Raw genomic sequence first — 144179 nt, 5'->3', positions numbered from 1 at the left:
GCTTTCTTTTCCCCGGCTGGTAAACTTTGTAATTGACCTGTCCCACTCTTTCTAAGATTTCAAAGGGCCCTTGCCATTTAGCCAAAAGTTTATTTTCCACAGTGAGAACCAACACTAACACTCTGTCCCCAGGAGCAAAGCTGCGTAACCGAGCATTGCGGTTGTATACCCTCTGCTGTTGAGCCTGTTTCAGGTGCTCTCTCACTATCGGCACCTCTATAATAGGCAATGGAACTAGTGGACCCTTAAAATGTGGTCTGGGAGCATGATACTGACACTCAGGGCAGGATGCACAAAAGTCAGATACCTCTTTATGAAGCCTGGGCCAGAAAAACCTCTGCATTATTCGCTCAGTGGTTTTCTCTACCCCTTGATGGCCTGCCATTATATGACCATGGGCCAGATCCAACACTGTTCTTCTGTAGGCTTTGGGAACTATTAGTTGTTCCACAACATCTTCCCCCTTCTTAGTCACCTGATATAACAAATCCTGACACATTACCATGTGGGGATAGGACAAAGGACTATCAGGGTCTATGGGTTTACCATCAACTACTTTTACATTCTCCCTGGCTTTTACCAAAGTAGGGTCATTCAACTGCTCCACGGCAAAGACCTCTCTTCTGACCTCTAAATCAGGCAGATGATCAACTGGCCCAACAACACTTCCCACCTCAATGGGAGGCACATCAGTTGGCGGGCCACCGTCACACTCCGCATTCTCTAGTTTGTCAATCATAGTAGAAATGGGGAGTACCTCTCACTCAGAAGAAACTCCCTCCTCCACTACACCAACAACCTTCTCAAATGGATCGGGGTTGTTCACTTCTGGAACAAAATGGCTTTCCCACAACTTCCAGAAGTGAGCAAAGTCTCTCCCCAATATTGCATCGTACATCAGACCATGCACCAAACCCACAGAAACTATAACAGAACCACATGGTATCTCGATGTTCACCTCGGCAGTAACATAATATCGAGTATCCCCATGTATGCAGGTCACACCAACAGTTTTCCCTGTACATCTCAAGGGGTTCACCAGCTCAGCTTTCATAAGTGTCACCAAGCTACCAGAGTCTAACAGTGCCTCTACTCGGTTGCCATCTACAGTGAGTACACACATGTGCTTATCAGCCTCAGCCTGCCGGTCAGCCGTACAGGCTGTCTGTGCAAAGAAAGACCCCCTGCGGTAGACATGAGCAGTATCACATTGCATAGGTTCAGTTGTAAGTGAACAATTAGCGGAAATATGGCCGAAGTCACCACACCAGAAACACTGAATCATATTAATGTCTAGTCGTTTACGGGGCAAGAACCTTCCTGGCCTGGCAGGCCTGTCTTCAGGTTCTACACCCTCAGTCTTAGGTACATCCCACCGCCCAGCACCCTTCTCCCCTGGAACAGTCTTACCAGTGTCTGTGGTAGTTCGCCGGTGTGCCATCGGGGCTCGGTGATGCATACTCATCAGCTCCTCAGCCACCACGTATCTCTCCACCAGCTCGACCAACTGGTCCGCAGACTTAGGGTCTGCATGGCTCACCCACTTGCGCAGAGTCACAGGTAACGATCGCAGGTACCGGTCCATCACGACCCTTTCCACGATCTGTGGTCCCATCAGCGTCTCGGGCTGTAGCCATTTTGAGGACAGATGGATGAGGTCATGCATCTGTGAACGTGGAGGCTTGTCCATATGGAACTCCCAGCGGTGGACCCGTTGGGCACGAACAAAGGAGGTGACTCCCAAGCGAGTTAAGATCTCCTGTTTTAGTTTTTTATAGTCCTTTGCATCAGCCAGGCATAAGTCGAAATAGGCCTTTTGTGGCTCCCCAGACAAAAAAGGTGCCACCAGACTTGCCCACTGCTCCTTGGGCCAACTCTCCCTTTCGGCCGTTCTTTCAAATGCGGTGAGATAGGCCTCCACATCATCGCCCAAAGTCATCTTTTGGAGGAAGTGACTGGCTCGTATGGAGTGAGTGGTGGTGGGAGGACCAGTGGTAACATCTCTGGGCTGGGCAACCAGGTGCTGTACCACCTCTTTTATGGCCTGGCTGTTTTCCGCTAAGGCCCAGCTGTTTTCCACTAAGGTCTGGCGGGTTTCCTCAACGGCGACCTGTTGTTGCCTCTGGGCTGTCTCCAAGGCCAACAGTAGCACCCTGATGGATTCCTGCTGAGCCCAGGTAGATTCCTGCTGAGCCCTGGTAGATTCCTGCTGAAGTTTGTTCGTCTCCTGCTGAGCTCTGGTAGATTCCTGCTGAGCTGTTGTAGCTTGGAGCAAGGCCTTAATAATGTCCTCCATTTTGTCCTGTGGTGTAGGTTGGAAGCTGAACCTTACCTCTCTGAGCATTGGCTGACGCCTCCTCTATGGAACTCCAAGGACACAGTGTTATTTCCACACTCACAAATTTGGTGTCTGTCCCTTTAATTTTTAAACGGAAAGTTTTCCTCTTGCTGCAACTTCAGTGTGTGTGGGTGCCCGCATTCTCCACCATATTGTGACACAGTCCGATTAGGAGGTCCCTCTCCTGGGTAGGGGACTCCTTCCTTACACACACACAGAGCAGCAGGGAAGCAGCACACCAGTCTGGATGCAAGTACAAGCTGGTCAGCGCCAGTCTTTATTGTACAATGTCAGAAACAACATAAAGAAAACATAAACATAAATCCCAGCCCTGTCGGGGCACTAACTTCACAGGTAGTTCCCTCACTACCAGAACCTGGCAGGGCCTAATGCCCTCACCAGCAACCAAGGCACAGCACAACACTTACAGATAGGTTTTCAGTGTCTCTGAGCAAACTCCCTGTCTGCTCTCCCAGGTGAGACACTCAGCCCTAAACATACTAGGCTTATATTGGCCACTCTCAGGTGGAAACCCTAACAAGCCTGTTACCAGGCTGCGAGAACCAAAACCTGGAGTGGCCGTGTGTGAAGCCCTCCCTCTCCTCTCACCCACAACCCCCAGGTCCCAAACCAGCTTTTCAAAAAGCCGAGACTCAAGCCTGCTACACTGCAGACTTTCTCCTGGAGGTTTAAAACACATAAGACAGGAATCTGGGATAAATGTCCCTGTCACAGACCACTTTACCAGTGATCCTATCACACAGGTTACTGTGATAATTGGCCCTGTATATATCTGATGTATTACATACACTGCACTATGTATGGCTGATCCTACTGCCCCATATAACAGGTTACTGTGATCACTGACCCTGTATATGTCTGATGTATAACATACACTGCACTATGTATGGCTGGTCCTACTGCCACATATAACAGGTTACTGTGATCAGGGCCGCCATCAAGGGGGGGACTGCCGAGACTAGAGTCCCGGGCCTGGACTAGAGGGGGGCCACACCTTGCTGCCGGGATGCCAGATCTGAAGGAGACAACTCTCTTCCATTGTTTCTGCTATGATCTCCCCCCGGCCCGCCTACAAGGCTGCAGTATGGACACTCATGAAGAAGGATAGCTGGGGGCTGGCTTCAGGTGTAGAGGAGCCCTATGCACCTGAAGCTGGCCCCTAGCTATCCTTCTTCATGAGTGTCCATACGGCAGCCTGGTGGGCGGTCCATATGCAGTGGGCAGAGATATGCTGCAGTACCTGCATTTGGGGATGTGCTATGGGCGGAGCAGGAGCCGCAAGCGAGTGCACTACTGTAGACTGGGAGTGGAGACAGGAGCGGTAGTGATGGATTGCTTAGCCCACCCCTCCTTCTCCCCAACCCAACAATGCTGGCTATCAGGGTGGCGGGTCGCGGGACAGCTCAGAATTGACGGGGAGCACCAATGGAGGTGTCCCCATTCAGCACTCACAAACAGCAGCATTTTGCAGGCAGAGGACCCTGGTCTCTGCTTTCATACACATGCTGCACCCCCAGTGCTGATATCCTCTGTCATCTGCTCTACCCTGCTTCCTCCAATGTGTTTGTCTAAATGTCACCCCCTCAAACTGTAGTGTGAATATCTCTGTGCCCCCTTCCAGGTCCCAGTCTCTGTTTCACTATGTCCCCCACCCTAGGTCCCAGTATATGCGTCATCAAGTCCCCCCCGCCCCCCCCCCGAAACTCCAATGTGTATCACCATGTCATACCCCCAGGCTACAGTGAATATCTCCATGTCCCCCCAGGTGTGCGTCACCATGTCCCCCCAGGCCACAGTCTTTCTCCCTGACCCCCTAGGCTTCAGTGTATATCTCCATGTCCCACCAGTCCCTAGTGTGTGCATCACCATGTCGTCCCCACAGGCCCCAGTGTGTCTCACTGACCCCCCACAGTGTATATCTCCATGTCCTCCCAGGCTCTAGTGTGTCTCTCTGACCCCCCAGGCTTCAATGTGTGTCTCTATGTCTCCCCAGGCCCAGTGTGTTTGTCACCATGTCCCCCCAGCCCCAGTATGAATGTCAGCCCGCTGGCCCCAATGTATGTAACCATGTCATCGTCCCAGGCCTCAGTGTGTATGTCTCATCCAGTCACCAATATAATATATATATCCCCCCAGGCCCCAGTGTGTGAGTCACCATGCCCCCCCCAGGCCCCAGTATGAATGTCACCCCCCAGGCCCCAATGTATGTCACCATGTCGTCCCTCCAGTCCCCAGTGTGTATGTCTCCATGTCCAGGCCCCAATGTGTCTCTTATCATCCTTATGTGTGTCTGCCCTTTCCTTTTCCTCTTTTGCCTGTGTCATCCATTACTACTCCTAATATATCTCCCCCCCACACACACATACACACACTTCTACCATTTACCCACAACCACCCACCCTGTGTTTTCACAAACTGCTGTTCCTCTTGTCCTGCACCTTATCTCACCTCCCTCTTTCTTCATCCACTTCTGCCCACTTTATCCCTTACCTTCCTCCTCCACCTCTTCTGCTGCTGAAGGTGATGGTGATGGCGTTCTGCTGGCATGCGGTAAGAAGCGATGTGGAGACACCTGAGGATGGAAGGTGCCACAATTTCTTGCAGTGATTCTTACCTAGTGTTAAAAACTGGGCACAGTTAAAATTCAATCCTGTCGTGATGGAGGGGGGGCACCAATATCTTTCTTGTCTCCAGTTGATTGGGACGAAGTTACGTCACTGGCGAGGGCACTGGTCACTGGGAGAAAATAAGCCTTCCCTGTGCATGGGCCCCCTGGGAATCGTTACTGCAGGTCCGCTGCGTTTCACCCATATGTGACGTCACTTGTGACATCATATAGGGGTGGAGTGGCACAGCGCAATACCACGCCCTAGAACTCCAAGTGAGCAAAGATTACATTGCAGAAAAGAGAACAGAAAGACCAGCCATACAAGGTAAGTAATAAAAAATCACAATCATATAGAGAAATAGGAGCTTGGTTGTTGTAGGGATAAGGTAGCGGCATGGGAGGGATGGGCCCTACCTATTTTGTCAGTCCCGGGTCCCACAATTTCTGATGGCAGCCCTGACAGTGATCACTGGTCCTGTATATGTCTGATGCATTACATACACTGCACTATGTATGGCTGGTCCTACTGCTGCATATAACAGGTTACTGTGATCACTGGCCCTGTATATGTCTGATGTATTACATACACTGCACTATGTATGGCTGGTCCTACTGCCACATATAACAGGTTACTGTGATCACTGGTCCTGTATATATCTGATGTATTACATACACTGCACTATGTATGGCTGGTCCTACTGCCGTATATATAACGGGTTACTGTGATCACTGGTCCTGTATATGTCTGATGTATTACACACACTGCACTATGTATGGCTGGTCCTACTGCCGTATATAACGGGTTACTGTGATCACTGGTCCTGTATATGTCTGATGTATTACATACACTGCACTATGTATGGCTGGTCCTACTGCTACATATAACATGTTACTGTGATCACTGGCCCTGTATATGTCTGATGTATTACATACACTGCACTATGTATGGCTGGTACTACTGCCGCATATAACATGTTACTGTGATCACTGGCCCTGTATATGTCTGATGTATTACATACACTGCACTATGTATGGCTGGTCCTACTCATACGTGCCTACCCCCCCCCCCCCCCCGATTTTAGCGGGAGGCTCACGATTTTTAATGAAGCCTCCCGCTCCCCCGCAAAGTATACATGAACTCACGGATTTTTTTATCATTGTTTTAACTTTGGATCGCTCATGCGCGAGTCCTGGAATGCCGGGGGCAGGGCCTGCACAGGATAGGCAACAGTGAGATCGTCGGGCAGTGATCCTGCATCGGTAAACAGCGGGCCTGCGGCTGCGTTTCTCTGATCAATGGTGCAGGTGTCCAGCAGAAGCTGTGTCCTCTTCTCTTCCCACGGTGGCCTGGCTCAATGTAAGGAGAAGATTTTTAAAGGGAAGTGAATAGTGGCTAGTGATGCTGAGTGTCACAGACATTAAAGGGCACTCACTGACAGCCATCCATTTAATTAAATGGATGGCTGTCAGGGAGTGCCCGTTTATTTTTTTTTTACATGTAACAGCAGTGCCAGACATTCAGGGTGATATAGTCTATTGACACCTATAGTCCCTACTTGTAGGTTAGATGTGTTACATTACTGTAGTTTATAAGGACATAAATGATTATATGCTGCTACACTACAACTCCCAGCTGGTGGCTGGGCATGCTGAGAGCAGTCGTCCACCAGCAGCTGATGAAGGAAAGTTCGGTTCCCCAGATGTCTCTGTGTTTTAAGTCGGATCTCTCTGGCTGTTTCCTAATTAGTTTATTTCTACCAGAGATGTGTTCTGTGGCTTAGGAATGTGTGACAGCAGACATCTAGTAATCTGATTTTTTTTGGTGTAGAGAATCTAGTAATGTGAATGTGTGTGTGTGTGTGTGTGTGTAGGGCATCTAGTAATGTGAATGTGTGTATTAGGGGTGTGCACCGGCCACTTTTCGTGTTTTGTGTTTTGGTTTTGGATCTGGATCTTTCTTCGTGTTTTGGATCTGGATTGGTTTTGCCAAAACCACCCTTCCGTGTTTTGGGTTCTGGGTTTTGTGTTTTGGATCTGTATTTTTTTTTAAAAAAAGCATAAACACAGCTAAAATCACAGAATTTGTGGGTTTTTCTGCTTCTATGCTGTTATTAACCTCAATAACCTTAATTTCCACTCATTTCCAGTCTATTCTGAACACCTCACACCTCACAATAGTGTTTTTATGTCCAAAAGGTTGCACCAAGGTAGATGGATGACTATGCTAAGCGACACAAGTGGGCGGCACAAACACGTGACCCATCTAGGAGTGATACTGCAGTGGCAGACAGGATGGCAGTTTGAAAAACTAGGCCCCAAACAGTACATAATGCAAAGAAAAAAAAGAGGTGCAAGATGGAATTGTCCTTGGGCCCTCCCATCCACCCTTATGTTGTATAAACAGGACATGCACACTTTAACAAACCAATCATTTCAGCGCCAGGGTCTGCCACACGACTGTGCCTGAAATGATTGGTTCGTTTGGGCCCCCACAAAACAAGCTGGCAATTTATCTGGCCCTGCACAAACTGGCTCTACAGAGGCAAGATGTCGTCCTCATCCTCCTCATTCACCGATTCCTCACCCTCTTCAGTGTTGTGTACATCCTCATCCTCACAGAGTATTAATTCGTCCCCGCTGGAATCCACCACCACAGGTCCCTCTGTACGGTCTGGAGGCTGGTCTCCCTGGAAAAGTTGATAATTCATTTTTATGAACATCATCTTCTCCACATTTTGTGGAAGCAACCTCCTACGCCTTTCGCTGACAAGGTTCCCGGCTGCACTAAACACTCTTTCAGAGTGCACACTGGAGGGGGGGCAACTCAGGTAAAATAGAGTCAGTTTGTACAGGGGCCTCCAAATTGCCTCTTTTTCCTGCCAGTACATGTACGGACTGTCTGACATGCCTACTTGGATGCTGTCACCGATGTAATCCTTTAACAGACAGACGCACGCTTGTCGCTGCTGCTTTGAGGATGCAGGTGCGGCTACAGCCCACACAATTCACAAAGACAGGAAAAAAAAGAAGAATTTTTTTTATTGTTTGTGGAGCACACTTTGAGGGTTACACCACCCTTTAACAGACAGATGCACGCTTGTCGCTGCTGCTTTAAGGATGCAGGTGCGGCTACAGCCCACACATTTCACAAAGACAGAAAAAAAAAGAATTTTTTTATTGTTTGTGGAGCGCACTTTGAGGGTTACACCACCCTTTAACAGACAGACGCATGCTTTTCGCTGCTGCTTTGAGGATGCAAGTGCGGCTACAGCCCACACAATTCACAAAGACAGAAAAAAAAAGAAGAATTTTTTTATTGTTTGTGGAGCGCACTTTGAGTTTTACACCACCCTTTAACAGACAGAGGCACGCTTGTCGCTGCTGCTTTGAGGACAGTATCATATGCAGTGACAGAAGACTTGTCAGAAATTGTTGGCACGTCCTTCAGTCCGGACCAGATGTCCAAACCGGCCCTTGACTTATGACACAGGCGCACGCTTGGCACTGCTACTGTGTTGATGCACGTGCGGCTACATCGCACACAAGTCACAAACACATAAAAAAAATAGTTTTTTATTTTTTGGAGCACTTTGAGGGTTACACCACCCTTTAACAGACAGACGCACGCTTGTCGCTGCTGCTTTGAGGATGCAAGTGCGGCTACAGCCCACACAATTCACAAGGACAGAAAAAAAGAAGAATTTTTATTGTTTGTGGAGCACACTTTGAGGGTTACACCACCCTTTAACAGATAGACGCACGCTTGTCGCTGCTGCTTTAAGGATGCAGGTGCGGCTACAGCCCACACATTTCACAAAGACAGAAAAAAAAGAAGAATTTTTTTATTGTTTGTGGAGCGCACTTTGAGGGTTACACCACCCTTTTACAGACAGAAGCACACTTGTCGCTGTTGCTTTAAGGACAGTATCATATGCAGTGACAGTAGACTTGTCAGAAATTGTTGGCATGTCCTTCAGTCCAGACCAGATGTCCAAACCGGCCCTTGCCTTATGACACAGGCGCACGCTTGGCGCTGCTACTGTGTTGATGCACATGCGGCCACATCGCACACAAGTCACAAACACATTAAAAAAAGTTTTTAATCTTTTGGAGCACTTTGAGGGTTACACCACCCTTTAACAGACAGATGCACGCTTGTCGCTGCTGCTTTGAGGATGCAAGTGCGGCTACAGCCCACACAATTCACAAAGACAGAAAAAAAGTAGAATTTTTTTATTGTTTGTGGAGCGCACTTTGAGGGTTACACACCACCCTTTAACAGACAGATGCTCGCTTGTCGCTGCTGCTTTATGGATGAAGGTGCGGCTACAGCCCACACATTTCACAAAGACAGAAAAAAAAAGAAGAATTTATTTATTGTTTGTGGAGCGCACTTTGAGGGTTACACCACCCTTTAACAGACAGACGCACGCTTGTCGCTGCTGCTTTGAGGACAGTATCATATGCAGTGACAGTAGACTTGTCAGAAATTGTTGGCACGTCCTTCAGTCCGGACCAGATGTCCAAACCGGCCCTTGACTTATGACACAGGCGCAAGCTTGGTGCTGCTACTGTGTTGATGCACGTGCGGCTACATCGCACACAAGTCACAAACACATAAAAAAATAGTTTTTTATTTTTTGGAGCACTTTGAGGGTTACACCACCCTTTAACAGACAGACGCACGCTTGTCGCTGCTGCTTTGAGGATGCAAGTGCGGCTACAGCCCACACAATTCACAAGGACAGAAAAAAAGAAGAATTTTTTTATTGTTTGTGGAGCACACTTTGAGGGTTACACCACCCTTTAACAGATAGACGCACGCTTGTCGCTGCTGCTTTAAGGATGCAGGTGCGGCTACAGCCCACACATTTCACAAAGACAGAAAAAAAAGAAGAATTTTTTTATTGTTTGTGGAGCGCACTTTGAGGGTTACACCACCCTTTTACAGACAGACGCACGCTTGTCGCTGTTGCTTTGAGGACAGTATCATATGCAGTGATAGTAGACTTGTCAGAAATTGTTGGCATGTCCTTCAGTCCAGACCAGATGTCCAAACCGGCCCTTGCCTTATGACACAGGTGCACGCTTGGCGCTGCTACTGTGTTGATGCACATGCGGCCACATCGCACACAAGTCACAAACACATAAAAAAAAAGTTTTTAATCTTTTGGAGCACTTAAAGGGTTAAACCACCCTTTAACAGACAGACGCACGCTTGTCGCTGCTGCTTTGAGGATGCAAGTGCGGCTACAGCCCACACAATTCACAAAGACAGAAAAAATGTAGAATTATTTATTGTTTGTGGAGCGCACTTTGAGGGTTACACACCACCCTTTAACAGACAGATGCTCGCTTGTCGCTGCTGCTTTATGGATGAAGGTGCGGCTACAGCCCACACATTTCACAAAGACAGAAAAAAAAAGAAGAATTTATTTATTGTTTGTGGAGCGCACTTTGAGGGTTACACCACCCTTTAACAGACAGACGCACGCTTGTCGCTGCTGCTTTGAGGACAGTATCATATGCAGTGACAGTAGACTTGTCAGAAATTGTTGGCACGTCCTTCAGTCCGGACCAGATGTCCAAACCGGCCCTTGACTTATGACACAGGTGCAAGCTTGGTGCTGCTACTGTGTTGATGCACGTGCGGCTACATTGCACACAAGTCACAAACACATAAAAAAATAGTTTTTTATTTTTTGGAGCACTTTGAGGGTTACACCACCCTTTAACAGACAGATGCACGCTTGTCGCTGCTGCTTTGAGGATGCAAGTGCGGCTACAGCCCACACAATTCACAAAGACAGAAAAAATGTGGAATTTTTTTATTGTTTGTGGAGCGCACTTTGAGGGTTACACACCACCCTTTAACAGACAGACGCTCGCTTGTCGCTGCTGCTTTATGGATGAAGGTGCGGCTACAGCCCACACATTTCACAAAGACAGAAAAAAAAAGAAGAATTTATTTATTGTTTGTGGAGCGCACTTTGAGGGTTACACCACCCTTTAACAGACAGACGCACGCTTGTCGCTGCTGCTTTGAGGACAGTATCATATGCAGTGACAGTAGACTTGTCAGAAATTGTTGGCACGTCCTTCTGTCCGGACCAGATGTCCAAACCGGCACTTGACTTATGACACAGGTGCAAGCTTGGTGCTGCTACTGTGTTGATGCACGTGCGGCTACATTGCACACAAGTCACAAACACATAAAAAAATAGTTTTTTATTTTTTGGAGCACTTTGAGGGTTACACCACCCTTTAACAGACAGATGCACGCTTGTCGCTGCTGCTTTGAGGATGCAAGTGCGGCTACAGCCCACACAATTCACAAAGACAGAAAAAAAGAAGAATTTTTTCATTGTTTGTGGAGCGCACTTTGAGGGTTACACCACCCTTTAACAGACAGACACATGCTTGTTGCTGCTGCTTTAAGGATGCAGGTGCGGCTACAGCCCACACATTTCACAAAGAGAAAAAAAAGAATAATTTTTTTATTGTTTGTGGAGCGCACTTTGAGGGTGTCACCACCCTTTAACAGACAGACGCACGCTTGTCGCTGCTGCTTTGAGGATGCAGGTGGAATCTAGATGGGATTTGGAACCGGGGACACACTACCTCCTTCAATTGTCTAAATCCCACTGCACTAATGGCGGATACCGGACGCACGTCTAACACCAACATAGAAGTCAAGGCCTCAGTTATATGTTTTGCTTCAGGATGACGGCTGTCGTACTTCATCCTCCTCGCTAAGGACTGTTGGAGGGTCAATTGTTTAGTAAAAGTAGTGGTGTTCCTACTTCCTCTCTGGGATGATGAACAACTCCCAGCAGCAGCAACAGCAGCACTAGGAGGAAGTGGTTCTTGATCTTTCCCTATTTTATTTTTATCGGAGAAAGTTTGGTCCTCCATTTATGTTATATTGATATATACGTGCGGCTAAGGCGCACACAAACACAGAAAATATTTTTTTATTTTTGCTGGAGAGTAGTGCACTTTGTGGGTTACACCCCCCTTTCAGAAATGAGCCAGCCGGCCCTTTACTTATGACACAGGCGCACGCTTGGCACTACTTTGTTGATGCACGTGCGGCTACTGCGCACACAATTCACAAACACAGAAAATATTTTTTTATTTTGTTTGGAGTGTACTTTGGGGGTTACAGCACCCTTTAACGGTCAAGCCAGCCAGCCCTTTACTTATGACACAGGCGCACGCTTGGCACTACTTTGTTGATGCACGTGCGGCTACTGCGCACACAATTCACAAACACAAAAAAAATATATATTTTTATATTTTGTTTGGAGTGCCCTTTGGGGGTTACAGCAACCTTTAACCGACAAGCCAGCCGGCCTTTTACTTATGGGACACAGGCGCACACGCTTGGTGCTGCTCCTTTGTTGATGCACGTGCAGCCACAGTGCACACAATTCACAAACACAGAAAAAATATAATTTTTTTTAGCACTTGGGGGGAGCACCCCTGACGGACAGAGCACCCCCTGGACAACACTACAGCACCCCTTTAGGACTGGGACACTGCACAGGACTTTGGAGTGGACAACAGCAGCACACGCAGCACAACACAACACTACACTGCACTACACTACACTACAACACTACACAGCCGAGTCAGAAAATGGCGCAGACGCGGGTACCTTATATAGGATCCAAAACCCGCGAGACCCGGAAGGCGGGATGATGACGTTTTGCCTCGATTTCAGATCTGAGTCAGGTGGGAAAAGTCGAGCCTGACTCGGATCGGCCTCGGATCGGGGGGGCTCGGGGGGTTCGGATTTCAGAAATCCGAACCCGCTCACCCCTAGTGTGTATGTGTGTGTGTGTAGGGCATCTAGTAATGTGAATGTGTTTGTGTGTAGGGCATCTAGTAATGTGAATGTACGTGTAGGGCATCTAGGTGGAGCTAGACACGCCCCTTGGGCGGAGTGGACCACGCCCCCTCAACGCCGCACTGCTCGCTGCGCATTCTTCTCCCATCTGCAATCTCCCTGAAAGTGGTTTTCAAAAGTAGGCAACTATGGTCCTACTGCCACATATAGGGCTCTATTTACTACAATCCGCATATTGAATGAGGATTGCAGTGTGATATTACTGAGTGAATTCGCATTGCAAATTTAGGCAATATCACAGGGATTTACTATAAATCCCTTGCAGGGACAGAGCTTGCGATAAAGCTCTGTCCCTGCTGATCCCATCCGCACTCTAGTCGCTGTATTTTCGGAAAAAATACCACGACTAAGAGCCCGCACAAGCGCCGACCCACCGTCGCTGCTGCCGCCCCACCGGCGCTAAGCCCCGCCCCACGGTGCTAAGCCCCGTTCCACGCGATCGCGGACCCCCGCGACCCCCCCTCCCTTCATTACACTTACCTGCATCCTCCTGGCCTTCGGTGATCTTCTCCGGGCTTCCCGATCAGGTTATCTCCCATACTGCACTGGGGCCCGATCACCTGATGACCGGGCCGCAGTGCACTGTGGGAGACCAGCTGACCGGAGAGGAGCCATCACCGGTCACTGGATTCAGGTAAGTAAAAAAAAAAATTTTCTTTTTTTTTTTTTCTTTTTTTAACAGCAATCAGCTTGCGGTCTATATAGACCACATAGCTGATTACTGGTACCGGCTCCCGGCTCTGCTCTCCCCGTTAGAGCAGAGTGGGAGCCCGGTAACCGGGGGAGACCCTGGATAACGCCACCTCCAGGTGGCGTTATTATCACAGGGTTTCCCCCGGTATTTTTTTACAATTTATTTTTTGTAACTACGGTCGGATCACATTTCCCATTACAATTATAGGAAATGCGATCTGCATTACTAAAAATAAGATATACTAGGGGTTGGAGTAGAATTTTACTAATTCTATTCCAATTGCCCTATAGTAACTACAGGTGAAACTAAAATAATGTGAAAAGGGTGTGAAAACACCCTTTTTCACTTTATTTTAGTAAAAATAATGTTAATAAATAGAGCCCATAACGTGTTACTGTGATCACTGGTCCTGTATATGTCTGATGTATTATATACACTCCACTATGTAAGGCTGGTCCTACTGCTGCATATAACGGGTTACTGTGATCACTGGTCCTGTATATGTCTGATGTATTACATACACTGCACTATGTATGGCTGGTCCTACTGCCGAATATAACAGGTTACTGTGATCACTGGTCCTGTATATGTCTGATGTATTACATACACTGCACTATGTATGGCTGGTCCTACTGCTACATATAACATGTTACTGTGATTAGTGGTCCTGTATATGTCTGATGTATTACATACACTGCACTATATATGGCTGGTCCTACTGCCACATATAACAGGTTACTGTGATCACTGGCCCTGTATATATGTCTGATGTATTACATACACTATGTATGGCTGGTCCTACTGCTACATATAACAGGTTACTGTGATCACTGGCCCTGTATATATGTCTGATGTATTACATACACTATGTATGGCTGGTCCTACTGCCGTATATATAACGGGTTACTGTGATCACTGGTCCTGTATATGTCTGATGTATTACACACACTGCACTATGTATGGCTGGTCCTACTGCCGTAAATAACGGGTTACTGTGATCACTGGTCCTGTATATGTCTGATGTATTACATACACTGCACTATGTATGGCTGGTCCTACTGCTACATATAACATGTTACTGTGATCACTGGTCCTGTATATGTCTGATGTATTACATACACTGCACTATGTATGGCTGGTCCTACTGCCACATATAACAGGTTACTGTGATCACTGGTCCTGTATATGTCTGATGTATTACATACACTGCACTATGTATGGCTGGTCCTACTGCCGCATATAACGGGTTACTGTGATCACTGGCCCTGTATCAGGGTTGCCTACCTTTAACATTCTCTTCCCGGGAGAAGCCAGGGTAAGAGATGCAGCAGGGGGCCGACGGGGGCGGGGCTTGATGATTCACGTCATTAAGCCCCGTCCCCTCGCAGTAAAATTGCTGCGATTGGGCACAATTTTCATAGGGGGCGGGGCCAAATGCTGTGATTCATGCAGAATCACAGCTTAAGCCCCGCCCCCTTCACGGAGGCCCGCGATTGCTGCGGGTATTCTCATAATTCTGCCCACTTCTCTAAGAAGTGGGCAGAATGCGGGAGAAATGCCTACCCTTCCGGGGGTGCGGGGGGTTACCCAAAAAATCGTGAGCCTCCCGCGAAAACCGGGAGGGTAGGCATGTATGCCCTGTATATGTCTGATGTATTACATACACTGTACTATGTATGGCTGGTCCTACTGCCTCATATAACAGGTTACTGTGATCACTGGCCCTGTATATGTCTGATGTATTACATACACTGCACTATGTATGGCTGGTCCTACTGCCGTATATAACGGGTTACTGTGATCACTGGCCCTGTATATATCTGATGTATTACATACACTGCACTATGTATGGCTGGTCCTACTGCTACATATAACATGTTACTGTGATTAGTGGTCCTGTATATGTCTGATGTATTACATACACTGCACTATGTATGGCTGGTCCTACTGCCGCATATAACGGGTTACTGTGATCACTGACCCTGTATATGTCTGATGTATTACATACACTGCACTATGTATGGCTGGTCCTATTGCCGTATATAACAGGTTACTGTGATCGCTGGCCCTGTATATGTCTGATGTATTACATACACTGCACTATGTATATACACATACACTGCACATACACTGCACAATCTCCTGCAGCCAGGCCCCCATTAAAGGTAGGGTGTTGGTAAGTCACTTAGCTCCTGCAGCTAGGCCCTCATTAAAGGTACAGTAGGCTGTTGGTAAGTCACTAATCTCCTGCAGCCAGGTCCCCATTAAAGGTAGGCTTTTGGTAAGTCACTAATCTCCTGCATCTAGGCCCCCATTAAAGGTAGGGTGTTGGTAAGTCACTAATCTCTTGCATCTAGGCCCCCATTAAAGGTAGGCTGTTGGTAAGTCACTAATCTCCTGCAGCCAGGTCCCCATTAAAGGTAGGGTGTTGGTAAGTCACTAATCTCCTGCAGCCAGGCCCCCATTAAAGGTACAGTAGGCTGTTGGTAAGTCACTAATCTCCTGGATCTAGGCCCCCATTAAAGGTAGGATGTTGGTAAATCACTAATCTCCTGCAGCCAAACCCCATTAAATGTACAGTAGGCTGTTGGTAAGGTACCTGCTTGCATATTTGGATGTTGTAACTGTCTGCTTGCATTGCGCCATCTCTGTTACTGCATTATTGGGTAATTGCATTGTTTCTGTATGTTGTTGTTGTCCAATGAAAATGAAAACATCACGTCCAAACAGGCAAATGTGGTGAAAGCATCGCACTTTTTGCCGACCGCGGCTTTTCGTGGCTAATTGTATTTGCCTCTCAGTATATCACCAGGCTGTATTCATTATTGCAACTAGTATGAACTACACAATTACTCATAGCTCATACACTTTCTTAGTAATTTGCACATCTGCATATTTGCACAATCTCTGATTATTTTGTATATCATTGCACCTTATGAATGATCTTACATGCGCATTAAGCACTTTATTTCACTAAGGTTGCAATATATCAACAGGAGTTATGTATGATTACATAGAGGACTCACAATAGAACAGCATCTTTCTCTATCTTGTTTTTATACAATCACGTGTTGCTTTGCCTTCATTTGTGCCATGAAATTGAGGTGCTCACTAATCACTAACGATCAACAAAACTTTGAGAGAGACTTACTGATCTCAATGTTATAGAGTATTGATTGGGAATAAAAAGACTGCTGGTTTACGGATTTACCCTGTTCTACACATTATCTATACCTCTCATACTTACCGACTTCGTATTTCTCCTCCCTGGGAGACACCTGGGGAGGAGAAGCAGGTGGGTGGAGTTGGGGGGCGGGCTGACCAAAATTGTGTCATTAAGCCCTGCCCCCTCATGGGAATTCTCCACGATGCTGCATACTTTAATTAGGGGCAGGGCTAAATAATGTAATTCTAATAGAATCACGTTATTAGGCTCCGCCCCAATGCCCGGACCCGCCGATTGCCGCTAATAGTCTCCCCATTCTGCCTACTTCACTAGGAAGTGGGCAGGATGCAGTAGACGTGCCTACCCTTCCGGGGGTGTGGGGGTTACCTGAAAAATTGTGAGCCTCCCGCGAATTCCAGGAGGGTAGGCATGTATACCTCTATTAATTGGTTACTACTGTATATCAGTGGAATAACTCTCTCATTGTTTGTCCGATGCTTATAGTATGACACTCAAAAGCAGAAGTGAAAAACTGACTAATGTACCAGTTGTTCCCAGGGATAACCTGCTTTTCATGAATCTCTCACTCCTCATTGAATACAGGGCCTGATTCACTACCGTGCGCAACTGCGATTATGCACGCAATCGGGTGATTGTTCCGCTCTGTGCATGCATCGCAGTGCGCGTACACAAACCAGCCGCTGTGATCTCCAGTGACTACGCAGACCCATTGCAGAGTGATTGACAGGAAGTGCCATTTGTGGGAGGTGACAGGGGGGGTGGTCAGCAAAACTCTGTTGCGTGGGCGTGCATAAATTATCCACTGCGTTGCCCTATGCAGCCTGATGACTCATAGCATGCGCTGAAGTTAGCATTTACTGAGCTTATGCAAGTGTGCGTGAGGCTGCGACGTTACTCACACACACTTGCACAAGGTCAGACCTTTATACAATCAAGTGTTGCTATGCCTTCATTTGTACCGATGTTTTTGCAGTCTTGCTAAACACTACGGATGTGTGTAAGGTAAAGTGGGCGTCCTTATGTAGTGCTGCGGCTGCATTGTGATCACAATGAATTAGCATACTAATCGCTGTGTATGCTAATCGCTGTGTGTGTAATCGCAATCGCGATCACGATCCTTACTGAGTCAGGCACTTAACTAGTTAATATTTTTTTTAAAAATCGACCCCAAAATTGTAAAAAGAAAATTTTGTTAGCAAATTATGTATATTAGAGTTATTTAAACCTAATTCAATATAATTTTTTTTTTTTTTAATTTTAGATCATATAAACCACGCACATGGCGGCACTCACGGAGATAATAATTCAGGGTCACGCGGACCTCTCAGTCGTTCAACAGTTTCGGTTTATTCAAAAACCTTCGTCAGGAACATAAAGAGTAAAAGAAACATCTTACCTTAAATAAGAACACCCGTGCATGTGACATTCTTGGAGGATTCCTTCCCTTCCGGTGCACACTGCAGCACACCTGTGCAGAAGTGACGTCCGTACTGAGAAGCCCATTTATAATAATAATATTCATTTTCAGTATAATCCTATTTGGTTATAACCATTTAATAATACTGCATAAAGGCAACTAATTGTGCTCAAGACTCTCAATTAGGGGTGTGCACCGGCCACTTTTCGTGTTTTGGTTTTGGATCTGTATCTTTCTTCGTGTTTTGGATCTGGATTGGTTTTGCTAAAACCACCCTTCCGTGTTTTGGGTTCTGGGTTTTGTGTTTTGGATCTGTATTTTTTTTTTAAAAAGCATAAAAACAGCTAAAATCCCAGAATTTGTGGGTTTTTCTGCTCCTATGCTATTATTAACCTCAATAACCTTAATTTCCACTCATTTCCAGTCTATTCTGAACACCTCACACCTCACAATAGTGTTTCTATGTCCAAAAGGTTGCACAGAGGTAGCTGGATGACTATGCTAAGAGATACGAGTGGGCGGCAAAAACACGTGGCCCATCTAGGAGTGATACTGCAGTGGCAGATAGGATGGCAGTTTGAAAAACTAGGCCCCAAACAGAACATAATGCAAAGAAAAAAAAGAGGTGCAAGATGGAATAGTCCTTGGGCCCTCCCACCCACCCTTATGTTGTATAAACAGGACATGCATACTTTAACAAACCAATCATTTCAGCACCAGGGTCTGCCACACGACTGTGGCTGAAATGATTGGTTTGTTTGGGCCCCCACAAAACAAGCTGGCAATTAATCTGTCCCTGCACAAACTGGCTCTACGGAGGCAAGATGTCGTCCTCATCCTCCTCATCCACCAATTCCTCACCATCTTCAGTGTTGTGTACATCCTCATCCTCACAGAATATTAACTCGTCCCCACTGGAATCCACCACCACAGGTCCCTCTGTACGTTCTGGAGGCTGGTCTCCCTGGAAGAGTTGATAATTCATTTTTATGAACATCATCTTCTCCACATTTTGTGGAGGCAACCTCCTACGCCTTTCGCTGACAAGGTTCCCGGCTGCACTAAACACTCTTTCGGAGTACACACTGGAGGGGGGGCAACTCAGATAAAATAAAGCCAGTTTGTACAGGGGCCTCCAAATTGCCTCTTTTTCCTGCCAGTACAGGTATGGACTGTCTGACATGCCTACTTGGATGCTGTCACCGATGTAATCCTCCACCATTCTGTCAATGGTGACAGTATCATATGTAGTGACAGTAGACATGTCAGAAATTGTTGCCAGGTCCTTCAGTCTGGACCAGATGTCCAAACTTGGTCCTGCCTGCCCTGCATCACCGCCAGCGGGTTGCTTAGGATACCTAAGTTTTTTCCTGGCAGTACCAGTTGCGGGAGAAAATGAAGAAGGAGCTGTTGACGTGTCATGTTCCGCTTCAGCTGACAGTGTTTTCACCAGCAGGTCTTTGCACCTCTGCAGGCTTGTGTCGGCCGGAAAGAGAGACACCACATAGGCTTTAAACCTAGGATCGAGCACGGTGGCCAAAATGTACTGGTCTGATTTCAACAGATTGACCACCCTGGAATCCTGGCAAAGTGAATGAAGGGCTTCATCCACAAGTTCCACATGCCGAGCGGAATCGCTCCGTCTTAGCTCCTCCTTCACTTTCTCCAGCTGCTTCTGCAAAAGCCTGATGAGGGGAATGACCTGACTCAAGCTGGCAGTGTCTGAACTGACTTTACGTTTGGCAAGTTCGAAGGGCTGGAGAACCTTGCACAACATGGAAATCATTCTCCACTGCGCTTGAGTCAGGTGCATACCCCCTCCTTTGCCTATGTCATAGGTGGATGTATAGGCTTGAATGGCCTTTTGCTGCTCCTCCATCCTCCGAAGCATATAGAGGGTTGAGTTCCACCGCGTCACAACCTCTTGCTTCAGGTGATGGCGTGGCAGGTTCAAGAGTGTTTGCTGGCGCTCCAGTCTTCGGCATGCAGTAGCTGAATGGCAAAAGTGGCCAGAAATTTTTCGGGCCACCCAAAGCGTCTCCTGCACGCCCCTGTCGCTTTTCAGAAAATTCTGTGAGCAAAACATGGGACGTGCTGGAATTTGCCCAGATGTAATGCCCACACAATATTGGTGGCATTGTCTGATATCACAAATCCCCAGGAGAGTCTAAGTGGGGTAAGCCACTGGGCGATGATTTCCCTCAGTTTCTCTAAGAGGTTGTCGGCGGTGTGCCTCTTACTGAAACCGGTGATACACAGCGTAGCCTGCCTTGGAACGAGCTGGCATTTCTGAGATGCTGCTACTGGTGACGCTGCTGTTGTTGCTGCGTAAGGTGATACATCTACCCAGTGGGCTGTCACGGTCATATAGTCCTTAGTCTGCCCTGTTCCACTTGTCCACATGTCCGTGGTTAAGTGGACATTGGGTACAATGGCATTTTTCAGGACACTGAGGACACTTTTTCTGATGTTTCTGTACAGTCTCGGTATCGCCTGCCTAGTGAAGTGGAATCTAGACTGGATTTGGAACCGGGGACACACTACCTCCATCAATTGTCTAAATCCCACTGCACTAATGGCGGATACCGGATGCACATCTAACACCAACATAGCAGTCAAGGCCTCAGTTATACGTTTTGCTTCAGGATGACTGCTGTCGTACTTCATCCTCCTCGCTAAGGACTGTTGGAGGGTCAATTGTTTTGTAAAAGTAGTGGTGTTCCTACTTCCTCTCTGGGATGATGAACGACTCCCAGCAGCAACAACAGCAGCAGCGGCAGCAGGAGGCGTAGCAATGCAGGATCCCCCGGAGGAATCCCAGATAGGAGAGTCAGTCATGCCAGTGACATGGCCAGCAGGACTACTTCTGATCCTGACTAAGGAGGAAATTGATGAGGAGGGAGTTGACAGTGTGGTTTGCAGGCGCTTGGATACAACAGGACAACGGGATTTAGGTGTCCCTGGACTGCTTACGGTCTTAGCCAAAGTTTCTGAACTTGACAGTAACTTTTTATGAACGCGCTGCAGGTGCCGTATAAGGGAGGATGTTCCTAGGTGGTTAATGTCCTTACCCCTACTTATTTCACCTTTACATATGGTACATATGGCAAGACAGTTGTCCGGATTTGGATAGAAATATTGCCAGACCAAAGAGGTGTAATGTTTGGTCTTCTGCCCAGGCATGACCGTGATGGGCTTTTTCATCCCACGGACAACAACTGTCTCCCCCGGAGCCTGATTTAAACAAACCACATCACCATCAGAATCCTCCTCGCCAACTTCCTCCTCAGCGCCAGCTACACCAGTATCCTCATCCTGTTGTACTTCAACAGTGACATCTTCAATTTGCATATCAGCAAGTGAACTGTGGGTGCTCCTTTCAGCACTTGCAGGGGGCGTGCAAATGGTGGAAAGAGCCACCTCTTCCCGTCCAGTGCTGGGAAGGTCAGGCATCGCAACCACCACCGCACTTGAACTTTCCTTGGGGATTTGTGATATCTTCTTAGAAAGCACAGTACTTCTCTGTGCTTTTGCCAGCTTAACTCTTTTGATTTTTTTAGTGGGAGGAGGGCTTCCATCGTGATGTGAAGCTGAACCACTAGTCATGAACCATAGGGAAAGACCTTAGCCATTCCTTGCCACTCCGTGTCATAAATTGCATATTGGCAAGTTTATGTTTCTCTTCAGATGATTTAAATGTTTTTTTCAAGGTCATTTTCCTGAACTTTGCCATTTGGGATGGTATGTGCCCTCTACTATGACATTGGGCATCGGATTGGCAGACGACGTTGATGGCATGTTATAGTCTATGTCATGACTAGTGGCAGCAGCTTCAGCACTAGGAGGAAGTGGTTCTTGATCTTTCCCTATTTTATTTTTATCGGAGAAAGTTTGGTCCTCTATTTATGTTATATTGATATATACGTGCGGCTCAGGCGCACACAAACACAGAAAATATTTTTTTATTTTTGTTGAAGACTAGTGCACTTTGTGGGTTACACCACCCTTTAAGAAATGAGCCAGCCGGCCCTTTACTTATGGGACACAGGCGCACGCTTGGCACTACTTTCTTGATGCACGTGCGGCTACTGCGCACACAAGTCACAAACACAGAAAATATTTTTTTAATTTGTTTGGAGTGTACTTTGGGGGTTACAGCACCCTTTAACGGTCAAGCCAGCCGGCCCTTTACTTATGACACAGGCGCACGCTTGGCACTACTTTGTTGATGCACGTGCGGCTACTGCGCACACAATTCACAAACACAAAAAAATATATTTTTTTATTTTGTTTGGAGTGCCCTTTGGGGGTTACAGCACCCTTTAACGGACAAGCCAGCTGGTCTTTTACTTATGGGACACAGGCGCACGCTTGGCACTACTTTGTTGATGCATGTGCTGCTACTGCGCACACAATTAACAAATACAAAAAAAAATATTTTTTTATTTGGTTTGGAGTGCCCTTTGGGGGTTACAGCACCCTTTAACGGACAAGCCAGCCGGCCTTTTACTTATGGGACACAGGCGCACGCTTTGCGCTGCTCCTTCGTTGATGCACGTGCAGCCACAGTGCACACAATTCACAAACACAGAAAAAAAAAATTATTTTGTTTGGAGTGCCCTTTGGGGGTTACAGCACCCTTTAGCAGTCAATCCAGCCGGCCCTTTATTTATGGGACACAGGCGCACGCTTGGCACTACTTTGTTGATGCACGTGCGGCTACTGCGCACACAAATCACAAACACAGAAAATATTTTTTTATTTTGTTTGGAGTGTACTTTGGGGGTTACAGCACCCTTTAATGGTCAAGCCAGCCGGCCCTTTACTTATGACACAGGCGCACGCTTGGCACTACTTTGTTGATGCACGTGCGGCTACTGCGCACACAATTCACAAACACAGAAAATATATATTTTTTTTGTTTGGAGTGTACTTTGGGGGTTACAGCACCCTTTAACGGGCAAGACAGCCGGCCCTTTACTAATGGGACACAGGCGCACGCTTGGCGCTGCTCCTTTGTTGATGCACGTGCAGCCACAGTGCACACAATTCACAAACACAGAAAAAATATATATTTTTTTAGCACTTGGGGGGAGCACCCCTGATGGACAGAGCACCCCCTGGACAACACTACAGCACCCCTTTAGGACACTGCACAGGAGTTTGCAGTGGACACAGCCCCTATGGACAACTGACTGCACAACACAGTCCAGCCAGCCCCTATGGACTTTGAAGTAGTGGACACAGCCCCTATGGACAACAGCAGCACAGCACAACACAGCCAGCCCCTATGGACTTTGAAGTAGTGGACACAGCCCCTATGGACAACAGCAGCACAGCGCAGCACAGCACAGCACAACACTACTCTGCACTACACTACACTACACTACACTACACTACAACACTACACTACACTACACAGCCCAGCCAGCCCTAACTCCCACCCTCCCTCTTCACTGTCCACAGCCGAGTGAGAAAATGGAGCCGACGCGGGTACCTTATATAGGATAAAAATCCCGCGAGACCCGGAAGGCGGGATGATGATGTTTTGCCTCGATTTCAGATCCGAGTCAGGCGGGAAAAGTCGAGCCTGACTCGGATCGGCCTCGGATCGGGGGGGCTCGGGGGGGTTCGGATTTCAGAAATCCGAACCCGCTCACCCCTATTCTCAATATGTTTAAAATAGAAAAACATCTATTTGTTTATTTATGTTCATAAAATGTGTGTTGATTCTTGTTATTAAGCAACAGATCAGAGCAATGTTGTCAATCCAAAATCGATTTTGTTTGGGCCAGTGTTATGCATAATGATGCTGAAATGTGTGATCCTGGTTACTAAGCAACGGACCAGAGTAGCGCTGAGAAATAAGACCAGACTATTCTAATTGAGCTGACCATGATTGGTCCGGCATCCTATGTGATGACGCTGAGCTGTCCCGACTGGATGGGATGGAGCTGTTTGCTGATTGGCCCGGCGGCCCACATGTAGGGGAGGTGATGATCTGCTCCAGAATGGGTAAGCCATTACTGGCCTGAGTGCCGGGATGATGGCGCTGATGGTATCTGCTTGGAGGGAACCAAGCCAACTGTCGATTGGCTTGGTATTCCATGTTATCAGTAAATAGAAAGCAGCTCGTGGATTGGTCCGGCGGCTCACATGGTGATACAAACATGATCTAATTGGCCCTGATTTCTCAATAATGTCATACTGACAGGTACAATCGGGCTGCCTTGAAAAAACCTTTGAGTTGTGAAACGTACGTCGGCGTGAGCGACCTGACCACTCTCTCATGTCCTATGTTGTGGCCTAATTATATAATATCGTTGTACCACATGTGTATTGCACTGAATAACTGATTGAAATGGCCATTAATAGCCTGAATATAACTATTATAAATCAGTAGAGTGTGAGTGGGATATGTTAGTGCAAGAACTTTATTTCACATGTGCAGCAGATATACCCAATAGGGGGCTCTGCAATAAGAATTATTGTCTACACAAAGTTTACACACCAGTACACAAGTACCCAATAGGTGGTGCTATAACTGAAATACATCTGTGTATAAATTACTATATAGTGCTGCATTAATATAAATGTGAATCATCCAACAGGGGGTGCTATAACAACAATATATGTTAGCACAGAGCATTCTATAGTGCTGCATTAATATAATGCAAAACAACCAATAGGGGGTGCTATAATATACACTATTACTAAATTCCCAATAAAGTGTTGTTATAATGCAGCATGAATAACTGAACAGAGGATGCTGGAATAAAGATGCTTGATTGCACAAGAACATCATGCAATACTTTATAAATACAATGTGTAATTTTTAATAGATGGTGCTACTCATCCCTCGGTTAATTAGCATCTTAAAATAGGATCTGTATATCCAACAAGGAGTGATACAATAGGAATATCTATCTGCACAAAATGATATGCAATTTGTAAATTAAACTTTTTCACATTCATGTTTGTGAATAAACTTCTCACACTCCCTGTGGACGGTGAATCCATTAATAAGAATACCACGTTTAAAGATTCATTATATCTCATCCCAATGGGAAAATAACTTCTCTGTATTGGATACTGGATACATGATCCCATGTAACAATAATTCAGGATAGAGAGTAATCTCCCTATAAAGGGCGCTGTGTTATTGATATTAAATCATCAAATAAATGTTTCTTTCTGATACAAAGCCTATGAGATAATTATCAATTATATCCAATAGATGGCAGTATACTATTGAAGATTGAATATACATTATTACACATGGAGGTACTCAATTTGAACTTAATAATTACATCAGATTGATGCACTAAAGAGATAATAAATAAATAATCCTACTTGGTTATTGATTAATGACTAGTGCTCCAATAATGTAAATCTAATAACAAGGTCAACGGAATATATAACAGGACATAGAGATAAATGTATTGTTAATAGCTCAATACAATGAACGATATCTAAGACACATTTTTGTTTCTACAATATATTTTTATTCATAGAATTCATTTTATATTTCACAAATAAGGTACAGTGAATTTTAAGCATTAATGCAATAAAAGTTGAATTTTATATTTTTTTCTTCTCCTTATGTGCACCAACAAAGAGACAATACTTTTCTCTTTTCTCTTACATGATCACTTTAACTTAGGTAAGAGAAGGGGAAGATCTGGAGATCCAATGTGTTAATATAATTTTTTTTTTATATCGTAACTATCATGGTAACAACTGGGATTGCAGGGGTATGAGAGGAATTTAAGGGCCTGATTCAGACCCGCTCACTAGGCTGCGTTCGCACGCAGCCAGCCAATGTTTGCAAAAGCTATTAAAAACAGAGCGCTATCGATACAGTCCAGATCAGTGGATATACATGCACAATAACACGTATTTCTAGCGCTGCAAGGCCAAAGAGAACCTACTGTGAGGGTTCCGTATCAAACAACCAAAAAAAACAAACAATAGTCTTGCGCAGCTAGAAATAGTATTCAAAAATGTATTACTTATAATAATAATAAATATTAAAAAAACACAAATAGGCTTACATAAATAAATGAAGCTATGATATCGATATCATCAATCTAAAAAACATATAAAAAAGCAATAACATAAGAGATGGATAACTATTCCAAATATAGGCCCTCAATCAGAGCTGTACGCTCTGAGCAGAGCCCACGCTCTGAATGAGGGCCGCCCTCCATAATTATGGAGCATCCTCCTGGACGCTCGTATAGCTGTGGGTCACCACCCACAGCCTATACGAGCGTGCAGTTTGATGGCCGCGATGGTCTTGACCATCGCGACCATCGCCACTGCGAGCCAGAGCCTGCGGTTGAGTTTTTCAACCGCAAGGCCCGGAGTGATTTTGGCTCTATCAGAGCCAAAATCACTCCCACTGACATCAGTGGGGCCGGCTTCTGACGGTAGGCGTTCCCTTGGGAACGCCTCCGTCAGGGAGGCACGCCCCCGGCACGCCCACCAAAGGGGGCGTGCTGTCAATCAACATCGACAGCACGCCCCCTTTGATCAGACACAACGAGCGAAGGAAAGTCCTTTGCTCGTCGCGACTGGCGCATGCGCACGACGGAGCTCCCGCCGTCGTGCGCATGCACAGTGCACAACATCGACCCACTTGCAAGCGGACAGCCGCTTGCGAGTGGGTCTGAATCAGGCCCATAGTGTGATGAGTAAAACTTAGACAGTATAGCTCCTCATATGACAATCAGTAACTTTGTATCAAGTCAGTCATAAGTCTCCTATGAGAGGAAACAAAAGTGTCTATTTGAGGTATAAATGAATTCCTTGTATAGAATAAAAAGCTCAGTTAACGTACGGAGTGATCCTGCTTTTGGATAATACCAGCTGGTATAATGCACTCACGGTTCGGTGGACAGGTCCGGTATTCTGGAATATGCCGTAAAGACCCAGGCAGGCTGCGGCCAGAAGTAATCCTTGTCAATTAGATAGCGTGTGCACACAAATACTATCCAAATGACTATGTCCAAGTGGATGTCTATTCCATCCGAGCATCCTCGGACTACTACAGGGGCTGGAGGTCCACTTGCAGCTGTGTCTGGGTGGATGGTGGCTATCCAGAACTGTAGGGCACTGACCCGGAATGGAACAGCCGGTGATTAAATGTCCTCTCGGCAGGACAATATGCTCCGCTGTGTCTGTATGCAGCACAGACCTCCAGCAACAGCAGTAACTGTGGGCAGGGATAGCGACTGCTGTCAGCAGGAGCAGCACGAGTAGCCGTGTTATTCCAGCACAGATGGATGTCAATTGATGGTTAGCCCATACAGACCGCCGGTAAACAGTGGTGAATGTAAGCGGGAGCAGCGGCGGCTGTAAGTGGGAGCAGTAAGGTAGCCGTGTTCTTCCAGTACGAATAGAGGTCGAGTGGTGATTAACCCTTAACGCGTTTCGTCACTCACACGTGACTTTATCAAAAGGTGCGTTTCCAGACCTCAGATGTACCTTATATACGGCCTCTATTAAGTGCTAACAGGTGCAAACTTAGCAAAACAAAAGATGTTGAATACTAGCAGGTGCAAAATTGGCTTGATAAAATCTCCCTGCTATTTTAAGGAGATATGGAGTACCATAAATAGTATTCATTCACGGTTATAATTACTATTCACATAGTTATAATGAATATCAATAAATACAATACCGACAAGAAAAAAAGGGGGAAAAAGAAAAGGAAGAAAAGAGAGAAACAAAAACAATTGATAAAAAATAAATAATAACATATTGACAAATAGATATAACAAAAAATAAGATATAAATTATCTATTTTAGCCAGATACCGCAAAAAGACATCTTGACTATATGAATTCTATTTCGATCACAAAAAAGATTCTGATAATAAAAAAGTGAACACATAGGAATAGGTGAGAATAGGTCTCTTGTGGAGATATACATTTTATTGTGTTCACTTTTTTATTATTTATTAAAGATTTGCATAATTGATTCTCCATCAGAACCTTTTTTGTGATCGAAATAGAATTCATATAGTCAAGATGTCTTTTTGCGGTATCTGGCTAAAATAGATCATTTATATCTTATTTTTTGTTATATCTATTTGTCAATATGTTATTATTTATTTTTTATCAATTGTTTTTGTTTCTCTCTTTTCTTCCTTTTCTTTTTCCCCCTTTTTTTCTTGTCGGTATTGTATTTATTGATATTCATTATAACTATGTGAATAGTAATTATAACCGTGAATGAATACTATTTATGGTACTCCATATCTCCTTAAAATAGCAGGGAGATTTTATCAAGCCAATTTTGCAGCTGCTAGTATTCAACATCTTTTGTTTTGCTAAGTTTGCACCTGTTAGCACTTAATAGAGGCCGTATATAAGGTACATCTGAGGTCTGGAAATGCACCATTTGAGAAAGTCACGTGTGAGTGACGAAACGCGTTAAGGGTTCATCGCCACTCGACCTCTATTCATACTGGAAGAACACGGCTACCTTACTGCTCCCGCTTACAGCCGCCGCTGCTCCCGCTTACATTCACCACTGTTTACCGGCGGTCTGTATGGGCTAACCATCAATTGACATCCATCTGTGCTGGAATAACACGGCTACTCGTGCTGCTCCTGCTGACAGCAGTCGCTGTCCCTGCCCACAGTTACTGCTGTTGCTGGCGGTCTGTGCTGCATACAGACAGAGCGGAGCATATCGTCCTGCCAAGAGGACATTTAATCACCGGCTGTTCCATTCCGGGTTAGTGCCCTACAGTTCCGGATAGCCACCATCCACCCAGACACAGCTGCAAGTGGACCTCCAGCCCCTGCAGTAGTCCGAGGACGCTCGGACGGAATAGACATCCATTTGGACATAGTCATTTGGATAATATTTGTGTGCACACGCTATCTAATTGACAAGGATTGCCTCTGGCCGCAGCCTGCCTGGGTCCTTACGGCATATACCAGAATACCGGACTTGTCCACCGAACCGTGAATGCATTATACCAGCTGGTATTATCCAATAGCAGGATCACTCCGTACGTTAACTGAGCTTTTTATTCTATACCAGGAATTAATTTATACCTCAAATAGACACTTTTGTTTCCTCTCATAGGAGACTTATGACTGACTTGATACAAAGTTACTGATTGTCATATGAGGAGCTATACTGTCTTAAGGGGGGTATCCACTAGATGATAAAGTTGAACGATTGAACGATAATGATAAAATTGTTCGATAATCGTTTGATAATCGTTCAAACATCGTTTGAACATCGTTTGCAAATCGTGCAGTAATTGTTTCTAACGATGTACGATGCGCGCTCCCGCTGGTTGTTTGATCGTCTCCTCCATCGACTGAACATGCAGGTCAATTTCACTTGATTGCTTACAAATCGTTTACACATCGTTTAAACATCGTTTACACATCGTTCACGCTGAACGATCAAACGATGAACCACTGTCTGCCCACTATAGCTGAAAGCTCTCAATCACAGATTAAAACAACATAGTTTATTGTTAGATCTTTTGCAAATCGTTTGCAAATCTTTTGCAAATTGTTCAGAGTGGAAGATCATATTTCAAGGGAAACTTCAAGGGAAAATCGTTAAGAGGTTGGACAGGGATAAAATCATCTAGTGGATGCCCCCCATAAGTTTTACTCATCACACTATATTTGGATTAGATATCCATCTCTTATGTTATTGCTTTTTTATGTTTTTTAGATTGATGATATCGATATCATAGCTTCATTTATTTATGTAAGCCTATTTGTGTTTTTTTTATATTTATTATTATTATAAGTAATACATTTTTGAATACTATTTCTAGCTGCGCAAGACTATTGTTTGTTTTTTCTAGCCAATGTTTGCAATTCGCGCATGCGTATGAACGAACTAGTCCATGCGATCGGGAAGCGTTCGCTCACTGCGCATAGACAGCTCGCTAGAATGAGTGACCGGACAAGCCGTTTGTGGGTGGTGACAGGGGTTGGTCGATGGAAATGGGGGAGTGGTGGAGCGAATGTAGACAAGCCTGAGCGTCTTAATGCCATTTAAGAGACATGCATAATTAAGACACAGCATCATAGTACACATCACAGAGTTGAAAATCACACTGAAGCACTCGCAGTGCTTGCGTTAGGGTATGGTCAGCCACAAATGCTGCTATCACTTCTGATGGTACTCGATGTTATCGATGGTTGCATAAACATCCTGGAGACGATGTGCATAAGTGGGCGTCTTAAGACAGGCTGCTGGGCATCTGTATACATACTGCGGTCGCACGCTAAGACATGGTGGGCGTGCTAATGCCTTGCAATTGCGGATTTGCATACTTTCGTTGCGTGCGAATGCATCTAGCGAGCGGGTCTGAATCGAGCCCTGAGGGCCTGATTCAGAGCCGCTCGTAAACAGCTGCTCGTTCGTTCCGAGTGATGTTCGCACAACTGCGTATGCGTATGGGTCATAATGCGCATGCGCCAACCAGTCATTGCGGTCGGAAATCGTGCACTCGTAAAACAGCGAGGGCCTGCTAATTTGAGTGACAGAATGAGGCGTTTGTGGGTGGTAACAGGAGAAGGTGCTTGAAAACAGGGGAGTGGAGATCCGAACGCAGGCGTGTCAAACGGTCAAAACGGCGTTTTATGGGTGTGCATAATTAACAAAGCAGCGTCATCAACCACGTCACTTGGTTGTCTTTTAGCCTGAACTGCTCGCAGTGATAGCGGCGAGTAAATCCTGCCACAGGCACTGCGAGCAGTTCAGATGCCTTTAGATGTTCCCGATTAATCTAATAAATAGCGGAGTTGATGTATGATGTGAATGGAAAAGGGGCGTCTTTAGAAAATAGCGAGCGCGTTTTTCGGACGCTCGCTCAGACATAGAGGCATCCGGCTCTGAATCAGGCCGTAAGTTCCAAGTGGAAAAATTTGCACACAAACATGCTAGAGGATCTGGTGATGCTTTGGATGATAATAAATCATTGCTAAAGACCACAGCTTTGTTCCAAAAACGTTTGATCTCCCGGCACTCCCAAAAGCGATGGAAAAAGGATGCAGACACACAGCTGCATTTGGGGCACTCTGCCGGATTGCCCCAGAGAGGAATATGAGAAGAAAATAATGGATTTCTCTTAAACTTTTTATTCAGGAAAAGCCAAGAACAATAGATGTCATGAAATAAAGGGTTTTGGAGAATATCTGAGGAAATATCAGAGGCCTTACAATGTAGTAGGTCACCTGGGGAGAATGGGGAAAAAAAGGCCTCATCCAATCTAGTGTCTATGAATACGTTTCTATCTACTATCCAATCTATAGCATATCTGAACAATATAGACAGTGAATAGGAAGCGAGATCTGTACTCCCGCACCGCCCGCCTTTCTTGGTATTATAAGTTTATTCATGGCAATTTTAGGTTTTTTGGAAGGCCAAATAAAACTAGTCATTGCCTTATGTAATCGAACGGTATCTTTTTTTGGTCAGAGATATTGGGAGCATTTGCATTAGATAGAATATTTTTGGGAATATTATGCTTTTGAGTACTGCTACTCTACCTAAAATGGAAAGTGGGAGTAGTTTCCAATTATCTAATAACGTCATAATTTTGGATATCATGGAAGAAAAAGTTTCCTCGTAAAGCTTAGAGAGATCTGCTGTAACTTGTACTCATAGATAAGTAATTTTAGTGGGGGCAAGTTTGAATGGAGATGGCGAACTGAGGGGTCGATTCAGACCCGGACGCTAAGCTGCGCTCTCTCGCAGCCAAAAGGGGTCGTGTATGCAAATTCCGCGATCGCACTGTCTGGTGTAAGGACGCCCTAAATGTCTTAGAGAGCTACAGCAGAGCTAACGCACGCCGGTATAAAGACGTCCACCTTTCTTTCTTAACACACGTCATCTCCAGGAAGTGTATGATTAATCAGTAACATCGAGAACCATCGGAGCTGCACGCAGCGCTTGAGGTAGACCCTACTCCACCGCAAGCACTGCGATCACTGCAGGCTGAAATACAACCAAGTGACGTGTACAATGACCTTCCATGCTAATTATGCACGCCCATAAAACTCCGTTCTGACGCCCAGATACGCCTGCGTTCTCAGCACCACTCAAAGTAGCATCCAGTCTGTGTACTATGAGTGCACAATTCCCACACGCAGTGACTGGTTCGCGCATGCGTACTTTGACGCATACGCATGTGCAAACGTGTGATAATCACCCATAGCGTGCGTCCGTGGCTTAGTGTCCGGTTTTGAATCAGACCCTGAGTGTTACAGGAGTAGAGTTATTTTTGCTGAGATGTAGTAATTCAGACTTGGTGATGTTGATGCGATATCCAGCTACCTGACCAAAGGTCTGTATTTTGTTTATTAAGATAAGATATTGAAACCACCCACATTTTTAGATTATTCATAGCATATTAGAAAGTATATACATATCACAGACATGTCTAAGCATAAAGTAAAAATAGTGAACATGTAGGGGGGGGTTGAGGAAAGAAAGGGTAGGAGAGTTGTCAGAGAGGGTAATTGATGAGACAGATAGAGCAAAACATAAATAAAACCATATAGAGTTATAGAAACATGTTTCCTATAGAGACACGGTAACAGTTCAGAACTTCCCGGTGGCTAATCTATAAATGTGTGATTAATATGCTACGAACTTGTTGAGACAACCAGTAGACATGAGGTTGAGCTCCAACAAAATCACCAGGACTTCAAAAGAAATATTAAACATACTGTACATCAACAAATAGTACTTATTTATAAAATAACAACTTAGAAATGAGATGGTGAGAACCGTCATATCAGTGGTTGAGATAAGGAAGTATAAACTATTAGTAGTAGAGAACAAACAACTTGGAATAATAAATTGTTAGATAAGTGACATATCAGAGACCATAAAAGAGAGTGGAACTAAAGTTGGGTATTCATACGTGAACTATAGCAAAAGAATAGACAGGAAACAAAGGATTCCTGTTTTCGCATGTGGGTAGCCTGTGAGGTAATATTTCCACTTGACTTAGCCAGAGGGGAGGGGTCACGAATATCAGCATTTGCAGCATGGATTCATTCTTATACATACACTGTTGCATCAGCAGAAGAATTGAAATCTGTGTGAGAAGATCCATCATAAATACGAAGGCAAGCCGGATACAATAGGCTGAATTTGCGTCCCTCTGAGATTAACTTCGAAAAAAGCTATTCTGGTCTTAGTTCAACTGAGTAATCTTGGAAAACAAAAATTTTGGACTTTTCCAAATCAGATCTTTAATGCAACATGATGCTGACCAAAATGCTACTTTGTGAAGATAGTTCAGGCATTTGGAGAGGGTGACCCTAGGACGTGGTTTATTCGGAGAAGGAGGAGGTCCAAACCTATGTACTCTTTCGATGACCAAGTCACGGCATTCTTGTTCCAGCCCCAACAAAGACGGTAAAGTATTACATATGAAATGTGCTTAGGAGGCTCCCTTTCCTGATTCAGGGAGACCTACCAGCCTTATATTGTACCTACGGGAAAGGTTTTCTGTCATTTAATTTATTGTGTATCTGATCATTTTCAGAAGTAAGCTTCTTAACAGCTCGTTTGAGATTGGCCACATCATGCACGGCAGCTCCTAATTGTTTTTATGTGTGTGAGACCCTCTGTGAGAGTTGTTGTAATTGCTGTGGTATATCATTCACAGCCGGAGATAGGAACGGGGCCATAGCAGACATTATTAGCTCCAATGCATTCCCATATGTGACAGGAGAGTCTGGCGATCGGCATACCTGGGTCACAGTTGTAATATCAGCCTCTGCAGCAGGCTACTTAGAGCTGGAAGAGGCAGGATCGGGACCCACGGCTGGCGCCATGATGCCTGTTGCATGGTGTTTCTCCTGACGGGTTTGCTGCTGTCTGAGCTGCAGGGATAAGGTGACAAAGTGATCCATGCTATGATGGTATAGTTGGGGAGTGGAGCGGGAGGTGTTTGGAGGCAAAAAAATGCCTAGAGAAGGTTTGTCCCAGTGATCGTAATCAGACCTCAAGCCAAACTTGATGTTATCCTAATTCAGTATGTGAAATATCCACTCTAAAGTGGTCTTATGCTGTCCCAAGAGTATGTTTCTTCCATGGCTTATCTGGTACTCTCACTCTAGCCCTTGTTAGCGTATTATTTTGTTTCTCTACTAGAAATTGACGTGCTTGTAAGAGTTCCAGGTATGTCAGCTCTGGGGTCACCATTTTAACACAAAGTACATGGTCTTGGTGGGGAATATTTGTCCTAAGATTCCACCCTAGGATCTTATGCTGTCCAGCTTGATAGGGCAAAAAAGCTTTTTCTTTAATGTCTCGTGGTTTAACAGGCTTCAAGTCCTCAAGACAAAGTTCTGCCAACTGCTGTCTCCTTTCTCTCAATTTTCTAACCTCATTGTCCATCTTTGCCCTGCCAAAACGTTCCACCTTCTCCCAGAATGTACGGTAAAAGTGGGAATAAAGGTACCAGTCCAGAGCATTCCAAGCCCTTGATTTCTCTACTTCTTTTTGCTCCAGTGGAATTGAGGGCTCACGCATGTTAAGTTTAAAGGTCACCACATCATCAAGCTCCCAACACAGCTCCTCTTTCAATAGGATCATGGATTCATCAAAGTGCTCAGCTAGAAGGACCAAGTCAAAAGTCCTCTCCACTGCTTGGACACCTATTTTTGCCAGATCTTCCGTAAATGGGGCATTTGGATTAAGTCCTAGATCAAACCACAATAAGTTGAATGTAAGATGATTGTTCAATTCTCCCCGTTTATAGTAGCGCAATGGATTAGAAATAAATGCACTAAAATTAGATGCCTTCTTGAAAGCAGATGATTGAAAACGATAGTAGGAGAAGGCGGACTCGGCCAATGTTGCTGGATCCCGAAGAATTGTGAAGTAGAAGGAGTCTGACGGCATGACCTTCCGTACCTGAAACATATAGAAACTTTGTTTTATTTACATTTTTGTGTAATTATCCCATGGCTTATGTGCACAGTGACTAGCAGCATCCATGGCGCCTGTCTTTGCCAGCCAGGAGGTCTGTAAATGTGTGCACGCACAGAATCGCATTCTCATGCAGTGCACAAATTAACAAGCCAGTGTTAAGATGCGGTGGGAGTCCCCAGCCTCCCGATTTGACCACCCGCAGGCCACTTCAGCCTGTGGGTGGAACAGCAGGACAGTACTCTACTGCTCAAATCGGGATGCTGGGGAGTGGTGTGCCCTCTACTGGTGGCGCCCCTGTGTGACCGCACTGGTCGAACACCCCTAGAGCCGGCCCTGAGAGTAAGATAGAGCCAGTAACTGTGCACCTGGACAAACCATTTTGCAATACAAGGGGCTGCAAATACATTTTTTTTTTTTTGCATGCAGGGAAAATACTGGCTGTTGTTGCATGTAGCCCACAAATGCTGGACAGCTTTATTGTTACACTGCAAGTTAGATGTCAGTTTGTACACACCCTTCCCAAATCTGTGTCTCTCAGCACATTTTACATCTCCCCCACCTGCTGTGCAGCATGGTGTTACCAAGATGCACAGTTACTTGCTCTCTCTTAATCTATTCCCAACTCTCAATCAGGCCCTGTGTTTTATTATATTAAAGCCCACAGTTGGCAAGAGGAGGAGACATGATCACATACTTTGATTGGCAGGAGGGTGAATCTTGGAGAAGGTTCAATAGAAGTGAACCAAGCACCCATGTTCATCCACGGTCCCGCTCCACCAGATAATGGACCTTCTACTGGAGTTACAATGTTCAGGAAAATTTCAGTGCACAGTCTAGAACTTGATCCTTAGAAGATGGAGTGGGGCCCTCAGACAGTGGGGCCCACCAGCAATTTCCCCTGTACCCCTGTGAGCCAGTCCAACCCCGTGCATCTACCTCACACTGTGTCAAGGCACATTACCTTAGTTGCTTGCAGCGATTATTTATTCACAGTCAGGGAGCATTTGGGGAAAGTAAAGGGGAGTGGTGGTAAAAGCTGCAGGCTTTTCAGGGGTGTGTCACACCCTGCAACCAACTGTGATCCCAAAAACAAGGAATAGGGTTCCGGTGTCTCAATTACAATAGTCATTCTGCGGAACTGTAGACTCACTTAGAACTGCGATAATGAAAGGATCTGAGAACGTTGCTGCGTCTTTCTACGCAGATGCTTGGATTTACATAGCCGCAGTTGGGGGTCTCAATACATCTCTCAGCAGCTATGACATTTGCATATTTTTGACTAGCAGCTGTGACTGCATTAGTGCAAATCTCTAAATTAGGCCCAATATTGCAAATATAGGGCCTGATTCACTACGGATCGCTATTCTGATCACAGCTGCGATTACGCACACAGGTTTATTGTGAAAATATGCTAATAACCTCAGACACATAGCTATTATAGAGACACCCAAAGTCAGCATAGAGACGCCCACTACCGCTTACGCACATCCGTAATATCTCGCAGTCCTTTCGTATACATCGGGAACATTGAGTAACATTGGCCCCTTATGCGCAATTACAACAGGTCTGACCTTACTCAGAAATTGCTAACCTCATGAGCACTCAAGCTGCATATGCCGTCGCAGTGGCTAATTTATGCACGCCTATGCAACGGCGTTCAAGCGGACAGGCACGGCTGCTTCTCTCCAACCATTCCCCCGTCACCACCCCCAAATGCTGACATTTTGCCCCTCTGTCTGTGATGACTTTGTATCTGCATGAGCGATCGCAGTGCGATCGCCATGCTAACTTGCGCACATGCAATGCAGTGAGACTTTGATTAATATAAATATTTCCAGAGTGGAGAGACAGATCTGTGTACTTGTGATATTGGAACCTGTAGAATGATACAAGTTTACTAATACTGGTCAATTAAATTTAGAGCATGTTGTTGCATTTGGATAAGCAATGTCCCTTATACAGTATGACGGAGAATGTCGCTACCTGCTCTGTGGCAGATGGATAGATGGATGCTCTCACAGAGCTATTTGGAGATGAATGTACATTATACCATTTTAGTAATATATGCATTTCCATACTGTGTGTATACACCAACAGTGCAAAAGTATAGATCCATATGTGACTACACTTCATTCTCTCATCCTATAGCTCTGCTCTCTCACTCTCTAAACAATATTACATCAAAGCCCTCATCTCCTGCCTCTTCTGTACCTTCACCACCCTCCTCTCACCCACTCCTCCTTCCCTCCTCCCTCAGAGCACACAATTTAGCAACCTTCTTCACCCAGTCCATCTGCTTGGTCTAGGCATCACCATTTACTCTGAACTTTCCCTTTCCTCCACATACAGGGCCTCATTCAGAGGCGGTCGTAGGATGCAAGCGGTCGCTCAGAAACAGGGCGGCCGCTTGCATCCTGAACGGCCACCTCCAAGTCGGTCGTTAGGCTGTGGGTTAACACCCACAGCTCTAATGACCGCTAAGGGAGATGGTCGCGATGGTCAAGACCATTGCAACCATCGGGGCTTACGATGAGACCCTAGGGTAGGGTCTCATCAACCTTAAGCCCCAGGGAGCTTCCTGCTGTGTTTCAGCAGGAATCTCCCCACTGACATCACTGGTGATGTCAGTGGGGCCGCCCCCAAACGGTTAGCATTTGGGCAGGCACGCCCCCTGCCCGCCCAGCAAACGGAGCGAGCTGTCAACCAACATCGACAGCTCGCTCCGTCTGCTTCGAGCCCATTAATGATGGATCACCCGTCGTTAGCGGGGGCTCGCGCATGCGCACGACGGAGCCGTCTCCATCGTGTGCATGCCCTGTGGACCAACATCAAGTCGGTTGCGAGCCCTCAGCGCTCGCGACCAACTCTGAATAAGGTCCACAGTCCCTTTCATAATCGTTGACATCTCCAACTCCGCAATGTTTCCAGAATCAGGCCCTTCCTCACCATGGAAACCAGAAATCTAATTCATGCTCTTTTCATTTTCCATATAAAAGTACTTTCTGCAAGAAGCAGAGGAATAGGACAAATATGCCTTTGTAGGGGCACTCCTATGACAGATAACTGTTTATATATGGATGATGATGGAATGATTAGTATGAATAAAACTTAACGTTTAAAAGGAAGTTCTCCCCAGAGGGTGATGTGTAGATATAACATAGAAATCTACTAAGGACAAAAAAGAACAATATAAACGTCAATTGAAGTGTAAATGAGTATTATTATTTGTTATTGATAAAAATTCAATGAGTAATCAGCTCCTGTTAAGGGTAATGAATATTCTAATTCACCCTAATTCAATCTACAGGGAGGCACATATGATTACTTCATACAGTACATATCTGGCGAACTATTGTAGTTTTTAATTAGATCTCTGTTGTGATCGACATATACATAAATGATAGTCGGTCAGAAACAATTATATATTGTAAGAAACCACACTATGATAACTAAGAAAGATGACTTATTAGGATAATCCAGCAGCTTTGAAATCTGTGTCCCCTGTAGATGAGTGAGGGATATATATTGTAATTAAATATCAGTACACATATATTGACATTGCTGATAGTGATAAAGTCTGTGTCCCCATATAACTATGAGGATTGTGCTTGGGAGGACTTTTATCCCAAGTATGTTAACTCATATTGGTTTTAGCAGATATGCTATTACAGAAGAGAAACTGAAAGATTACATAAGAAGAGAGGTGTTTTAAACCTCTAGGATGGGGGCCGGCATGTATGTTAGTTAGCCTATGGCAAGCAGGGGCGGGTTTGTAATGGGAACATTATATAAAGGCTTGAAGTGTGGCCCAAAGCCTCTTTGTTCCAGATTCTGGTCAGTAACAGAGATTAGCAGTGTATAAGTGTGATTACATTGGTGATTGTTTTCTTTTGTTTTGCTTTATTTCTTATTGTATATCTCTATCCCTGCTGTATTCTCTCTCCCTATTCTGTTGTCATTTCTTTCTTCACAGTTTATTTTTCCTCTCTCTCTTTCCTTCATTGATTAAGCTTGCCCCTGTTACTGGCCCTGTCGCTATTTAAGCATGCCCCGTCCCCACTGCTGCGTACCCCCTCCTGCCCGCTATCTTCCCCCTGAAGCTGAGCAGAGCCAGCGCTGGGGAGCGGCCGCGGACGTGGCGGATGCTGCTCCTGGCGCCGCAGTGACCAGGATGCCGGGCACGTGCCAGCGTCGGGGAACGGCCTCTGCCGTGGATGCGGTAGATTCCATTCCCGGCACGGCCGTTGCTAGGGACCGGCACCGCGGGGCGACCCCTGCCGCGTGTGCAGCGGGTGATGCTCCCGGCGCCTTAACTGTGTGGGGGCGTAGTGCACATTGGCGCCCGGCTCTAAAGAGCATGGGCCCGGTCGTGTCTCCCGCTGTAGGAACGGGGGGTCGCAGGTGGGAGCGCGCTGCATCAGCTGCATGCGTGCGCGCTCCCCCACCTAACATAAGGGACACAGCCTCCGGTAAAAGGAGGAGGTCCTGGCGGGGGGATAGGCTCTCAGTTAGAGGACATGCAGGGTCCGGTTCCCCTGGGGGCCTCCCCGTCCCTCGCTCGCAACGGGGCGCCCGCCATGTTAGTGAGCGGGGGGCAGGACTTAGTCAGGGGTCAACCATTTTGCAGATAGCCTGCATCAAACTCATGCTCCCATGTCTGGGGGTGGGGATTCAGTGGCCTCTAGTTCTAGTATGCGGGTCCCAGCCCAGTTAGACCCTGCAGTCTTAGGTTTTGCTGCCCTCCCCATTGCTGTGTAGCCAGACCCTTCAGCTATAGTGTCTGCATTGTCAACTCTGGCTCCTGTTTTTGCCCCTTTCTTAGCATCTCCGCCAGCAGGCTCTTTGCTTAATCAGACTGTCGCGTCTGCTAACGTTACTTCTGCTAGGGTACAAGGGGGGTCCGATGTAGATCAGTTGGTGCAAGCACTGAGAGCTTTTGCACCAAGTATGGTCGAGCAGAGTTTAGTGGCTACCACACCCTCCCTTCCTCTGAGTCAGGGCGCTGGCCAGGGCGGTGCAGATATGAGGCTGCCTGCCGCGGAGATGGCAGCAGGTGTCCTTTCTTCTGCTTCAGATGGCGATGTTGAGGAAGGCAAACTTGTTGATGAAGACTCTGGTGAGGGGCCGTCCAGATTTTCCTCTGATACTGCGATATCAGAGGCTTCAGGTGGGTCTCTCTCAGAATCTAGTTCTCTGACGTCTTCTTTCGCCTCCTCTGTATCTAATGCGGACAGCGCAGGCAGAGTGCGTAAGCGAGCAGCAAAATTGGAGGCAAGGCTTCGTTCAAGGCGGAGGCATCGCACCCCTAAGCGTAAGCAAGTGGAAAAAGGTGTGGAGGGTTCCGCGGGGGTACACTGCGACAACACCGCTGTGTTGCGAGGTTTAAGGGTGACTTGCCGCACTAAGATACGAAAGGGAGATTATGTCGATATTTTTACTCTTACGGAAAAAACCAAGAAGGCATTTAAAGCGGCTAGGGCAAAAGGCTGTATAGGTTTGGAAGCTTTCAAATCTTACAATAATTGGTTGGCCGGCTTTTGCGTTTTTTCGGCTTGTTATTTGGAGACGCGTCCTCAGGAACACCTGAACATCATCAGGTATTTGCATTTAGTTCATAGCATGCAGTTATCTTCTAGGGGCATGGCTTGGCGCGCTTATGACGAAGAAATTCGTCGCAAGCAAGATGGCAGGCGAGTGATGGATCTAGGGTGGAAGGACATGGAGGTGTGGCTGGAAGTCACGCAGCCTTCGCTTCCTGCCCATGAAGGGCCTAGCACAAGCAAAGTGACTAGTTCGGTGCATCAAGGCCAACAGCAGGCGTCTGGCAAATGTTTTGCTTTTAATAATGCCACGTGTACGCAGGGAAGAAAATGTCATTTTCGTCACCTCTGCTTGCGATGTAGTGGCAACTACCCAGCCTTTAAATGTTTCAAGCTGGTTGCCCAGCAGCAGCCTGTACAGCCTGCAAAAGGAGCAGGTGCTAAGTAAAGCCCCATCCCCTGTCCGTGTTAAAGCAATGGTGAAATGGTTGCGTTGGTACCCGGATTTGCAGGATGCTGAATTTTTGTTAAACGGTTTCAGTTTTGGTTTTCGTGTACCTATTTACAGGGCTGTCGACACGGGTTCACCTAAAAATTTTAAGTCTTCGTTTGAGTTCCCTCACATTGTTAGGGATAAGGTGGCTGCTGAGGTTGGCGGGCTCTTTCGCGGAACCCCCCATTAAGGGTCTTGTTGTTTCCCCGGTGGGTGTGATTCCCAAGAAATTTCCAGGAAAATACAGGCTCATTCAACATCTGTCATATCCGCCAGACTTGTCAGTAAATGATGCCATACCAGTTGAGGTTTTCTCGGTGGTGTACCAGTCGTTTGACGATGCTTTGGACGTCATTAGGTTTTATGGTCCAGGCGCACTGATGGCTAAGATAGATGTTTGAGTCAGCTTTTTGCCTACTTCCTTTACACCCAGAGTCATTCCGGTTTATGGATTTTCGCTTGGACAATGGATATTACATAGACAAATGCTTGCCTATGGGGTGTTCTGTGTCCTGTGCATTTTTCGAGCGATTTAGCACTTTCCTACACTGCTGCGTGGAATTTTCTTGTGGTGGTCATGGGTTTAGGCCACTATCTCAATGACTTTCTGTGTGTCGGCCCTGCCGGTGCAGATAGATGTAGTTATTTGTTGTTTTCTTTGCAAACGCTGTTTTTTAATTTCGGAGTTACCGTTGCTGCGGACAAAACTGAGGGTCCTTCCTCTTGCTTGTCATTCCTAGGTATCGAGATCGATACCTCGGTGGGTGCTTGTCGCCTTCCTCTTGATAAGGTCCACAAGTTGCGCAATGCCATTATGGAGTGCACGGCTTCCAGTAAAATTGCGTAAGCTGGAGAGGGCCATGGCTGGAGTCACTAAACCAAGACATTTGATCCGTTTGTCCTCAGAGATTAAGCGGGACCTCTCTGTCTGGGTCTCGTTTCTTTATGATTTATGACAATTTCCAGCTGCAGCTCTTCACCGATGCAGCAGGTGCCACGGGGTTCGGTTGCTACCTCGATGGTTCCTGGTGTGTTGATCGTTGGCCGGAGGAATGGGAGGGAAGGGGTTTGACTAAGGACTTGCTCCTTCTCAAGCTCTTTCCCATAATGGTTTAATTCGAAATCTGGGGTGAACGGTTATGCAATTGCAGCATTGTGATCAGGTGTGACAACCTGGGCGTGGTGCACTCGATTAACTGGCAATGCGCGTCTTCCCTGCTGGTTTTGCGTTTGCTAGTGCAGCTGGTGCTTACATGTTTGCGCTGTAACATCATGTTTAAAGCAAAACACGTGCCGGGGGTTGAGAATGAGATAGCCAATGCATTATCATGTTTCCAGTGGGCTCGATTCCGATTTTTGACTCCTGGCGCTGACGCTGACGCGGTGCTTTGCCCCTCCTATGTTTGGCAGGTGATCGAGCCGGCATGGAGGACTTAGCAGAACAGTCTCTAGCCCCCTCCACATTGCGAGCATACTGTTAGGCATGGAATGAATGGGTAGATTTTTCCCGTAGCAGCAGGCAGGCAGGTAACAGTCAGCATCGTTCGATGCTTTCTTTTATTTGGAGTCTACGTTTGGCTGGCAGATCCAGGGCTTCTGTTACACGCTCTTTGGCAGGCATTGCATTTTATTGTAAGTTGAAGGGACAGCCTGACTTTACAAAAAGCGTTCTGATCATGAAGGCTTTAAAGGGTTGGGCACGGGTCTCCTGGCCAGTAGCTGACCGTAGGAAACCTGTGGATGCTCATTTGCTTCCGGCAGTATTGGGGGCAGTTCACGGAGTTACTCTTACTGAGTACAAGGCAGTCCTGATCCAATTGGCATTTTCAATGGCTTTTTACGGCGCCTTATGGGTATCTGAGCTGGTGGCGTCTTCCAAATGGGTTGATGCCACCATGCTCCTCTCGGATATCTCGGTCAATGTAAGGTCTGTGCTGTGTAGGATATGGCGGTCAAAGACCGACCAGGCTGGTAAGGGTAGGTGGTTCTCGTTGAGTCCATCTAAGGATGAACGGATCTGCCCTGTGGCACTAGCTACGCGCTACGCATTATTACGGCCGGATGTCCCTGGTTCATGGCTCATGCATTTGGACAGGACTCTGCTTACCAAATGCCAGTTTGGTTGGTTTTTGAATAGGTGTGTATCAGGTTTAGGCCTCCCGCCTCAGGATTTTGGTACACATTCGTTTCGGATCGGAGCCGCAACTTCAGCGGCAGCTGTGGGTTTCTCGGCATCAGCACTTAAGGCCCTGGGATGTTGGAAATTGGATAGTTATATAAAGTTACATTAGACCTAGGCGTTAAGGTCCTTTGTTTAAAGTCATATCACAGTGTGTTCTTGTGACGTTTATATTTTATGCTTGCCTGGTTTTTTGTCTTGTCTCATGTACTGTCCTGTCCTGTCTTGTCTGTTACCCCTGTATGTCCTACTCGGGATTAGCTACTCACCATTGCTGGCAATGGGAGTCTTGAGGGATTTTAAAATTTTTATCTGAACTGACGGATTCAATTCGGCTATTCTCAATCAATTAATTCATAGTCCATCCCTCAGCAGGTTTTTATTTTACCTCTTGCCGAGTTCACCTGTTTTTTCCCAATTCCCCTCCACCCAGTCTTCCCCTTTGTGTCTTTTGTTTGTCTTAGCCACTTTAAATAGTAAAGTCGGCGACCAATAGAAAATTTTTCTTTTTGACAGATACTCACTTATGTTCTATCAGATCCCACTAATACACCATAAAATGTTATTGTTTTATGACAATTACTAAATTTTTTCTTTACTGCTTTCCTCCACCTTTGGGATTGCTCTTTGTCATGCAGGATATTTGGGTTATAGGCCATTTTCTGGGTAGGAGGCAACGACTTAGGGTGGAGGTCCACTGTAGAATTACGAGTTGATACTGTCAATGGTTTGGCGATCTGGCCCTCGTGTAAATTAATTTGGTCTTTCATTGTACCTCGACAGGTCTGGTGTGGGGTTAGGAGTTTTCCTGCTATTGATGAAGCTAGGAAGAAACTTAACTTTGCAGTAGCCAAATTTGTGATGGCCAACTATGGCCATGTCATTTACCATAAGAACATTCAATTTAGTTTTATTGATTTATATAGGGCTGACGGGGTCCATTTAACAGAGGATTTGTCATGGTTTATTTTGGATCTTTTTGAGGAGTTGGCATTTTTGGGGTAGTCCTTGGTATGGTGGCGGTGTGGTGGTTCTATAAGCAGAACCTTGCTGTGGCGGGAAAGAACGGCAGGTCACCAGTCTGGGTGCAATTATGATTTAAGGGCGCTCCCTTCTGTTGACTGGTAGTTGGCTGTACCAACCTAACGGGGGGCAGTATCATCACCTAAACAGGTGGGAAGTCAAGATAGAGGCTGAGCATTACCTTTTGTTGTTGATATGATTTACATGATTATGTGTATGCACTCTGGGAGATCTACGCCTGCTATGCCTTTTGTTGTTTGTGTGTGGGCATAGCAGATTTGGCTGATTTCTGGACGTCCGTTCTTTGCCACCATACATCTTTAAATAAATAATAAATAAATAATAAATTATTATTGCTCCAATAAATCGCCATCAAGTTATCTGCCAAATCCACGTCTCAGTGTCTTTATTTTATGTTAGTATGATAAGTGGTTTGCACACATGACAATGCCTCATCCGATAGAAGGTTTATAGTACACCTTGGAGTAGTGATAAATGCATATATTAAATTGCCATATAATATTAGTAGAGTTTGCACTATGAGAAGCAAAGTGATATCCCAAAACAGAAAATATATATGAAAAAGAAAAAGAAAAAAGAAAAAAAATCCAAACAATAATGGTAAGTACACAATGACAGCATTACATGTACTGAATAATGACACTGTCCTCAGTGCAATAAAGAAAAGTAATAACTGAAAAATTATACTTGTACTGAATATCAACCTAAACCATGGACAAATGCAACATGTTTGTGTACATATGTAATAAGGATGTGCCCTGAAAAAACAGGGTTATGTACCACAACACAAGGGTAAGTCCTGCACTATGAGAAGCAAAGTGATATCTCAAAACAGAAAATATATATGAAAAAGAAAAGAATCCAAACAATAATGGTAAGTACACAATGACAGCGTTACATGTACTGAATAATGACACTGTCTTCAGTGCAATAAAGAAAAATAATAACAGAAAAAATTATACTTGTACTGAATATCAATCTAAACCATGGACATATGCAACATATTTGTGTACATATGTAATAAGGATGTGCCCTGAAAAAACAGTGTTATGTATCACAACACAAGGGTAAGTCAATGCATAAGGTAAATTACAATATATAAAGAAAAAACATTGATAATAATTAAAAAAATGTTAATGAACAAAGAGAAGCAATAGTATATATACTGAATAGTGACACTCTCATCAGTGTAAAAAAAAAAAATTTGCACATGTTCTAAATGAAAACATAGAATTTGACATATATAGCATAAATAGATATATATAAAAGGGTTTAAGCTGAAGGAAGTAAGACCTGGAATAAAGTAACGTGGAGTCACTTCTACTTTCCCCTGACTACATCAAACAGGGGATGAGAGAGTGACTACAGCGTTTATTCCAGGGGAAACAACAGACAGCGCTTCTGCTGTCTGAGAATAGAACTAAGTCTCACCCCTGTTACTCTCAGGCATTGCAGGGGGAGTCATAGACTAGGACTCAGATGAGAGAGCGTGGGAGAGCAATAGAATGATACCTCACAGGTAAAGTCCGTGGGTCAGAGCTGCTCACGTGGTTATTCAGAGATCAGCATGCTATGCGAGCGACCAGGAGGCCGCTCTAAAAAAAGAGAAGGACAGCCCTGATTCAGAGTGAGCGGTCTGTCAGAGCGTCCGGCTCTGAATCAGAGCCACAGACTTTATCACTATCAGCAATGTCAATATATGTGTACTGATATTTAATTACAATATATATCCCTCACTCATCTACAGGGGACACAGATTTCAAAGCTGCAGGATTATCCTAATAAGTCATCTTTCTTAGTTATCATAGTGTGGTTTCTTACAATATATAATTGTTTCTGACCGACTATCATTTATGTATATGTCGATCACAACAGAGATCTAATTAAAAACTACTATATTTCGCCAGATATGTACTGTATGAAGTAATCATATGTGCCTCCTTGTAGATTGAATTAGGGTTAATTAGAATATTCATTACCCTTAACAGGAGCTGATTACTCATTGAATTTTTATCAATAACAAATAATAATGCTCATTTACACTTCAAAGGATGTTTATATTGTTCTCTTTTGTCCTTAGTAGATTTCTATGTTATATCTACACATCACCCTCTGGGAAGAACTTCCTTTTAAAGGTGTATATTAAACGTTAAGTTTTATTCATACTAATCATTCCATCATCATCCATATATAAACAATTATCTGTCATAAGAGTGCCCCTACAAAGGCATATTTGTCCTTTTCCTCTGCTTCTTGCAGAAAGTATTTTTATATGTGTTTAGCAAAAACCTTTAGGGTGCACCACCAACTTAGAGTCATCCAAACTATTTTTTATTGTGATGAACCATGATGTTCGTATCAATTATGCAACAAAAATTTTGAATTAATTTCAATTGTATTACTAGTGCGTACTCACAACTTTGTCATATATAGTCTCTTCATTTCCCACTATGATTACCAAGGGGAAGGAGCGGGTACTGCTTACCTGGGACAGGGCCCACCCTCAAAATTCACCTCTGCTCAATATACCTCCTGGATTTGTCCACATCCCCGCACTGCCAGGGCCTATTTCTAGCTCTTGACATCCATGATAATTACTGTAGTCTGCTCCTCTCTGGCCTTCCAAACTCCTGCCTTGTCCTTCTTCAATCTATCCGCAACTCTGCTGACTACTCCACTTTTGTCTCTCATTACTCTACTTTTGTTGCTTCTGTTCAGTCTATCATAACTCAACTGTCTCCCTATAAGCCTCAGAATTAAATTAAAATTACTCTCTCTCACCCACAATGTTCTCCAACTCCTCGCTCCTCCCTACATCTCCAGTATCCTTTTCTCACATTTACACTCCTAGGGATAAATTTACTAAAGTGAGAGTTTTTAGAAGTGAGTTTTAAAAGTGATGTTGCCAATAGCAACCAATCAGATACTAGCTATTATCTTCTAGAAGGTGCTAGTTAAATGTTAAGTAGAATCTGATTGGGTGCTATGGGCAACATCTCTTTAAAAACTCACTTCTAAAAACTCTCACTTTAGTAAATTTACCCCCTACCCTCTTCACTCTGCTAATAAATATTGCCACATCTCCTTTTTGATCACCAGGTCCCGCTCTCACTTTCTGTATTTCTCACAGTCTGGACCAACCTATGCACAGTAATACCCTCTCTTGCTCCTTTAGACTTTCATCCAGCCTCTCAACCTTTAAGATTACCAACCCTCTTCCTAACTCTGCAGTTGCTGCCTCTTCAACCGTTTAGTCACACCATATCCTCTATAGATTGTGTTCTTATATGGGCAGCGCCCTCTCCTTTTTGTCTCCTATACATAATTTTACTAACTTCATACTGTATGTATCAGTGTGCATGTGTATACTGTCTGTATTGGTCTGCACTTATTTACATTGTTTCTCCTTTTACAACAATATGGAACCCTTGTTCCACCTTACAAATGAAAAATATTCATATACATGTTGTTCGATAAGTAAGGCATCAAGACCTCTCATTTGTAATGTTCTCTATTTCATTCTAATTTCCCACCAGGCCAGAGCAGGTAGACCACTGCTTCCCTTCTTGGCCATTAGACTGCGCCTCATATCAGTCATACAGTCCCAAAATCAGTTGTATGATGGTGGGCCTGGTGGAAACATGGTCATACATTGAGGTGCACAGTGTGATCAGATTTCTATGTCTCAGCAGCTAAAATTCCTCACCAATGTGATAATGTAATGTCACAAAAACAGGTTTGGGTTTGCTATACTGCTTTTGATAATGGCAGGATAGACTTTTAAGATGAGCAGCGATTCAGCCGACCAAGCACGTCCACCACAGATGACAATTTGTGCAGCATTGAAGGTCTGATTCAGGAGGACAGACATATTTGAGTTAGTGATATTGTTGACGAACCGAACATCTCAGTAGGTCCTGTACACAATATCGTTCATGAGCAACTGTGGTACAGGAAAAAATGTTCACGTTGGGTACTAAAGCAACTCACAGAAATTCATACAACCGATAGGATGGGATTGTCTCTTGTAAACTTGGCGTGGTACCATGAGGAGGGAGCGCAGTTCCTGCAGCGTATTGTTACAGGTGATGAAACATGGGTGCATCATGTGACACCAGAGATGAAGCAAGCATCTATGACATGGAAACATGGATCGTCCCCACCTTCAAAGAAATTCAAAACAACTCCATCAGGAAAGAAGGTCATGGCAACCATGTTTTGGGACCACAAGGGCTTTCTTCTTGTTGATTTCCTCACCAAGAGATATACTGTGAATGCTGTCCGCAATTGTGGCACATTGAACCAGTTGCAATTCATCAAAAATAACCTGGGTTCCTGCAAACAGACATTGTATTTCAGCACAATAATGCCAAGCCACACTCAGCCAACCACATTGTTATGGTGTAACAGAGAGGAGGTTCCTAGATGTTTAAGGTCCTTAGCTCTACTCACTCTTGCTTGGCAAACATTACAGATGGCTTGAAAACTGTTGTCTGGATTTGAATGGAAATAAATCCACACATGAGAAGTGGATTTTTTTGTCTTTTGCCCTGGCATGACAATGGGCTTTTGTCTTACCATGGGCAACAACTGTTGCCTGATTTACACAAACAACATCCTCGGCATCAACATCCTTATCATCCTTGTCAGCGCCAACTACAGAAATATCCTCCTGGTGCAATTCCACAGAACCATCCTTGATTTCTACAGTACTTCAACATGTTGACTTGTGTTGCTCATCCCCACATTTGCAGAGGAAACACAAATGGTGGAAGAAGGATCCTCTTCAAGTACAGTAAGGTCTTCTACAGTATCAGAAAGGTCAGGCTCACACATGGCAACCGCAGACACACTTGAACTCTCCTCAGGGATCTGTGACTTTCTGAGCACACAGTTGGTTCATGTACCTTAGCGATTTACATTTTTTTGATACTTCTACAGGGAGTAGGGCTTACATCATCATAAGATGCAGAACCACCAGTCATAAATAAAGGCCAAGACCTTATCCTTTTCTTGCCACTGCGTGTGGTAAATGGCATATTGCCAATTTTTTGGACACACCAGTGGGGACATTGTTTTTTATATGAGCAGCAGCCCATCAGCAGCGGGGGCAGGGCAGAGGGGGGGGGAATGGAGGAGACACCAGTTGTGGACAATGTATTCAGTGGCACATCAGCGTCGCGACTGCTGCAAAACCTGGCATGTTGTTATTTTTTCATCTGCGATGTTATTTGGAAAACCTGGCATGTCATATAGGACCTGCTATGCTGCTGCAAAACCTGGCATGTTGTTATTTTTTCATCTGTGATGTTATTTGGAAAACCTGGCATGTCAAATAGGACCTGCCATGCTGCTGCAAAACCTGGCATGTTGTTATTTTTTCATCTGCGATGTTATTTGGAAAACCTGGCATGTCATATAGGACTTGCTATGCTGCTGCAAAACCTGGCATGTTGTTATTTTTTCATCTGCGATGTTATTTGGAAAACCTGGCATGTCATATAGGACTTGCTATGCTGCTGCAAAACCTGGCATGTTGTTATTTTTTCATCTGCAATGTTATTTGGAAAACCTGGCATGTCATATAGGACTTGCTATGCTGCTGCAAAACCTGGCATGTTGTTATTTTTTCATCTGCGAGGTTATTTGGAAAACCTGGCATGTCATATAGGACCTGCCATGGCATGTTGGTTATGTGACAGAAGCCCTCACAGGTATCACGGGGAGAGGCACAGCACGTGCTAGCGCATAAATGGATCTCAGCGACATAGGATATAGTATTTTTGATGGGCCAGTTTTTTTTATATTAAAGGGTTTTTTATTTTAATGTTAAGAGAATTGATATACCTGTTTGTTTGAATGTCTCTTTGAAACTTTGTATTTCAGACATGCCTGGTAACAGGGAATACTGGACAGGATTTCTTGAAATCTACCAAGCCAATGAGTGTCTGTGGAATATGCAATTGAAAGAATACTCAGATTTGTGCTTGAAACACACGGGCTATGTCAAACTGCAGGAGTATTGCAAGTTCCTGAACAAAAATGTAACCACTGACTGGGTAAAGCAGAAGATCAATAATTTCCGAACAACCTTTATGCGGGAGCACACAAAATATGAGAGTGCCAACCGTTCCGGAGCAGGGGCAGATGAGGTGAAAAAACCAACATTATGGTATTACGACATCCTGTCCTTCGTCCTGACGAAAGAGGGGGAGACACAGTCAGTTAGCTCTCTGGAGGCGGCCATGGAGGTGAATCCTCCTATTGAAGTAGCGGAGACTCAGGATTCTGTAAGTTCATGGACTATATAGTTTTTTAAAAAATTCTAGAACCTGTTAAATATAGTTTTCAGATGCTATGTAGTGATGTAGGTCCTATTTTTTTTTTATTTTTTTTTATTTTTTTGTTTGTTTTTGTATTTTTAATAATAATTTTACATTAATTAATATTTTCTTTCCTAGCTTTGTCTTACGGAGGAAGTGGATCCTGAGCCTCCAACCAGTGAGCTAACGGAACTTGAGGCAAGCTTTGTGGAGGTGCCACCAACAACACCGCAGCCCTAGCCAGCGGCGAAGAGGCGGAGGCTGGCAGCCAAGGGGGCGCAAGCCTCAAGTTCCAGACCTGATCAGGCTGAAAGATTTTTAACACGTGCTGAGGAGGTTCTTCAGACAAATTCGGATGACTTAACAGTTTTCGGTATCATCATGGGTAATGAGTTGAGGAAAATGAAGCCCCGAACCCAATTTCTTTGCCGGCGGCTTATACAGTATATGGGCTTATTTATCGTGGTATGACAGATGAGGTGGATGAAACTACAACGATAAGCCCATACATACCCCAGCAAAGTCTTCCCATGGAAATAAGTACCAGTCACCTCGATGCGCCGATTCCCCCAATTCCTCCTCCACAAATGTCTCCCCGTTCTGCGTCGGGATCACCTCCGTCACCGTCAAACCTTCCTGGGCTGTCCTCAATTGCCCTTCACTCTGCTGTTGGGAGTGCATTGGCCACTCTTGCCCACAAGTTAACGAGCGGCCAGGAGTATGGTTTTAATAAACAAATTTTCCACCCTGATTCCGACCATTTGTAGATGATTAAAAACAATGTTTTTGGACATATTTTACAAAATACCTAAATTGTCCCTGGGGGGTGGCTTGGTGAAAAAGGGCCCTAGATATTTTAATAATTGCGTATATTTGCAGTAGGGGGGAAATCCACACTTATTTAAAATTTATTTTACAGTGAACTCACAGGTGCCACATAGCTGCTAGCACTTGTAGTTCCACAAGTGCATAATGACAGGCATGCTGGCACTTGTAGTTCAACTGTAAGATTAAAAATTAAGATCATTTGCCCAACACATTACACCCATACACAACACTGAAAGGGATAGGGAGACGAGCGCCAGGCTTCAGCGTAAGGCGGGGGTGCTGGGGAGGGGGGTAAACTTCTTTGAGGAGTTCCCCACTCTCCCAAAATCCCTGGCTTACCCTAAGTGATTTAGGGTGGTAATGCTTTGGACCTAGAGGACAGGAGTTTGGGTCTCTGAAGCTTTGGCGTTACTCATGTACAAGAACAAAATAAGTAAAGAGACAACTTAAAATAGCCAACACAGGAAAACATATAACAAAGAAGGGTTCAATTTATTTTTCCTTGTAAATACAAATTGTCTGCCAGGTAATTTTTAAAAAAATTTTAGGCACGGTCAGCCTGCCAGGGAACGGCACCTTCACCGTTAAAATTAGAGACATATCGGTCCCTGATTTTCTTGGCCTCTCCTGTGACACCTTTGGGAAGCAATGGAGGATTGACAGAGGACCAGTTTGGAAGTGCCGGTTCAATGGAAACTCCTGTTGTCAAACTGGGTTGTCCTTGGGTTTTACGCATCACAAAGGTTATGTAAGACACATGCTGACAGAACCACCCAATTTATCTTATCCACACGCAGATTTATAGCCATGTGGAAAACTCTAAAACGATTACTCAAAATCCCAAAGGCGTTCTCCACTGTTCTTCTGGCTCCGGATAGACGATAGTTGAAAATTCACCTTTCTGGTGTCAATGTTCTTTGGGCAAATGGCTTAAGCACATGTTTGTGCAAGGCAAATGCCTCATCACCCACAAATACAAATGATAACCCATGTGAACAATCATTAGCAGAAGGAAGTTGTAACGTGTTCTTCTCCATCCTTTCATAAAATGTCGTGTTTTTAAATGATCCACCATCGGAGGCTCGACCATTCTTTCCTACATCAATGAAGATAAATTCATATTTGGCAGAAACAATGACCCACAATCACATGGGTTTACCAAAACTACTGGCCCATGTCTCAACATGCCGCTGGTGTGCCCTCTGCTTGCGTCGTGTAAACTGCAGGGAGCGCAGGATGAAAAAAAAAATTACATACATCCAGCCACCAGCTGCCCCACAAACCATTTTCTCAAGGGAACAACAAATGAAGAAAGACGACATGACTTACTGTAGTGCAATAGAAGAGTTGAGTCTCGGCGAAGGGTAAATTACATTTGTGTCAGGTGGGTGAATTAAGGTATTTTTCTGACCAGTATTTTTGATGTGTGTGATAGGGGCACTGTCAATGCATTAGAGTGGTGCAAAAACAGGCAATACAGTATACTGTGGCCACTATAGGGAGAACCATATAGGGGGGCAACTTCATGGGGACACAGCATAGGGTGTACTAATATCGACGACAGAACTTATTAGTTTTCAACCATGCAGGGCCGGTGCTTCCACTAGGCAAGCTTAGGCATCTTCCTAGGGGCGTCCCCCAGTAGAGGGCGGCCAGCCCACGGATAACCCACTCCACCAAATTGATGGGTGTCAACTGACATTGTGTTACCATCGGGCACCTGGCTCCTCCTCTACCCCCCACCTGCCCCCCGTGCCTCCACCAGCAAAAGCTGGAGAAGGGAGCTCACTCCTGAGCTCTGTTTTCTAGGTTGCACAGTGCACTATGACAGTGACATCACCCATGATGTCACTTCCATATTGCCGAGGAACGGATGCCGTGGATGGACAGCTGCAGGTCTGGAGTGTGTTTTAAGTTTATTTTTTTTTATTTTTTTGGATGTGTGTATGCGCCCGGCTGGGGAAGGGTGGTTACTACAGGGGGAATTACTTTTTGGGGCACTACCGGGGGGCCAAAGTACTGGGGGCACTTCAAGGGGCATTACTACTGGGTAACTGCACGGAGCATTACTACATAGGGCACTATAGAGCATTAGAACTGGGATCACTACAGGGGCCTTTACTACTGGGGCCACTGCAGGGGGCATTACTACTGGGGGCACTAATACAGGGGGCATTATTACTACTGGGTGCACTGTATAATGGCCACCATTACAGTGTGCATTGCATATTGACAATTGACATTGTCATATTGCAAATTGACATTTCCCACATGACAGTGCCCATCTGACATTACCCATGTGGTAAATGTCTTATGCGGTAGACAAACAGTGAGCTTATGCGATCAGCCAAAAAGATGGTCGCGATGGTCAAGAACAACGCGACAATCGGGCTTGCGACGAGACCCTTGTGGTAGGGTCTTGTCTGCCGCAAGGCCGGAGTGCTTTTGGCTGTATCAGAGCCAAAAGCACTCCCACTGACATCACTAGTGATGTCAGTGGGGCCGGCCCCAGGCGGTAGGCGTTCCCATGGAAACGCCTCCATCTGGGCAGCCACACCCCCGGCACACCCACCAAAGGGGGCGTACTGTCAATCACCATCGACAGCTCTCCCCCTTTGGAGCGAGACCCATAGCGACGGCTTCGCCATCGCTATTCGGGTCTCACGCATGCGCACAACGGAGCTCCTTCCGTCATGCGCATGCGCACTAGATCAACATCGACCCACTTGCGAGTGCTCAGCGCTCACGAGCGGGTATGAATCAAGCCCAGTGTCCGCTCTACAGTCAGTGCGGATGCTGATTGGCTGGCGGAACGTGCCAGCTATGTGCTTGGCCCATCAGCTGGCATTTGCAAGCTATCGGAATGTGTGGCAGCACACATACAGATAGTCCGTGTGGACGGCATTCCTTTTTTTTGGTTGTCAAAGTTCCTGGGGATGGTGCACAGACCAGCGCCAGGATATAGGTGAGTATGTTTTCTTTCACTTGCAGGGGCAATCATTAAGGATTCTACTGGAGAAGAGAACAGACCGGCTGGTATAGGTAAGTATGTGTGAGTGGGTAGGAGTATGAAATAAAGTTATACTCATCACGGTGTGTATGTTTTGTCTTTATTTAACTATGTATTTTACAGTGGGGGTACAGGTGCCACATGTCTTGTTCCACAAATGCCAAAGGGCAGACATTCTGGAACCTGTAGTCCCACTGTAAAGTAGAAAAGTTTTACATTCTTTGGCCCCCCTATTACCCCCCTGCCTATTAGTCCCTGTAGCCTTGGGTTGATTTCAAAAATACGGTTGAACCCTACACATTTTGTTCACCTTATTTTTAGAAACCACCCCTGGCTGCACCCCTAAACCCCAAAATCAGCATTTTTTTTAACCTGCTAAAGGCAGGCAAAAATGTATCTCCCTATTTTACATTGACTTTTCACCGGCAAAAAAAACTTTAATTAAATGTAATTAAATTAAATTGAATACGGGGATAATGAAAATCGGCAAATATATAACGGCATCGCCGATATTTTTGAGCCAATTCCGACCTTTTCCCTACAAATTTATTACCCCAGTCAGTTGGTTAAAAAAAAAAACACACAGTATGTCATTACATGCAAATAAAAATAATAATTTAAAATACCTTTAAGTACTGGGGCTGGAGGGCTTGGTATATGGCCTTGCACATCTCCGGTATGATGACGCCCAACGCCTGAGGTGAAATGAGGGAACCAAATTTCAGGTCAGCCAAGGATCTTCCGGTAGCCAAATATCGTTAGGTAACCACCAGCCTCTCCTCAGCCGATATGGTCCTCCTCATATTCGTATCCTATCGCTGAATAACAGGAGTCACAAGCTGCAGCAACTCCTGAAAGACGACGTTGTCCATCCGCAAGAAATTCCGGTAGTCATCCGGATTATTCTCACGGATTTCCATGAGCAAAGGCATATAGGACAGGGTATCCCTCCGCAAAAGCCACTCCTTTGTCCAGCAAGAGCGAGGCCTTCTCCTCCTCTCAGCCCTCTCCCTCCCAGACAAAATTGTGACTCCTGCGTAGGCCACCATCATTCGCTGGCGAATGAGATCCATATCACTATAGCACAATAAACACACTTTGTAAAAGGCAAGCCAAAAACAAAGCAGAGCAAATTAGCAGTGCAACGACGTTTAGCTGGTATAAACCGAACCAAACTAGCCACAGAGCAAGAAATGCCAAGCTTTAAAATGGCCCCCAGCTTTTTATTCCCTCATGCTAGTCACACCCAGTATTTCCCTGTCAATCATTAACTTTGGACCAATCTTCTCATTTAAATTTCCACCCTTTTTTTCTGTCAGATTTGTCCAATATTGTTTAAATTGTCCATCGTTAATAAAAAATCGTTCAAATCGTTGAGTAAATCGTTACAAAAATCATTTAAATCGTTGAAATCGTTTTAAAAAAAAAATCGTTCAAATCATTCGAACGATATCATTCAAAAAAAAATCTGACCGTGTGTATGCTCCATAACCTGCACACTTTTGTGCTGTATCCTCTCCTCCCGGCATCCTCATGTTAGAGAGCTGCCCTCCACAGTCCACAACTGGTTGGACTGACCGCTGTGCTGGCTGGAAAGTAAAGATGACTACTTGCCCATGCTCTAGTAGTTCATCCCCCTCTTGGTCCTGTGAGCATCTGCAGTACTTTCAGGTAGTGGCTCCCCTCTGTCCCAACACCTAGCGAAGCCAGTGTTACACTGAGCCTGTGCTGTTTTTCATTCAGAGGAGGCACTGGGGATCCCCCTTGACCTGAGAGAGTAGGGGCCAGCACAGCGGGAACTGCCTGACCCGATGTCCCGGCAGCACTGAATCTGCCCCTGGCCCTGTTTGTTCCTCTGAGACTGAAACTGTCTGGGTGCAGGTGAGGTCAGGTGGTCTACAGATGTGGGCTGCACTGGAGTAAAAACATCCCGACAGCCACCGCCGCCTGCACTATGTAAAAAAATAAATGTTTTTTTGTTTAGACGGCTCTGCTCTAGCTGCCTAATGGTCCTGCCAGCCCTGCTAACCCCTCTACACTTCCTAAACCTAACCCTCTCCCTCTGTGGCTAACACTTAGGACACCCCAGACTTACCTTGTTTGGGCTATTGTACTTCAGCCTTCCGGCATCGGGATTAAGATAGGCATCAGTATTTCGATACCTAACTTAAGTCCCCCATCAGGCATTTAGTTCTCCAGTCTATAAACTGCATCCCACACACAGATATTTTTTTAATAATAATATTTCTGCCACAATTAAATTTATTTTTAGGTTTATAACTATATGTATTCCTTATTGACAATTTAATAAATAATGAATTTCTAAGTAATTATTTGTGGATAATTTATATTAATTGTTATTAGTTATTTATTTTAATTTAGATATTATGTGGGTTAATACAATATATTAATGGAGATTATTCAACCTTTCTAGTAGTATGACAGATTCATTTAAAATGTATATGTATTTTTGTAATCACTATTTATTATTTAAATGTATTACAATATAGGTGAAGTTTAAATCATTGTTATTCCAAATGTATGAATTACTTGTGTAATCTACACCATTTGTAATATAGATTGTATTCTTATTGGTATAATTAATCATATGACTCAGGAGTTTGAATTGATTGGCAGCCGATTCTCATTTAATCCGGCTCTATGATGCAATCGGGTTAGCCTTGAAAAGCTAACAGTGAAACGTACGTCGGCTGTTCTGAAACACTGACCGCTAATGCTGCTCACCAATTAACACGTGTACTCATGCAATTGTTATTCCTACTATAGACAGACCCATGTCTTTATCAGATAGGACTGCATCACTGTATTAACAACTTATTCCTCAATATCTATCTGCTTGTCAAACATGCTTGAGGGTATAATAGTCAGTCGATTCAGTAAGAGATGGGAGATCTTAATCAATGTAACTGCTAGCGTTGCATATATTATGGAGGGCTACTGCAACACTCATTGTAATGTGTCAGATCTGATGGATAATAATAATATGTGCAAGTCAATTTATCCTGCATCCAACCACCTAGCAGAGACATCAGCAATATTGTAATTATTATATATGACCTCTTTATCTCATGCTGCCTATGACAGGCTGCACATCGATAACAGCTCCCTAATAATAAACATCAATTAACTTCTCCGGCTTACATATACACAGGGTTGAATAATATGTGTATTTAGAAGTGGTTTCTGTGTAAGTGGAGTGATCACACCCTGTGCATGACACGTTGACACAGTGGAGATGTCAGTAATGGAACAGAAGTGATATATATGACACATGTTTAGATACCCAGGTTTATGAAGTACGCCTGACTTACTGGTTATCACTGGGTTAATCAATAGTGGTGTCACTACAAGCTGAGATTGCTGACAGTATCTTCAAACTAAACACGCTACGTGTGATTTCATTAACTATTTTTTTAGCAGACGCAGAGAACTTGAACTATGTCTGCTCTTGGACAGTGATTTATATCAGAGGATGTGGAATAGATGTCTTTTACACTGAAGCACTTATAATGATTTATGTTCACATGATACAAACATCTACATTTGGAAACAAATGTTTCCAAAGTTCATTACCGGCAAATGTATCTTACCAGTTAAGATTGTTACAGAATACAGCATTAGAATAACAGGATAACAGCATAGCTATAATTGATTTATTTGCTGTATATGTAATACATTGAACTTACTGATGTAAGAGATTAATATTATGAAAATATGTAGGTGTTATTTTCAACTGATGCATATCTATTATTTCCAAATTATAATGTTATTGGAGATAATCTATAATTCATATATCTGATTCGACAGCATGAGTATTTCTTATTGAGATGCATATATATATATATATATATACTAGAAATTTATATCTATTAGTGACAAAGTAATTTATTCCCTCTTGTCAGCAATTGACATGTCAGCTATATTTTATTTATTATTTTAATTAATGAATATTTCTCTATTTGTGCCGCGTTGCACAATTTCTTCTTTCTTTCCGTTCCTGTCTTCGGAATTTGATATACAGTATATGGTTCTCCATATTGTGAGTGGCAACACCCCCATTTACTACATATGATCTTTTGATCAATTAATTTATTACGGGGTCATTTTTGTAACTTTATTTGTTAGTGCAGTGGTTTCCCTTTCCCCCTTTTCCTTGGATTGACACACACAGATATACAAGTGTCACATATCAAAATAATCACATCCTAGTCACATCGTATTGCAACTTTGATGCATTTTCGGCAAAAAAAAAGACGTCTGGTGCTAGCAGAGTCCCACGGGAACTGGCGTGCCAAGAGGGACTTTTTAGTATGACTGCAGCAAAGATTTGTAAGTACACATCTGTAAACACACTTGTCCAATGACACACAACATACTGAGAAGTCAAATATTTAAAAGGAGCTGACAAACATAAGCTAGAATTATATTAGGATCGAAACAAAAAAGCAAGTAACTTTGTATCTGGAAGAAACCAAGGGCCTGATTCAAAGACTGATGCTCTGAAAGAGCGCTCGCTCTGAATCAGGGCGTTTTGTTTTTGGAGCGGCCTCCTGGCTGCTCGCATAGCTGTGGGTGACCACCCACAGCTATAGCAAGCAGCCAGGTTGATGGTCGCGATGGTCAAGACCACCGTGACCATCAGGCTTGTGACGAGACCCTTGTGGTAGGGTCTTGTGGCCGCAAGCCCCAGAGAGCTTTTTGCTCTAACAGAACCGGTAGCTCTCCTACTGACATCACTTGTGATGTCAGTGGGGCCACCCCCAAATGGCAAGCGTTCCATCGGGAATGCCTCCATTTGGCCAGCCACCCTCCTGGCCCACCCACCAAATGGGGTGAGCTGTCACTCACCATCGACAGCTCGCCCCCTTTGGTGCGAGACCCAGAGCGATGGAGCACCCATCACTAGCCAGGTCTTGCACATACGCATGACGGAGCCGGCTCCGTCATGCACATGCCCAGTGGGCAAACATCAACCCAGTTGCAAGCGCTCAGCGCTTGTGACTGGGTCTGAATCAGGCCCCATGTTTCAATGCAAAATATGCAAATATTTACACATTTTTAGCATTCTGATTAAATACTGGCTGCTTTTGCATATCGTCCACTGATGTTAGAAGGCTTTATGTTACACTGTGTTTCCCAAATCTCAATCTCCCTGCACATGTTAAATCTCCATAACATTGTTTTGCCAAGGTGTAAAGTTACTGCTTGGTTGGCTTTGCCCCCAATTCCAATGATCCACATTATGTTTAGCACAGTTTACACGCTGACAATTAATTATAGTAGAACACAAGACTGTGGCATTACCTCTGGCAGGTTGAAGCGCATGTGGTGACACATTATGTCATACTTCTGCCTTATGAATGAATTGTACCCCTCTACCATGCGAGAGTGGAAGAATTGGGGATATTTGAAATTATGCTTTAAAGGTAAAGCAAAGAGTAATCCGTTCCTGTCTCCATAACGGTGCAGTATGTTCAATACGGTGCTCGAAGCTGTTTTATGTATCTTTAGAAACACAATGTGTCTTTTACTCTGACATGTCCGAGGAGGCGATGGAGGCTCAGCAAACACCAGGCGCAGATAAGCTGCCTGAGGGGACCTGAGAATAGAGTACAGATATTTACATCTCATTACACAGTATATTTATTTATATTTACACAGACTCATTGAGACAAACATATGCATAGAATGGTCCTAGCAGAAGTAATATGTTTTATTTGTTGTCATAATGGAATCAAAGAACATGTTTGCGAATTTTTAGCACCGAACAACACAAAATTATTGGCTATGTCAATGAAAAAGATACTTTTAAAATATGGAATCAGACAATAATTGGATAATAGATTGTTGCATTCTGCACATGCGTATGCGAGTTCGCCACTGAGATCGGGACTGTAATCGCAGTGACTACGCAGACCCAGTACAGTGTGATTGACAGGAAATGCCATTTGTGGGAGGTGATGGGGGGGCGGTCGGGGAGACACAGGCGTGCCAGTGCATTTGAACACCATTGCAGGGGCGTGCATAAATTATCCACTGTGATGCCTTACGCAGGACTCATGGCTTGCGCTCAAGTTAGTAATTCTTGAGTAAGGTCAGAGCTTGCGCAAGTGTGCTTTAGGCTGCGATGGTACTCGATGTTACCGATGGTTTTGCAGTCTTGCTAAACATTACGGATGTGTGCAAGGTAAAGTGGGCATCCTCATGTTGTGTTGCGGCGGCATAGCGATCACAATGGATTAGCTTACTATCGCAGTTGAACTGCATGCGTAATCGCTTTTGCAATCGCAGTTGCTATCCTTACTGATTCAGGCCCATTATTCAGTCCTTTTTTCAATAATTTGATTTGATCCGTAGTTAACACTTTTTTTGTGAAACTGAATGTTCCCTTTTGATCTAATACAGTCTCTGTCTTCTTACGGAATGTTCTTCCTCCTCTTTTTCCTCTCTTTCTCTGTATCTTTTGGGAGTCCTTACTTTTATTGGTGCATAACGGTTTAGTTGGGCAAATTTGTCTTCCCCCATATTCTTGCCTAAAAAGTACTATCTGAATGGAAGATCTTGTCATAGCATGGCTGGATCTCTGTCTTCTTATTTTGAGAATACTGATGTTTGTAATGGTGTCTGGGACTGTTCTCTCTGCCTCTCCCGTATGTTTGGTCCTCTATTATTCTCTCTATACGGCTCTCTTCTATGAAACTGTACTTTTTCTCACTTTACAGGTGATTTTTCTCTCCTAACTCATGAAACGTTTCTCTTTCTATATGTACATACTTTATCATATTTATAGTCCTGATTGTCTCTATAGAGTTCTCTTTTTATTTTCCAACAGATCTCTTAAAATAACTAATAGAAAAAGTAGAAAATGTTTAATCTCTTTCTATAAACTGTGGGAAGTCTGAGTTTTTACTTAGCATTTTCTTTGTTTCTTCTATTTTATACCTATCTCAGCTACTTTAGTTTCCCTGTATTTAATTAGGAGTTCCATTCATTGGAATAAACACTCATCTAGAGTTTTGTTCCAATTAGCACTTAAAATGGGACCTTCCTGAATGGATAAAGCTTTCAAAATCACCAATACTGTTGGTATTTGTTTGTTAGAAATATATTTGTTAAGGGTGACACTGTCCCACCCATGTCTTATTTCATATTTCAATAATTGTTCCAATTTCAAAAAGCCCTTTTCCATTACAGTTTTATTTGATCCCAAATCCATTTCCAAATTTTCATAATCACTAGATTGCATATATAGTTCTTTCCTTGATAGCTGACTATTAAATTCAGCCAAAGCAGAACTGTATTCAGCTGACCCTGGGTTCAGACTTACAAAGTGCACCACCAAAAAGAATTGAATTTAGAGTTTGTTTGTTAAGTGCTGTAGAGATATAAAGATATGAGGACATATTGCGAGTTATGTTTTTGTTTTATGCACTAATTAAATTCTGTCACAGATCCATGGAATGCTAATTCCGCTATTGTTAAAAGGATAACTGTATATAGATGAATTAGTGTATTAAGTCAGGGGGCAGGTAACCTGAATACATTTTGCAGGAATAGGCATGTTATGCCCTTACCCCACCTAACCCTCCATTTTTGTAGTCTAATCTTAACCCTCCCCCTTGGTGTCTAAACCTAATCAACCCCCTTGACTGCCTAAACCTACTGCCTAAACCTACCCCCCCTGCAGTGGTGCCTAACCTTAACCCACCCCTGGGGGTACCTAACCCTAACCTCCACCTCCCTAGCCTAACACTAACCGCCTGTGATGCCTGAACCTAACCCTCCCCCCTTTGTGCCTAAACCTAACCCTCCCCCTTACTGCCTAAAACTAACCCCCCTGCAGTGGTGCCTAACCCTAACCCACCCCCTGTGATGCCTAAAACTAACACACACCCCCGGGGCTAAGTCCTAACCATTCCTAACCCACTTACTTTCAGCATCCTGGCATCGGGTTGTCACCTCCTGTCTGTATTCTGGCACTGGTCTTCAAGCCAGCTAGTGGCATTCTGGCGCCAGGATTTCTTCAGCCGGGATGCAGCACGTTGGTATTATAACTACATCCCCATTTTGTTATGTTCCTTTGATGTTGTGTTATAATATTGTCCACCGAGATAAAGAGACAATGCTCAGTGGAGTCTATTGAGAAGGGACCAGTATGACTGAACTTGCTCAAGATACAACATGATCAGTAACACCATTGAATCAAAATAGACAGGCAAACACGGTTCTTAGCAAATCCATGATCTGGGGTGTAAAAAACTCCCAGAGTGTTTAAACACATCCTGACATGATTCTTAGTCAATATACCCTTGCTGTAAGTGTTATTTATTAATGTATACTATGATAATATAAAAAAGGCTGGAAGTCAAAAGTATTTAAAGGTAATATCAAGTATAGTAGTTTAATAATAAAATAGATCTGTAAAAGTTTATTACTTACTTAGAGTTGTTCCCGAGTCTGCTTCTAGGGGTTGAGGTACATAATAGGCTTGCATGAGCACATAAGATAACCTTAGTAACCAGTGTAATTTCTATTTAATAACAGCTACATTATACCTGGCTGCAAAATTGTTTTTGGTGGTTTTGAACCTTTTGTTTCTAGCCTCATGCTCTAGCACTCTGTCTTGTTTCCCAATGTAACAGAACAATTTAGTTATTCACTCACCACTTTAGAAGATCATTAGGAAGAATCTTAATTGTAAATCCAATGGTCAAAAAAATAATAAGGCTTAAACCCAGGATCCATACTCTGTAGACTTTAGGGAGCCTCATTCTCCTGAAATAAGATAATGAGCAAATGTTATCACACAAAGATGAGCAGATATTATCACACAAAGATGTCTGCACTTACTCCAATGTATTTTAAAGGTGGCTGCACTAATGATGTAATGTTACCCAGGGGGTTGTGGCACTAACTCCACAAACTCTATGGGGTGTCTAGCCTATTGTTAGGATGAGACTACAACAGTGGCCACAATCATTATGTAATGTTATGCATTGGGTAGTAGCACTAACTAGACATCACTCTGAGGTGTCTGGCCTAATGATAGGATAAGATCACAGCAGTGACTGCACTAATTATGTAATGTCACACAGGGGGTGTTGGCACTAAGTACACATCTCTTAGATGTGTCTGGCATAATGATAGGATAAGACCACAGCAGTGACTGCACCAATGTCAGGATTTCCTCCTACAGGATAGCTGCACTAGTGGTAGAACAATACCCACAGATACTCTCCTGCCCTCAATATAATACAGAGAGCCTCAGTGACTGCCATATAGTATAGAGAGCCTCAGTGACTGCCATCCCACCCATAAAAAGGGATGTTGGATTGAAGCTTTCGAAAATTAGTGAAAGATTTGGAGATGGCTACCTTCAAACCTATTAAAGGGAACTTGATGAAGCAAGAAAGATTATCTTTAAAGAACTTAAAATCTTTGTATTCAAATACATATAAAAAAACTACGAGGGGATCCCACTGGTAATATTACTAAAAAACTTGAAGACCTGCTATTAAGGTATATAGGGAAGGGTATTTTAACAGAGAAGGAGGGTAAATTTTTACAGATAAGCAAACCATCTATTCCGGTATTATATACAGTACCCTCCCAAAAGTCCATAAGGATTGTTGCCATCCAATGGGGAGACCGATAGTGGCTGAAATGGAGTCTATTTCTTCCAATTTGTCTTTATTTATAGATAGTTTATTACAACCGGTGGTGGTAAAGACCACTTCATATTTGAAGGACTCACTACAAGTCATAAGGAATTGGAGGATATCAAATGGTACCAAGAAATGTTTCTTGTGACAGTGGACATTATGTCCCTTTATACTATTATAACACCAGCATGGATTGGAGGCCAGCAGACATTTTTTTTATTTAGAGGCAGTGGATTTTGAAAAGAAATAATTTTTTCTTGAAGGCATATAATTTATCCTTCAAAATAACTGTTTTTGGTTTGGTGACTCCTTTTATATGCAAATCAAAGGGACTGCCATGGGCACCAGATTCACACCTAGCTATGCCAATTTGTTCATGGCCCTCTGGGAGGAATCCCATGGGTATGAGGGCCATGAATATGGGTGAATCTGGTGTCCTGTACAAAATATTTTGATTATATCTTGTTCATATGGAGAGGCAGCCAGGAATCTTTGGATGCCTTCTGTGATAATCTTAACAAAAATAGTAAAAATATTAAATTAGTGTTCCAGAATAGTTTTGAGTTTGTGGATTTTTTAGACCTGATGATTTTTTATCGAAAATGGAAAGATCCACATGAAAACTTTTGTAAAAACCACAGACTGCAACTCATACATAGATTACCAAAGTAATCACCATAATAATTGGTTATCTTCCATTCCTAAGAGTCAATTTCATTGTATACAAAGAAACTGTATGATGCAGGAAGATTATGTAATACAGGGTACCTCAATGAAGAAACGGTTCCTACATAAAGGGTATAATTTAGACAGTATAGAAAAATCCTTTGAAAAATACTTGGAATGTGACAGATCTAAATAAATAGACATCAAAGAGAGGAATAATAAACCACATGACATAGGGATTCCATTCATAACCAAATTTAATAGTCAATACCAACAATTGGAGAAGGTTATAGCCAGACACTGGAGTATTCTTAAGAGACAAGAATATAAAATAATTTATTCCAGATACAGTAGACCAAAATGTTTTTATCGTTGGGCTAATAATGCAAGGAATAATTTGGTGAAGAGTGTTTCCACTGCACCACCTAGACTGACCCGGAGCACCATTATGTCAAAAGGATTCTTTAGATGTAGTGACTGCCCCATATGTAAAATCTGCAAAACTTATCAAACAAATATTACAGAATATAGCTCAGCATCTAATAATAGAAAACATAACATCAATTATTTTATTACATGCAATAGCAGAAATATTGTTTATCAAATGAAATGTACATGTAATAAACAGTACATATGCAGGACATCTCGTTAATTAAGCGTTAAAACTGCACATCTTACCTTCATTCGGGAAGCCGTCTGTCTAGATTCCAGCATTGGGATCTAGATGGGCATCAGGATTTCAATGCCTGTCTTTAGTCCAGTGTCGGGATTTAGATGCTGGGATTTAGTCAAATGGCTTCCCAGCTGTCAGCATTTTGACCGCATCCCATCATGAGGGTTTTCTCAATTCATGCTTTTGTAGGCAGATACTCATCAGCAAGTTTAAATCCTTCTTGACCTAAGTTTGAATAATACTTTGCAATTGAAGGTGTAGGTGTTCCTTTTGTAATATAATATTTAATAAATGTCCTTTAAGGTGCCTACACACATAGCAATATTTTACCCGATTTGCCCGATTTCGATGAATTGTGACGACAACTTGTGTAAAATATGCCCAAATCATGAGTGTCCACGCATGATCACAATGCCAATGTGCATCCCCGCTCATCGTATATCGCATCTTCAGATCTGCCATGCTGTAGGGCAGATTTGCCAATCTGGGACACGATGTGGTGTCGTTCGTGAGTACTTTTTACTGATGATGTATCTCACGATTCATCATACATTACATAATTTGAATGACAGGACCCTGTACACGCCCAATCGCCATCTTGTTCAGCATCGTGAACAGAAGGAGAAGGACGCACAATTGAGCCTGCACACATGAAGTCTGGATTTCTGCACTTTGGTGAGTATTGGTACTGTATTGATGAAACCCCACTGCTTACCAATGTCTGCCACCCACCTATAAATGCATGACACAACCATCACCCACTGAAATGAGGCGGGCGGTGGCTGGGTCATGCATTAACCTCCCATGTCCCCTAATGTGTGCCACCCACCTACCCACCAATGTGTGCCACACACCTATAAATGCATGACCCAGCCACCATCCACCAAAATGAGGCAAGTGGTGGCTGGGTCATGCATTAACCTCCCATGTCCACCAATGTGTGCCACCCACATATAAATGCATGACCCAGCCACTGCCCACTGAGATGAGGCAGGCAGTGGCTGGGTCATGCATTAACCTCCCATGTCCCCCAATGTGCCCCACCCACCTACCCATTCACTGCCCACCAATGTCACGGGCTACCTAATAAATACCTAGACAATATGAAAACACTCCAAATATTTTAAATTGTCATAAACAAATATATTACAAGAGAAACAAATACATTGCAACAACATAGACAATTATATTACAACATAAAATATATTTCAACAACATAAACAAATATATTACCATTGTTTATGTTGCTATAATATATTTGTTTATGATGTTGTATAACACCATAAACAAATGTATTGCAACAACATAAACAAATACATTGCAACAACATAAACAAATCTATTACATCAGCATAAACAAATATATTAAAAACCTGTAAAAAAATATTAAATTACAATTAAAAACACATTAAAATCCTGTAAAAAAAACATATTACAATAAAATTAAAAACACATTACATTCCTGTAGAAAAAAATACATATAAAAATACAATTAAAAACACATTAAAATCCTCTAAAAAACATATTACAATACAATTAAAAATGCATTACATTCCTGTAACAAATACACTTAAAAACACATTAAAATCCTGTAAAAAACATATTACAATACAATTAAAAACAAATTCCATTCTTGTAGAAAGAACATTAAAATACAATTAAAAACACATTAAAATCCTGTAAAAAACATATTAAAACATTCTCAAAACTCTACAAATAAACTACATTAAAATCACAAAACAATCTACAATAATACTTAAAAATGTATATGTCCTTATTTTTTATTCTTCCTAGGAATGTCTATGGATAGTGAGTGTGAGTTTGTAACTGGATTCCTCGAGATCCTACAATCCAAAGAATGTCTATGGCATATAAGCTGTAGACAATACCATAATAAGACTCAGAATTTGGCAGCTTTAGAGGTGTTGTTGGAATACACAAAAAAGTTAATTGCGGATACTGACCTGAAAACAGTCCGCCAGAAAATCCAGAACCTGCATATGGTCTATGTCAAGGAGAAGAAGAAAATGGACAATTCAAAAAGCTTCAGAGCAGGCACCAGTGATGTGTATCATCCAACGCTGTGGTACTATCACTTGATAAGCTTCATCAGTGATCTGGAGCCACAATGCCAGTCTGTTGTCCTGATGGCCAAGCAAGAGGGAGAAGAGGCAGCCGCAGTGAGTGGACCGTCTGAGGAATTTTTGATAAGTAGAGACACAGATCATAAAACAAAACACTTTATATCAATCCCAATTGTCCACTATAGTCAGTTATCTCACAGACAGTCCTCCTGCCAGGGCACCACACCTGGTCCATTGAAATAGGTCATATACTCCTCCCTCACTTCTTTGGCATGTGCAGTTGATGTTGTTGAAATTGGAGGTGCAGACAATGATGTAAACTGGGCAATCTCCTCTGGATGTCCTGCATCTTCTGGTCTAGCTGGGACTGGTCCTCATTGTGTAGTTTTTCTTTGCAGAAAGTTATGCAGCACACAGCACGCCATCATGACCCACTCTATCTTGTCCACGCATTTTATGGTTTATGGTTTATAGTGGTGTGGAAAATGCAGAACCAGTTGTTTAGTATTCCAAATGCATTTTACACAATGGGCCATGCATGGGATAGACAATAGCTGTAGATCCTCTTCTGTCTGGTCAGGGCTCTCTGTGCAAATGGCTTCATCACATGTTCATGTAAAGTAAAAGCCTCATCTGCAACAAAAACATAATTTAGGCCATGTTGTGTCTCGTCAAATGATGGCAAGTTGAGGGTTTTGTTGGTGAGTTTCTGGTAGAATGCCGTCTGTTTGAAGGACCCACCATCTGAAGCACGGCCATTCTTGCCAACATCCACAAACAAATATTTGTAGTTGGCATTTACCATTGCCATGAGAATGATGCTGAAGAAGCCTTTATAGTTGTAGTAATATGATCCGGTGTTGGCAGGTGGGTTGATGCATATGTGTTTTCTATCGATGGCTCCTCCGCAGTTAGGGAAATTCCAACGTTGTTCAAACTCTTCAGCTATGGTCTTCCACTCCTCCATGGTGTTTGGAAACTAGAAAAATAGTAAAAAATGGGTTTAAACATGACTATAATATTCTTTCTCCATTTTTTTTCCTATATAGACTCCCACCCAAGAGCCTGATATGTCCTCCACGCTGGACCTAAGTTTGATCGGGGACAGCGAGGTGGATACTTCTTTCCCAGTGCCAACAACCATTCAACCTCCCCATCATGTTCTGCACCTCCCCAAAGAAAAAAGAAAAGGCAGGGGAAAAAGCAGCAGCACAGAGCAGAAGGACATATTTCTGCAACAAGCGGACACATCCTGCAAAAACAGCCGGATGACATTAATGAGTTCACAGTGCATAGAATAGTAGAATGCATAAATTGGATGAACAAACAAAGATAAATTTCCAAAGTCTCATGTGTGAGCTGTTAATAAGGTCAATATATAGTAAATTACATGGGTCAACTAACATTGCAGACCCACTTCTGTGTTCACCTGCCCCAACTGCCTCTGTGAGGCCCCCCCAGCCCTGTTGGAGGTTACTCCCCCACCCAGTACCCCACCCACAAGCCATACTATTTATACTGCTCTGCTGGAGGTAGAGGATGATTTTCCCCGTTATTCATAAATGTTAGTTTTTTTTTAATTATTCTTGCTTGTACTATCACCAAATTTGATCACTCCCAATAGGTGCTGTGTACACTGTGGTGATGATGTTGATTGGACAAGGTCACCACACACATGGCGCAAGTACAGATTGATGGAAGCCGAGACCACAATCTGTACTTGTGCCACGTGTGTATTGGCCTGTTCAAACTGGCGTGTGACCCACCATATAACATACAGCAGCCTGTCTATAGGGATTGATAACATTTGGTGATAATGCTGTTTTCTACATTTTATATACATACCTGTAATGTAAAATAGATATATTAAAAAAACTCAAAAAAATGTTATTTAATATTTTGCAGTGTTGTTGGCACAGTGTTGTTAATGCAGCCTTATTGGCTTCAACACAGTTATATAAACAGTTTAAAAAAACACAAAAAAATAAAAGCTTTTTTTCTTTCATAAGAAACAAATGTGTAGTGTGTTTTTTTTCTTACCTTGCAATACTGGTACTGCAGCACTTTAATGATAGCTTTGCAGGTCTCCAGGCTGATGATGCCTAAGGACTGAGGGGAGATGAGGGTCCCAAACTTCAGGTCTTCCAGTGACCTTCCTGTAGCCAGGTACCTCAGGGTAGCCACCAGTCTCTCTTCAGCAGGGATTGTACTCTGCCACTTTGTGTCCTACCTCTGGATGTGGGTGGTCACCAGATGCAGCAACTCCTGGAAAGTGGCATCATCCATGCACAGGTAGCTGCGGTAGTTGTCTGGGTTGTTCTCCTTGATCTCCATCAGCAGGGACATGTGAAAGCAAGTATTACTTTGCAGCAGCCACTCCTTGGTCCAGCATGCTCTCCTCCTCCTTTGCTGGGCCCTCTCCTGGATCACCTTGACCCCAGCTTGGGCGACCAACACTTTATACTGATAGGGATGCATCAGCACAGAACTCAGGAACAGGATAGAATGCAGGTAGGTAGCAGACACTTGCAATTAGAACACACTTTGTAAAAGGCAAGCCAAATACAAAGCAGAGCACAGTAGCAATGTACAGGGTTCAGCAGCTATACCTAGCCTCACTAGTAGCAGAGCAGAATGTGCACAGGGTTAAAATGGTACCTGCTTTTTATACCGCCTAGCTAGCCCCACCCATTATTTAAATTTCCCATCAATCGTGAGGATCCTTGTGGGTTGTTTGGTAAACTCAAGATCTATCGTGCATGATCTCACGATTTGGACTTCCAACACGTTGCAGGATAGATCGTTAGATCGTGAATCAAATTGGCAGATTTTTTTACCTAATCGTGCTCACGACTGCCGGCGAGCTCCCAGGGAAAGTTCAAGGGAAATCATACACGATGTCAGATTGTGAGCACATCGCTATGTGTGTAGGCACCTTTAGGCTTGAGGTGTATGTTAATATCCTTTTCACTTGGTAAAGTGATCCTCCTGAGTATTACTCAACTGTAGTTCTCTATATAATGTCCAAGATGTCAATTAATGATGTCCTTATCCTATATAGTTAGTTCTCCTGTCTGTTTCCCTATTAAATCCCGCCTGCCACTACTGTTTGGCAATGTTTCATAGATGTGCTATAGACTTTTAAACTGACGTATGTTATTTAGATTAGCCAGCCAGCCTGTGGACAATACTGATGAACAGTAATGTGGTCAAAATTGAGTGTAAATGACTGAAAATTAATGTTATTGAGGTTAATAATACTGTAGGAACAAAAACATGATTTTATCTTTTTTTTTATTATTCTTTTACAGATCCAAAACTAAAACCATGAAAATCTGTGTATTGCTCTTACATAGATAATCCTAATAATAGTCTTTTAGGGTTTTGGAGATTCTGGCCCTGATTCAGAGCCGGACGCTCTGACAGAGCGCTCGCTCTGAATCAGGGCCAGGCTTTTTTTTTTTGGAGCGGCCTCCTGGCTGCTCACATAGCTGAGGGTGACCACCCACAGCTATAGCGAGCAGTCAGGTTGATGGTCGCGATGGTCAAGACCACCGTGACCATCAGGCTTGTGACGAGACCCTTGTGGTAGGGTCTCGTGGCCGCAAGCCCCAGAGAGCCGGAATCTCTCCACCGACATCACTCGTGATGTTAGTGGGGCCACCCCCAAACAGCAAGTGTTGCCTCAGGAATGCCTCCATTTGGGCAGCCACCACCCCCAGCCCGCCCACCAAAGGGGGCGAGCTGTCACTCAACATCGACAGCTCTCACCCTTTGGTGCAAGACCTGGAGCGACTGATTGCCTGTCGCTAGCCGGGTCTCTCACATGCGCACGACGGAGCCGGCTCCATCGTGCGCATGCGCTGTGGGCCACCATTGACCCGGTTGCAAGTGCTCAGCGCTTGCGAGCGGGTCTGAATCAGGCCCTCTGTGTCCAGTCTTATGATAACATAGGGCCTGATTCAGAGATTGACGCAATGGCGATTACGTGCGCAGGTCGGGCAATTGTTTATCATTGCACATGCATATAAGCCACAATGCGCATGCAGGGTGATTGCATTGCAGAAGCACAGAGGAATACATCGCTAAGTAAGTGACAGCTTTTTAGCATCTGGGGGTGGTAATAGGGGGGTGGCCAGGAAGACATAGGTGTGTCTGATCATTTAAATGCCATTACATGGGCATGCATAAATTAGCCCTTGTGATCTCCTATGCAGCATGAGAGCCTTTTGTGTGTCAGGAGAGCAGCTGAGTCTGCGGATGGTCAGACCTCCTGCAAGGGCAAGATGGCCGCTCAATGTGCATCGATGTTACCGATATTTACGTAGATAAGCGACATCTTACGCATATGAGAAGGCAGTTGTGGGCGTTTAGCATATTTTTGCATCTGCATTCTGGGCCTGATTCAGACCCACTTGCTAGATGTGTTCGCACGAAGCCGACAGCTGCCAAAGTATGCAAATCCCGCGATCACATGGCAAGACATTAGTAGGCCCACTATATCTTGGCATGCGATCACGGTATGTATTTAGATGCCCACCAGCCAGTCATTAGATGTCCACTTTCCCTTCATAACACACGTCGTCTCCAGGAAGTGTATTCAACAATCGGTAACATCGGACCGATATGCAGCACTTGTGGCTGACCATACCCTACCACAAGCACTGCAAATGCTGCTGTGTGTCATACAGCCAGGTGACATGTACTGTGATGCTGCATCTTAATTATGCACGACCCTGAAATGGCATTTTGACGCTCAGGCACGCCTGCGTTCGCAGCACCACACCCCGTTTCTATCGACCGCCCTCTGTCACTACACACGAATGGCACATCCTGTCACTCATCCTTGCGAGGCGTCTGTGTAGTCACTGTGTTCGCAGTTTCTGGTGATACTGCATCTTATACGCATGCGCAGATTGCAAAAAAATCGTCCGGCTACGTGCAAACGCAGCCTTGCAAATGGGTCTGAATTGGGCCCTCTGTGTAAATCACAGCTGCAAATGCATTAGCGTTCATCTGAATCAGGCCATAGACTGTCTGCACTCCAACCCAGGAATGTTAATCAGTATCACATAACTGTTTCTTTGTCATTACTGTAGAGGTAAAAGCCAGTACAGTACTATGAGCTGAGAGCTGTGAAGGATAGTGCTAGCTTCCAGTGAATTGATTGCAGCTGCCTTAACATCATTTGAAACTTTTACTGCTGCTGAAAGTATCCACCTCTAATGTGACACCATTGTTCTAGTCTTGGGCAACCATTATAGTTATCTCTTCACTATCGTCACTATTTTAGGTTGCTTTAGTAAGTTCCTTCCTGAAGCAACCTACTGTAAGATACGTTGTCTAAATACCTGATGGTTAAAATACCGGGAAGTTATTTAACTAGGACTACATGGTCTGTTATACTTCCTTCTATAGTACAGAATGCAGGGGTACTGTATTCTCTATAGCAACTCCCCCAAACTAATCCTATTTACTCCAGTGTCTCTTCTATATTCCTTATTTACATTATATAGGTAGTTCTGTACTGTGACCTAAATTCTGTGCACTTGCAGAGTAAATGGCTTACCACATCTTCTCCCAGCCCTCAAATCCCCAACGTCTCTTCACCACCTTCAACTCCGCCCACCCCCTCCTCACCTCCCCTCCTTGCTCTCTGCCCTTGACTTTGCTACCTACTTTACATCTAAAATTGATTCCACACATCAGGACATCATATCCCACCAGTCCCCCAACTCTCCACCTCCTCCTTTCCCAGATCACTCCTCCCCATCCATTTTACCTACACTGACATCCTTCTCCCCTGTATCTGGAGAGGAAGTCATGGCCCTCATCCGGTCCTCCCTCCCTTCCACCTCCCCCTTGACCCTATCCCTTTACATCTGCTCTGCTACCTCTCTTCTCTTGCCTGCTTCCATCTTGCCCAACCTCTCATCATTCACTGTCCATTCTGCATTAAAACATGCCCTTGTCTCCCCATTCTTACAAAAACTTACCCTTGATCCAAAAACTCTCTCCAACTACCGTCCCATCTCTCTCCTCCTTTTTTCCTCCAAGCTCCTTGAGCATGTTGTTTACAACCACCTTCCCATTTTTCTTTCCTCCCACTCCCTCCTTGACCCTTTTCAGTCTGGCTTCCATTCACCACCCCACTGAAACTGCCCTCACAAAAGTCAGCAAGGACCTCCTTGCTGCTAAATCCAAGGGCCATTACTCTCTGATTGTTCTCCTTGACCTCTCTGCTGCTTTTGACACTGTGGACCACCCTCTCCTGCTGCAAATCCTTCACTCTCTTGGTCTACGTGACACTGCCCTATCCTGGCTATCCTCCTACCTCTCTGACCGATCCTTCTCTGTCTCTTCTCATGACTCGTCTTCCCCCCACAGCCTCTTACAGTTCTATTCTTGGACCTCTCCTATTCTCACTCTATACGTCCTCACTAGGTGAACTCATCAGCTCTTTTGACCTCCATTATCATCTCTATGCTGATGATACTCAGATCTACCTTTCCTCCCTTGACCTCTCCCCCTGTCATCTCACTCGTATCTCCAACTGTCTCTCTGCTATCTCTTCCTGGATGTCCCAGTGATTTTTTAAACTTAATATGTCTAAGACTGAGCTGATCATTTTCCCACCCTCCAACATAACCGCACTTCTCACCATTTCTTTATCAATTGATGGCACAACTATATCCTCAAGCTCCAAAGTGCACTGTCTTGGAGTCATCCTGGCCTCCTCCCTCTCCATCAAATCACATATCCAAAATCTCTTGCAGTCCTGTCATTTCCATCTTAACACTGTGTCAGGCACAGCTGGCCTGACACGCACCACAAAGTTGTTCTCGCTCACCTCTCCACTGCAAAGGGGTGCAGGGGCCTGCCCCTCCTAGTACCTTCCTATCTCTAGGTGCTGTTTGAAACCCCCTAGTCAGTTTACCCGGCACCTGTGTAGAGTGCAGTAGTGACCTTCCTGGCCTCTTAGGCTCATTGTGCCCAAACTCGTCTGACTTTTGAAGGTACGTATTTCTTTTTATTTTCTCACAAACGCCTAAACTTGTACTCATGTTCGTGTTTTCTCTTTTTTAAGGTTAATAAATGTGGTTTTGTGAATCAGATTTCCATATATTTTCTCTTTGTACATTCTAATGAAGGTTACTGATCACTTTAAGAGCATTAGAAATGAGTTACTTAGGTGCTAATGGCGATTTTATAACAGGAACCTGTCATGCACACTGCACCTGAACCTGAGAGTCCAAGAGGTGTGCGTGATGCAGGGTTAAAAATATTTCCAAGATTAGACCCTTTCTCACCCAGGATGCCTCTAAAACTCTCATCCATTCACAGATTGGACTACTGTAACCTCCTCCTATCTGGCCTCCACAACTCCCATCTCTCTCCACTCCAGTCTGTCCTTAATGCTGCTGCTCACTCACCTTTCTCTCCAAATGCTCTGCAACTGCCTCCCCTCTCCTACAACCCCTCCACTGGCTCCTCTTCCCTTTCCAAACCCAATTCAAGGTTCTCCCTTACAAAGCCCTCACACACTCCTCTCCCATATACATCTCTGACCTCATCTCCCTTCACTCTCCTGTCTGCCCTCTTCATTCAACAAATGCACGCCACCTCTCATGCCAATTGATTACTTCCTCTTACTCCCACCTCCAAGATTTTGCCTGCGCTGCTCCCCACATTTGGAACTCTCTCCCTCTTCCCATCAGACTCTCCACCTCTCTACAATCCTTCAAACAGGCTCTCAAGACCCACTATTTCATCAAAACTTTCCAGCTCTCATCTTAACTTGCTGCTATAATACTCCTTCCTCCCTGTCTACCCCATCTGTGTCACACCTGTTTGTCTGCCCCTCCCCTTTACGAGCAGGGCCCTCTACCCTATTGTGCTTCTCATTACTTTACTATCACCTACTTCTTACTCCCCACTAGGGCACCCAACACTTGGTTGCTTTGCTGTGTTGCTTATCTGGGTGTTATGGTAGCTAATGTAGCAATGTATATTAATTAAAATATAACTTTTATTGGATCCTATCTAAAATAGATACAAATGAAAAATAGCAAAATATATGTGACAAAAATAAAAAATAGAAATTCAAATATGTGTGAATTTGTGTAATTAAAATGAACTGTGTGCCTGTATATGGTCTAATTATTCTATGTCTTTAGATAGAATAAAGGATGTGGGACGGTACTAAGAGAAATAGAATTAATAAACCCATTGGGTTATCTAAACATAGCAAAACACCTCTGGATGATGTAGTGACAAATGATTGGTGTACTTACCTTTAAGAGGATATCCGGCTCTACGGTTCTGGTAAGCTTTGTTAAAGCTGCAGCGAAACGCGCGTCGGCTTCACGCTGTGTGCCTGTGGTCAATGAAAATGATAATACCTGTTTGTAATATGTAAAGTGTTTGTTGCCAAAAAAGATGTCAATACTGAGGGATATGTGAACTGACTACCAACACCTGATAGCACCAATGTGTATAGGGTTGAGCCGATTAATATTGCACTAATTCACGTTTGTGTTAAACAGGGTGCTAGTATTCAGTGATACGTGAATTGGCTACCAATACTTTAGAACAGTGAGACAGAGTTTATAAGATTAAGGGGTCTATTTACTAAGCAGTGTTAGGAGAGAGAGTGAAAAGTGATAAGGTGCCAGTCAATCAGTTCCCAACTGTCATCTCAAAGGCTGTGTTTGAAAAATGACAGTTGGGAGCTGATTGGCTGGTACCTTATCACTTTCTTATCACTTTTCACTCTGTCTCCTAACACTGCTTAGTGAATAGACCCCCTAAGTCGATCAATACTAACTTTATGTGCACCAAACTGTAGTTTTGCAATCAAACAGCGTGATCCTAGTGGCATTTCTAGCCACTGCATATACACTGCATGCTTACGGATTGTAGCCCTTTAATTTGGGCAACGTGCAGCTGCTAGGATATCCAGCAGTCACAATAACTAGTGACGTCTTCAATATGAATATTGCGAATGAATGAGATATAGCAGTATGTTAATAGATATCTAATTAAGCCGACTACTATCTACTGTCCAGTTGCTATTCATAGCCCAGTATGAGACACAGTGTGGCTTCTGCCATTTCCAGCGAATACACAGCACGGCACACCCGACATAATTTGTTATGTATAAAGGGAAGATAAGTACTTATCTCCTGACATTAGAATTTACAACCTATGTCAAACACAGTACAAGGTTTTGCAGTGTTTGAAACTGAAGGAAATAAGCTTTGTGAATGTTAGTATTACGTTAAGGCAAAATCAGAATCGCCTGGCTCCTTATAATCATAACTGAGACAATAAACCAGTATACATAAATATAGGTCTATTAACACAGGTGTTTGGATATGTATTACCGTGAATACATCCACACTCCTTTGTATGAAGTACACAAAGGCATATCCAGGCAGACTTGGGGTTAAATCCTCAAGTCAAGTCAGTGGCTGATTTATATAATGTTAAGGGAACACTGATAGATACAATTGTTGCAAAGCACTCTGTGCAAAAGGATATTCCTGTATCTAAGTTTTGGATACAAACACATATAAGACACAAACAATATAAGTGTCTGTGCATATATGACTTATGAAAAATTTAAAAAAGATGCAGACCAATTTGAAAAAATAATTATAGATAGAAAAAAGAAGAAACTGCAAAGAGATAAAAACTATTACATACATAACAAAGTATTTAGGTGGAAACAATATCCAAAGACACATGACCATATTAACCCACTTAATTACACAATTTATTTTTTGGGGTCTCTTTTTGTGATAAATGATTATTCTCTCCAGTGCAATAGAAACTCTTTTCTTATTTATCAATTTATATTATCCTTGTCCTCGTCCTGTATTGTATTTTACTGTAAGTCACTGGTCAACCTATTTGTTTATGTACTATTTAAGGTGCTGCGGAACACTTGTTGTGCCATATAAATAAATGATAACAATAAAATAATAATAACTCACTGCTGATGGTGGACACAACTGCTTCTACTAGTCTTTCACTATCAGCTGTCCTGACCAGATGGCTTCTCCACTGAGAGCCTGTCAGAGCCACTCCTTAATACACTGCCCCTGGTGACTACCTTGCTGCTGCAACTGTAGCAGTCACCTGCAGATACTGGAACTGTGAGGCCAGGTGACCCAGAGCATGGAGCTGGGACAAATTGAAAATACCCCTATTGTTTAATGGTATCTTTTTAGTGATTCCTGTCAACTAATCAGAGACAGAGATCTAGAATTAGGAAAACTTATCAAGTAACAAGAAACAAGAAAGGATTTCTGTAGAGCAGTGTCCAGGGATAGAGAGACAAGTGTGGTGGATCTAGGGAGATATCACAAGAAAAGCCCTGTTAGAGAAGCAAAGGATTAAAAAAAAAAGAATGTACAAATATAATAAATATATTATACACTTTACATTTGGAGGCAAGAACAAAAACAGAATCCTATTTATCAAACCTGGATTTTTATGAGAGAGAAAGGAATTGGAGACAGCCACTGCACAAATCCCCATATAAGATACTGATGGTAGAAACCCCTCAAGAAAGACTAAGAGATATAGGGGTATAGTTATTAAATTGAGAGTTTTTAGAAGTGGAGATGTTGCCCATAGCAACCAATCAGATTCTACTTAACATTTAACTAGCACCTTCTAGAAGATAATATCTAGAATCTGATTGGTTGCTATGGGCAACAACTCCACTTCTAAAACTCTCACTTTAGTAAATATACCCCACAGAGGGAAAGATGGACAGGAATCTCTAAAAGAAGAGCAATTCTAATTTCTTTTTACAGGCACGTGGGACAGCTATGGGTACCAGATTTGCTCTGAGTTTTGCCAACATATATATAGGCACCCTTGAAGATTGTTATATTTGAGATTGACCTTTTAGGTGAATCTGGTATTTTATGGTAGCTTTATAGATGATTTGATTTTTGTGTGGGATGTAGATAAAAGTTCATCATTAAAATCACAGAATTTTAATCACTAACACAGTGAATCTTTCACTTATCACTTCAATCACCATACCATTAGTTATCTGGATGTAACACTCTCTGGGAGTGAAGAATCAATTTCCTCTACTTATACTAAACTAGTTGATTGTACAGATGTGCCCACACACATCTATCCTCTATGCATTACAAGTCATGCAACACATAACACATTAGCTCAGTGTGACTCTGTAGTACCGAGCATCTGTTTGTGGGTCTTTTTACCTTGAAATGCATCTTATTTGCACTAGATATCACAAGCAACTTCTGCTGACTAAAATGATAGGCAGCATGCCTATGTTCTACGTGTGACTGTGGGTTTATCTGCATGCTAAATGCTGCGTTACAGTGTTACAGCCACTGACACTCACTCACAGAACATAGGCATGCTGCCTATCATTTTAATCAGCAGAAGCTGCTTGTGCTATCTAGTCACTAAATTTTGCAAATAAGAGGCATTTGATGGTAAAAAGACGCACAAAAGAAACAGCGCTACCGAGTCATGTCACAACATGGCATGACTATAAGTGCTGTTTAATGCGCAAGGAGGCTAGATGTATGTGGACCCATCTGTAGTTTATACCTTCATTACCATAGTGGTCATTATTGCCCATGCATAAATAATATACCCAGGAGTTAAAATGGGCAGAATACTGTAAGATGACATTGCACCAGATAGTGAGTTTGAATTGAATGCATACGGTCTAAAAAAATTACATTTCTTGATAAACAATACCCTTTAAAAGGACAGAGACCATGCTTCAAATAAACATTTACAGAAGAATTAAATAAAAGTAATGTAAAATTCTAACCCCAATGGTTTAGCAGAAACCTCTAAAGAAGTAACATTTGTAGGATTGGAGAAAGTTACAGGAGAGAAAGAACAAAAGAATAAGAACTCCTCTCTGGTATTCATTTCTCAATTCAATAATAAATCAAAGAAAATTACATCAATATTAAATACGTATTAATAATATATTGTACTTACAAAAGATAAAATTCTGGCAGAATTTCATAAAACCAAAACCTAGGATAGTCTTTAAGAAAAATAGAAACTTAAAAAGCCTTCTGGCTCTGAGTAACTTGAAAAGTATAAAAGTGACAAAAGAGAAATAGGCTTGGTTAACAAAGAAACCACTGTGGTGCTTCCATTTTGAGATATAGTCAGAGCATATGTTCTGTCCGGTCAGTGTTCTGGAATACCCGAAACCCAGTGGGACACATACAGTGTGAAAAAAAAATTTACTATGGAAGATTCAACTAGGGGTGCTGCTCATTTTAAAATATTAACTAAAGCTATAATGAGAGAAAGTTGATTTGGTCTCTGTGATGGGGAGTATTGGTCCCACCCTTTGGGAAGATTAGGTTATATATCTTTAGAATGTAAGATCTTACGAACAGGGCCCTCTGCCCCCTTGTCCATTTTCTTTGCTTATACATTCATCTACTCCTTCCTCCCCACTAGGGCACCTAACACTTGGTTGCTTATGCCCTGTTGCTTATTTGAGTGCTATTATTATTATTATTATTATTATTATCATTTATTTATATGGCGCCACAAGTTTTGCGCAGCGCCTTACAAAGTTTATAAACAAATTGTAGACAAGCAACTTATAGAACAATACAATACAGGACCAGGGCATATATAATATATATTGCTACTAGGGATGAGCGGGTTCGGATTTCTGAAATCCGAACCCTCCCAAGCCACCCGCTCCAAGCTGGGATCCGAATTTGTCTCTGGTTTTCCCACCTGACTCGGAACTGAAATCGAGGCAAAGCATCATCATCCTGCCTTACGGATCTCACAGGTTTTGGATTCTATTCCCAGTGTCAGTGCCATTTCCCACTCCAGCTGTGGACAGTGAGGAGGGAGTTAGGGCTGGCTGGGCTGTGTTGTGTTGTGCTTCTGTTCTCCATAGGGGCTGTGTCCACTCCTCCAAAGTCCATAGGGGCTGGCTGGGCTGTGTTGTGCTGCTGTTGTCCATAGGGGCTGGCTGGACTGTGTTGTGCTGCTGTTGTCCATAGGGTCTGGCTGGGCTGTGTTGTGCAGTCAGTTGTCCATAGGGGCTGTGTCCACTCCAAAAGTCTATAGGGGCTGGCTGGCTGGCCTGTGTTGTGCAGTGTCCCATAAAGCCTGTAGTCCTAAAGGGGTGCTGTAGTGTTGTCCAGGGGGTGATCTGTCCTTCAGGGGAGCTCCAGCCAAGTGCAAAAAAAAAAATTATTTCTGTGTTTGTGAATTATGTGCACTGTAGCTGCACGTGCATCAACAAAGTAGAAGTGCCAAGCATGTGCCTGTGTCATAAGTAAAGGGCTGGCTGGCTCATCTCTTAAAGGGTGGTGTAACCCCCAAAGTGCACTTCAAAAAATAAAAAAAATCTTCTTTTCTGTGTTGTGAATTGTGTGCACTGTAGCTACACGTGCATCAACAAAGGAGCAGCGCCAAGCATGCGCCTGTGTCATAAGTCTGTTAAAGGGTGGTGTAACTCCCAAAATGCGCAGTAGCCACATGTGCATCAACAAAAGAGCAGTGCCAAATGTGCACCTGTGCCATAAATCAAGGGCCAGCTGGCTCATCTGTTAAAGGGTGGTGTAACCCCCAAAGTGCGCTCCACAAAAAATAAACAATTCTGTTTTTCTGTGCTTGTGTGTGAAATGTATGCGCAGTAGCCGCACGTGCATCAACAAAGGAGCAGCGCCAAGCGTGCACCTGTGTCATAAGTAAAGAGCCGGCTGGCTAGTCTGTTAAAGGTTGGTGTAAACCCCAAAGTGCACTCCAAAAATAATAAAAAATTCTTCTTTTTTGATTGTGAATTGTATGCGCTGTAGCCGCATGTGCATCAACAAGGAACAGTGCCAAGCATGCACCTGTGTCATTCGTTTGTTAAAGAGTGGTGTAATCCCCAAACTGCACTCCACAAAAATTTTTAAATTCTTCTATTCTGTGTTGTGAATTGTGTGCACTGTAGCTGCACGTGCATCAACAAAGGAGCAGCACCAAGTATGCGCCTGTGTCATAAATCTGTTAAAGGGTGGTGTAACCCCCAAAGTGCACTACACAAAAAATAAACAATTCTTTTTATCTGTGTTTGTGTGTGAAATGTATGCACAGTAGCCACACGTGCATCAACAAAGGACCAGCGCCAAGTGTGCACCTGTGCCATAAGTCTGTTAAAGGGTTGTGTAACCCCCAAAGTGCCCTCCAAAAAAAATAAAAAATTATTTTCTGTGTTGTGAATTGTGTGCACTGTAGCCGCACGTGCATCAACAAAGGAGCAGCGCCAAGCATGCGCCTGTGTCATAAGTAAAGGGCCAGCTGCCTCGTCTATTAAAGGGTGGTGTAACCCCCAAAGTGCACTCCAAAAAATTTTTACATTTTTCTTTTCGTGTTTGTGTGCACCTTAGCTGCATGTATATATCAATATAACATAAATGGAGGACAAAACTTTGTCCGATAAAAATAAAATAGGGAAAGATCAAGAACCACTTCCTCCTAGTGCTGAAGCTGCTACCACTAGTTATGACATAGACTATAAAATGCCATCAACGTCATCTGCCAAGGTCTTTTCCCAATGTCATAGTAGAGGGCATATAAAATCAAAAATGATAAACTTCTGGAAAATTACCTTCAAAAACATTTAAATCATCTGCGGAGAAACGTAAACTTGCCAATATGCCATTTACGACACAGAGTGGCAAGGAACGGCTAAGGTCATTCCCTATGTTCATGACTAGTGGTTCACCTTCACATGACAATGGAAGCCCTCCTCCCGCTACAAAAATCAAATGAGTTAAGCTGGCAAAAGCACAGCAAAGAACTGTGCGTTCTAAGAAGATACCACAAATCCCCAAGGAGAGTCCAAGTGTGGTGGCGATTGCGATGCCTGACCTTCCCAGCACTGGACGGGAAGAGGTTGCTCTTTCCACCATTTGCACGGCCTCTGCAAGTGCTGGAAGGAGCACCCACAGTCCACTTGCTGATATGCAAATTGAAGATGTCACTGTTGAAGTACAACAGAATGAGGATACTGGTGTAGCTGGCGCTGAGGAGGAAGTTGGCGAGGAGGATTCTGATGGTGATGTGGTTTGTTTACAACAGGCTCCGGGGGAGACAGCTGTTGTCCGTGGGATGAAAAAGCCCATCACAGTCATGCGTGGGCAGAAGACCAAACATTGCACCTCATTAGTCTGGCCATATTTCTATCCAACTCTGGACAACAACTGTCTTGCCATATGTTCCATATGTAAAGGTGAAATAAGTAGGGGTAGGTACGTTAACCACTTAGGAACATCCTCCCTTATACGTCACCTGCAGCGCGTTCATAAAAAGTACCTGTCAAGTTAGAAACTTTGGCTAAGACTGTAAGCAGTCCAGGGACACCTAAATCCCTTTGTCCTGTTGTCTCCAAGCGCCTGCAAACCACACCGTCAACTACCCCGGCGTCAATTTCCTCCTTAGTCAGGATCAAAAGTAGTCCTGCAGGCCATGTCACTGGCATGACTGAGGATCCTGCATTGCCATGCCTACTGCTGCCGCTGCTGCTGTTGCTGCTGGGAGTCATTCATCATACCAGAGAGGAAGTAGGAACACCACTACTTTTACTAAACAATTGACCCTCCAACAGTCCTTAGCGAGGAGGATGAAGTACGACAGCAGTCATCCTGAAGCAAAACGGATAACTGAGGCCTTGACTTCTATGTTGGTGTTAGATGTGCATCCGGTATCCACCATTAGTGTAGTGAGATATAGAAAATTGATGGAGGTAGCGTGTCCCCAGTACCAAATCCTGTCTAGATTCCACTTCACTACGCAGGCAATACCGAGACTGTAAACAAACGTCAGAAAAAGTGTCTTAAAAAATGCGGTTGTACCCAATGTCCACTTAACCATGAACATGTGGACAAGTGGAACAGGGCAGACTAAGGACTATATGACTGTGACAGCTCACTGGGTAGATGTATCACCTTATGCAGCAACAACAGCAGCATCACCAGTAGCAGCATCTCAGAAACACCAGCTCGTTCCAAGGCAGGCTATGCTGTGTATCACCAGTTTCAGTAAAAGGCACACCACCGACAACCTCTTAGAGAAACTGAGGGAAATCATTGCCCAGTGGCTTACCCCACTTAGACTCTCCTGGGGATTTGTGATATCTGACAACACCACCAATATTGTGCGGGCATTACATCTGGGCAAATTCCAGCACGTCCCATGTTTTGCTCACACAATAAACTTGGTGGTGCAGAATTTTCTGAACAACAACAGGGGCATGCAGAAGACGCTTTGGGTGGCCCGAAAAATTTCTGGCCACTTTTGCCATTCAGTGACTGCGTGCCAAAGACTGGAGCGCCAGCAAACACTCTTGAACCTGCCCTGCCATCACCTGAAGCAAGAGGTTGTGATGTGGTGGAACTCAACCATCTATATGCTTCAGAGGATGGAGGAGCAGCAAAAGGTCATTCAAGCCTATACATCCACCTATGAGGCAAAGAAGGGGGTATGCACCTGACTCAAGTGCAGTGGAGAATGATTTCCATGTTGTACAAGGTTCTTCAGCCCTTCGAACTTGCCAAACATGAAGCCAGTTCAGACACTGCCAACTTGAGTCAGGTCATTCTCCTCATCAGGCTTTTGCAGAAGCAGCTGGAAAAAGTGAAGGAGGAGCTAAGACAGAGCAATTCCGCTTGGCATGTGGGACTTGTGGATGAAGCCCTTCATTCGCTTTGCCAGGATTCCAGGGTGGTCAATCTGTTGAAATCAGACAACTACATTTTGGCCACCATGCTTGATCCTATGTTTAAAGCTTATGTGGTGTCTCTTTTTCCAGCTGACACAAGCCTGCAGAGGTGCAAAGACCTGCTGGTGAAAACACTGTCAGCTGAAGCGGAACATGACACGTCAACAGCTCCTTCTTCATTTTCTCCTGCAACTGGGGCTGCCAGGAAACAACTTAGGTATCCTAAGCAACCCACTAGCGGTGATGCAGGGCAGGCAGGACCAAGTTTGGATATCTGGTCCAGACTGAAGGACCTGGCAACAGTTTCTGACATCAGAAAAAATGAATTTTCCCTCCAGCACACTGTAGCAAAATCAATAATACTTAAATCCTACATAATAATAGAGATTGAAAGGTATTAGTTACATACATATGCAAAAAAATGAATAAGCGTCAGGCCAATTGTCAAGGCTCATCTATACTGGTATCCCTAACATTAAGGGGTTCACGTCTGAGAAGCAAGGCACCCAAAAAAATTCTAGCCAAGGACCATCCCCAGGGCATCATACGAAAAGGGGAAAAAAGGTGATAGTGAAGTGTAAAGGATAGATGTGTAAGGATAAATCAATAAGTGTTAATGAAGTGTGAAATAATTAAAATGACATAAATAATATACAAACAATTAGAGAAGTGATAAAAATATTCTATGTGAATTAAGTGGTGATGCCATGAGAAAGGTCCAGCCAGAATAATCCTGGGAGCCCCACTCCCAAATGCTCACCCCAAAATAATTATTGCTACATAATAGTAGCACCCACTCTGGGTCATATAATTACAAATTAGTGTACTGCATGATAACAGCACATGTATGAGCTGAGAGCTAACTTACCTTGGAGGTACCCCAAAAAACCTCCACGTGGCACTATAAGGATCAGCACCTCCTCCTAATGCTGACTCCCTTCATACCTCTCCAAACTGCAAACAAATAATATGGTAGTTGCTCAAATCAGCTATAATGACATACCACAGGTGCTTGTAAAGGGCGGGGTATACACTGAGCACAGAAAAAAGGGATTTTCCCTCCAGCACTGTAGCAAAATCAAAAATATTTAAATCCTACATAATAATAGAGATTCAGAGGTGCCTTGCTTCTCGGACGTGAACCCTTTAATGTTAGGGACGCCAGTATAGAGGAGCCTTGACGATTGGCATGGCGCTTATTAATTTATTTGCAAATGTATGTAACTAATACCTCTGAATCTCTATTATATAGGATTTAAGTATTTTTGATTTTGCTACAGTGTGCTGGAGGGAAAATCCCTTTTTTCTGTGCTCAGTGTATACCCCGCCCTTTACAAGCACCTGTGGTATGTCATTATAGCTGATTTGAGCAACTACCATATATTTTTTGTTAACAATTTCTGACATGTCTACTGTCACTGCATATGATACTGTCACCATTGACAAATTGGTGGAGGATTAAATCGGTGACAGCATCCAAGTAGGGATGTCAGACCTACTGCCTGTACTGCCTGTACCTGTACTGGCAGGAAAAAGAGGCAATTTGGAGGCCCCTGTACAAACTGGCTCTATTTTACCTCAGTTGCCCCCCCTCCAGTGTGTACTCCGAAAGAGTGTTTAGTGCAGCCGGGAACCTTGTCAGCAAACGGCGTAGGAGGTTGCTTCCACAAAATGTGGGGATTATGTTCATAAAAATGAATTATTAACTCTTCCAGGGAGGCCATCCTCCAGAACGTACAGAGGGACCTGTGGTGGTGGATTCCAGTGGGGATGAATTAATACTCTGTGAGGATGAGGATGTACACAACACTGAAGAGGGTGAGGAATCGGTGGATGAAGAGGATGAGGATGACATCTTGCCTCCATAGAGCCAGTTTGTGCAGGGACAGATTAATTGCCAGCTTGCTTTGTGGAGGCCCAAACAAACCAATCATTTCAGCCACAGTCATGTAGCAGACCCTGGCGCTGAAAAGATTGATTTGTTAAAGAGTGCATGTCCTGTTTATACAACATAAGGGTGGGTGGGAGGGCCCAAGGACAATTCCATCTTGCACCTCTTTTTTTCTTTGCATTATGTACTGTTTGGGGCCTAGTTTTTCAAACTGCCATCCTGTCTGCCACTGCAGTGTCACTCCTAGATGGGCCACGTGTTTGTGCCGCCCACTTGTGTTGCTTAGCATAGTCATCCAGCTACCTCGGTGCAACCTTTTGGCCTAAAAACAATATTGTGAGGTGTGAGGTGTTCAGAATAGACTGGAAATGAGTGGAAATTAATGTTATTGAGGTTAATAATAGCAAAGGAGCAGAAAAACCCACAAAATCTGTGATTTTAGCTGTTTTTATGCTTTTTTTAAAAAAAAATACAGATCCAAAACACAAAACCCAGAACCCAAAACACGGAAGGGTGGTTTTGGCAAAACCAATCAAGATCCAAAACACGAAGAAATATCCAGATCCAAAACCAAAACACGAAAAGTGGCCAGTGCACATCCCTAATTGCTACATTAGTCACCATAACACCCAGATAAGCAACAGAGCATAAGCAACCAAGTGTTAGGTGCCCTAGTGGTGAGTAAGAAGTAGATGAAACTAAAGTAGGGAGAAGCACAAGAGGGTAGAGGGCCCTACTCATAAGGGCTTACATTCTAAAAGGGAGGGGAAGACAAACAGGTTTGACACAGATGGGGTAGATGGGGGGAAGGAACATGTAGCAAGGAGTTAGAATGATAGCTTGAAGGCTTTGATGAAGAAGTGGGTCTTGAGAGCCCGTTTGAAGCATTGCAAAGAGGTGGAAAATCTGATGGGGAGTGGGAGAGAGTTCCAGAGGTGGAGAGCAGTGCAGGCAAAATCTTGGAGGCAGGAGTGGAAGGAAGTAATCAGTTGGCATTAGAGGCGGCGTGCATTAGTTGAACGAAGAGAGCGGAGAGGAGAGTGAATGATCACTAATGCAGCAATGTGTATATACCTTGTCCTGCATTGTATTGTACTATAAGTTACTGTTTTTTGTTCACTTATTTGTTTATGTATTTTGTAAGGCACTGTGGGACACTTGTGTCACCATATGCATTAATAATAATAATAATAATAATAATAATAATAATAATAATTAGGGGTGAGCGGGTTCGGATTTCTGAAATCCGAACCCCCCCGAGCCCCCCCGATCCGAGTCCGATCCGAGTCAGGCTCGACTTTTCCCGCCTGACTCGGATCTGAAATCGAGGCAAAACGTCATCTTCCCGCCTTCCGAGTCTCGCGGGTTTTGGATCCTATATAAGGTACACACGTCGGCGCCATTTTCTCACTCGGCTGTGGACAGTGAAGAGGGAGGGTGGGAGTTAGGGCTGTGTAGTGTAGTGTAGTGTAGTGCTGCTGTTGTCCACTACTTCAAAGTCCATAGGGGCTGGCTGTGTTGTGCTGTGCTGCTGTTGTTAATAGGGGCTGTGTCCACTACTTCAAAGTCCATAGGGGCTGGCTGGACTGTGTTGTGCAGTCAGTTCTCCATAGGGGCTGTGTCCACTCCAAAGTCCTGTGCAGTGTCCCAGTCCTAAAGGAGTGCTGTAGTGTTGTCCAGGGGGTGCTCTGTCCATCAGGGGTGCTCCCCCCAAGTGCTAAAAAAATAATATATTTTCTGTGTTTGTGAATTGTGTGCGCAGTAGCCGCACGTGCATCAACAAAGTAGTGCCAAGCGTGCGCCTGTGTCATAAGTAAAGGGCCGGCTGGCTTGACCGTTAAGGGTGCTGTAACCCCCGAAAGTACACTCCAGTCCAAACCAAAAAAAAAATTATTTTCTGTGTTTGTGAATTGTGTGCGCAGTAGCCGCACGTGCATCAACAAAGTAGTGCCAAGCGTGCGCCTGTGTCATAAGTAAAGGGCCGGCTGGCTTGACCGTTAAGGGTGCTGTAACCCCCGAAAGTACACTCCAGTCCAAACCAAAAAAAAAATTATTTTCTGTGTTTGTGAATTGTGTGCGCAGTAGCCGCACGTGCATCAACAAAGTAGTGCCAAGCGTGCGCCTGTGTCATAAGTAAAGGGCCGGCTGGCTTGACCGTTAAGGGTGCTGTAACCCCCGAAAGTACACTCCAGTCCAAACCAAAAAAAATATTATTTTCTGTGTTTGTGAATTGTGTGCGCAGTAGTCGCACGTGCATCAACAAAGTAGTGCCAAGCGTGCGCCTGTGTCATAAGTAAAGGGCCGGCTGGCTTGACCGTTAAGGGTGCTGTAACCCCCGAAAGTACACTCCAGTCCAAACCAAAAAAAAAATTATTTTCTGTGTTTGTGAATTGTGTGCGCAGTAGCCGCACGTGCATCAACAAAGTAGTGCCAAGCGTGCGCCTGTGTCATAAGTAAAGGGCCGGCTGGCTTGACCGTTAAGGGTGCTGTAACCCCCGAAAGTACACTCCAGTCCAAACCAAAAAAAATATTATTTTCTGTGTTTGTGAATTGTGTGCGCAGTAGTCGCACGTGCATCAACAAAGTAGTGCCAAGCGTGCGCCTGTGTCATAAGTAAAGGGCCGGCTGGCTTGACCGTTAAAGGGTGCTGTAACCCCCAAGTACACTCCAGTCCAAACCAAAAAAAAAATTATTTTCTGTGTTTGTGAATTGTGTGCGCAGTAGCCGCACGTGCATCAACAAAGTAGTGCCAAGCGTGCGCCTGTGTCATAAGTAAAGGGCCGGCTGGCTTGACCGTTAAGGGTGCTGTAACCCCCGAAAGTACACTCCAGTCCAAACCAAAAAAAAAATTATTTTCTGTGTTTGTGAATTGTGTGCGCAGTAGCCGCACGTGCATCAACAAAGTAGTGCCAAGCGTGCGCCTGTGTCATAAGTAAAGGGCCGGCTGGCTTGACCGTTAAAGGGTGCTGTAACCCCCGAAAGTACACTCCAGTCCTAACCAAAAAAAAATTATTTTCTGTGTTTGTGAATTGTGTGCGCAGTAGCCGCACGTGCATCAACAAAGTAGTGCCAAGAGTGCGCCTGTGTCATAAGTAAAGGGCCGGCTGGCTTGACCGTTAAGGGTGCTGTAACCCCCGAAAGTACACTCCAGTCCAAACCAAAAAAAAAATTATTTTCTGTGTTTGTGAATTGTGTGCGCAGTAGCCGCACGTGCATCAACAAAGTAGTGCCAAGCGTGCGCCTGTGTCATAAGTAAAGGGCCGGCTGGCTTGACCGTTAAGGGTGCTGTAACCCCCGAAAGTACACTCCAGTCCAAACCAAAAAAAAATTATTTTCTGTGTTTGTGAATTGTGTGCGCAGTAGCCGCACGTGCATCAACAAAGTAGTGCCAAGCGTGCGCCTGTGTCATAAGTAAAGGGCCGGCTGGCTTGACCGTTAAGGGTGCTGTAACCCCCGAAAGTACACTCCAGTCCAAACCAAAAAAAATATTATTTTCTGTGTTTGTGAATTGTGTGCGCAGTAGTCGCACGTGCATCAACAAAGTAGTGCCAAGCGTGCGCCTGTGTCATAAGTAAAGGGCCGGCTGGCTTGACCGTTAAAGGGTGCTGTAACCCCCAAGTACACTCCAGTCCAAACCAAAAAAAAAATTATTTTCTGTGTTTGTGAATTGTGTGCGCAGTAGCCGCACGTGCATCAACAAAGTAGTGCCAAGCGTGCGCCTGTGTCATAAGTAAAGGGCCGGCTGGCTTGACCGTTAAGGGTGCTGTAACCCCCGAAAGTACACTCCAGTCCAAACCAAAAAAAAAATTATTTTCTGTGTTTGTGAATTGTGTGCGCAGTAGCCGCACGTGCATCAACAAAGTAGTGCCAAGCGTGCGCCTGTGTCATAAGTAAAGGGCCGGCTGGCTTGACCGTTAAAGGGTGCTGTAACCCCCGAAAGTACACTCCAGTCCTAACCAAAAAAAAATTATTTTCTGTGTTTGTGAATTGTGTGCGCAGTAGCCGCACGTGCATCAACAAAGTAGTGCCAAGAGTGCGCCTGTGTCATAAGTAAAGGGCCGGCTGGCTTGACCGTTAAGGGTGCTGTAACCCCCGAAAGTACACTCCAGTCCAAACCAAAAAAAAAATTATTTTCTGTGTTTGTGAATTGTGTGCGCAGTAGCCACACGTGCATCAACAAAGTAGTGCCAAGCGTGCGCCTGTGTCATAAGTAAAGGGCCGGCTGGCTTGACCGTTAAGGGTGCTGTAACCCCCGAAAGTACACTCCAGTCCAAACCAAAAAAAAATTATTTTCTGTGTTTGTGAATTGTGTGCGCAGTAGCCGCACGTGCATCAACAAAGTAGTGCCAAGCGTGCGCCTGTGTCATAAGTAAAGGGCCGGCTGGCTTGACCGTTAAGGGTGCTGTAACCCCCGAAAGTACACTCCAGTCCAAACCAAAAAAAATATTATTTTCTGTGTTTGTGAATTGTGTGCGCAGTAGCCGCACGTGCATCAACAAAGTAGTGCCAAGCGTGCGCCTGTGTCATAAGTAAAGGGCCGGCTGGCTTGACCGTTAAAGGGTGCTGTAACCCCCAAGTACACTCCAGTCCAAACCAAAAAAAAAATTATTTTCTGTGTTTGTGAATTGTGTGCGCAGTAGCCGCACGTGCATCAACAAAGTAGTGCCAAGCGTGCGCCTGTGTCATAAGTAAAGGGCCGGCTGGCTTGACCGTTAAAGGGTGCTGTAACCCCCGAAAGTACACTCCAGGCCAAACCAAAAAAAAATTATTTTCTGTGTTTGTGAATTGTGTGCGCAGTAGCCGCACGTGCATCAACAAAGTAGTGCCAAGAGTGCGCCTGTGTCATAAGTAAAGGGCCGGCTGGCTTGACCGTTAAAGGGTGCTGTAACCCACAAAGTACACTCCAGTCCAAACCAAAAAAAAAATTATTTTCTGTGTTTAGCCGCACGTATATATCAAATCGATATAACATAAATGGAGGACCAAACTTTCTCCGATAAAAATAAAATAGAGAAAGATCAAGAACCACTTCCTCCTAGTGCTGAAGCTGCTGCCACTAGTCATGACATAGACGATAACATGCCATCAACGTCGTCTGCCAAGGCCGATGCCCAATGTCATAGTAGAGGGCACATACAATCCCAAATGGCAAAGTTCAGGAAAATGACCTTGAAAAAGACATTTAAATCAGCTGAAGAGAAACGTAAACTTGCCAATATGCCATTTACGACACGGAGTGGCAAGGAACGGCTAAGGTCGATCCCTAGTATGTTCATGACTAGTGGTTCAGCTTCACATGACGATGGAAGCCCTCCTCCCACTAAAAAAATCAAAAGAGTTAAGCTGGCAAAAGCACAGCGAAGAACTGTGCTTTCTAAGAAGATATCACAAATCCCCAAGGAGAGTCCAAGTGTGGTGGTGGTTGCGATGCCTGACCTTCCCAGCACTGGACGGGAAGAGGTGGCTCTTTCCACCATTTGCATGCCCCCTGCAAGTGCTGAAAGGAGCACCCACAGTCCACTTGCTGATATGCAAATTGAAGATGTCACTGTTGAAGTACAACAGGATGAGGATACTGGTGTAGCTGGCGCTGAGGAGGAAGTTGGCGAGGAGGATTCTGATGGTGATGTGGTTTGTTTAAATCAGGCTCCGGGGGAGACAGTTGTTGTCCGTGGGATGAAAAAGCCCATCACGGTCATGCCTGGGCAGAAGACCAAACATTCCACCTCTTTGGTCTGGCAATATTTCTATCCAAATCCGGACAACAACTGTCTTGCCATATGTACCATATGTAAAGGTGAAATAAGTAGGGGTAGGGACGTCAACCACCTAGGAACATCCTCCCTTATACGGCACCTGCAGCGCGTTCATAAAAAGTTACTGTCAAGTTCAGAAACTTTGGCTAAGACCGTAAGCAGTCCAGGGACACCTAAATCCCGTTGTCCTGTTGTATCCAAGCGCCTGCAAACCACACCGTCAACTCCCTCCTCGTCAATTTCCTCCTTAGTCAGGATCGGAAGTAGTCCTGCAGGCCATGTCACTGGCATGACTGACTCTCCTATCCGGGATTCCTCTGGAGGATCCTGCATTGCTACGCCTACTGCTGCCGCTGCTGCTGTTGCTGCTGCTGGGAGTCGTTCATCATCCCAGAGAGGAAGTAGGAACACCACTACTTTTACTAAACAATTGACCCTCCAACAGTCCTTAGCGAGGAGGATGAAGTACGACAGCAGTCATCCTGAAGCAAAACGTATAACTGAGGCCTTGACTGCTATGTTGGTGTTAGACGTGCGTCCGGTATCCGCCATTAGTGCAGTGGGATTTAGACAATTGATGGAGGTAGTGTGTCCCCGGTTCCAAATACCGTCTAGATTCCACTTCACTAGGCAGGCGATACCGAGACTGTACAGAAACGTCAGAAAAAGTGTCCTCAGTGTCCTGAAAAATGCCGTTGTACACAATGTCCACTTAACCACGGACATGTGGACAAGTGGAACAGGGCAGACTAAGGACTATATGACTGTGACAGCCCACTGGGTAGATGTATCACCTTACGCAGCAACAGCAGCAGCGTCACCAGTAGCAGCATCTCAGAAACGCCAGCTCGTTACAAGGCAGGCTACGCTGTGTATCACCGGTTTCAGTAAGAGGCACACCGCCGACAACCTCTTAGAGAAACTGAGGGAAATCATCGCCCAGTGGCTTACCCCACTTAGACTCTCCTGGGGATTTGTGATATCTGACAACGCCACCAATATTGTGCGGGCATTACATCTGGGCAAATTCCAGCACGTCCCATGTTTTGCTCACACAATAAACTTGGTGGTGCAGAATTTTCTGAAAAGCGACAGGGGCGTGCAGGAGACGCTTTGGGTGGCCCGAAAAATTTCTGGCCACTTTCGCCATTCAGCGACTGCGTGCCGAAGACTGGAGCGCCAGCAAACACTCTTGAACCTGCCCCGCCATCACCTGAAGCAAGAGGTTGTGACACGGTGGAACTCAACCCTCTATATGCTTCAGAGGATGGAGGAGCAGCAAAAGGCCATACAAGCCTATACATCCACCTATGACATAGGCAAAGGAGGGGGTATGCACCTGACTCAAGCGCAGTGGAGAATGATTTCCGTGTTGTGCAAGGTTCTCCAGCCCTTCGAACTTGCCACACGTGAAGTCAGTTCAGACACTGCCAGCTTGAGTCAGGTCATTCCCCTCATCAGGCTTTTGCAGAAGCAGCTGGAGAAAGTGAAGGAGGAGCTAAGACGGAGCGATTCCGCTCGGCATGTGGGACTTGTGGATGAAGCCCTTCATTCGCTTTGCCAGGATTCCAGGGTGGTCAATCTGTTGAAATCAGACCACTACATTTTGGCCACCGTGCTCGATCCTAGGTTTAAAGCCTATGTGGTGTCTCTCTTTCCGGCCGACACAAGCCTGCAGAGGTGCAAAGACCTGCTGGTGAACACACTGTCAGCTGAAGCGGAACGTGACACGTCAACAGCTCCTTCTTCATTTTCTCCTGCAACTGGGGCTGCCAGGAAAAAACTTAGGTATCCTAAGCAACCCGCTGGCGGTGATGCAGGACAGGCAGGACCAAGTTTGGACATCTGGTCCGGACTGAAGGACCTGGCAACAATTTCTGACATGTCTACTGTCACTGCATATGATACTGTCACCATTGACAGAATGGTGGAGGATTACATCGGTGACAGCATCCAAGTAGGCATGGCAGACAGTCCATACCTGTACTGGCAGGAAAAAGAGGCAATTTGGAGGCCCCTGTACAAACTGGCTCTATTTTACCTGAGTTGCCCCCCCTCCAGTGTGTACTCCGAAAGAGTGTTTAGTGCAGCCGGGAACCTTGTCAGCGAAAGGCGTAGGAGGTTGCTTCCACAGAATGTGGAGAAGATGATGTTCATCAAAATGAATTATCAGCTCTTCCAGGGAGACCAGCCTCCAGAAGGTACAGAGGGACCTGTGGTGGTGGATTCAAGTGGGGACGAGTTAATACTTTGTGAGGATGAGGATGTACACACTGAAGAGGGTGAGGAATCGGTGGATGAGGAGGATGAGGATGACATCTTGCCTCCATAGAGCCAGTTTGTGCAGGGACACATTAATTGCCAGCTTGTTTTGTGGGGGCCCAAACGAACCAATCATTTCAGCCACAGTTGTGTGGCAGACCCTGGCGCTGAAATGATTGGTTTGTTAAAGTGTGCATGTCCTGTTTATACAACATAAGGGTGGGTGGGAGGGCCCAAGGACAATTCCATCTTGCACCTCTTTTTTTTCTTTGCATTATGTACAGTTTGGGGCCTAGTTTTTCAAACTGCCATCCTGTCTGCCACTGCAGTTTCACGCCTAGATGGGTCACGTGTTTGTGCCGCCCACTCGTGTCGCTTAGCATAGTCATCCAGCTACCTCGGTGCAACGTTTTGGACATAAAAACACTATTGTGAGGTGTGAGGTGTTCAGAATAGACTGGAAATGAGTGGAAATTAAGGTTATTGAGGTTAATAATAGCATAGGAGCAGAAAAACCTACAAATTCTGTGATTTTAGCTGTTTTTATGCTTTTTTTAAAAAAAATACAGATCCAAAACACAAAACCCAGAACCCAAAACACGGAAGGGTGGTTTTGGCAAAACCAATCCAGATCCAAAACACGAAGAAAGATCCAGATCCAAAACCAAAACACAAAACACGAAAAGTGGCCGGTGCACACCCCTAGAGTATACCCAATAAACATTAAGGGGCAAATGTATCAAAGCTTGATGTGAGATAATATACTGGTAGGGTAATTAGCTCCAAAACAAAAATTAACCCTAGTGTGTATGTGTGTGAGCATGTGGTAGGGAATATAGATTGTAAGCTCCACTGATTGGTTGGTGATATATATCTCACAATTTTATTTCACATCAAGCTTTGATACATATACAGTTTTTAACGATTTATGATAATAATTAATCATTTCTGTGCACCGCCTATAAGACAAAAGTTTTCTTTTCTTGCTTCTAAGATCAAATTTTGAATAATACAGTAATAAAGATAGCTGTTTATTTCTGGAGTTATGTCAACCTTCTGCTCCCTTCCTACACCAGCCCTCTCCCCTGCTTTTTCCTAGTTAGGCAATGGTAGATGCTGGAGCAAAACCTGAGACCCACCATTGCTGATAACAACCACCAGTATATTGCATGTTTTATTAGCGCCTGGGCCAAAAAGGAATTTTGATGACCCCAGGCTCCCAATTGTAACCAAATTAACTGATGTATTTTTCACTGTGACCCCCTCAGATTAGTTGTCTAGGTGTTTGCCCTTCTTGCTTATCCCTATTTACACACAGGGAGAGTTGTATCAAACATTAGCTAGAGATAAGTGGAGAAGCTGCCCACAGTACCTAGCAATTAACTTCTAGGTATAATTTTTCTAGCACAGTCTATATAATTACAGTTAGAAGCTGATTGGTTGCTATTGGCAGCTTCTCTTTATCTCTCTTTAATGTTTGATACATCCCCCCTAGAGTTTCCTAGCCCCCAAATGCGTATTTTGTAATACAACACAATGAGCAGCACATAAAATCCATTCCACTCAAATATGCAGTATACAATAGCTATATATTCAGTATAAATTAATTAGCCATTACATTAAAACCACTGACATGTTTAGTGAATAGCATTGAATATCTCATTACAAGCACACCTGTCAAGGAGGTGGATATATAAGGCAGCAAGGGAACACTCAGTTCTTGGAGTTGATGTGTTGGAAGCAGGAAAAAATGAGTAAGCATAAAGATCAGGGTGACACTGACAAGGGCCAAATTGCCATGGCTAGACGACTGGGTCAGAGCATCTCCAAAAAAGCAGGTTTTGTGGGGGTGTTCCTGGTATGTAGTGATTAGTAGCTACTAAAGTGGTCCAAGGAAGGACAACCGGTGCTGGTGACAGGGTCATAAGCGACCCAGGCTCATTAATGCATGTGGGGAGTGAAGGTTAGCCTGCCTGGTCCTATCCCACAGAAGAGCACAGATTGTTGAAATAGTTAATGCTGACATAATAGAGAGGTGTCAGAACCCATAGTGCATCACAACTTGCTGAGTATGGGACTGTGTAGCCGTAGACAGGTCAGAGTGCCCATGCTGACCTTACTCCACTGCCAAATGAGCCTACAATGGGCCATGGACCAATGGAAGAAGGTGGCCTGGTCTGATGAATCATGTTTTCTATTACATAATGTGGATAGCCGCGTGCGTGTGCGTCATTTGTCTGGGGGAAAAGGTGGCACCGAGGTGTACTATGGAAAGAAGGCAAGCCGGCAGATGCAGAGTGATGCTCTGGGCAATGTTCTGCTGGGAAACCTAGTTTCTGACATTCATGTTACTTTGACATGTACCACCTACCTAAACATTGCTGCAGACCACATACACCCCTTCATGGCAATGGTATTTCCTGAAGACAGTGGCCTCTTTCAGCAGGATAATGCACCCTGCCACACAAAATTGTTCAGGAATGGATTGAGGAACATGACAAAGATTTCAAGGTGTTGACCTCCAAATTCCCCAGATCTCACTCCGATCGAGCATCTGTGGAATGTGCTGGAAAAACAAGTCCAAGCCATGGAGGCCCAACCTTGCAACTTATAGGACTTAAAGAATCTCCTCCGAACATCTTGGTACCAGGTGCCAGATACCAAAGGACACCTTCAGAGGTCTTGTGAAGTCCATGCTTCGATGGGTGCTGTTTTGGCGGCACGAGGGGGACCTACACAATATTAGGCAGGTGGTTTTAATCAGTTAAATAAATCCCAAAATTCTCCTCATATAATTAGGGGTGCTGAGAAAGGGATGGGCCGGGTACAGATCACTTGGGTTCAGGGCTGTTTAGGGCACTTGGCAGAGGCCTGGTTCAGCCAGGGAAGTAGAACAAGTTCATCCTTCAGGTGCACTTTATTAATTAATTTCTAAAATGTTCAGAATATAATTTATTCCTCCTCATTCATAATGGCTTCCATGCACATAATATACAATAGCACGGCCATGACCAAAGTATAAAGTACAATTCCCGTCCCAAACACCTGTATATATTATAACTTCTTCACATGCCTGTATTACAGCTTCATATGCTTCCAGTGCAGTGCAGCTTCATATGGCACTAGTATACACAGCAGTTCAATAATCCATCAATATTAAGTGCCAATGCCACCAAGAAACAGCAGCAATGCTCCTAGTATACAGTAAAGCTTCATCAAATGTTGAAGTCTACAGTCCACCACAGCACTGTACTCTTACTGTATTCAGCATTACAGCTACAATGTTATTATCTTTTCAGTACAGCTATCATGTGCCAATTATTACTCACCCACTACTTGTGCTGCCCTCTATGCAGCATGGAAGTCTTAATTTTTGTGTCTCCATATCTTTCTTCGGAGCCTATTCATCATGATAAAAAAATGTGATAATTATGTTTTGAACTCTCAGCGAGTTCAGTGCAAATATCGGAGGCAATCATCATGCCTACTTCTAAATTATCACTTCTGTAAAGCTGCTCTTGCTGCGGAGACAGGTTTTTGGAAGTGCAAGATACTTTCCCTGCTACTCCACTGCTTGCTCCTCTCACCTCTGCTCAGCACTGCAGGAGCCGGCTCACCAGCACCACACTGCCAGTCTCATCTGACTTCCGTGAGCCGACACTGAGTGCAGGTATCTGTCCTCCTGGCTGCAGGGGAAGTTCTCCCTAATGCCGCTTGATCCCCGGCTCCAGGTGACTCAGATCACCCTATTGGCGGCTCCAGTCACAGTGCCGCTCCATATTATGGGGCTGTCTGTATCCCCAATGTCCCCTCTCCCTCCCCGCATCCTCTACCAGTTGTCCTCTACCTACCCATATCCTTTCCCCAGTGTCAGTGCACCCTCTCCCCAGTGTCCAGAGCTCCTTCCCTGCTTCCTCCCCAGGGTCCACGCTCTCTGTCCACATCCTCTCCCCAATGTCCACGCTCCTTACAGACATCCTCTCCCCAATGTCCAGCTCTCCCTGCGCTTCATGCCTGCATCCTCTCCTCAGTGTCCAGCTCTCCCTGTGCTCCCTGCACGCATCCTCTCCCCAGTGTCCAGCTCTCCCTGTGCTCCCTGCACGCATCCTCTCCCCAGTGTCCAGTTCTCCTTGCCCATAATCTCTCCTCATTTTCCAGCTCTCCCTACTCGCATCCTCTCTTCAGTGTCCAGCTTTCCCTGCCCGCATTCTCTCCCCAGTGTCCAGCACTCCCAGTCCGCATCCTTTTTCCAGTGTCCAGCACTCCCAGCCTGCATCCTCTCCCCAGTGTCCAGCGCTCCCCACGCTCCCAGCCTGCATCCTCTCCCCAGTGTCCAGCGCTCCCCACTCTCCCAGCCTGCATCCTCTCCCCAGTGTCCCCGCTCCCTGTACTCCCTGCCCTCATCCTCTCCCCGTGTCCCCGCTCCCTGTGCTTCCTGCCCGTATCATCTCCCCCTATCCACTTTCCCTTTGCTCCCTATCGGCATTCTTTTCCCCGTGTTCACTTTCCCTGTGCTCCCTGCCAGCATCCTCTCCCCAGTGTCCAGCGCTCCTTGCCGCATCCTCTCTCCAGCGTCCATCGCTACCAGCCCGCATACGCTCACTAGTGTCCAGTGCTGCCTGTGCTCCCTGTCTGCATCCTCTCTCCAGTGTCCCTACTCCTGTACTCCCTGGCCTCATCCTCTCCCCAGTGTCACCACTCTCCGCGCTTTCTGCCTGCATCCTCTGCTACAAGTAGTGTGAACACGAGATGCTGTGGGTGCCATGGAGCCTGGGGGAGAGGAGGGATGTGCAGTGAGGACACAGCTGGGAGGAATTTGAAAAGATCCCTCTGCTGCAAAAGCTGCTGTGTAAATGGCAGCTGGTGAACACATTCAGGGGCTGTATGCCATCTCAGGATGGCATACAGTAACACTACCAAGTTCTGAAAAAAATGCTTTTTTGGAACTTGATGAATGGCATAATTTCTACGGCCCTGAACTGAAGTGGAAATTATCGGGGGAGCATTGTAACCAGGAGATAGCAATGATATTTCCTGCGTGATCTAATGGGTCTGTAACTTAATTTCTAGAAAAGTAGGTGAACATGTTAATTTTCACCTACTTTATAGAAAATAAAGAATGCTAAATAGGCCCCTTTATCCAATTCCCTTGTATCATATCAAATCCCTCTCCATATCTTCCTTGCTCCCTTACTTCATGTCTTCCATCTCTTGTGTCACCACATCATTTGTGTCCAATGACCATTTTTTTCCAGTTGGATGCTGCAGGTTTCAGTAGCTCACATACCCGTGGTATGGTTGCGATAGCTGCTGTAGTGTTTATCACAAAAATTGTGCACCCAAGTGAAGATGTCCCAATATATGTAAAATACATGCCAAAAAAATACATCTCCATATAATATCAATAAATCAACTGCATGGTGCTTGCAAGTGAAAGAGGCCCACAATATTGGATATGAATAAACAATCAAAAAAATGTGTCAGCCCACAATGTACCTCTGTTATGAAATCTTCCAACAATATTCAATGCAAAAAAACAAGTAAAGCCTAAGAAATCTACTTTTATTTAATTATCAGTTAAAACAGAAGCTAAGGGGTATATTTACTAAAGTGAGAGTTTTTAGAAATGGAGATGTTGCCCATAGCAACCAATCAGATTCTAGCTATTATCTTCAAGAAGGTGCTAGTTAAATGTTAAGTACAATCTGATTGGTTGATATGGGCAACATCTCCACTTCTAAAAACTGTCACTTTAGTAAATATACCCCTAAGAAACCAGGGAAATGTGCAAGTTTTATTGGCTTAGAGCCACCCAGAAGTTTAAAGCTTCAAGATCTATAGGTCATGAGGAAATAGTTCTTTACAAAAATGTCTGTTGAATGGAGTGACAAATGTTTTAAGTGGGATATTTTCAATGTTGATGAGATGTCTATGCAAATTATTCTGGGCTACAGTGTCAGGATTTAAAATTCTTAATAATAAAAGTAAAATCCCTCAAGAAAAGTGTCCAGACACAGACCAATCCTGAAAGCCAAGAGACGGGAACATAATTGGATATGGTGGCCAATTTGACAAACACCATTTACTATATATATATATATATATATATATATATATATATATATATATATATATATATATAAAGTTTGCGCGCAGGACCTTCTTTATATGCCTGTTATTATCTAGTCTCATTGTATTACTGTGGTTGTTTGCAAAAGTAAAGTCTACATAATATGCTGCTGCTACATACTGTAAATAAATAATAAATAATTTTCTGTAATGTTCAATAATAACCAATGATAATCCTATTGATTTTTATATGATATTTATCTGGCATCATGGTTATTTTGGGTCTAGTCCAGCACAAAGGAATTATTCATGTTTTTTCTAGATACTGTAGTATGTATGACTCTATTGCATGAGGTGTAATAAGGACAAAGAGTCCTCCCTCCTGTAATAAAGTAAGATCAGCCAGATTGATCTAAAAGCTGTAAATGTAAGTTTGTGTAAAAGCTGCTATGCTGCAGATAAACAATGGTCCAATTGATGTCTATTGGAAAAAATTCCCATTTAATATTGACGGATTTTGTGGTTTGCCCAAGCACTTTTATTCTGGTTGTATAACCCGCGCTATAGTAAAGCACGATAATCTGACGGAACTTTGCCTCTAATTAAATTTGCCACTAAAAGAAGGTAAATCATTTATTGCTTTATTCTAGTATTATGACACCTGCTGACATTTCCTATAACGTATATATTTTTGGTGTGCAATTTTCTATGTTGTGCATCCTGCAGTATTTAATGTAAATTAATTACGAATTAAATTTTTATTGCATAATAAAATGTGTTAAATTGATAGTTGCTGAATTTATGGGCAACCCCATTTGGGTGAACCTGTTGGGGGAATGGCAACTGCAGAGGAACCTTGGTGCCAAGAATTGTGTCATCAAGGCCTCTCGTCCCATTACAAAATGCTGCAATTTACTGCATTGTGTAATGGGAGGCAGGGCCAGGATGACACGATTCACCGCAAATTGTGTCATCATGGTAGCGCCCTGCCCACTTCACTGCAGAAGTGGATGGATGGGATGCGGTACGTCATCTATTCTTCCCAGAGTCCATTAGAACACCCCCAAAATCAGGAGTCTCCTGGACATTCTGGGAGAGTAGGATCCCTAAGTGAGGAAAAGACAGTGGTCAAGTTAAAAGAGGTACAAACAAACACATTATATTATTTCAACGGTAACCAGAGCCCTTATGAGATGTGGACAGAAGACACAGTTTTACCGTTTCAGCGCACTAATAGGAAAACTGAATATTTAGTATTATATAATGTCTGTACTATCCACTACTTGTAAAAGTAATAGATCTCCCAATATAAATAATTACATTTCCTCATTGACACAATTATTATCAGATACATGACCCACTATTAGCAAGAAAGCGTGCAAATAAAATGGGTTGTGTTTTCTCTTGGTTTTATTCCTCTCCTCATGACTACTTATTATAGATTTTCGCATAAGAGTTAATTAGACTTTAAGCACACGTGAGTTTTCTAAAGAAAGAATAAGGTTCCTATTAATGCAGATAAAAGCATCAGAAAGTATGTAAAAGTCTGAAAAATCCCCAAAACAATATTTGGAAGGTTTCCATGGATATAGGAGGCCTGTATTACTAGGTGAAGTTCACAGGTTTCTATGGTTACCAGAAATATGTGTCAGCAGGCGGTACTTATTGGTTACTATGGTAATGAAAGCAGATTTCCCTGGGAGAACTGTCATGTGCAGATAGACTGCATCCTGAGTAGAGGTGTCACTGTACAATCTCATTATTACACAATCTTGCAGACTGAATTCACCAAAGGTAATACAGTCAATTATGTTTATTCTCAGGAAAGAACAGTCTTAAAAATTCCTGTGTCTAGTGCAGACTACCATATACTGTGGCATATAGTAACATAACTACAGCTGCTGAGAAAAAAAATGCAGGTCCATTAAGTTTAAAGTTTTCCAAATTATAGTTACTATGTTGATCCAAAGGAAGGCAAGTTCAAATTTAGTTACCAATTTAACCTTTCAGGGGTAGGAAAGAGTTTGTTCTGGTATCACAAATTATTGTTTAATACCCTGTATAATGTATACATACAGTTCACTATAAATGTGGAATATGTAAGGTATAATAAAATTAAACTGCAACATTCAATTTATTTAGTATCTCATGTCTGACAAAATCTATCCGATATAAAGGGGCCCATGTATTATAAGATTTGAGACCCGATAATTAGAAGCAATAAGAGATTCTGGGCCTTATTCAGACTCGGTCACAAACGCTGAGCGCTCGCAACCGGGTCAATGTTTGCCCGCTGGGCATGCGCACGTCGGAGCTGGCCAGCCAAAAGGAGGCATTCCCGATGGAACGCTTGCCGTTTGGGGGCGGCCCCACTGACATCAGCAATGATGTCAGTGGGGAGCTTCCTGCTCGATCAGAGCAGGAAGCTCCCTGGGGCTTGCGCTTGCCGAGACCCAACCTTAGGGTCTCGTCGCAAGCCCCGATGGTAACGATGGTCCTGACCATCGCGACCATCGACTTGGTCGCTCGCTAGAGCTGTGGGTGGTAACCCACAGCTTAGCTAGCGACCAGGAGGACGCACTTCACACCACAAGCGGCCGCCCTCATTCAGAGCGACCACTTGTATCTAGTGATCGACTCTGAATGAGGGCCTCTGTACTGCCTGGATGCATTAATCCAGGGACAGGGACTCCGATAGGCGCCTGTCCCTGCGATGTGTAAATTCAAGTGACTGCATCAGCAATCACTTTACTTTGTGCTGTGGGACCTCGGGCTGCCCACTGTGCATGCACAGTCATCAAACATCTCACGTGCGAGTAGCTATTACTGGGTAGGGATCTGGAGGATCCCTCTCCCGGCAAATTATGCGATGTGTAGCCTAGAGGTTTCAATGCCTCATGCCATTAAGATAGCATTAACTAATAGGGCCAAACTCGTGGCAGCCATGTCCGGCAAGACTAACAGTCAGACTAACAGCTCACTGCATAGAGCCGTCCCTGCCGGAAGGAGGACACCAACTCACCCTGCACTGGAGACGAGCATTGCAGACTCACAGCCTCCATCTCTCCTACCTGGATCCCGCCAAACAGTGTGATGCCAGGTGGGAGAGTGCACGATGAGCTGCTGTTTACCTCCTGTGATTGGGCTGGGTCAGTGCTCCCCCCCCCAACTCCTCCTGGTTCACTCCACACCTCAGTCTGCACCTCCACCTCATAAACAAAATTTTGGGGAGAACATTGTGGATCTTGGTAAATGTCACAATATAGTAGCCACCGTACAAACAGGGGAGCTGGTCTCTGCTGTGGAACCCCTGCAATACATCCAGGGGATACTAACATTTTGCGGGTGTCCCCTGAAAACTTTTGTTTCCAGGGGATTGCCTGCAAACGTTATTTCATAAATATGCCCCCAAATCCTCTGAGGTATATAATTTCTAATATATTCTATCCATTTAGTAGATTTGGTGGAGCCTTAAAATGTTGGCATCAGAGCTTGAAGATAAAAGCTAGAATGTTCACCACTTTTATTCATACCTTTCAACATTTAGACATACATAATTTAGATAAAATAAGCCACAATCCAAACCCCTATCTGCCCATACTCCGCAATAATATGCTCACACCCCATAAGACCAGAAAAGCCCACTTTTGAGCAAAGCTCCATCCCTTTTGAGATCTGCAAATCAGGACTGTGCCACCAAAATTGGGACAGATGGGAGAGACTATTAGAGGTAGTCAATAAATGATAGAGAATATTACTGTATAGGTTCAACAAAAAATGCATAGGCTGAAGCTGAATTGAATAATACCACATATATAGTATACCACATTTATTAATCTACTAGCTGGGATGGGATTACAGTAGTTATTAGACCGCCATATGAAATGCCGGCAGTCTAAATTCAGACGGTTCAAGCCCGACATGAGATTTAAGATAGGCGTCACTTAGCTTAATCCTGATGCCGGAATCCTGACAGACGCCACCTCGAACGAGGTAAGTCCGGGCGTTTTAGGATTTAGCCACGGGGTGGGGGAGGAGGGGTAGGTTTAGGCACCCCCGGGAGGGTTAGGGCTAGGCTAGGGAAAGGAGGGGCTAGGGTTAGGCGCCACTGGGGGGGAGGTTAGGGTTAGGCACCCCCACCCCCGGGAGGGTTAGGTTTAGGGTGCGGTAAGAGAGGGTTAGGCTTAGGCACCCCTGGGGGTACTTAGGGTTAGGCACCACCCTGGCAGTTTTAGGGTTAGGCACCACCAAGGTAGGGTTAGGGGAGGGAGAGGGGATGGTTAGGACACTTACCAGCCGGAATCAGGATCAGCATCTGGTATTTCAATCCCATTCCAGCTGGGATATCCAATGTTGCCTGGGTTGAAGAATAGACCTTAAAGTACATCTGCAGCTTTCATTTTTTATATTGTCCTCACCTGTAACCCCATTCCATTAATCCATTTACATCTGCTTGTACTTCTTCTGAGGACTCTTCATGTCTTGCCTCTTTTTTATTTCTAGCAACTGAGGAGCTGTGACCCAGAGTGGATCACTGCAGCTTGGGCTTTCACAGCATACGATGAGGTTAGCAAATTCTGAGTAAGGTCTGACCTTGTGCAAGTGTGCTTGAAGCTATGAAGGTACTCGATGTTACTGATGATTTTGCTGTTTTGCTAAGTATTACAGATGTGAGTAAGGGGAAGTGGGCGCCCTTATATTAGGCTGCAAGAGCATTGCGATTGCAATCATTAGCATATTTTTGCAGTGGGACTGCGTGCATAATCGCAGCTGCGATCGCAATAGCAATCCGTAATGAATCAGGCCCTTAGTTTGAATGTGGTATACTAAAGGGGGAAAGCTTTGACAAGGAACACAGAGACATCATACCTGATTAACAATGCACTTTAGGATTAAATGACAATGCATGCAGGCGTATTTTCTGACTCTGGAATGGGGTATATCAGGAGCAGAGTGACTTAGAGGACAGAAATCAGTATAGCTTCTCAAATCACTGCGGTTTGAGAAATCACTGAAGAACAGAAATCATTGCCAAGCAGAAATCTTTACAGACCAACATTGGAGAGCATGGCATATGAAAATGTGCTTGGAGAAAATTAGTAACTGTAGTTGCAGTGTGACAGTTGATCCTCCCACTCACTGCTCTTCCGTTGGAGCTCTGCCTGCCCCCACTGATACATATCAGCCTGTACCTTCACATCACTGCAGTTTTAGGCACTGGAAGACATTCTGAGCGAACTTGCTTAAACAAAATTTCAAATCAGAGACTATACGGCCTACTTGGTGGGCCCCATATAGCCCTCCATGGCCCTGATGAATTTCAAACATAGCCGAAAACCTAATCCTGGTCAACCTACACCACTATGCCAAATTTCGTGGAGCTAGGTACAAAACTCTGGCCATGCATTAAAGACAGACAGACACATACACTTTCTCGCTTGTTTTATAGATATTGGATTTTGGGAGTCAGCACTGAAAATGTAGAAAGTAAATTATACTAAATTCTCAGCTATGAGGTAATAGCAAATTAGTAAAAACAAGTTAGCTAGAATTTTCAGTTTAGGGTAGACAGTAATTGTGATTTATTTTATTTATTTGTTTACAGTTATTTATATAGCACAAACAATGCCGAAGTTTACAGAGTTTGAGCAATTTTTAGCTATTGCACTTGCATAAAAACTGTACTGCGGACGTGCAGCGATTGGTTTGCGATTACGCTCGCACAGAGAATTCACTCACAAAGTGAGTGACAGGTAGTAAGGTTGTTGGAGATAATGGAGGGATGGCTAAGAAAACGCAGGCGTGTCTAACATTTCAAACGCCGTTTCATGTGCATGCATAAATAAGCTGTTGCGATCTCCTTTGCAGCATGAAAGCTCTCAGCGTGTCAGGAGAGAGGCAGTGTTTGAGACAGGTGAGACCTCACTCAGAAGCTGCGTGGCTGTCTGATATGCGTTGATGTTCCCAATGTTTACTCTGATGCACGTCGTATGGATATGAGAAGGCAGCACTGGGTAACCCCATGCTCGGGTAAACTTTGAAAGACATTAACATATTTTAGCAATTGAGATCAGTGAGAGATCGCAGTTGCGATTGCATTAGCGTAAATTTCCGAATCAGGCCCATAGTCTGCAGCACTTTATAGAGACTATTTCAGTCAGTTTGCATCAGTCCCCACTCCAGTGGAGCTTACAATCTATATTCGCTACCAAATGTACACACACACTCTAGAGTATTTTTTGACAGAATTCAATTAACCTACCAGTATATTTATGGATTGTGGGAGGAAACCAATGTACCTGGAGGAAACCCATGCAAGCACTGGGAGAACATACAAACTTCACACAGTTATGGTCTTGGTGGGAAATGAACCCTAGACCTCAGTACCAAGCGTGCTACCCAAAGCACACACTACAAATATTTTTGTTTTGCAACGGTCCTCAATGGCTTATCCTGCACACTACAAAGTGCATGTCTCCTCTCCCCTTTTGAAATCCTTCTTTCAAATTAGAATTGAACTTTGATGGACTTCACATAAAAGTCCAACATACTATCTGTTTAGTGTCATGCTCTTTAACCAAACAAACTTTTCAATTATCCTTAGTTATGACATGCTTGATGTCTCTCGTAATATCCGGGCAGATCTGAAATTTTGGGGAGTCCCATGAACACATGGAAGGGTAGGGCACTCACCACACAGTAGTAACCTCCATCTTCCCTCCAGGAGAGTAAATAATAAATGTTGGCAAGTACTGTATAATTCATGGCTTAATAAATCACGAGAGTATGGGGATTCTCTTTATAACACGTAGCACATGTGTCTCTGGAAGTATTTTATGATAAATATCATTATTAGAGAGTGTGTAGAAGTGGATCATGGAGGTGCACAATGACTCCCATTAAAGAAGTACATGATGCAGTTCTGGACAGCTGCAGAATTCAGTTATTTTTGTGAAGAGGAGACATATAGGGCTCCACATATAAAGGTCGATTAGTCGCATTTTATCTCTGATAAGCATAATTTAATATTACGACGTACTACGGCAATAGGAAATAATTTATGAAAGTTATGTATTAAAAACATTTTGCAGATATACAGGCTCCGATAGGCTGGGATGTCTAAAATGTAAAGTGATCGCTTACATGACCACTTTACTTCCAGGTTCGGACCCAGCAGAACCACTGGCCACTACACAAGAGGCATTTACCGGACAGGCATCCAAAAAAGTGCCAAATTGTAGCCTACAGGCTACATTGGCTGACGCCATTAAAAAATGGCATAATTAGCTATAGGTAGGAAAGCTTAGCTTTTCAGAGCTTGATACATTCGGCAATATCGCAGTCACTATAGAAACCTATGTGGACTGTTCTGCTCATCAAAAATTGAGGGACTGTATCAAATATCAGAGATATCTGCTGATTTACCAGATTAGAGATTCTTATAATATGTAGATTTGCGCAGAATTTTCCATAATAATTTCTGTAAACAGACATCTAATTTCTGCACAACTCAGCAAAATGACACACACCAATCCACCTACTGTGCACCTCATTGGGATGTCTTTATTCCAGCTAACTCCTTTCATCTAGTGCAGACTGCAGTTACTACACAAACATGCCATAAACCCGAGCACCCTGGCGGGGAACTGGACACATTTCAGCAAATCGAGGTGCACGGCAGGTTCAAAGCGGACTTTGAACTGTTTATTGCTTAGTAAATTTCCTCCATTGTTTTATTTAAAAAATTTGGAGCCTAGAAAACAATACTTGGATTATATTTTTCATTACAATTGAAGGTTCTCTTTCAAAGGAGATTGAAGAGCACATTATTTGAAAAACATCAACAAAATGCAATGATATAATGCAAAGGCTGTTTCTAAGTTTTTCAAAGAGACACCGAAAGGGTGAAGTGGAAAGGAAACTGTTTCCATGGCATATGCCAAAGTGAATGATACCTTTCTGAGCTACACTAACCTCTGACTTATCATTTCATAATATATTTCCCTTTCTACACATAAGTCTCCTCCTTTCCCCAAAAAAACATATTTACTCAATCTTGGCATCTTATTTGAAATGTAACTTCCCACTCTAATCTACCACCTCATTCTTTCCCTAGTCACCCCCCCCCCCCCAGCCCCCTTCAGAATCCTTGCATTTCTCTCCCATCTCTGCTCATGTAACTGTCTCTTTACAGCTGTGTGTGGGTGGCTGAAAATTATTTTTCTCTACTTATACCACTAAATCCAGTGATCACAATTTTTTAAATTGCCAAGCTGCAATTTAACATCATTTTATTTGAATAAATGCGAACACACGGGAAACCAACATAAGAAAAATCACCTTTAGAATGTTTTCTATTATATAATCACGCCTCCAGTATTTTCCAGAGCCCTTTTGCTCTACTAAATTATTCCTTTCCATAAGCAGTTCCTTTCTACAGGGAACGTATATTTCTGCCCTTTCACAGGTAAGGACACATGCAACACATGACACAAACAGCAAGCTATGTACTGCATTAATAAAACTGACTATACTTAAATGTTTATACATATTTTCTTTCGACAAAAGCAAACCAAACTGCCTAAGTAGACAAAGTGCTTTAGCAAAGCGTGTAACTATAGCAACATCTAATAATAGTATAAAAGCCACCAAGAGACATGAAAACTGATTATAGCTAACAAGAAATCACAATTTTAAAAGTAATCAAACAGAAGTAATAATGTAACATTTCCAACATAAGGTACATTTCTGATCTCTTTAGGGAGCTTATACAGAGTGAGTACAGGGAGCAAGAGGAAACTACAAAGCTTGTTCCCATTCATACTAAGTATGGATCAATCCGAAACACAATAAAAATGCAGTGTACGGTAAAGCAATGAGCGTAATTATGTGGAAGAATTTGTATAAGGCTGTTCCTATTGTTATATAAAGTGACTATCATTGTGCACCCAGTTGTCACGCCACTGCGCACTTGAACAGCAGGATGATGTATTTACAAAACAACAAATGTGCAGTAGAACTGCAGCACATTTCTTCTACAAGAAAGCCACTTAATCGATGCCTGGTCATAATGGTGGTAACACCATCAGCCAGGCACTGGGGGTGTTTATTGTTGTTTGACAGATGAGCAGATACATTAGTCAATGTATTGGGTATGTAGCTGTGGAACATGATCGATACAGGATTCCGGCGTTTGGGATGACAGCGTTCGGGATCCCGGTGTTCAGAAACCCGACGCTGGCATCCCGACAGGGTTAGAATACTGACACTCTGTCGGTCAATATGTTAACCCTCCCACTCTCCCTACCCTAACCCTCCCTCCCCGATGCCTAACCCTGACCTCCCCCATGTGCCTAAACTTAACCTCCCATTCCCGCACCCTAAACCTAACCCCCCCTTAGTGCCTAACCCTTCCCCTAGTACCTAACCCTAACGCCAACCCTCCCCCTAACCCCGTACTTACCTTCGGGATTGTGGCACCAGCATTCTGACCGCCGGAATCCCCTCCTGTGGTACATATGGGGCTAAATGTAATAGAGTGGAAGCCGGCACTGCTGCATGTTTTACTGTATTTTTAAACCAGCAAGCATGTTAAAGGCAAAACCAACTTCTTGCTGCTTTAAAAATACGGGTATACTTGCATGTATTCCCGCAGCGGTGCTGGCTCGCACTCTATTACATTTAGCCCATGGTGTGTTAAAATGGCATTTGCAACTTGGGGGGAGATGTATCAAACCTTTTAAAGAAAACAAGTGGAGAAGTTGCACATATTAACCAATCAGCTTATTGCTACCATTTATCATGTACATTCTACAAAATGATAGCTTGAAGCTGACTGGTTGCTATGGGTAACTTCTCCACCTGTCCTCTTTAGAAGGTTTGACACATGTCCCCTTTGTTCCTGAAAAACTGATTGCATAAAAATGGCATAGCCCTAACCACTTGCCTGGCATGGTCACCTGGCTGGCCTTTCCCTGACATAATCTTGTTGCATAAGTTTTAAATGGATGTTCTTGACCTAATTCAATCATAATATATTTGAAAAAATTGACGTGGGGTAAGCCCAAAAGCCTAACCAGCCCCGGACTGGTCAGCCAGTCCTGGTTCTGAAAATTATGGGGAACAAAATGAGTAGGATTCCACCGTAATTTAGGAACCAACACCTGGCTGCAGGGCCAGTGCTGGTTTTAAATATAGGGGGACAAAAATGCGTAGGGGTCCCCCTATATTTAAAACCAGCACTGGACCCAAACCGACCGGGGTGTAATGCCACAGCCAGGAGACCCTATTACCGGGTCTCCATGGCCAAAGCATTCTCACCCCAAGCCGGTCAGGCCAAGCCGGGGATCTCAGGGGAGGTGGGGACCCCCCAAAAAAGGGGTCCCCCCTCTTCAAAAACCCGGGGCTCTTCCCTGCACCCCTGGAGTGGTGGGTACGGGGGTAATAAAGTGTTAAATAGTATTAAACTATTGTATTTTACAGTGGAACTACAGGTGCCAGCATGACTGCCCTTTGGCACTTGTGGAACTACAAGTGCCAGCAGGCAGCCGGCACCCATACCCCCACTGTAAACTAAATAGTTAAAAAAGACACAACACACACACCGTAGATAGTATAAATATATTACACACCTACCTCACTCATACATACTTACCTTCTGCCAGATGTTCACGTCCCCTTGTCCCATGTAGAATCCGTTTGGATGCACCTCAATCCTCGCGCTGCTCTCCATAGCATCCGGGGGACTTGGCAAAAATATGAGATATGGTAAGAACTTACCCTTGTTATCTCTATTTCTACGAAGTCCATAGGGTTCCACAGGATACCTTGGGGTATAGGTGTGACGGCAGTCGCAGGGCACCAAAGAGTTAAGCTTTCAGCCTCCCAGGATGCACTAGGTCCCCCTCCTATACCCCGCTCCCGAGCCAAGGCATCTCAGTTAGTTACCAAGCCATAGGCCGGAGGAGGAGAAGGAAGAGAGAGAACAAAGATCTGGACACATACAAGAATCACATTCTCACCAGAGGGAGATGGAAAAAACCGGTGACCAGAGCAAAGCCCATCTGCAGCACAGGTGCGACAGGGCGGGAGTCCTGTGGAACCCTATGGACTTCGTAGAAATAGAGATAACAAGGGTAAGTTCTTACCATATCTCACATTTTCTACTTCAGGGTCCATAGGGTATCCACAGGATACCTTGGGGATGTCCCAAAGCAGTATCCTTTAAGGGTGGGGACGCTCCTGTGCAGAAAGGAGAATCCGCCGCCCGAAGGAAGCATCCTGAGAGGCGAAGGTGTCAAACCTGTAATACCTCACGAAGGTATGGACAGAGGACCACGTAGCAGCCTTGCAGATCTGGACTGCAGAGGCACCACGTCGAGCTGCCCACGAAGGACCCACAGACCTAGTGGAATGAGCCTTCAGAGAAGGAGGAACCGGTAGGCCTTCATGAAGATAAGCTTCAGAAATAGCCATACGGATCCAGGCTGCCAAAGTTTGCTTTGAAGCAGGCCAACCCTTTTTACGGAAGCCATAGAGGACAAACAAAGCGTCCGACTTCCTAAACGAAGAAGTGCGGTCAACATAAGTCCTTAAGGCCCGCACAACATCCAAAGAGGCCTCACCCACGGAAAGACCTGGTGAGTTAAAGGCCGGAACAACGATTTCCTCGTTAACATGAAACTGGGAAACAACTTTGGGAAGAAACTCGGGCCGAGTGCGGAGTACTGCCCTGTTCCCATGAAAAACCAAGAAAGGGGGTCTACAAGAAAGAGGCCCTAACTCAGAAACACGTCTGGCCGAAGCAATAGCCAGAAGGAAAACAGTCTTAGCTGTTAGCCATTTAAGATCCACTGATCCCAGTGGTTCAAACGGCGGTCCTTGGAGAGCCCTCAGGAACACAGCCAAATCCCAAGGCACCACAGGTGGAACAAAGGGTGGCTGAATGAGGACAACACCTTGCATAAAGGTGCGCACATCCGGGATTGTAGCAATCCTACGGTGAAACCAGACAGACAGGGCCGAAACCTGTACCTTCAAAGAAGCAAGGCGAAGCCCATGATCTAGTCCCGCTTGCAGGAAGGCGAGAATCCGAGACAGATGAAATTCCCGCGGTGCATAACCTCTCGGTCGACACCACTGGAAGAACGTATGCCACACACGATGGTATATCCTCGCGGAAGACGGTTTCCGAGCTCGCAACATGGTACGCACCACAGAGCTGGAAAACCCCCGGGACCGAGTCAGATCCGGGTGACGACAAGGACCCTGAGACAGGAGGTCCGGTCGTAGCGGCAACCGCAGAGGACTGTCCACGGACAGACCCTGAAGGTCTGAGAACCAGTGCCGTCTGGGCCACGCGGGAGCTATCAACAGGAGCGTCCCTCCTTCCTGTTTGAATTTCCGGATTACCCGTGGAAGAAGGGAGACCGGAGGGAACAGGTATGCGAACCGGAACGTCCACCGGATGGACAGAGCATCCACCAGAGACGCCCCTTCATCTCTTGTGCGAGACCCGTACACCGGCAACTTGTTGTTGTGCCGGGACGCCATGAGGTCGATCTCTGGAAGACCCCATCTGTCCACCAGTAGTTGAAAAACGTCCGGGTGCAGGGACCATTCCCCCGGATGAACGTCCTGGCGACTTAGAAAGTCCGCCTCCCAATTGAGCACTCCCGGGATGAAGACCGCTGATATGGCCGGAAGATTGCGCTCCGCCCAAACCAGGATCCGAGACACCTCTACGAGAGCCGCCCGGCTTCGGGTTCCTCCTTGCCTGTTTATGTAGGCCACGGTGGTAGCGTTGTCCGACTGGACCTGTACCGGGTGACCCTGGAGAAACCGATGTGCCTGCTGGAGAGCATTGAAGACCGCACGGAGTTCCAAGATATTGATTGGAAGCTCCGCTTCTGTCGGGGTCCACCTGCCCTGGAACAGATGTGGACCCGAAACTGCTCCCCAGCCCCGAAGACTGGCGTCCGTTGTCAACAGGACCCAATTTGGAACCCAGAACGGACGTCCCTCGCTGAGGTGGGTCGTCTGCAACCACCAAGCAAGGGACAGGCGAACCTCTGGGGTGAACACAATCGTCTGGGACTTCAGAGACTGAGGCAGCCCGTTCCACTTTGACAGGATCAAGTGCTGCAGAGGTCTGGAGTGAAACTGGGCATATTCCACCATGTCGAACACCGACACCATGGAGCCCAGTAACCTCATCGCCGAGTGTAGAGACACCCGGCGGCTGTGCAGACAACTGCGCACCCTTGACTGCAAAGCAGAGATCTTTTCTTCCGTCACGAAGATCTTTTGCTGTCCCGAGTCCAATAAGGCTCCAAGATGCAGAATCCTCCGAGACGGGATTAGAGTGGACTTCTGCCAGTTGATTAGCCAGCTGTGCCGTAGCAGCAGGGCAATGGTCAGGTCCAAGTGGCGTAACAGGAGCTCTGGAGATCCCGCCACCAATAACAGGTCGTCCAAGTACGGCAACATGCGGACTCCCTGTAGCCGCAGAGAAGCCGCCATGACCGCCATCACCTTGGTGAAAACCCGTGGTGCTGTCGCCAGGCCAAAAGGTAACGCCCGAAACTGGAAGTGGTCGCTGCGGATTGCAAACCTGAGGAACTGTTGATGGCGTAAAAGAATAGGGACATGCAGGTAAGCGTCCTGTATGTCCAATGACACCATGTAGTCCCCAGGTTCCAGCGCCAGAATGATGGACCGTAGGGTCTCCATCCGAAACTTCGGTACCCGCAAAGACTTGTTGAGTGCTTTGAGGTTGAGAATTGGACGATACGACCCATTGGGTTTCTGTACCAAAAAAAGATTTGAATAGAAACCCTGGCCCCTCTGGGAGAATGGAACAGGCACTATAACTCCAGCCTGGAGCATAGTGTGCAATACCTTCCGCAGCTCCGTAGCCTTGTTCCGGTCTGATGGTAGACCCGTGGTGAAGAATCGAGCCGGGGGTCTGTGCCGGAAGGAGAGGGCGTACCCGTGGGAGACCACCTCCAGAACCCAAGTGTCTGTCGTAGTGACCGACCAACACTGGGCGAACTGCAGCAGGCGGCCTCCCACCCTGGGATCCCCCAAAGGGAGGCCCAGACCATCAGGCCGCAGGCTTGTCATCTGGCTTGGGGGCCGGACGTCTGGTACTCCATGCCTGCTTCCGGGGCTTGACCGATTCCCTAGGGCCAGCCTGACGAGGAAACAACTGTGGTTTGGGCCTGCCCTGGGCCCTAGATGACCGAAAGGACGATGGTCCAGAACCAGAAGGAGCAGCGGCCGACGGGAGACAAGCCGATTTGGCTGCCGCCAGCGTGGCCACAATCTTATCCAGATCCGGACCGAAGAGAACTTCTCCGGGAAACGGCAACGCTTCCAGACCCTTCTTGGAATCTGCGTCCGCCTTCCAAGATCGCAGCCACAAGGTGCGACGAGCAGCTACCACTGCTGAAGAAATTCTAGACACCAGAGTACTAATGTCTAGAGCCGCCTCGTTGATGTAGGTGGCCGAATCACGGAGATTGCCAATCAACTCCGCCTGTTCGGCCGGACAGTCGGAATCAAAAGAAGCCTCTAATGAATCCGCCCAGCGCTCCATCGCTCTGGCAACCCAGCAAATGGCCATAGCCGGCCGTGCTGCCCCCCCCGCAAGGGAATAAGCGGACTTCAGGCAGATTTCCACCTTGCGGTCCGTAGCATCCTTAAGGGAGGACATGGATGGCATCGGCAATGTGGCACTACGGACAAGACGGGTCACGTGAGAATCCACCTGTGGAGGGGATTCCAACTTAGCAAAATAATTATCCGCGAACGGATAAGCCACCGCCAGGCGTCTCTGCGGCTGGTATCTTTTGCCAGGCTGTTTCCACGCCTCCTCTAAATGGTCCACCAACTGACCCAAAAGAGGAAAGACTGCGGCATCGCCCTTCACGTCTTTGAAAAAGGCATACTTAGACTTAGCCGCTGGGGGAACTTCGTCCTCAATCACCAAGGCTGTGCGGACCGCCCGAATAAGTCCAGGAATATATACTTTGGACTTAGCATCAGCGTCCTTAGTATGGAGAGGTTCCTGATCGTAAGGATCCAGAATCTCCCCATCATCAGACGTCCCTTCGTCATCCTCACAAGGAGCGGACAGAGACGCCACCGGCCGTAACACAGACTCCCCTTGCAACACATCCGACAAGTGCTGTACAGAACTCGTCAGGGAGTTAACCCACGCTGGCTCCTGAGAAACCGGGAGCGGGGAAATAGGGAGACTGTGGGGTACCACCAATTGTCGTGGGAAACCCTGCATGGGTGACGACACCACAGACTGCTGGGACAAACCCATCGGAGTAAACGCGGGCTGCGGAGCTAACTGGCCCACTAAAGCTGTTAGCGCCTGAGCGAAACAAGCCCAGGGCGGCTCCTGTACCGGTGCTGTAACCGTAAGAGGCCGCGCCATGGACAAACACTGCCGGCAAAGGCCCTCCGCGCTACCCTCCCCCTCCGCTAATGGTACTTTACACGTGGTACACTGTAGCCGGAGGGGAAAATCACTTTCAGACATGATGGCACCACGTATGTGACACCTCTCACCAATTATATATTAAATAGGCTAGAGACCACCCTGCAGCACCGCACCGCAAGGGCTTAGCAGAAAGAACAGGGACAGTAATAAAGCTGACAGTCTTGAGAAGAAAAGTTACAGGCAGCAGCGCTAGCACAGTCACATACAATGCAAAGAAAATCAATTCCTGCACTAACAGCGCTGATCACTTAACTACACAGACACAGGGCCTTGTAGGACACAGCGCTGCATACACAGACCTGACCACAGCGGAGGAGAGGTATGCGGGGGGACCCAGACCACGATGCTTCCAATGCAGGCTTCCAGCAGCGTTCACCATGCTTCTGAAAAGATGGCCGCCGAGGAGCAGAGAGAAGGCTGGCCTGGGGGAGGAGCGCTGACACAGGGCCAGTCAGCACAGTGCAGAGAGGGCTGTGTGCAGCGGGGGAGGCGCCGGCTGTGAGACAGGGAAGGCGCGCTCCCCTGGCATGCATTTAACCCCTGGGACGCCGCAGCGCTACCGCTCTGCTGCGGTCCGCTGTCCCAGGGGGTAGTGGAAGCGCAGGTTGGTCGCCTGGCTCCACGCTGCAGCCAGTCCCCAGGGAGCCCCCTGCCTGGGGACTTAGGACCATGTGATCAGCGGGGACCCACCGCGGGACCCCGCTGCTTTCCTCTGTCCCCCTTGAATCCGGCCATGGTCCGGAACATCTGGGGTCACCGCTAGCTGTGACCCCAGATGCCCACCAGCATCCCCGGATCAGTACCGGCGTTCTGGTACTGGCGGGGTGTAGGGAAGACAGCATGGACGTCAGGACTGACTGTCCATGCTGTCCATCCAGATGTGCAGCCACAGCTGCATGAAGAAAAAGCTTCAGGGGCTCTTCTAGCCCCCACTCCAACAGGTGCACCCGACTCCGGCCGGGCACCAAACTAAACTGAGATGCCTTGGCTCGGGGGCGGGGTATAGGAGGGGGACCTAGTGCATCCTGGGAGGCTGAAAGCTTAACTCTTTGGTGCCCTGCGACTGCCGTCACACCTATACCCCAAGGTATCCTGTGGATACCCTATGGACCCTGAAGTAGAAATAACAACCCGAAAATCCCGAAGCCAGACGGACAAGTATTGCTATGTGTGTTGTCACACACAGCAATGCTTCGTGAATTACAGTTGACGGGCCTCCTCAGGAATTCCCATGGACCGCCAGCCAATCAGAGGCCGTTTTACATGTAGCCGCTCATTGGCTAGGACCCACGTGCAACCAGCCAATGAGCGGCTGCTACATGTAAAACGGCCAAGTGCCAAAGGGCAGATATGCTGGCACCTGTAGTTCCACTATAAAATACAATAGTTTAATACTATTTAACACTTTATTACCCCCGTACCCACCGCTCCATGGGTGCGGGGAAGAGCTCCGGGCTTCAGACCAAGCCTGGGGTTTTCGGAGTGGGGGGACCAATTTTTTGGGGGGTCCCTACCTCCCTGAGATCCCCGGATTGGCCTGACCGGCTTGGGGTGAGAATTCTTTGGCCATGGAGACCCGGTAATAATCTCTCCTGGCTGTGGCATTACACCCCGGTCGGTTTGGGTTTGACTACATTCAGCTGTTAAAACCTCAGTCAGATCGTCCCAAGTATTCCAGGATGTGCATAAGATCCAGCTATATCTCTCACTTGCCTTCGCTGCATGCTATACTTGCTAAGGCTCAGCAACCTGCCCCCTGTTGTTCCAGTGCCTGCCACATTTGTTAGTCTGATCCAGTCCATTTTTTAATCAGTTCTCCAATAAAAGACTGTTCCAGTTGTCTCAGAATTCCAGGACGCAAGGCAGCTGACCAGCTGTTCCACATTCTGCCTCTCATCCTCACTACTACTAACCTGCATGAGCTTCATTATGCTGCCTATCTTCGTTTATTCTCCTAATACAGAAGCCAGCCCTATAGTGCCTGACCCGGGTCACCAAAACCCTAGTAACCTGACAATTGAGACACAAAAAAAACAAACTCAGATCTATAAAAAATAGATTAGAGGAAATAATTGTGTCAGTAAGTGACAAACTTTAGAGGAATATTATAGATTTGCTATCAATTTTACTGAAGTCCAATCCCAGCTGAGGAAAAGGAGACATATAGGTAGTGCATACATTGCCCGTTATGCAGATGTGTGAAATTCCGGTGATACAATTATGATTTCTGTTTTGTTATTCCAATAACAAGGACATGACCCCACTACCTGACCATATTGCACATTTTTGCTTCTCTTGTGCTATGTCAGGCATATCCCAGTGCAGTCAGTATTTACTACTGGGCAGTTCAATGCGCATGCAGGCGCTTGGAAGCCATGGCACACTTGTCAGGTGAGGAAGGGGTGTTGGCATCATGACATACCTGCCTCGCCTGGTCGACAGTTGGGACTTATTTGACAACTTAGACTTGAGACTATTTATTATGCTTTATCTACGTGGCACCTACATATTACACAATGTTTTACAATAATAATTTCAGGGTGAAGAAAACTGGTCAGATTAAGTGGGTAGGGCATTGTACGGTGCCCCAGGCCCCCCTCTCTAAGGCCCCCTTCTTTCCCCTGGTTGGGGCACACTGCTGCTGCAGCAGCTGCCGAGCAGGAGGATACAGTGGCTCTCCATAGAGGACATGCGCCTACTGTGCGTGCACTGCACCCTGCCGTGTCTACCTCTCCTCTCCGGCCCAACGTGTCTTACTCTCCTTTCCATCCATCCACTGTGCCACCATTGGATTGGAGCACTGCTCACCAGAGAGGAAGGGCCAGAGGAGTGTGGACAGGCCCCCTGTCTTATGTGCCCCAGGCCCCCCAAAGGCTTAATATGGTACTACTTAGCTGCCTATGTTGAGAAGTCTGCCCCCTCCCTGACTGTCATCCAGCACAACTGCCCAAATTATACACTGCAGGAACCTCCGCTGGCCTTACAATGTAAGTAAAAACAAACATTAAAGTAAATAATACTATTGAATGAAGAAAAATGCTCCCGTCAAATGCCAACATATTTGCATTGTTTATTTTTTGGGGCATTTGCAAGTTAAAATATCATGCACAGTTCTATACAATACATCATTTGACATTTCCATAGCAACTACAGTCGTCTTTCACACAATAACATTCTCGCAGGTGCAGCCCTTGTCACTTTCAGGTACTTGCTTGTACCATAAAATGTTATTTTGTTACTGATTTAACACATGATACATTTCCAGTGCAAAAATCCAGTGCATTTTTAAAATGAGCCCATTTTAAATTATGCCTCTTTATGAGCACTGTACAGTACATAAGTAAAATAACCAAAAGAATTTTGTTTTTCACTTTTACATTTGTGTTGTGGATACATGATTTTCAACAAACATCAGCAGAAAGAATAATATTATTATTAGTTTCATAACATAATTATAAGGCACCACAAAGTATCCGGGATGCCAAACAATGGGTGTAGAGCAAAACAACAGCAAATTACACTATGAGAAACATCAATTAGTTACATAGTAGAGCAAGAAAATAACAAATACATGATGAACAAACAGTAATGAGCTGCATATCTTACAGTATTAGGGAGTTTGAAATCAGGGGCATGGCTGCAGCGCACTGGAAGTGTGACTATGTCATAGTCTTGGCACCAGTTGTTGAAGACTTATACCCTGAATTACACATCACAAATACCAGATAACAAATGGCAATTGTACATAACAGCAGAATAGTCAGGATTAATACAAAAAAGCAACATATGACAAATAGAATAGCAGGGATCACAAACTGTGGTCAAGGCAGGCAGCAGACAAGCATAATCATCAAACAAGCTGTGGTCAGTGCAGACAGCCATCAAGAATATTAGGGGTCACAAAGCATGGTCAGGTCTTGCATAGGATGGTAAAAAATCCAATGGATAACCAAAAAAATAGAGAGAGAGATACACAGTACCTAATGAAGCAAACACTATAACAGATAATGAGAGTGTGTTGCTGACAAATTAAAAATCCTGCAGCCTTCTTGGTGCTAATCAGTGATGCTAAGGTCCTGATTGTTATGGGATTGTGATGTCAAGACAACTGATGAAAAGAGTGGAAATGAGCTGAGGTGAAATGGAGTGCCTCAGTATCCCACTGTTTCTATTCCAATCTCTGTTTATAGTCCTGGCAAGTACTGATGGGTGAGTTTAAGCAGAGTGCATACTAGCATGAAGTAAGCCTGGGCCAAAAACATTGGCAGAACAAACAGGACCAGAAATACTGTAACTGGAGACTAAGGGTTCATATTTATCACAAGCTGCATTTTTTTCTACGGTTGTGATATGATATTTTCACCCCAACTCGCAATGCAAAAATTATTAATTTCACATGGATTTACCTTTGTTGGGGTACCGGGCAAAGCTTCTGAGAAAGCACTGTTTTCGCGATGGGCTGGAAGCACAGTGATAGCTGCCACTATTACTTTGCTTCCGGGGATGGGCATAGCCTTTATACTATTCATAAGTTAGTATGGGCTGGCGGAGAGGGTTCAAGAGGATCTATCTCCGGAAAAAAATATGATGCAGTGACGATGGCATTAGCTTCACATTCCAGAGCTTGGTAAATTTGAAAATGTAGGAGCCCATGGAGGCTTCTTTTGCGAACGATATCTGCTGCAGAACCCCTTTTCATACATCCTGGGGATGCTTCCTTTTTACGAGTATTCCCCTGAACATCACCTGCAAACATACCTTGATCAATATGACCCTATGAAAACAGGTAGAAGTGGCATGTGTGCACATCTGGATAAGATAGTGTAGGCAGGAAAACACTAGTAAAGAGGAAAACAAAGGAAAACAAAGCTCTGTCCCTGCGAATCCCCTCCGCACACTAGTCACAATATTTTTGGAAAAAAATAAAGTGACTAGTGCCCTGCACATACACCGCTGCTACCCCCAAGCGCTAAGCCCCGCCCCCGACACTAAGTCCCTCCCCCCGTGATTGCGGACCCCCCTGCAACCCCCCCTCCCTTACCTGCAGTCATCGGTGCTCCGGTGATGTCTTCCATGCCTCCGGTCAGCTGATATCCCATACTGCACTGGGACCCGATCACTTGATGACCGGGCCACAGTGCAGCATGGGAGACCAACTGACTGGAGGGGAGTCATCACCGGAGCCCCGACCACCAGTCCCTGGAGTCAGGTAAGTGAATTTTTTTTTTTACAATTTTTTTTTTGTTTTCTTGCAGAGTAGGAGTCCGGTAACCGGGGGAGACCCTGGATAACGCCACCTGCGGGTGGCGTTTTTATCACAGAACTTTCCCCGGTAAGTTTTTACAATTTATTTTTAGTAACTTTGGTCGGATCACATTTCCCATTACAATTGTGGGAAATGCGATCTGCTTACTAAAAATAAGTGATACTTAGGGCTTGGAGTAGAATTTTAAGAATTCTACTCCAATTGCCCTGTAATAACTATAGGTGATACCAAAATAATGTGAAAAGGGTGTGAAAACACCCCTTTTCACTTTATTTTAGTAAAAATAATGTTAATAAATAGAGCCAAATGAGAGATAATAGTAATACAATGTTTTTCTTTGTCTGGTAATGTAAAGATCAAACAAGTTGATTCTGAAATCTCTGTTAGGCCATTGGATTGTAGATGATATAATGAAGAAATATTCAGTCTTACTTCTAATTTCTTATAAAAGGCTGTGCAGAATAAATGAAAAATGAACATGTCAGCAATGAGAGATGATGTGGGAAGACATTTAAGTCACTTCAAATGTATAAAATGTTTAAAAAAAAAAAAAAAAAGGCCAGTTATGACCCACATTACAGTACAGTGATACCCATCATCCAGAGAAGGGGATGTGTCTGATAAAAGATCATTAACACAATCATAAATTAAATTTTAAGGCAATGTCCTAGTTTTATGCTTGCAAAACATATCTGTGAACTGGAATGTGGAAGGCAACATTTTCTTTCAACTGGGTTTTATCCTCTAAGCAGGAACTAAAGCAGCAAGATCTACAAAATAGAATGTCTGGATTTCTAATGCAGAGTAGGACTATACTTCTGGCGCTAAGGTGGGCCAATGTGCAGTGGTTAAAGGCTATGGAAATGAGAATGAAAGAAATGTCTTCTTTATGCAGAATGGTGACCTGGAAAATGTGAGAAATAGTTCTGTAATGAACGGAGCCATCAGGAGTGAGACTCCCAAGAATGCAGGAGCTAGCGGGTTTGCTAAGGAATTGTAGGGATTTCAACTTTTTATATAAAGTTAAATTGAATGAAATGCCTTGCTGTGTCTGTTTAAGAAGGTAGGGTAGATAAAAAAAAATAATCTTGTTCACCTAGGATTTTGAGTTTTGCCAATTTTAGGGGACATTGGATAATAAAATAAATACAAAATTCAAAAGTTATCCTACAAAAGTGTTCCATTACATACGCTGCTCAGCAAGGAGTTGGTATTTTTGAATATTTGGAGCCAGATGTCATAGTGAAGATTTTCAGATACTGTCTTCCTGTTGTTTGCATTCTCTGCAATGAAAATCAACCGTACTGCAGAAGGTTATCAAATCAGCCACACAGGTAAATCACATGGTGATAATTCATCATTACTGCAATCTGAAAGGCCTTGCCAGAAAAGAGCGTCTTTGGAATCCTGCACTGAGCCACGTTACACAACGTTGTCTGACTGAAGCAGAAGAGAACAGGCTCAACATCTTTACATATTTAAGGCTAAAGCATTTTAAAGAAGTGGATAATCATTTTCCTACAAAGGATAAGCCTATGAGAGAGTCTGGCCAGAAATAATGAATGCAGTGGTAAAGGCAGAAGCATTGTAGAGAAGTTGATCATCATTTTCCCACAAATGAAAAGCCCTTGCAAGAGTCTGGACAGAATTATTGAATGATCCTTTGGCACATTCACCAAAAGTTCCTGGGTGAAGTTCAAAATGAATGGAGCATTGTTTGAGAAAACCTCTATAGGTCCAAAGATCAGCATCATAAAGTGGAAACATGCACCTATTAGGAGAAGCATGATGCACAGGAACAGTGCAGAGACAGAAGTAGTACTGAGATGTCAGAAAGCACATTCATGCTATTAGAAAGACATCGCAGACACAAAATGCTTTAGTTTGGATTATTCTACTGCAAATACACATAGATACCCTGTGGTAGCAGAATGTCAGCAATTATAGGGCTGGAGATATTAATTAACCATACCACCAGCGATTGGAGATGGCTCATCTGGGATGCACAACCTATTGGGTATACTTTTTTTTTATACCAGAGACCCCAATAAGAAGTAATAAACCACAAGGTTTCCACAGGTTGCAGAACCCAGACTAGTTTCATTAGCACACTGATATAAATAAATATCTAGATCAGGCGCAAAAATGTACATATATTAGTAATCAATTGTTACCCGTATTGCAGCTCCCAAAAAGATTCTGGAAACACTAAATACACAACAGAAAAAATACACACAAGGGAGCACAAGGGAGCGCTATAATAAAAAGTTAAGTCATTAGCAGGTGATAGTAATGGATAGGGAAAGGCAATAAGTCAGGTCATATGCTAGCTGAACTCTCGGAATATAGCAAAGCTACAGAATCAATAGAAACAAGCTAGAAGTCAGAGCAATAGATTTTTTTTTGCTTCACCTAATACACCGAAAAACTGTTATCACCAGCAACAAATTTACCCCCCCCTCTTCCCCTACAACACACTCCCAAACTCTGCTTATATCAGCATTCCCCCTTAATCAGGTCCTCTATCTCATTCTCTTTTCCCCCTTCTATCTCTGTTACTGGATCTGGTAACAACTGAATATTTTAGTTAAAACAGGTTGTTATGTGCAGAACACAAAGAGAACCAGACACCAGAGTCTCAACTTGTGGTTTGGGCATCAAAAAAGGATATGTATAAGAATGCTTGGGAATTTTCTGGCATAGATTATTAAATAGAGTTCCTCAGACTCAACAAAGTATAATATCCATTGCAGTCCCACCCTATTCTCCTTCACTGCTCTCCCCGCAATTGCCATTAGCCATTCAAGAAATGTTTCTAATGTTTTAGCTTTTATTTTTATGCCCACAAGCTGTCTGGGAATCACCTTTCTCCGTAGGCTGTCTATTTATTTGGATTGGGAGTTTTGGAGATTTTTGTTTTGTGAAGGATATAATAGAAAGTGTCACGTTTCGTAAATAGCTAACTACTAAAATATTACTAACAGGTCCCTGTAGTACTGTGAATGAACAAATTCAATGTCAATGTAATCGGAACACAATCGTACACATGGGCAAACACAGGCACACAAACACACTATAGGTTCTCGTTTTAGCTTACCAGGAGCAAAACAACAGAACATCAGATTATCCCTATCTCATCACAATCTGGCCCCACATTTATGTATTTTAGAACAAAAACTGCACGTTTGGACAGGGGCGTGTGCAGCCTCCGTTTTGGCCCCCTCCTCTCTGTCAGAGCAGTAGATTCTGGCTTCATGCCGGTATCTACTGTGCATGCGCGGGTCTCTGGGTAAGTGGCGCCCGCGCCTTTTTCCCGGGAACATCTTTTCTGCACATGCCCGAGCTACGGGGAAAATGGCCGCTATCATTTTCCCAGTGATTTTTTACTACTCTGCAGCGCCCGGACTGGCGCTGTAGAACAGCACACCGGAATCTGCGGAATGGTAAGTATAACTAGTATTGGTGCAGTGTGGGCCCCTCTGGACCCAGGGGCCCGTGTGCACCGCACACCTTACACCCATTATAAATACGGAGTTGCCACAGGTGCAGTATATGGACGCAAATCCTTGTGTGCTGAGCTGATTAGTTTCTAATTGAATCAACCCCTAAATGTTTTAATTTACCTAATCAGTGCTTCGTTTAACCTCATTCATGCTTCAAATTAATTTTGAGAGTAAGAGCACATTAGTACATACTTGAAGCTTCTCTTTCTGCTTTCCTCCATTAGTGTTAGTGGAAGGTGCAAAATGTCTCTCCCAAAAAGTACTGAGTGAAAATCTCTCTATCAGCTCTCAGCTGGGGGTATATTTATTAGAGATCGATTTTGGATTCTGGCTCGCTCTGAATCAGGGCCGGTCTTTTCACCTTGTGGTAGGGTCTCGTGGCCGCAAGCCCCATAGCGATTTCGGCTCTAACAGAGCCGAAATCTCTCCCACTGACATCACTCCTGATGTCAGTAGGGCCGCCCCCAAACGGAGGCGTTCACATGGGAATGCCTCCGTTTGGGCAGCCCCCGGTCCGCCCACCACAAGGGGCGAGCTGTCACTCAACATCGACACCTCGCCCCCTTTGTTGCGAGACCCGGAGTGACGGAGTGCCCGTCGCTATCCGGGTTGTGCGCAAACGCATTCACATGGGAATGCCTCCGTTTGGGCAGCCCCCGGCCCGCCCACCACAGGGGGCGAGCTGTCACTCAACATCGACAGCTCGCCCCCTTTGTTGCGAGACCCGGAGTGACGGAGTGCCCGTCGCTATCCGGGTTGTGCGCATGCGCACGACGGAGCCGGCTCCATCGTGCGCATGCGCGCTGGCCCACCATCGACCCGGTTGCGAGCGCACAGCGCTGGCAACCGGGTCTGAATCAGGCCCTCTGTTCGATTTGCCATTCGATTTTGTTATTGTAGATTTACTAAAGCCAAAATCAAATGTCAAATCCAACAGAAAACTAAATTTCAAAATCGAATATAGGCAAAACATTAATGTTTTCCAATAGTCAAATATAGGATCCCTTAATTTACTAACATTCAATTTGCAAACTGAACGTAAATCGAATTCTCAAATGAATAGAATAATGTGAGGCAGTCGATTTGAGCTTCTAAACACCATTGTTTTGGCTGGAAATTGATTGTGATGCCTTTAAAAGTTCCCACATGCACGCGGGGCAGTCTGGCTGTAGGAATAATGACTGCTCAAGGCTATGCTATGCTGTGCACCTACCTGCGGTATCAGGGGTGTAACTAGCTCTTAGGGAGCCCCATAGCAAAGGAGCACACAGGCCCCTCTTCCCCCCATGGTGTGGTTCAGCCGACATAGCCATGCAAACAAAAAACTTTAAAAAAAAATTACATGTATATACACATGTATACAGTTTATATACATATATATATATATATATTAGGGATGAGCGGGTTCGGTTCCCTGAGAACCGAACCCACCCGAACTTCGGGGATCCGGGGCGATCCGAGCCCAAGCTCGGATCTCCCTGTCTGCCCCGGATCCCTCTCCCGAGGCAAAACCTCGAGATCTGCTGTCGGATCTCGAGGTTTTGCCTCGAGCGGCCATTTAAAAAAAAATGCCTTTGCCTTTAATGGGCAAAGTGCTGATTGGCTGACAGAGCCGTCTGTCACGGCTCTCAGCCAATCAGCATTATGGTGCTCATTTGCATGTAGCACGGACTCGTGAGATCCGTGCTACATGCATCTGTGTGATTGACAGTGACACAGAGCACAGATGGGTCAGTGAGACCCGTCTGTGCTGCTGTGTATTTCAATGACACAGATGCACGCACGGACCAGGAGATCCGTGCTACTTGCATCTGTGTCATTGACACAGAGCACTAACGGGTCCGTGAGACCCGTCTGTGCTGCTGTGGTAAATAAAAAAAAAAAAACCTGTGTAAAAAGAGAAAAAAATGGCGTCCTCCCCCCCAAAAAAAGAGCAACCAGCCCCGGGCATTAGTGACCCAGTGCTGGGTGTGCTTAAATACAGGGGACAAACGACATAGGGGTCCCCTGTACTTAAACACAACCAGCACCGGGCTAGTCAGAACCAGAGCTGGTTGCCAAAATACGGGGGACAAACGACGTAGGGGTCCCCCGTATTCTGCGCAACCAGCTCTGGGCTCTGATCCGGTCCTGGTTCTGGAAATACAGGGGAAAAAAATGAGTAGGGTTCCCCTGTATGTTCCAGAACCAGCACTGGACTTTTTCTAGCGGGGGGCTGATGCCACAGCCAGGGGAGCCCTTTCACCGGGCCCCCCAGCCGCAGCATCAGCCCTGACCGCTAGTCAGCCCAGGCCGGGGATCCCTGGAGAGCTGGGGACCCCCCCAATAAAGGGGTCACCCTCTCCAGGGCACCCCAGGCCCAGGCTGATAGCCCGGGGCTATCCCCGCCACCCCTGGTGGCGGTGGGTGGCGGGTTGATTGTGTGGTGTGGTGTAAATAAAGAATATCAAACATTGTCTTTACAAGTAGAACTGCAAGTCCCAGCAAGCCTGCCCCGCATGCTGGTACTTGGAGAACCACAAGTACCAGCATGCAGGGCATTAAGGGCCCACTAGTACCTGTAGTTCACCTGTAAAAAAATGTTTAAAAAAAACACAGGACACACACACCGTGACAGTATAAGTTTATTAAACATACATACACACACACACACACACACACATGTACACATACTCACCTATGTAACCCTGTAGCATCGGTCCACTTGTCCGGTAAAGTATCCATAGGGGACCTGTGAAAAAAAACATACTCACCATCTCCTATGCGAGGTTCTGTCCTCTTCATTCCAAAGTAGGCATCCCCGGACTTGGCAAAAAAAAAAAAACGAAAACGCGATCCACGAACTTAGTACCGTTCTATAGAACGGTACTTCCCGAATGAGAGCTTAGCGGCGGGGTATCACCATGGAAACCCCGCTGCTAAGCGTTCATTGGCTGAGAGAGGCCATCTCCCGTCTCTCTCAGCCAATGAACGGCTCCCTCCATTGTAGTCAATGCTGGGAGCCGCAAGGTTATTAAAGTTTACCCTGCGGTTCCCACCATTGACTACAATGGAGGGAGCCGTTCATTGGCTGAGAGACGGGAGATGACCTCTCTCAGCCAATGAACGCTTAGCAGCGGGGTTTCCATGGTGATACCCCGTCGCTAAGCTCTCATTCGGGAAGTACCGTTCTATAGAACGGTACTAAGTTCGTGGATCGCGTTTTCGTTTTTTTTTTTTTGCCAAGTCCGGGGATGCCTACTTTGGAACGAAGAGGACAGAACCTCGCATAGGAGATGGTGAGTATGTTTTTTTTCACAGGTCCCCTAGGGATACTTTACCGGACAAGTGGACCGATGCTACAGGTTACATAGGTGAGTATGTGTACATGTGTGTGTGTGTATGTATGTTTAATAAACTTATACTGTCACGGTGTGTGTGTCCTGTGTTTTTTTAAACATTTTTTTTACAGGTGAACTACAGGTACTAGTGGGCCCTTAATGCCCTGCATGCTGGTACTTGTGGTTCTCCAAGTACCAGCATGCGGGGCAGGCTAGCTGGGACTTGCAGTTCTACTTGTAAAGACAATGTTTGATATTCTTTATTTACACCACACCACACAATCAACCCGCCACCCACCGCCACCAGGGGTGGCGGGGATAGCCCCGGGCTATCAGCCTGGGCCTGGGGTGCCCTGGAGAGGGTGACCCCTTTATTGGGGGGGTCCCCAGCTCTCCAGGGATCCCCGGCCTGGGCTGACTAGCGGTCAGGGTTGATGCTGCGGCTGGGGGGCCCGGTGAAAGGGCTCCCCTGGCTGTGGCATCAGCCCCCCGCTAGAAAAAGTCCAGTGCTGGTTCTGGAACATACAGGGGAACCCTACTCATTTTTTGTCCCCTATATTTCCAGAACCAGGACCGGATCAGAGCCCAGAGCTGGTTGCGCAGAATACAGGGGACCCCTACGTCGTTTGTCCCCCGTATTTTGGCAACCAGCGCTGGTTCTGACTAGCCCGGTGCTGGTTGTGCTTAAGTACAGGGGACCCCTACGTCGTTTGTCCCCTGTATTTAAGCACACCCAGCACTGGGTTACTAATGCCCGGGGCTGGTTGCTCTTTTTTGGGGGGGTGCACGCCATTTTTTTCTTTTTTTACACAGGTTTTTTTTTTTTTTTTTACCACAGCAGCACAGACGGGTCTCACGGACCTGTCATTGCTCTGTGCCAATCACACAGATGCATGTAGCACGGATCTCCCGGGTTCGTGCTACATGCAAATGGGCACCATAACGCTGATTGGCTTCCTGTCTGCCACTGCAGTGCCACTCCTAGATGGGCCACGTGTTTGTGCCGCCCCCTTGTGTCGCTTAGCATAGTCATCCAGCTTCCTCGGTACAACCTTTTGGCCTAAAAACAATATTGTGAGGTGTGAGGTGTTCAGAATAGAGTGGAAATGAGTGGAAATTAATGTTATTGGGGTTATTAATAGCGTAGGAACAAAAAAAGGCCCATTTATGTGATTTTAGCGGGTTTTTTTTTTATTTTTTAAGAAAAAATCCAGATCCAAAACACAAAACCCAGAACCCAAAACACGGAAGGGTGGTTTTGGCAAAACCAATCCAGATCCAAAACACGAAGAAAGATCCAGATCCAAAACCAAAACACAAAACACGAAAAGTGTCCGGTGCACACCCCTAATAATAATAATAATAATAATAATAATAATAATAATAATAATAATATGAAAATATCACTTAATGTTAATATTGTTATGGATGGAAAAGAGGAAAGAAAAAATAATTAGATAATGTCTACTCTGCTTTGGTAATATTTTTATTTAATCCATGGGGGAAAACATAAAATTGTTGTAGTTAATATTGTATATATATTTTTTTATATTTTATGTATTTTTACTGGACCGCATATAATATACTGTAATGTATAATACAAGTATTAGTTTTTTTCATATGAGAAGTCAATGTATTGTTGAAGCCGGATGATTGGCTGAGATCAAATCTTGTAAATTAATATCTGGCGACGCCATTTTGTGTCTCCTCTGATGACGCCATTTTGCGTCGTTAGCACAATACCATTATGTACAATGCTATATTTGGTTATTAGCATCGTGCATCCGCTTTGCTACTGCATATTGTTGAAAGTCCTATCAAAACCTATACACACATTAGATAATACATATAAAATTTACAAGACGCACAACGCACAGTTGCGCTGTACATTAAAGCACAGATAAGCACAAAACACAAGACACACAATGCATACTAGCGAATTTACACAATATTCTTACACTCACACATGCAATCACTTATAGCAAGGTTCCCAAGCACTAAGGTTAATATTAGAGGTTTTAATAGCTAATACTTATGTTGTGAAATGTAAAGTATATGATATTTAAGGTATAGAAACTAGTAGACATGTCATGTTTGGTACCATTCTAAATCACCGTTTATTTGCAGATCTCTGGTTCTATTGGCAAGGAGATCGCATCATGTGTCCGCAAGTTATGGATTATAGGAAATTAGTGGTTAGAATGTATATCTGTATGTAGTGTCTTTTAACTAGTTTAAACCAGTTCTTCGGCGGGAAAACCACACAAAGCAACATCTGAGGAACTGGGACATACCCCCAGTGATGCTGTATGAACTGTCCAATGACCTGCATCGCACCAGAATGTCCAGGAGCATGACCCAATGGAAATCTGTCAACTAGTGTCTTTTGTTCTCTCTAAGGTATATAGCCTAAGTACTGTTTATAGTATACAGCCATTCTTCTTGGATGACCACAGGCTTCTGGACTGATGACTATATACTGGAACCAGTGCGCACGCGTATGTATCGGCTTGTACCTTTGTATTTATTTGCTTTTTACGCTAATTGTCTAGATCACAGCGCATTATACTTTTCATTAAACAATATAACTTTTTGTGCTATGGAACCACAATTGGATTGGAAAGCAATTATTTCTTAAGCGACTTGTTGCGCTAAGTAGTGACATTTGGGTAAAGAGATTTAGGGATATCAATAGTATGCATACTGTATATAGGAAAATGAATGTATGTGTTTTTAAGGAATTTTACATACAAATATAAATATACCTATATAAAGAATTATATTATACTGTATTAAAAAATGGATAAGTAGGGGTTAAAGATTTTTAAAAACCTTGAACCAATAAAAGAAGGAACCATTGTATATAAGCTGCAGTTGTGAAAAAAACACATTAAGTTTGAAAAAGGTCTATATAAGTGGACAAAACACATTGCTGTTGCCGTCTTGGACCAAACAGCACTTTGATGTGATTCCCCATTTGTATACCGGGAATTGGATACCAGTACCTGTACTTGTATTCACCTCTCTCCTAAGCTACTACTAATTAAGGCTACAAGCAGGACTGGTCTTTTATGAGCGAGGTGCTGGGAGCGCATGAATTGAACTGCTCCCACAGGCTGCATAGCCGGAGGCTGCCATAGTCTGTGTTAAGATTCAAAGTGTTCTGATTATAAGTGTAAATACAATTTGATAACTAAGTCGGAGTTACGCTGGAGATCTTATTTGTCATATGCGCACCATGCAAAGACTGATGTGACTTCTTCTCTGCATTCCACAGGTAAATTACAACTACTGCTCCCATCAGATGCTGTTTTAGTGATTGCCTCAGCACAGTTTTGAAAATTTATACTGGGTAAATTACAACTACTGCTCCCATCAGATGCTGTTTTAGTGATTGCCTCAGCACAGTTTTGAAAATTTATACTGGGTAAATTACAACTACTGCTCCCATCAGATGCTGTTTTAGTGATTGCCTCAGCACAGTTTTGAAAATTTATACTGGGTAAATTACAACTACTGCTCCCATCAGATGCTGTTTTAGTGATTGCCTCAGCACAGTTTTGAAAATTTATACTGGGTAAATTACAACTACTGCTCCCATCAGATGCTGTTTTAGTGATTGCCTCAGCACAGTTTTGAAAATTTATACTGGGTAAATTACAACTACTGCTCCCATCAGATGCTGTTTTAGTGATTGCCTCAGCACAGTTTTGAAAATTTATACTGGGTAAATTACAACTACTGCTATACTAAGAGCAATTTATCTAAAGGAAGTTAGGAATGTATTGTGAATCTGTGTTGGCCTCCCCCTTCTCACAAATTGTTTATCTTAGACTTTATTGCATCCCAATTTAGTGTGTGTTAGAGCTTTTGGGGTGGGGTCCCAATCAGTGAGCACAGAGACACATGTTTGTAACTTTAGATATTACTGCTCCCACAGGCTGCATAGCCGGAGGCTGCCATAGTCTGTGTTAAGATTCAAAGTGTTCTGATTATAAGTGTAAATACAATTTGATAACTAAGTCGGAGTTACGCTGGAGATAAACTGGAGGAAAACGAAACTCAAAACCAGAACACTTTCTGAACAACAAGAAGCAACATACTTATGTGAATGAACAAAATCAACATCTTCTGCTGTATCCAGGCAACTACTTACTGCACTCACTGCTTGGACACTGCAAGTGCTCCCCTGTCTGTGTGCTGCTCTTGTTGATTGATCTTTGTTGATCAGAACACTTTGGACTGGATCAGCTCGGGTACATTGTAATTTTGTCCTCATTCATTTTGTATTGCCTTTTCCAATTGTGTCACATCTATCCACATTAATCATTTGTTTATAAACTAATTCCTGCACCCACTACTCACATACCTCTCCTTTATATATCACTTTTGGAGCTGCGCTCATACATTAGCAGCACTGTTCTTTACATGTATTTTTGAACATTTAACAACTTTAATCCACACTGACTCTATATCTCACTGTCTCTACATCACACAGCCTCCACATTACACTGTCTCTATATCACACTGACTCTATATCTCACAGCCTCCACTCCAGTTTACATCTCAATTATTACCTTGTCCACAGCATGAACACCCTTACTTCACACAACCCCCATATTCTATGTCCACATAATCCTCTACTTTATCCGTCCCTCTCTTCCCCCTCCTGTTTCCTCCACTTGCTGTTCTTCCTTTTTTTCTCTCATCAGTCTGCTTCCAACCCTCTGCTTCTTTCCCCCACTTCTCCTATACCTCCACTCTCAACCACCTCCCTCCATGGTCTTGTTACCCCACTACTAAGCCCCATTCCCTCCTCGTTCTGTCTGTCACCTCCAGGGCTGCCAAGAGAAATTCTGGGCCCGGGTACTGCAACATCCTGTGGGACCACATCATGTATGGCTGCACCCATTTGTGAGTGGGTCTAGCATGTGAGATGCACCCACTCACAGGAGCATGGCATAGCACCCAGCAGCTGGAACTAAAGTAGTCACTACTGTATTAGAATGGCGGGACAGTCCCATAATAGCTGCATTTCTTGTCAGGCTGTATATAGATGCTAAAATGTAACACACAAATTAAAGTGCTTCTACTTTACTTTGTACATCTCTCATGTAAATAACACAAACAATCTATTTTCTATCATAGAGATAGATGTATGAAGGACTTAATTTTTACATAACATCAGGTCGTCTTATACACACACATTCCGCAGCACATATCCTAACCCACTGCTCCATGCTCCTTCTTCACTATCTACCCCTCTGTGTCGCCCCTGTCTGTCTGCCCTTCCCCTTTAGAATGTAAGCTCTCACGAGCAGGGCCCTCATCCTCACGTGCTTCTCCTCCCCCTACTTATAGTATAATTTACTCCTAACTCCCTACAATGGCACCTACCACCTGGTTGCTCATGTCCTGCTGCTTGTGTTTTGCAGCTGAGTTTATAACCTTGTCCTTGTCCTGCATTGTTTTGTATTACTATTAACTGTTTTTCTTGTGTGCTCATTTATGTACTGTGTAAGGCGCTGCGGAACCTTTGTGGCGCCATATAAATAAAGGATAATAATAATAATAATAACCAGTGGTGTCACAAGGGGGTGCGGACCGCACCCAGGTGTCACCCGCAGAGGGGTGACACCAAGGTGCAGACTCCCCCTCAGTGACATGAGCCGGGTGCTGCACTGTAGCATTAAGTACAGCACTTGGCTCCTGACACTGTGAGGGAGCCAGCACTTCAAACAGGGCAGTCCGCACCTCCGGCACCCCCTTCCCCAGTAATAACCACAGGAGTTTGGGCCGCGAGGCCCCGACCCTTCCCATTTGGCCACGACCCCTGCCCAGGAGACCATGCCCCCTGTTTCGGTGAAGCGCTGCAAACACAGCATCCGTCCCCGCACTAGGTCCAATAGGTGAGTTTTATCACAGCTTATTTTTCTATCTATTTCTGTATGTGACTAATAAAACTTTTAAATGTTAATGCAGTCCAGATATTTGTTCACCAGCAAATGATCCCTTAATTATTTTGGCTTAATAATTATTTCACAAGCACTGGGGTTTTTCCTATTATACAATTGTGATACTGTAAATCGATATTGTCTATTGTTTTATAAATGTACTAATATTATTATTAATATTTTATCAAACAGGATATATTTGATATTTATTTATTTGCATACATTTCTTTTTCTTTTATTGGTGTGCACTTCATTACTTATTCTTTGGATATTAGTTTGGGAGTTCACAGGCTCCCTAAGCAGCAATATATGTTGGGACAAATGGCTCGATTCAGACCCCTTGCTAGATGCGTTCGCACACAGCTATCAGCTGCTAATATATGCAGAGGCTACGATCGCACGGTAAGACATTAGTACGCACACTATGTCTTAGTGTGCGATGGCAGTGTGATCGCACGCCAGTCTTATGACGCCCCTTTTCCCTTCGCAGCACACGTCATCTCCAGGAAGTGTATGCAAAATCAGTAACATCGCGTACCATCGGCCTCGCACGCAGCACTTGTGGTTGACCATGCCCTGCCGCAAGCACTGCGGTTGCTGCAGTGTGAAACACAGCCAGGTGACGTGTATAACGACGCTTCATGTTAATTATGCACGCCCATGAAACGTTGTTAGAATGCACAGGCACACCTGCGTTCGCACATCCACACCTCCGTTTTCATTGACCTTTCCCTGTCACCACCCACAAACGGCTCGTCCTGTTACTCACTGTAGCAAGCAGTCTGTGCTTAACGTGCGATCACTTCCCAATCGCAGTGACTGGCTTGCGCACGGTGATGCATACGCATGCGCAGATAGCAAACATCAGCCAGCTGCGAGCAAACGCAGCATAGCGAGCAGGTCTGAATTCAGTCCAAAGTATCAAAGATTTTTTTTGATCCTCTTTAAGATTTACACTTATTTACCTGGTCCTGAGTGGGTGGAGGTGTCACGTAGGAATGATGTTATTTGGACGTCAATGTTCACTGCCCTCAGGTCATGGATGGATAGATAGATAGATAGATAGATAGATAGATAGATAGATATGAGATAGATATGAGATAGATATGAGATAGATAGATAGAGAGATAGAGAGATAGATAGATAGATAGATAGATAGATATGAGATAGATAGATAGATAGATATTAGATAGATAGATATGAGATAGATAGAGAGATAGATATGAGGTAGAGAGATAGATAGATATGAGATAGATAGATAGATAGATAGATAGATAGATATGAGATAGAATATGAGAGATAGATAGATATTAGATAGATAGATAGATAGATATATAGATAGATAGATAGATAGCTATGAGATAGAGAGATAGATAGATATGAGATAGATAGATAGATAGATAGATAGATAGATAGATAGATAGATATGAGATAGATAGAGAGATAGATAGATATTAGATAGATAGATAGATAGATAGATAGATATGAGATAGATAAAGAGATAGATAGATATGAGATAGATAGATAGATAGAAAGATAGATAGATAATGAGATAGAATATGAGAGATAGATAGATAGATAGATAGATAGATAGATAGATAGATAGATAGATATGAGATAGATAGATAGATAGATATTAGATAGATAGATATGAGATAGATAGAGAGATAGATATGAGGTAGAGAGATAGATAGATATGAGATAGATAGATAGATAGATAGATAGATAGATAGATAGATAGATAGATATGAGATAGAATATGAGAGATAGATAGATAGATAGATAGATAGATAGATAGATATTAGATAGATAGATAGATAGATAGATAGATAGCTATGAGATAGAGAGATAGATAGATATGAGATAGATAGATAGATAGATAGATAGATAGATAGATATGAGATAGAGAGATAGATATGAGATAGAGAGATAGATAGATATTAGATAGATAGATAGATAGATAGATAGATAGATATGAGATAGATAAAGAGATAGATAGATATGAGATAGATAGATAGATAGATAGATAGAAAGATAGATAGATAATGAGATAGAATATGAGAGATAGATAGATAGATAGATAGATAGATAGATAGATAGGTAGATAGATAGATAGATATGAGATAAATCATACCTCCCAACATGACCCTCTCCAGGAGGGACAACATTCTCTGCTCCTGGACTTCCCTGGTAATTTATGATTGCCATCACCTGTGGTGAAGCACCCTTTCTTATCAATTTACTAGTCCAACACAGGTGACTGCATTCATAAATGAAGTGGGAAGTCCAGGAACAGAGCACTTTGTCCCTCCTGGAGAGGGTCATGTTGGGAGGTATGGATAAATAGATATGAGATAGATAGATAGAGATAGATAGATAGATAGATAGATAGATAGATAGATAGATAGATAGATATGAGATAGAGATAGATATGAGATAGAGATAGATAGATAGATAGATAGATAGATAGATAGATAGATAGATAGATAGATAGATAGATAGATAGATATGAGATAGATAGATATGAGATAGATTGCGATAGCACAGCTTTGAAAAATAGTTTTAGGTAATTTGCCACTGCTTTTATATTAGCAGCAATTCCTATAAATGAAGTTAGGAATTTATTGTGTATATGTGATGGTCTACTCCCCTCTCACCATTTGTTTATCTTAAGTTATTATTATTTCCCAATCTAGCGTGTGTTGAGTACTGGGGATGGGGTCCCAATCAGTGAGCACACAGACACATGTTTGTAGCTATACTTATTAGTGATCAGGCAGGATCCATAGCCATAGGCTGCTATAGTCAGTATAAGATTTAAAGTGTAATTGCAAAATGATAACTAAGATGAAGTTACGCCAGAGATAAGCTGGAGGAAAACTGAAGGAAAACATCCTAAAAGCCAGAAATCCTTCTGAAGGATATAATAGGAATTACTTACTGTATGTGAATTAGCTAATTCACCATCACGAACACCAGCTGTGTATCCAGGAAACTCCTTACTGCACTCACAGCTTGGACATTACAGGTACATCCCAATCTGTGTTCTGCTCTTATTAATTGCTTTTGTTGTGCAAATCACCTCAGACTGGATCGGCTCTGTACAATGTCATTTTTCCCTTCATACTACTGAAAAACCTGTTTGTACTGTATTGCCTTTTCCATTGCAACACATGTATCTACATTCTTTATTTTAGTAACTATTTCCTGCACCCACTTCTCACATACTTCTCTTTATATGTCACTTTTGTACTGTAGCTGTGATCATACATTAGCAGCACTGTCCTTTTACCTGTATTTTTGAACATTTAACTACTGTACATTCATCTACACTGTCTCTATATCACACAGCCTCCACTCCAGTCTTCATCTCACTGATTACCTCATCCACAGCATGAATACCCTTACTTCAACCACCCCCCTTATTCAGTGCCCATATAATTCTCTATGTTACCTACTTTTTCCATCTTTATCCTCCCCCTCTAGTCTCCTCCACTTGCATAGCACCCAGGCCAGCAGCAGTGGCAGCCCCTCTCAGGTAAGAGGACAGGAGCCACTGCTGAAAAGATAGAAAGATAGATAGATAGATAGATAGATAGATACTGCATGAGAAAGATGATAGATAGATAGATAGATAGATAGATAGATAGATAGATAGACACTGCATGAGAAAAAAGATAGCTTAGATAGATAGATTTTTTTTTGTTCCTCTTTAAGATTTACACTTATTTACCTAGTCCTGAGTGGGTGGAGGTGTCACATAGGAATGATGTTATTTGGACGTCAATGTTGACTGCCCTCAGGTCATGGATGGATAGATAGATATGAGAAATGAAATAGATACTCTAGCTATATACTGCATGAAAAAGATGATATATAGACAGAAATTAGAGAGATGGATAGATATATCAGTAGGCGAAGGCTGGATAAGCGTGAGAATAAATAAGAATACTATGTTTTTTGCTGTATGGTTGTTGATGACAGCCTTGTTGCTGGGCAGATTATAAGGCTTGTGGGGTGAGCCAATGATATTGCTTGAGGGAGTGGTCAGATGATCAGTATATATTGGCTTGTTTGCATGTATAAATGACCAGGGAAGGGGGGAAAAGGGGGATATAGTTTGAGCACAGGATATAATATATTGGATATAATTAGTCAAAAGAATAATGAAAATCCACAATTATAAATATCAAACCCTAGTATAGGTGTCAAGCAAAAATATTGTAAAGTGTGGAGGTGCTCCCCATGAGAGTATAGATAAACGTAGTATGGGGAAGAAGAAGAAAACTCTCTTGTTGGGGGCACTCGAATGTAAAGGTTATAATAAGAATAATATATAAAAAATAACTTTTATTAGATATATTTTAAAATACCAAAAACAAGTCTGAGCCTGTTACTTATTGGCATTACTGTTGGAATAACAGCTATAAATTATCACAAGCAGAACACAAACATACATAGAACATAAGACAACATATAATACAATACTTATCACAATTGTGTGAAGCTAAGTGAAATATTACAAATAGGTCTATAATTCTCTGTCTCATACAATATTGAGACCTATATAAAACATATACTAGTTCAATGACCTCATAATGTCGTCATAGCACAATGGCTAATCAGAATTACGGCAGAAGCATACAAGGAAATCTTCTAGAAAAGAATGTGATAATAACCATACAATATTCAATATAGGTTACGTGAGATATCACAGCACAATAACACTGAACAGTAATCAGAGAAATACAATGATAAGGTGCATCTGACTGAGGAAGCGACAGTGAAACGCGCGTCTCAGACCCACGAATCCGGCTGTGTACAGGCGGGATTCGTCATGGCAGCATACTGACAGGCTCTTCTAGTGGCAGATTTTCTATACTACACACCGGCTCCCTGGAGGTGAGCGCTCAGGTACTTTTCATACTACACTTTCTTTAGCGCACTGAGTGGCTTTATATAACAGAGACAAGTTTGTGACCCTGCAATACCTTTAGGGCAACAGAGCTCCACTTGTCCTGTACTAGCCATAGTGCAGCTACACTCATACTCTTTCTTCCTATCACTGCATATGCGATCTGGGTTTCCCACCACTCACCACTACCTTTGGTATATGACTGGCAGCAGCACAGATCGCAAACCTATGCTGTGTTATTTCATTACGATAACTATTGTCTCTATGAGTACTCTCATTGGGGTGCGCCTATTAGAGGTTCCTGCAATGTTTACACCAGGACCTTCTTTTTAACGCAGTCCAACAGCAGATACTCATTGTACTTATTCCCTACCCTGGGAGTACCTTTATAGTACGCTCACATGCCATTCAATGGCTATACAATGGCATGCAGCAGCTGCTATTTTGTAAACTCCACATAAAGGAGTAGCTTTACTTTTTCCTATAACCTTACTGTCTACAAGTACCTGGGTGGGATCTGCCTCTCATTACAACCTGTGATTTACTTATATTCATTTTGATATTTGCAGGGTCAGCTATTATTTCATCTGACCCCCTTATCATTGTATTTCTCTGATTACTGTTCAGTGTTATTGTGCTGTGATGTCTCACGTAACCTATATTGAATATTGTATGGTTATTATCACATTCTTTTCTAGAAGATTTCCTTGTATGCTTCTGCCGTAATTCTGATTAGCCATTGTGCTATGACGACATTATGAGGTCATTGAACTAGTATATGTTTTATATAGGTCTCAATATTGTATGAGACAGAGAATTATAGACCTATTTGTAATATTTCACTTAGCTTCACACAATTGTGATAAGTATTGTATTATATGTTGTCTTATGTTCTATGTATGTTTGTGTTCTGCTTGTGATAATTTATAGCTGTTATTCCAACAGTAATGCCAATAAGTAACAGGCTCAGACTTGTTTTTGGTATTTTAAAATATATCAAATAAAAGTTATTTTTTATATATTATTCTTATTATAACCTTTACATTCGAGTGCCCCCAACAAGAGAGTTTTCTTCTTCTTCCCCATACTTGTTTGCATGTAGACAGCCTCTTTTTTTCTTTTTTCTGGATCTTTGAAACAGTATCAGGCTGAGTAGCTTTCCCATTTTTCTGTATATTCCTACTACCATGTCATTCCCAGTTTCATGCCTTTCATCCCCCCCCCTTGTCTATCTTCCGACTGGTGCCATCCTTTTACATATATACCCTGTACATGCCATCCTGCCACCTCCCCTCTGCCTCCTTTCCATATATATCCTGTCCATAATGCTCTTCCCCCCCTTGTGCATCTGAGCTGATTTCTTCCACCCACATCACGCAGCTCCTGCACGGGATATCCCCCCCTCCACCTCCACTCGCTTGGACTCCCTTGTGGCTTCAGGTTCCCTGCTCAGTCCCCAGCAGCACGAGCACCTTCGTGCATCAAAGGGAGCTCTTGCTTTCGTGGCTCCCTCTGGTGCTCCTTTGTCCTGCCCTTCAGCCCCCCTGCATCTCCTCCTCCAGTGGGGGTGAGCGCTCCCGCGCCTCCCGCCAGTTTCCGGCCTGCCTCGCCACGAGTGCAGCTCTCTCCATACCCACCCATTCATCAACCCGCACCCGGGTCTCCCGCTCTTGGGGGACTCTTTCTTCCTGCCAGCAGCTAGCCATCAGCCCTGCTTGTTCAGCAGGCTCAGCGATCATTTTCCATGGTGGCCACTTTGAGTCCCACCTTTGTAGTGGGACCTCAGCACCAGCATTCAGCCTTAAGCTTTTTCCCAGCTGCGCTGGCAGCTTTAGTTCTACAGCTGCTCTCAGCCTGGCCTCTGCCCCTTTTTTGTTCTTTTCTTATCCCCTGCTACCTTCACTATCATTCCGCCCTCTCCCCCCCCACACACCTCCTTTCATCTTTTTACAGCCCCCTCATTCCCCCACCCCCGGGCTCAGGATTATTGTGTTCCCTTCTTTGACATCCCCCCCATGTTTTCTTATTATCTGCTGCCCCTTCTTCCCCTGGCTATATTTCCTTGCACCTTCACTCCTGCCCCTTATAATATTTTTCTCTTTTTGCGCCCTGCCCCTCTTCTATGGCTTTGCTTCCTGTACCCCATCTTCCTCTTTATCCATCATCCTTCCACCCCCATTGGTCCCATGTAGCCTCCTGTCTGCACCCCTGCCCCTCCTCCTGTGCCTGCACCTGCACACCCTTCTCCTGCTCACCTATCTCCTTTAGTAACAGGTCTGCCTGGCTCCGTGGGCTCCTCAAGATGATGCAGTTGTTCGTGTGGCTACTGTTCCAGTGCGATGGCTAGTGATCCTGTGCATATCGCGACGGCCATGGCGGTTGAGCTGGTGCTCCGTTCCATGAAAACATTAAAGATGGTGCCTCACAGAAGCATTGTAGAGGAGGTTCTGGGACCACCTGGTGCTGGTGAGTATGATTGTGTCACAATTTTTGCTACGACTCCAATTTTTGTTTTTCATCTATCGTTTACCTGGCATGCCCGCGTAAGATTGACAGGAGGGTTGCGCAGTGGTTAGACAGTGGGTCAGGCGATAATTCTTTTAGAATGTAAGCTCTTACGAGCAGGGCCCTCTACCCTCTTGTGCTTCTCCCTACTTTTGTTTCATCTACTTCATACTCACCACTAGGGCACCTAACACTTGGCTGCTTATGCTCTGTTGCTTATCTGGGTGTTATGGTCACTAATGTAGCAATGTATATTATCCATGTCCTGGTCCTGTATTGTATTGTTCTGTAAGTCGCTTGTCTACAACTTGTTTATGCACTTTGTAAGGTGCTGCGGGACATTCGTGGTGCCATATAAATAAATGATAATAATAATAATTTCAGGGAGGCTTACGATGCAGGTTATAGAGGTTCGAATATGGATCCGCAGAAGTAAATTTGCTGATTTTTCTTGCTCATTATGGGATGTCATAGGGTGGAGTCAGGCTACATAGACGAGTGTCGCAATTTTCGTGAATATAATAAATGGGTAGTTTTATTAATACATCTGTGTTGTGATTGACATGTTTGTCTAGTCCAGAAATTTGGCATGGGATAATTTTGATGCCCAATGCGGCGGAACCATGATGGTAGGGTGGTTATGCCTTTTGGGAGAAAAAGATGTTTAGTTTTGTTTATAGGTCTCATAGCAGCGTCGACCCTCCTTGGTCATGGGGCCGCCCTGCATTACCTCTTAGAAATGTGGGTAATCCTGGTTTAAGAGGCGGCGGAAGGCATATGTTTCACCAGTTAAGATTCCCGAAGCCTTCGTAGGTCGTTCTGTTGTTTGCCCTCATGCTGCACATGTGGAGGTGAGCTCCTGTCCAAGAATAGCCGATGTGAATAGGAGGGTTTACCTCCCGACTTAGGGGTTAGCTCCAAAGGAGCTAGTCAAGGCTCAGTCACCATTTTTGTTTGGCTGCTTTTTCTCTGTGGTTATAGCTAACTTGGTAGGTAGATTTTTGTTGAGGTTGTAGGGTTTTTCATTCATTTTCGTTTGACATTGGTATAGCCTCTCCTTCACAGGACACCCCGTAGTTTACATTCTGTTGGGATTTATTACTGAGGTTTGCCGGCCAAGGTCGGGGCGGGGGTATTGCTGGGGCAGATGCTTTTCCTCGTTCCCCCTTGCAGGATCTCTATCTCTCCAGTGGGGTGGTCCCCATGCAGGTTGCGAGTGAGTTTCGGTTAGTGCAGCATTCATCCTATACATGGTGGTATCCTATACATTGTGGAGTTCCGTTAATTATGCCATCCTCATAGGTCCTTCAGAACAGTTTCCACATATTGACGAGTTTTTGGTTTTAGTTCGCAGTTTTGGTTATGTTGACTCTCTGGTTATGTTTATTCTCGGTCGGCTTTTCGTTTGTTGTCTTGCACTCGGAGGCCGGGCAATGCATGGGGTTTCAGTGGGTTTCAGGTGAATTAGCAAATAAATGTTTGCCTTTGGGCGGTGCGGTTTCCGGCATCTATTTTGAGAAATCCATTTTCTCTTACTTTGGTGTGTTCATGCCGGCACTGAACAGGTCGGTGTAGCACATCATCTGGACTGATTTCTCTTCATACGTGCAGGAAGGAGTGATGTCTGTTCACACCTCCTCTTTTCTGCGCAGTCACCTTTTTTCCGTGTTTTGGGGGTTCCAGTTGCACATGACATGATTGTAGGTTTTGTGTCCTGTTTGCCTGTTGGAGATCGAGATAGTCATCATAGCAGGTTATTGTTGTTTGGTAGGTTTTGTAGCGTAGTGGGAAATGGACCGCATATCACACTAGACATTTAGGGTTTGAGTCTCAGTGGAAAAACTTTAAAAAAAAATGACTGGATTTGTAAGTTGTTTGCTTAAATTGTGGGTTGTTTATAGGTTTACACAGTTAGAGTGAGCAATTCGTTGTTGGGCCAGGTTTCTGGTTCAATTTAATGGTGAACTAATTTGGTCTTCAGGGGCAATTTGTTGCTGCAACTTTTTACCAATGCGGCTGGCTGGCCAGGTTTTATTGCTTTCAGTTGTAGGGAAATTTTTTTGCGTGGGTTATTACAATGCAAGTCTTACGAGTAATTGTTTCTGTTGGAGCTGTTCCCAATTTTCGTGGCCATATAAATCTGGTCAGTGCGACTGAGTTGTGGATTAATTCACTTCTAGTGCGACAGAATTGGGTATAGCTCATGCCATCAACAACCGAAGCTCGTTCCTTTTGCAATTGCTTCGTCATTTAGTTTTGTGCATTTAGGTACCGAATTTTAGATTTCGAACATACAATTTTCCGCTGCTGTCTCTTTCCAATGATACTCTGGGCCTAATCGTCTGCCTGGCAATTTTGGTGAGCTTACGGTGCTCAGCCATCTATGGAATTTTTCAATATTTGCTGTACTTATTTGTTTGGAACCATTCGTAATAGGGTGGGTCCAAAGCCTCTGCGGTGGCAGCGCCAGTGGGGATCTCATTCTATTGTAAGCTTAAAGGTATTTATATACAAACCCAGTAATTTATTATATGTTGGGTGAAGGGGTTCCCCGCTTGCGTCATCTCCTTGCGGCCCTTTGATGAGCAGCTTTTGATGACGTTGCTTGTGGTTACGGGTCAGGTAGCTTCTGACGGGTGTGAGGCCTCTCTTTTACATTTGAACTTTTCAGCTGCAATTTTTGGAGTGTTTAGTTTGAAAGAGTTGGTGGTTGCCAATAAGGCATCGGCATCGTCTTTTGTTTAAATATATTGTTTTAAGGAGATCAGTGGTGCTTTGCAAGTTTCGGTGGGCAGCAGAGACCAATCAGGTGGGGGTGG

General features: G+C 44.3%; 1 protein-coding gene across 1 annotated transcript; it reads right to left on the bottom strand.

Moving 5' to 3' along the window:
- Window positions 1-32205: 32205 nt before the first annotated feature.
- LOC148507432 (galactose-3-O-sulfotransferase 4-like) lies at window positions 32206-136911 on the bottom strand. Its single transcript, XM_088446147.1, has 5 exons — window positions 136882-136911; window positions 75938-76020; window positions 63224-63334; window positions 59864-60158; window positions 32206-35103 (listed from the first exon to the last, which is right to left on the bottom strand). The coding sequence occupies exons 3-5, from the start codon at window positions 63328-63330 to the stop codon at window positions 34249-34251; spliced, it is 1257 nt and encodes a 418-aa protein (XP_088302273.1). The 5' UTR covers window positions 63331-63334; window positions 75938-76020; window positions 136882-136911; the 3' UTR covers window positions 32206-34248.
- Window positions 136912-144179: the final 7268 nt, after the last annotated feature.

This window comes from Taudactylus pleione, unplaced genomic scaffold, assembly GCF_031769625.1.
Source record: "Taudactylus pleione unplaced genomic scaffold, aTauple2 ptg000393l, whole genome shotgun sequence".
NCBI classification, from domain to species: Eukaryota; Metazoa; Chordata; class Amphibia; order Anura; family Myobatrachidae; genus Taudactylus; species Taudactylus pleione.
This window is presented reverse-complemented; position numbering and strand designations above follow the sequence as displayed.

What these genes read in the sequence shown, in the direction of transcription:
- LOC148507432 (XM_088446147.1), bottom strand. Translation starts at nt 63,330, where the DNA reads ATGAGGCTCCCTAAAGTCTACAGAGTATGGATCCTGGGTTTAAGCCTT. An exon ending in CCTAATGATCTTCTAAAGTG is followed by an intron (nt 60,159 to 63,223) that starts GTGAGTGAATAA and finishes CTCTATTCTCAG; the next exon opens with GTCCCCTCAGGCAGCTTATC. An exon ending in TGCGCTTCAACCTGCCAGAG is followed by an intron (nt 35,104 to 59,863) that starts GTAATGCCACAG and finishes TATATGTTTCAG; the next exon opens with GTACGGAAGGTCATGCCGTC.